The 110,092-nt window shown below is 37.9% G+C and overlaps 11 protein-coding genes, 2 long non-coding RNA genes and 3 pseudogenes across 21 annotated transcripts; 7 read left to right on the top strand and 9 right to left on the bottom strand.

Moving 5' to 3' along the window:
• Positions 1-2,067: 2,067 nt before the first annotated feature.
• Positions 2,068-5,643, bottom strand: LOC148697306 (putative calcium-transporting ATPase 13, plasma membrane-type pseudogene; annotated as a pseudogene). The gene has a single exon (XR_015961432.1). The product of XR_015961432.1 is annotated as a putative calcium-transporting ATPase 13, plasma membrane-type pseudogene (transcript).
• A 2,754-nt stretch (positions 5,644-8,397) lies between these two features.
• On the top strand, positions 8,398-9,901 carry LOC148697307 (ATP sulfurylase 1, chloroplastic-like). The gene is made up of 4 exons (XM_088692315.1): positions 8,398-8,803; positions 8,894-9,154; positions 9,233-9,319; positions 9,468-9,901. The coding sequence occupies exons 1-4, from the start codon at positions 8,675-8,677 to the stop codon at positions 9,648-9,650; spliced, it is 660 nt and encodes a 219-aa protein (XP_088548441.1). The 5' UTR covers positions 8,398-8,674; the 3' UTR covers positions 9,651-9,901.
• A 5,442-nt stretch (positions 9,902-15,343) lies between these two features.
• On the bottom strand, positions 15,344-18,919 carry LOC148697308 (putative calcium-transporting ATPase 13, plasma membrane-type pseudogene; annotated as a pseudogene).
• A 10,130-nt stretch (positions 18,920-29,049) lies between these two features.
• On the top strand, positions 29,050-30,802 carry LOC148697309 (uncharacterized). The gene is made up of 3 exons (XR_015961202.1): positions 29,050-29,208; positions 29,310-29,383; positions 30,332-30,802. It is a non-coding gene; the product is annotated as an uncharacterized LOC148697309 (long non-coding RNA).
• Positions 30,803-35,520: 4,718 nt separating this feature from the next.
• LOC148697310 (uncharacterized) lies at positions 35,521-36,969 on the top strand. Its single transcript, XR_015961227.1, has 3 exons — positions 35,521-35,641; positions 35,743-35,816; positions 36,792-36,969. It is a non-coding gene; the product is annotated as an uncharacterized LOC148697310 (long non-coding RNA).
• A 5,584-nt stretch (positions 36,970-42,553) lies between these two features.
• Positions 42,554-46,572, top strand: LOC137722791 (gamma-secretase subunit APH1-like protein). Its single transcript, XM_068461881.2, has 6 exons — positions 42,554-42,766; positions 43,092-43,247; positions 44,144-44,229; positions 44,667-44,792; positions 45,073-45,200; positions 46,098-46,572. The coding sequence occupies exons 1-6, from the start codon at positions 42,654-42,656 to the stop codon at positions 46,236-46,238; spliced, it is 750 nt and encodes a 249-aa protein (XP_068317982.2). The 5' UTR covers positions 42,554-42,653; the 3' UTR covers positions 46,239-46,572.
• A 488-nt stretch (positions 46,573-47,060) lies between these two features.
• On the bottom strand, positions 47,061-50,979 carry LOC137722790 (S-adenosyl-L-methionine-dependent methyltransferases superfamily protein). Of its 2 annotated transcripts, XM_088692316.1 has the most exons (9): positions 50,806-50,943; positions 50,139-50,312; positions 49,883-49,945; positions 49,389-49,455; positions 49,129-49,229; positions 48,622-48,666; positions 47,671-48,135; positions 47,329-47,542; positions 47,209-47,290 (listed from the first exon to the last, which is right to left on the bottom strand). In XM_088692316.1, the coding sequence occupies exons 2-8, from the start codon at positions 50,271-50,273 to the stop codon at positions 47,372-47,374; spliced, it is 1,047 nt and encodes a 348-aa protein (XP_088548442.1). In that variant the 5' UTR covers positions 50,274-50,312; positions 50,806-50,943; the 3' UTR covers positions 47,209-47,290; positions 47,329-47,371. The 2 variants fall into 2 exon arrangements, with proteins under 2 accessions (XP_068317981.2, XP_088548442.1); XM_068461880.2 differs by having other exon boundaries at positions 47,061-47,542; positions 50,727-50,979.
• Positions 50,980-54,763: 3,784 nt separating this feature from the next.
• On the top strand, positions 54,764-58,203 carry LOC137723484 (uncharacterized). Of its 2 annotated transcripts, XM_088692318.1 has the most exons (3): positions 54,764-56,412; positions 56,488-57,571; positions 57,665-58,203. In XM_088692318.1, the coding sequence occupies exons 1-3, from the start codon at positions 54,838-54,840 to the stop codon at positions 58,033-58,035; spliced, it is 3,030 nt and encodes a 1,009-aa protein (XP_088548444.1). In that variant the 5' UTR covers positions 54,764-54,837; the 3' UTR covers positions 58,036-58,203. The 2 variants fall into 2 exon arrangements, with proteins under 2 accessions (XP_088548444.1, XP_088548443.1); XM_088692317.1 differs by having other exon boundaries at positions 54,765-57,571.
• A 583-nt stretch (positions 58,204-58,786) lies between these two features.
• LOC148697311 (uncharacterized) lies at positions 58,787-85,818 on the bottom strand. Of its 2 annotated transcripts, none has more exons than XM_088692322.1 (2): positions 85,569-85,818; positions 58,787-59,965 (listed from the first exon to the last, which is right to left on the bottom strand). In XM_088692322.1, exon 2 carries the CDS (start codon positions 59,904-59,906, stop codon positions 59,262-59,264), a length of 645 nt encoding a protein of 214 aa, XP_088548448.1. In that variant the 5' UTR covers positions 59,907-59,965; positions 85,569-85,818; the 3' UTR covers positions 58,787-59,261. The 2 variants fall into 2 exon arrangements, with proteins under 2 accessions (XP_088548448.1, XP_088548447.1); XM_088692321.1 differs by lacking the exon at positions 85,569-85,818 and adding an exon at positions 60,171-60,488.
• LOC137721753 (putative E3 ubiquitin-protein ligase ARI8) lies at positions 67,346-70,310 on the bottom strand. The gene is made up of 6 exons (XM_088693202.1): positions 70,245-70,310; positions 69,395-69,502; positions 69,163-69,253; positions 68,967-69,056; positions 68,468-68,515; positions 67,346-67,441 (listed from the first exon to the last, which is right to left on the bottom strand). Exons 1-6 carry the CDS (start codon positions 70,250-70,252, stop codon positions 67,346-67,348), a joined length of 441 nt encoding a protein of 146 aa, XP_088549328.1. The 5' UTR covers positions 70,253-70,310.
• On the top strand, positions 75,740-78,495 carry LOC137723371 (MDIS1-interacting receptor like kinase 2-like). Its single transcript, XM_068462557.2, has 2 exons — positions 75,740-77,805; positions 77,899-78,495. Exons 1-2 carry the CDS (start codon positions 76,317-76,319, stop codon positions 78,267-78,269), a joined length of 1,860 nt encoding a protein of 619 aa, XP_068318658.2. The 5' UTR covers positions 75,740-76,316; the 3' UTR covers positions 78,270-78,495.
• LOC137722273 (NAC domain-containing protein 7-like) lies at positions 79,444-82,900 on the bottom strand. Of its 2 annotated transcripts, XM_088692320.1 has the most exons (4): positions 81,335-82,900; positions 80,378-81,245; positions 79,771-79,853; positions 79,444-79,624 (listed from the first exon to the last, which is right to left on the bottom strand). In XM_088692320.1, exon 1 carries the CDS (start codon positions 82,523-82,525, stop codon positions 81,392-81,394), a length of 1,134 nt encoding a protein of 377 aa, XP_088548446.1. In that variant the 5' UTR covers positions 82,526-82,900; the 3' UTR covers positions 79,444-79,624; positions 79,771-79,853; positions 80,378-81,245; positions 81,335-81,391. The 2 variants fall into 2 exon arrangements, with proteins under 2 accessions (XP_088548446.1, XP_088548445.1); XM_088692319.1 differs by having other exon boundaries at positions 79,771-81,245.
• Positions 83,565-85,572, bottom strand: LOC148697312 (uncharacterized; annotated as a pseudogene).
• Positions 85,819-86,617: 799 nt separating the features above from the next.
• LOC137721750 (putative E3 ubiquitin-protein ligase ARI7) lies at positions 86,618-95,297 on the bottom strand. Of its 3 annotated transcripts, XR_015961434.1 has the most exons (16): positions 94,972-95,297; positions 93,724-93,848; positions 93,290-93,395; positions 93,089-93,179; positions 92,613-92,785; positions 91,732-91,836; positions 91,555-91,643; positions 90,491-90,598; positions 90,259-90,349; positions 90,061-90,150; positions 89,562-89,609; positions 88,413-88,484; positions 88,181-88,280; positions 87,970-88,096; positions 87,260-87,507; positions 86,618-86,783 (listed from the first exon to the last, which is right to left on the bottom strand). XR_015961434.1 is itself a non-coding variant. In XM_068460772.2 (15 exons), exons 1-15 carry the CDS (start codon positions 95,146-95,148, stop codon positions 87,330-87,332), a joined length of 1,680 nt encoding a protein of 559 aa, XP_068316873.2. In that variant the 5' UTR covers positions 95,149-95,297; the 3' UTR covers positions 86,927-87,329. The 3 variants fall into 3 exon arrangements, 2 of the variants coding, with proteins under 2 accessions (XP_068316873.2, XP_068316874.2); XM_068460772.2 differs by lacking the exon at positions 86,618-86,783 and having other exon boundaries at positions 86,927-87,507; XM_068460773.2 differs by lacking the exon at positions 86,618-86,783 and having other exon boundaries at positions 86,927-87,507; positions 90,076-90,150; positions 94,972-95,292.
• A 1,727-nt stretch (positions 95,298-97,024) lies between these two features.
• Positions 97,025-99,944, top strand: FTA (farnesyltransferase A). The gene is made up of 5 exons (XM_068462096.2): positions 97,025-97,376; positions 97,890-97,999; positions 98,688-98,808; positions 98,978-99,073; positions 99,338-99,944. Exons 1-5 carry the CDS (start codon positions 97,128-97,130, stop codon positions 99,770-99,772), a joined length of 1,011 nt encoding a protein of 336 aa, XP_068318197.2. The 5' UTR covers positions 97,025-97,127; the 3' UTR covers positions 99,773-99,944.
• A 517-nt stretch (positions 99,945-100,461) lies between these two features.
• On the bottom strand, positions 100,462-105,752 carry LOC137722888 (endonuclease III homolog 1, chloroplastic). Of its 2 annotated transcripts, none has more exons than XM_088692323.1 (10): positions 105,543-105,752; positions 105,288-105,400; positions 104,026-104,089; positions 103,397-103,524; positions 103,004-103,070; positions 102,371-102,462; positions 102,048-102,185; positions 101,869-101,973; positions 101,615-101,698; positions 100,462-101,044 (listed from the first exon to the last, which is right to left on the bottom strand). In XM_088692323.1, the coding sequence occupies exons 1-10, from the start codon at positions 105,688-105,690 to the stop codon at positions 100,898-100,900; spliced, it is 1,086 nt and encodes a 361-aa protein (XP_088548449.1). In that variant the 5' UTR covers positions 105,691-105,752; the 3' UTR covers positions 100,462-100,897. The 2 variants fall into 2 exon arrangements, with proteins under 2 accessions (XP_088548449.1, XP_068318101.1); XM_068462000.2 differs by having other exon boundaries at positions 100,462-100,893; positions 105,543-105,750.
• Between the last annotated feature and the right edge of the window lie 4,340 nt (positions 105,753-110,092).

The raw sequence follows: 110,092 nt of genomic DNA on the forward strand, positions 1-110,092 counted from the left end.
TTTAGTTATTTGGGAGTTTTAATTTATAAATGCGGATTTGTGTTTGTTTGCCCAGCTGCTATTTCAAAGCTGGAGGAGGCATTGTTGATTAATCATGGGAAATATGATGCTCTGTGGTGCTGGAAAATGCTTAAATTGCTTGCAGATTCTGCACTCTGGACCAGAATGAGGCAAAGGTTCCAAAAGGTGTTGCAATGCTTGCAGAAGTCCAAAATTTATTGTTTTTTGACTTTCAATGAGGTACTTCCACTTGCAAATCTCAAAGCAACTGTATTGTTTTTTTAACTTTTGATGTGTGATAAGGAGGGTAGTGAGATCGACTGCATAATTACAGCTTAGTTATCGATTTTTGAAATTCCTGTGCAGAGTAATTGATGTATATAATGCTATTCGAAAGTTCTTATTATTGTCATTGTGTTGTGCTTACTGTGTGCGTGCTTAGCTTAATTATAAATTAAGGATGGTTGAAAATTAGAATTTTATTCACGTTGTTTGTGCAGAGAAGAGTATCTCATTACAAGGAACTCAATTCAACATAACATTTACTACTCTTAAAAGCATTCTGTGAATTCTAAGCTCAAGTCAATCCTTAATTTTCATCTACTTTTTAGTTTCTTTATGTCTAGGTGATTTACTTGGTTTGTAACCATTAAATCACCTGACTTTATATTTACATTTGTGTTTCTAAGTGTTGATATCATTAAAACACTATATTTAGGTTATGAGATTTTATGCTATGTGTTAACATATTCATTTTAATAATTACCACTTGCTTTGATACGTTGAAAATGCTAATTTTGTGACAAGAAAATAATCTTATTTCCTGTTTAATAAAACTTGTAATTGGAGAAACTGTTTGAAGAGAATAATGTTACATAATTTTTCAAGCAATTTGTAATCCTGCAACAATGCGCGGGCATTACTCGCTAGTTAATAAACTAGAAACACAATCCTATTCAAATTGGATAACCCAGTCAGCCAAAGAATCCCCACGTTTGTGACAAAATCAACATCAAATCAGGCTCAAAAGGTGGCGTTAGAAAGATTGGGACGTCTTAGCAACTTTTAGAAGGAAGTTCCTAAAATCTTGAGGCTCACCCAACTAGGGAAACTGTTGCACTTCAAGAAGTACATAATATATTTTCTAGACTGCTAATAAGTTTTTTATTTTTGAAAGAACTGCTAATAAGTTATTGAAATGTCTCTTATTTTTTTGGGTTAAATAAAAAAAAGCTCCAAAAAAAGAAATCTCTGAAAAAAGTAAAATAAGGAGGAAGTCCATGATTTCTTTGGACGTAATTTTTCTGAAAAAATGTAAAGCTTTACTTTACTTTTGAAAAGCTCCAAAAGGATTGTATAAACTAAGTCTAAATTATTCGAACTATACTCCGCAACAGTAAAAATATAAACTTTGGATAATGTTTGTATTCCTCCTTTTTGAGGAATGAGCTTATTTCACTTTTAGATAATATTATTTATCGTAAAAATTTATAATTATTGTGATCAATTAGTTAACATGTTGGTTAACCGTATTCCGAAACACGGAAAAAAATCATTGGATCGTTTTATTTCTTAATCTTCATTTGAAAAACATTCTTAAAACAAATCCATTTGAATAGGAACTTGTTTAGTCATTTAAATGTATAAAATAAATGGACGGTTCATTAGGAATATGTTACTTAGTACATAAATAGTTAATTATTTCAATATATATGAATGACTAAACAATATCTTATTTGAATAATTTTTTGTATAATTGATCTTCAAATAAAGACTAAGCAATCGAACAGTTATGATATAAAAAATACGTTATTTGCATGTGGAATAATAAACTCATTCCGGAAGGAGAAATGTGAGTATTATCCAAACTTAAATGATACTTACAGATGGTCTAATGAGTTTTATTTTATTTTTTTCGGTTTTGTTGTAGAACTTTTATAAAATGAGCGTGCTTAATTGACATGAAATTGTGAAATGAATTTTCTTTCTCACCAGGTGCACACCTTCTAAAGAATAGACAACAGTGACTGGTTGTCACCATGTTTTTCAGTCACAAATGACATTACATCATTGGAACTAAGTTTTACTTATATTATAAACGAAATATATGTTGAACATACTTGCATCCTACAAATATATGCTGTACAACAAAGTATAAATTACATTACCATAGAATAATAAAAGAATTTAAAAAATATTAAACAAAAAATTATGTAAAATTATGACTTACACGAACGAGCAGTGTTGTTTCTGAATTGGGTCTTCAATCCTTCAAACTGAAAATCACTTCAAATATAGTTCTTCTTCGACTTCTTCCACTTGAGATGGCTGAAAATAAGTGTCTCAGGAACAGGAATAGACTTGACAACCCAACCAATTGGCCAAGATACTGCTGCAATACCAACACAAGCACCCCACTGCCCCCAATTCAACCTTTCTGTATCTGCAAACTTCTTCAAAAACTCCACCATCACCACCTGCAGCAAAATAGTGACACCAATAATCCCCACAAACAACTTGTTGGTGTGGATTCCTCTGAACACATTCTTCTTCTCAAGCTTCCTTGCATTGAACTCATTGAACACCTGGCACAGCACAAATGTGTTGAAGATCAGTGTGTCCTTCACCTTGTCATCCACGCCGAAGATCGATTTTCCTTTGAACTGCAATGTCAGGAGGATTGCAATCTGGTAGAGTGCTTGAGGCAGAAGGTTCCTCCACATTATGTTGGTGATCAGAGGCTCTGTCCTCCCGACCGGCATTTTCTTCATGAGCTCTTTCGTTGGCTTCTCTGTGGCGAGAGCCAGAGCACCTAGTGTGTCCATGATCAAATTCACCCACAGTAACTGAACAGCTGTTAACGGGACTTCACCGGCGGAAATTGCTGCCACAAAGTTGATCACCAGCGCTGCGACATTGACGGTGAGTTGGAATTGGATGAACTTCTGGATGTTTTCGTAAACACATCTTCCCCACCTCAAAACTGTGGCCACCGACGAAAAGTTGTCGTCCATAATCACGATATCTGAGCTCTCTTTCGCGACTTCTGTCCCTTGAATACCCATGGAAAGTCCGATGTCAGCTTCTTTCAATGCGGGCGCATCGTTCGTGCCATCCCCTGTCACTGCCACCACATGGCCTAGCTGTTTCAAGCACTGCACCATGAGAAGCTTGTCAAATGGGGAGGACCTTGCCATCACACAGATTTTGTCCACCTTCTCCATTCGTTCTTCAGGCGTGTAATTGCGAAATTGCACGCCTTCAATCACCGCGCCGCCGAAGAACATGTCCTGATCAGGCTTGAGTATCCCGCATTCTGTGGCTATTGCTTTAGCAGTGAACACATTGTCGCCTGTGATCATTTTAACATTCACCCCTGCACGTTGACAATCTTCAACAGCTTTCTTCACCCCTGGGCGGCATGGATCTTTTAACCCAACAAGGCCTAATAGTGTCAATCCATCTTCTTTTAATAAATTTTTATGTTCTTGATCATCCACTTGCTCTTTTACCTTAATTTCTTTGTGTGCAAAAGCAATGCATCTGAGGCTGCTTGCCGCCATACCTTGGATAATCTGCTCGAATTTCAATTTCGAGTTCTCATCCATATCTTTAAGAACTCCAGATGCATTGTAGTAACTTGTGCACATTGCTAATACCATCTCTGCAGCTCCTTTCCAATGTGCTTGCACAGAATCGTCCGCCTTCCGCTTCATCAAAATCCCACTTCGTTTCTTCTGCGAATTGAAGGCCTCGACATAGAGAGTGCTACAACTCTTCACCATTTTCTGCACATCCATCTTAGCCCCATGCACCGCCCACGAAAGAATCGCCTTCTCAGTAGGACTGCCCGAGATTTCAATTTCCGAACCCGAATTAGGCCTGAACACACTACCTGTTGTGTTTAGAGCAACCCCTTCATGAAGCAAATTACGAACAAAAGGAGATATAGATGAATACGCCTCTTCTTCCACGGGTTCCTCGCCAAGCCAAAACTTGGTCACCTTCATTTCATTCATGGTGAGAGTGCCTGTTTTGTCGGTACAAATGACGGTGGCAGACCCCATCGTCTCACAAGCAGAGAGCTTCCTCACCATCGCCTTATCTGCCATCATTCTCTTCATCGAATAAGCAAGCGTCAAAGTCACAGCCAGAGGCAGGCCTTCCGGGATTGCCACCACAACAATTGTAACTGCAGCCGCCACAATCCCTACGACCGCGTTTAATATGTCGTCAACTTTAGTCTTGCTGCCATTATACTCCCGGTTTCCATTCTCGTCCTCTGTATTTCCAGTGAAATACCTAACCATCAAGACAATCAGGACTAAAAATGCAACTACCAAACCGACTTTACCAATTGATGATGTTAGCTTGTTAAGCCGAGCTTGCAGAGGCGTCTCTTCACCATTGTCGTGGCTGATTTGGCTCATCATTTCGCCCCATGTTGTGTTCATCCCAACAGAGGTGACAAGCATCCGAGCGTAACCATCAGCCACTTTTGTGCCGGAAAACAAGAAAGGATTCTGGTGGTGACTAATTTCGACATGATCACTCTCCCCTGTCATGCTCGATTCGTCTACTTGTAACGAATGGCCATCTAGAAACAATCCATCGGCCGGAACTTGGTCTCCAATCTTTAAACAAATGACATCACCAACAACTATTTCGAATATTGAAATCTGCTGGCGCCTGCCGCCTCTGACGGCTTCGATTTGGACATTGTCGCTCACTTTAGACAACTTATCAAACTGTCTGTTTTGTCTAAAATTACTCACAGCAGATACAGAAATTACCAGAATGATTGCGAGAAAAATGCTTCCGCCATCAATCCATCCTTCCTTTAGGCCGTGCACTTTGATTCCCAAGCCGAGAGAAAGCGCAGCACAGCCTAGGAGGATGAGAATTGTGAGGTCTTTGAAGGCCTCCAACACAAAGTGGAGGAACCCTTTTGTTGGTGGCTTCTTGTACGTGTTCGAGCCGAATGCCTTGAGTCTTTTCGCAATGTCGTCTGCTGGATCATCGCCACCATGGACTCCGTGTTCTACGTCAGTTTTGAGAGCGGACGCAATTTCTTCAACCCCTCCCAGCTCCTGAACCTGGTTGAGGTTTTTCTGCTTGACAAGGTTAGTGAGGGTAGTTTGATCAATTTGGAATAAGCTTTCTGATGGCTCAACAGTAATCGCGGCATAAGAAGGTGATCGAGATATTTTGGTGTTTTTGTATTTTGGTAGAGAAATGTTGAAGGCTCTGGAGCAGTAGATTTTGGCAAAAGCCGAACGCCAATTTCTTTGGTGTTTGCTAAGAGTGCTTTTCTGAACATCGAAAAGCAGCCTGATTTCAATGCAACCTAGTTTTGCATGCAGGGTGGTAGACATGCTTAACTGGAAAGTGCTTCAAAGTTTATAGATAGTAAGAGATGAAAAGACTGGTGAAGTGAAAATTGCTACAAATTTGGGGATTGTTATGGATGAAAAGAGTGCTTAATTGAAAAGTGCTGCGAAGTTTAGAGATTGTTAAGAATGCAGTATGCGGTATGCATGCATGGATTAGCTCTGTGTTTGTGTCAATGCATCATTCAGTACTTATAGCAGTCCTCATATCGGCTACTCGTTTCCTACAGAGGAGAATAAATGCTTTTCTTCCTCCTCTGTTACTTCGCAAACGTAAGTGTGTTACCAAGACACCTCGCATCTTTATCGACAAGAATTTCTCAGGTGGGCCAAAAGTCAAGCTTAAATTAAATGCATTGCCAAACAAAAGCGATGAGTTTGCTTGGTAATGGATGCAAACTGAAGGCTCCCCGAACTCGCTGGACACGTAGGAAACAAACAAGAAGTAGGATCCAAAAGAAAATAAGAGCGAGGCTCCCCGAACACGCTGGACACGTGCGAATTAGCATAAGAAAGTAACTGTTGATGGGTCCCACTAAGAAACTTTTTCTCTCTTCCTGACCCTTTCCCTTTCTGTTTCCGATTACTTGAGTGCATCTTTTCCTCAGTCAGCTGCATCGGACAGCACTTCCACCATGAACGAGCTCCCTCTTTTCCTGAAATCTCCAATCCTGAAACGTTTCGGTTTTAATTTCGTGAAATTTGTTGAGACTGGTGTTGAACTTCTTCGGGTTTTACGCGAGCTCGAGGCAGATGCAAAGTCTCCAATCAGCTTTTGCGTTCTCTTCCCCGTTCCCATTTCCCACAATTTAATTATTGAATTAAAACTGAAATTTTGAAAATTATACAAGTATTTCAGCCTTGGTTTGTGTCGTTGTGTTGCGATGCTCGGATTAAATTAAAGCTGTTATGCATGGTGGGTTTTCTTGTAAGATGATTGAAGTTATTCATGGTGGATTTGGTGGTGGTGGAGGAGGAGGAAAACCAACAGAAAAAGAAAGATGCACTGTAGTAAACGGAAGTGGGGGTGAGGAAGAGAGACATTCTCACAAGTATGAATACTCTATGGAAACTGTTGGAACTCATTGTTGTCCCAAGTCGGCTAGAGGGCCCAAGAGAAAGTAGTTGAAATAGGAATACCTCTCTTCAACTCCATTAAGATTTTTTATGATAAAATCTCACACCTGAGAATTGGGCAAGTGGTAAAATAGGGACAATATCAGTGTTGTTGGAATGGACCCTCGTCTCGTCGACCTGAAAAATTCAATATGGTATCCGAGCTAGAAGGCGGGCACGTACTGCCACGCGTGATGGGTGAGTCCCGACATGACTCCACGTGGTCCGATGTGGATATCCACGTGTGACCCATAAAATGAGGTCTTACATGCGGGGGAGTGTTGGAACTCATTGTTGTCCCACATCAACAAGAGGGCCCAAGAGAAAGTAGTTTAAACAGAAATACCTCTCTCTAACTAACACCGAAGTCTTTTGTGATAAAACTCCATACTTAAGGATTGGGCAGGTGATAAAACGGAGATAATATCGATATTGTTGGAATGGATCCCAGGCCCGTCGACCTGAAAAATTCAGCAGAAACACGTCGGACTATCCATAGAAATTATGTTACACTATGTCAACTTTTCTACAACCCAAGCTCGTATAAAGTAGGATTTGTGGATGCGTCCATTTAGATCATAGGCGAATATGTTCGGTTGGAAAAATATGCATCTTTAGCAATAATCGAACTAAGACATCTCACTTATAAATAAAGAGGAAAATCATTAAATCGTAGTACTAAATGATAAAACAAATCATTTTAACAATAGTATATTTTTATTTTTACTTTAGATAGCATGTTTTGATTGTAAATATCATTTTCTTTTTGCCAAAGTAAATTTTTTTTTTCTTGGGTTACAATCTTAAAGGAGGGAATCTTTTTTTTGTTTTGGTTTTTTTTCAAGTGACCTCTACTTTTATAATGAAACATGATTTAAGTCACTGTAATCTGAACACATTGAAAACATCTCATCCAAATGGGCTATATGCCTTTCCACTCAACAATATTATTGACTGTGTCGGTGAATTTTGGATCTCCATCACATCACACATCAATGTGTCACGTGATGATAAAAACGATAAATATATGTTTATAAATGTTTATTGATGAACTTTTAGTATTAAACTTAAAAGTGAGTGACCATGCATTTTCGAACATTTTGAATTATATGACGACGGTTTGAGAAGCAAATTTTTTCTTATTTCCTAGTAGTTAGAGGGTGGTAAAAATAGGAACTCAACTAGGGAAGTGGAGCGGTAGAAATCTTACGAATTTATCATATTAGCTGTACACATTTCTAAAGAACAATTGTGAAATTATTCAAATTGAAATCTTAGATCATCATATATTTATCGATGCGGTGCATTTGATTTTGTTAGACTTCAAACATTTGAAATAAAATTCGTATATAAGTTGAGTTGCCAACAGGATTTTTAAACTCCTTGTGTTCATCTTTGAATATATGCAAATATATATTGATGCCACATTGCATCCAGTCATTTTCTTAAGAGGAATATTCAATTTAATGTCTTCAAGCATTTGCTGGTTGGAGAGTTGTACATGTCCCAAGTTTTCTTTTGCAACTTTTATCCCAAACATCGTGGCATTATCACATTGGGTTCTACAACATGGTTGCGATTTCATTGCAATGATGCAGTTCGCATATCAAATTTTTTCTGGCCTGCAACTGGTTATATATGTATATTTATGTCATCATGTGATGCATACCATGTTGTAGAACACAGTGTGATAATGCCATGGTGGTAAGGGAAAAAGTTGGGAAGTGGAGTACTGTACTTTTGTCGTTTACGTGTCTGACGATAAAACCTGAGTATAAGAACATGTTCTGCTCTTTTTGGGTTCAAAATGAAGTTACTGTATGAAAATTGTATGTCTTATCCCATGACTTGCAATGGTTTCTGATGCCTAGCTATTTTATTTATTTGGCAGTATTGAGATCTATAAGCACCATAAAGAAGAACGGATTGCTCGCACTTAGGGAACAACTGCCCCTGGTTTGCCTTACGTTGATCAAGCCATAACCAATGCTGGAAATTGGCTAATTGGAGGTGACCTAGAGGTTCTAGAACCTATAAAGTACAATGATGGCCTTGATAGCTTTCGATTGTCTCCTGCACAACTCCGTGAAGAATTCACAAAGCGTAATGATGAGGTTGTATTTGCGTTTCAGCTGCGAAATCCTGTCCACAATGGACATACTTTGCTGATGACTGATACCCGTCGTCGGCTTCTTGAGATGGGCTACAAAAACCCCATTCTATTGCTTCATTCATTGGGAGGCTATACAAAGGTAGATGACATTCCACTTAGTTGGCGAATGAAACAACATGAGAATGTATAGAAACTTTTTATTTGCTGAAAGCCCTATCTAAATTGTGTGTTGCTTGTACTGATTCTGTTCGATATTGTTCTAATGTTTCCTTAGGTTCTTGAGGATGGTGTCCTTGATCCCGAGATGACTATTGTTTCCATATTTCCCTCTCCCATGCACTACGCTGGCCCAACTAAGGTGCAGTGGCATGCAAAGGCTAGGATCAATGCAGGGGCTGACTTTTACATTGTTGGTCAGGATCCTGCAGGTATGGGTCATCCAACTGAGAAGAAAGATATGTCTGATGCCGATTATGGAAAGAAAGTATTAAGTATGGCACCTGGATTGGAGCGACTTAACATCCTTCCCTTCAAGGTATGTAAATTATCTGGCAGTGATACTATTTGCCCTTCTTGTATGATATCTTCCGTCATCTAAGTTATTCCCTTGCAGGTTGCTGCTTATGATAACAGTCAAGGTAAAATGGAATTTTTTGATCCCTCGAGGCCTCAGGACTTCCTTTTTATATCTGGCACAATGGTACGCGTTCTTTTGATGTTGTTTCCGACATGTTTTTTTTACTGTTCTAATTAGCAATTCAAAGTAGTATTTAAAGAAAAACACATTGAGTTTACGTGCATAATCCAAGTTTAGTTTATCTGAAAGACATTGCAAATTACTATGACAGATGCGAACACTTGTAAGGAACAAAGAGAACCCTCCCGAAGGATTCATGTGCCCTAGTGGCTGGAAGGTGCTAGTCGACTACTATGATAGTTTGGCTCCTGCAGACGACGGTAAAGTCCCAGAAACAGTTCCAGCTTCGGTGGAGTTGATATATCATATTGCACTTGCACTGGTTGGGAGATAGCTAATTTATTCTTCTTTGTGTGATCAAGATTATCTGATTAGTCTCATTCCTGTGATCAAGATTTCCTAAGATTCTTTCACCTTTTTCTAATAAAATCGTTTGAGGCACTGGTGCAGAGAAACGATACTCACCTCAACTGTAATTAGCGCCGTGTGACTGCATCTTGGATCACTGCATTTGTGCACGCCCGCGGCGCATTGTATCATATATGGTTTTCTTCTGTAGAACATTAGATTGTGCTATGCCCTTAATATGGCAAAATATTCCTATACGGTATACACTGGTTATGATTTAAGATGCTGGATCCAAAAGAAAAGCATGATCAAATTCTCTAGATTTCTTGTCTTGGAGCATATATTTAGTTTGGAACATTTTTAGATTTGACAACCAGCATCCAATTGCTCCAGACTATTAGGTAGGGGTTCGAACTTGAGTTCAATGTTGGGTACTCTGCCTTGGCCAACTACTCTAACCCGTGTTTGCTATCCCTCATTCGACATCTGAAGGTGGGCTTACTAGGAGCTGGTACGAACTTGAAAACCCAACTTATGGCCCAATATATGGCTGCACACCCAATGCACGCAACCAATTGTCCCCAACTTAATCGCTATGTATTTGCAAACCTGCCCAAAAGTTCCACCGTAACCACCCCAAAATAATTCGTTCCTCTGACTTCCTCTGAAGATATTAATCCTCTCCAAATCCCTTGAGTTAGACTCATTAAACACGGCGAAACACAAATATATTGAAGATCAATGTGTTGTACCTTCTAACACCAAATATTCGTCTATCCCTGAACTGCAAGAGCAAGAGCACAACTATCTGGAACAAAGCTTAGGGTAGAAGGTTCATCCATAGAATGTTGGTGATCACCGTTCGACCCATGGACGAGCTCTCCATGAACTATTTGGCAGGCTTATCGGTGGCGAGACCCAGAGCAGCCATTGTGTCCATAATCAGATTCACCCACAGCAGCTGGATCGCTGTTAAATGTACTTCACCGGCCAAGGCGGCTGCATAAAGTTGATCGCAAGAGTTGCAACATTTATTTTATTGTGAGTTGGAATTGGACAAACTTTTCGATGTTGGCAGAAACTCCACTTCCCCATCTTCAAACAGTTACCAAAGTTGCAAAATTGTCATCTAAAATGACAATGTCTGAGCTCTCCTTGGCAACTTCGGTGCCCTGAATCCCCATCGAGAGTCCTATGTCCGCTTCTTTGAGTGTGGGCACATCATTCATTCCATCACCTGTCACAACAACTACATAGCCTTTCTGTTTCAAGCCTTGCCCCATCAGAAGCCTATCAAATGGCTAAGACCTCACCATCACGTGAATTCCATCAACTTTCTACATTCTTTACTCCAGTGTGTAGTTGTGAAATTCTACACCTTCTACCACTGCTTCCTTGGCTTCCTCCTGGTCAGGCCGGAGTATGCCACACTTGATAGCTATTGCTTTAGCGGTGAAAACATTATCGCCAGTGATTAATTCCACCTGCACCTCGGCAAGCTGGCAAGCTTCTACTGCTTACCTCACTCCTGGCCTATATGGGTCCTTTAGACCTATCAATCCTAATAGGATCAAACTGGCAGAACGTTTTTAGTCTTGCTATAAAGAGATATACCGAGGATTCATATTGCAGGGTTTTCTTATTGAGCTCGAAAGCTGGAGGAGTTGCTCTGAATCTGACAGTTGCATCGCACGTAAGTAATGTCTTCTGTCAGTCTTTAAATTATGTTTTCCCAACTATACAAAAAAAAAAAAAAAAAAAAAAAAATCTATGTTAAGATCTCTAATATTTTCTTCTCCATTGCGGAATTATGAGATTGGATTTGGAATTTAATTATTTCAATTTGTTTTTCTGATTTATATTTCAAGGTCAGCCGCCAAACTGTGTCCCTTTTGATTGGTTTTTGTTACTGGATTATTTTTTTTGTTGTTTTGGATTTAAGCTGTTATTCAATGTCGTTTCGTATGAGTTATGCTTTCTGCACCGTCCTTTTTTGTTATTAATGTTGGATTGTTGGCTTATGAATTAAGAGTGGGTTGCTTTGGATTTTAATCTGAGTGGCATGCGAAGAGCACTAGATTTTAGTTTGAGTGGGTTGCTTTGATCACTGGATTTTAATTTAGAGCACTATCTAATCAAATGAAGGGCCAAGAGTTTCTGTTTGAATGATGGTCCTAGATCATTGTCTTGTATTGCCGATCTTATATAGCATGATGATTTTAAGTTAGAACAAATGTGTTTTCGTGTACAGGACAAGCTGTGGATTAGATAGCACAAACTGGATGGAAGACAAGATTCTGTGAAAGAAAGGGCAAGAAAATCTGATGAACTTTCTTTGTTGATCTGTGCATGTAAGAGCTCTTGCTGATTCTTTTGTTTTCTTTTGTGCATGTAGGAGCTCTGTACGTAGAGTTCACAATACATGCATAGTTTTTCATCGTTCTAGAATTTTTTCGTTCCTATAAATCTTTTCCTGTATTTATGAATTCTAAATAAATGCAAATCACACAGATAATCAGAGTGGATAAAGTTATTGGCTTATATGCACTAATGAAATATGGTAGCCTTTCATGTAACATCTCACATCGTCCAGGGGAGTGATCCTTAAATGTATATTCCCATATGTACTTAGCACGAGGCCTTTTGGGAGCTCACTGGCTTCGGGTTCCGTAGGAACTCCGAAGTTAAGCGAGAAGGGGGCTAGAGCAATCCCATGATGGGTGACCCACTGGGAAGTTGCTCGTGAGTTCCCAAAAACAAAACCGTGAGGGAATGGTAAGCCCAAAGCAGACAATATCATGCTACGGTGATGGAATGGGTCCGAGAAGTGATCCGTCCCGAGCCGGGATATGACATTTCATCTCCCCCCAACGATTTTATTAATAATGATGTTGTTAAAGCAATTACATGCTCTATCAAGTATGTTTTATATATAGTTGTGGTAGTTGTAAGGGAATGAAATATTTATCCAGATAATTGGTAGTTTAAATACTTAACCTTTTAATCAAAGCCTATATATATGCCAATATGTTTTGTAAGTAGCATCAAATAATTAATTGCTTTTTTCTTGGTAAGTAATGTTTACACTTTCAGTTTAACAAAAAATGATATATTGAGATAAACTTGGAACCTAATAAATCAATATTAGCAAATTCATAAACTTATTTCGTGACTATCACGATATTGTTTCAATATTCTACTTTTGCTTGCAATTCTGTTCTCTCTAAGACATTAATGTGCATTTTTAGTTTTTAAGTTTCGCCGCTAAATACCAACTGTTTGATTGTGATCTCTCTTTGAGATTGGATATATGATTTAAAAATTCTCTTAATAAATGTTAATTGTGATTCAATTTTTTTTTTTCAATCATGTAGGGAGATGCAATCTAAGCTACTGTAAAAGACGTCGACAATGCTTTAGTTGATCAAAAAATAGAAACTGCATGTGTGTATTATGAGAGGAAATGGAGAGCAATATGTCTTAGTTTTGGAATGTACTGGAATCAAAGAAGCTAACTCAAGGTGCTAGCTTTGAATTTCCCCGAAATATCTTTTTTTTTTTGATTAATTATTTGAGACATAGGAATTCTCCATGTTTTATCTGGAAGTTGAAAATTTAAATTTGGGACTTCTTCCATTTAGTTATTTGGGAGTTGAAAATTTAAATTTTGGACTTATTCCATTTAGTTATTTGGGAGTTTTAATTTATAAATGCGGATTTGTGTTTGTTTGGCCAGCTGCTATTTCAAAGCTGGAGGAGGCATTGTTGATTGATCATGGGAAATATGATGCTCTGTGGTGCTGGAAAATGCTTAAACAGCTTGCGGATTATGCACTCTGGACCAGAATGAGGCAAAGGTTCCAAAAGGTGTTGCAATGCTTGCAGAAGTCTTTCAATGAGGTACATCCACTTACAAATCTCAAAGAAACTGTATTGTTTTTTTGACTTTCAATGAGGTACTTCCACTTACAAATCTCAAAGCAACTGTATTGTTTTTTTAACCTTTGATGTGTGATAAGGAGGGTAGTGAGATCGACTGCATAATTTGTAATGTGAGTTTAGTGACTTATAAAAATTACAGCTTAGCTATCGATTTTTGAAATTCCTGTGCAGAGTAATTGATGTATATAATGCTATTCAAACGTTCTTATTATTGTCATTGTGTTGTGCTTACTGTGTGTGTGCTTAGCTTAATTATAAATTAAGGGTGGTTGAAAATTAGAATTTTATTTACGCTGTTTGTGCAGAGAAGAGTATCTCATTACAAGGAACTCAATTCAACATAACATTTACTACTCTTAAAAGCATTCTGTGAATTCTAAGCACTCAATCCTTAATTTTCATCTACTTTTTAGTTTCTTTATGTCTAGGTGATTTACTTGGTTTGTAACCATTAAATCACCTGACTTTATATTTACATTTGTGTTTCTAATTGTTGATATCATTAAAACACTATTATTCAGGTTATTAGATTTTATGCTATGTGTTAACATATTCATTTTAATAATTACCACTTGCTTTGATACGTTGAAAATGCTAATTTTGTGACAAGAAAATAATCTTATTTCCTGTTTAATAAAACTCGTAATTGGAGAAACTGTTTGAAGAGAATAATGTTACATAATTATTCAAGCAATTTGTAATCTACAACAACACGCAGACATTACTCGCTAGTTAATAAACTAGAAACACAATCCTATTCAAATTGGATAACCCAGTCAGCCAAAGAATCCCCACGTTTTGTGACAAAATCAACATCAAATCAGGCTCAAAAGGTGGCGTTAGAAAGATTGGGACGTCTTAGCAACTTTTAGAAGGAAGTTCCTAAAATCTTGAGGCTCACCCAACTAGGGAAACTGTTGCACTTCAAGAAGTACATAATATATTTTCTAGACTGCTAATAAGTTTTTTATTTTTGAAAGAACTGCTAATAAGTTATTGAAATGTCTCTTATTTTTTTGGGTTAAATAAAAAAAAGCTCCAAAAAAAGAAATCTCTGAAAAAAGTAAAATAAGGAGGAAGTCCATGATTTCTTTGGACGTAATTTTTCTGAAAAAAAGTAAAGCTTTACTATACTTTTGAAAAGCTCCAAAAGGATTGTATAAACTAAGTCTAAATTATTCGAACTATCGTCCGCAACAGTAAAAATATAAACTTTGGATAATGTTTGTATTCCTCCTTTTTTGAGGAATGAGCTTATTTCACTTTTAGATAATATTATTTACCGTAAAAATTTATAATTATCGTAATCAATTAGTTAACATGTTGGTTAACCGTATTCCGAAACACGGAAAAAAATCATTGGATCGTTTTATTTCTCAATCTTCATTTGAAAAACACTTGCAACAAATCTATTTGAATAGGAACTCGTTTAGTCATTTAAATGTATAAAATAAATGAACGGTTCATTAGGAATATGTTACTTAGTACATAAATAGTTAATTATTTCAATATATATGAATGACTAAACAATATCTTATTTGAATAATTTTTTGTATAATTGATCTTCAAATAAAGACTAAGTAATCGAACATTTATGATATAAAAAATACGTTATTTGCATGTGGAATAATAAACTCATTCCGGAAGGAGAAATGCGAGTATTATCCAAACTTAAATGATACTTACAGATGGTCTAATGAGTTTTATTTTATTTTTTTCGGTTTTGTTGTAGAACTTTTATAAAATGAGCGTGCTTAATTAACATGAAATTGTGAAATGAATTTTCTTTCTCACCAGGTGCACACCTTCTAAAGAATAGACAACAGTGACCGGTTGTCACCATGTTTTTCAGTCACAAATGACATTACATCATTGGAACTAAGTTTTAATTATATTATAAACGAAATATATGTTGAACATACTTGCATCCTACAAATATATGATGCACAACAAAGTATAAATTACATTACTATAGAATAATAAAAGAATTTAAAAAATATTAAACAAAAAATTATGTAAAATTATGACTTACACGAACGAGCAGTGTTGTTTCTGAATTGGGTCTTCAATCCTTCAAACTGAAAATCACTTCAAATATAGTTCTTCTTCGACTTCTTCCACTTGAGATAGCTGAAATAAGTGTCTAAGGAACAGGAATAGACTTGACAACCCAACCAATTGGCCAAGATACTGCTGCAATACCAACACAAGCACCCCACTGCCCCCAATTCAACCTTTCTGTATCTGCAAACTTCTTCAAAAACTCCACCATCACCACCTGCAGCAAAATAGTGACACCAATAATCCCCAGAAACAACTTGTTGGTGTGGATTCCTCTGAACACATTCTTCTTCTCAAGCTTCCTTGCATTGAACTCATTGAACACCTGGCACAGCACAAATGTGTTGAAGATCAGTGTGTCCTTCACCTTGTCATCCACGCCGAAGATCGATTTTCCCTTGAACTGCAATGTCAGGAGGATTGCAATCTGGTAGAGTGCTTGAGGCAGAAGGTTCCTCCACATTATGTTGGTGATCAGAGGCTCTGTCCTCCCGACCGGCATTTTCTTCATGAGCTCTTTCGTTGGCTTCTCTGTGGCGAGAGCCAGAGCACCTAGTGTGTCCATGATCAAATTCACCCACAGTAACTGAACAGCTGTTAACGGGACTTCACCGGCGGAAATTGCTGCCACAAAGTTGATCACCAGCGCTGCGACATTGACGGTGAGTTGGAATTGGATGAACTTCTGGATGTTTTCGTAAACACATCTTCCCCACCTCAAAACTGTGGCCACCGACGAAAAGTTGTCGTCCATAATCACGATATCTGAGCTCTCTTTCGCGACTTCTGTCCCTTGAATACCCATGGAAAGTCCGATGTCAGCTTCTTTCAATGCGGGCGCATCGTTCGTGCCATCCCCTGTCACTGCCACCACATGGCCTAGCTGTTTCAAGCACTGCACCATGAGAAGCTTGTCAAATGGGGAGGACCTTGCCATCACACAGATTTTGTCCACCTTCTCCATTCGTTCTTCAGGCGTGTAATTGCGAAATTGCACGCCTTCAATCACCGCGCCGCCGAAGAACATGTCCTGATCAGGCTTGAGTATCCCGCATTCTGTGGCTATTGCTTTAGCAGTGAACACATTGTCGCCTGTGATCATTTTAACATTCACCCCTGCACGTTGACAATCTTCAACAGCTTTCTTCACCCCTGGGCGGCATGGATCTTTTAACCCAACAAGGCCTAATAGTGTCAATCCATCTTCTTTTAATAAATTTTTATGTTCTTGATCATCCACTTGCTCTTTTACCTTAATTTCTTTGTGTGCAAAAGCAATGCATCTGAGGCTGCTCGCCGCCATACCTTGGATAATCTGCTCGAATTTCAATTTCGAGTTCTCATCCATATCTTTAAGAACTCCAGATGCATTGTAGTAACTTGTGCACATTGCTAATACCATCTCTGCAGCTCCTTTCCAATGTGCTTGCACAGAATCGTCCGCCTTCCGCTTCATCAAAATCCCACTTCGTTTCTTCTGCGAATTGAAGGCCTCGACATAGAGAGTGCTACAACTCTTCACCATTTTCTGCATATCCATCTTAGCCCCATGCACCGCCCACGAAAGAATCGCCTTCTCAGTAGGACTGCCCGAGGTTTCAATTTCCGAACCCGAATTAGGCCTGAACACACTACCTGTTGTGTTTAGAGCAACCCCTTCATGAATCAAATTACGAACAAAAGGAGATATAGATGAATACGCCTCTTCTTCCACGGGTTCCTCGCCAAGCCAAAACTTGGTCACCTTCATTTCATTCATGGTGAGAGTGCCTGTTTTGTCGGTACAAATGACGGTGGCAGACCCCATCGTCTCACAAGCAGAGAGCTTCCTCACCATCGCCTTATCTGCCATCATTCTCTTCATCGAATAAGCAAGCGTCAAAGTCACAGCCAGAGGCAGGCCTTCCGGGATTGCCACCACAACAATTGTAACTGCAGCCGCCACAATCCCTACGACCGCGTTTAATATGTCGTCAACTTTAGTCTTGCTGCCATTATACTCCCGGTTTCCATTCTCGTCCTCTGTATTTCCAGTGAAATACCTAACCATCAAGACAATCAGGACTAAAAATGCAACTACCAAACCGACTTTACCAATTGATGATGTTAGCTTGTTAAGCCGAGCTTGCAGAGGCGTCTCTTCACCATTGTCGTGGCTGATTTGGCTCATCATTTCGCCCCATGTTGTGTTCATCCCAACAGAGGTGACAAGCATCCGAGCGTAACCATCAGCCACTTTTGTGCCGGAAAACAAGAAAGGATTCTGGTGGTGACTAATTTCGACATGATCACTCTCCCCTGTCATGCTCGATTCGTCTACTTGTAACGAATGGCCTTCTAGAAACAATCCATCGGCCGGAACTTGGTCTCCAATCTTTAAACAAATGACATCACCAACTACTATTTCGAATATTGAAATCTGCTGGCGCCTGCCGCCTCTGACGGCTTCGATTTGGACATTGTCGCTCACTTTAGACAACTTATCAAATTGTCTGTTTTGTCTAAAATTACTCACAGCAGATACAGAAATTACCAGAATGATTGCGAGAAAAATGCTTCCGCCATCAATCCATCCTTCCTTTAGGCCGTGCACTTTGATTCCCAAGCCGAGAGAAAGCGCAGCACAGCCTAGGAGGATGAGAATTGTGAGGTCTTTGAAGGCCTCCAACACAAAGTGGAAGAACCCTTTTGTTGGTGGCTTCTTGTACGTGTTCGAGCCGAATGCCTTGAGTCTTTTCGCAATGTCGTCTGCTGGATCATCGCCGCCATGGACTCCGTATTCTGCGTCAGTTTTGAGAGCGGACGCAATTTCTTCAACCCCTCCCAGCTCCTGAAGCTGGTCGAGGTTTTTCTGCTTGACAAGGTTAGTGAGGGTAGTTTGATCAATTTGGAATAAGCTTTCTGATGGCTCAACAATAATGGCGGCATAAGAAGGTGATCGAGATATTTTGGTGTTTTTGTATTTTGGTAGGGAAATGTTGAAGGCTCTGGAGCAGTAGATTTTGGCAAAAGCCGAACGCCAATTTCTTTGGTGTTTGCTAAGAGTGCTTTTCTGAACATCGAAAAGCAGCCTGATTTCAATGCAACCTAGTTTTGCATGCAGGGTGGTAGACATGCTTAACTGGAAAGTGCTTCAAAGTTTATAGATAGTAAGAGATGAAAAGACTGGTGAAGTGAAAATTGCTACAAATTTGGGGATTGTTATGGATGAAAAGAGTGCTTAATTGAAAAATGCTGCGAAGTTTAGAGATTGTTGAGAATGCAGTATGCGGTATGCATGCATGGATTAGCTCCGTGTGTGTGTCAATGCATCATCATTCAGTACTTATAGCAGTCCTAATAACGGCTACTCGTTTCCTACATAGGAGAATAAATGCTTTTCTTCCTCCTCTGTTACTTCGCAAACGTAAGCGTGTTACCAAGACACCTCGCATCTTTATCGACAAGAATTTCTCAGGTGGGCCAAAAGTCAAGCTTAAATTAAATGCATTGCCAAACAAAAGCGATGAGTTTGCTTGGTAATGGATGCAAACTGAAGGCTCCACGAAACAAACAAGAAGTAGGATCCAAAAGAAAATAAGAGCGAGGCTCCCCGAACTCGCTGGACACGTACGAATTAGTATAAGAAAGTAATTGTTGATGGGTCCCACTAAGAAACTTTTTCTCTCTTCATCACCCTTACCCCTTCTGTTTCCGATTACTTGAGTGCATCTTTTCCTCAGTCAGCTGCATCGGACAGCACTTCCACCATGAACGAGCTCCCTATTTTCCTGAAATCTCCAATCCTGAAACGTTTCGGTTTTAATTTCGTGAAATTTGTTGAGACTGATGTTGAACTTCTTCGGGATTTACGCGAGCTCGAGGCAGATGCAAAGTCTCCAATCAGCTTTAGCGTTCTCTTCCCCGTTCCCATTTCCCACAATTTAATTATTGAATTAAAACTGAAATTTTGAAAATTATACAAGTATTTCAGCCTTGGTTTGTGTCGTTGTGTTGCGATGCTCGGATTAAATTAAAGCTGTCATGCACGGTGGGTTTTCTTGTGAGATGATTGAAGTTATTCATGGTGGATTTGGTGGTGGTGGAGGAGGAGGAAAACCAACAGAAAAAGAAAGATGCACTGTAGTAAACGGAAGTGGGGGTGAGGAAGAGAGACATTCTCACAAGTATGAATACTCTATGGAAACTGTTGGAACTCATTGTTTTCCCAAGTCGGCTAGAGGGCCCAAGAGAAAGTAGTTGAAATAGGAACACCTCTCTTCAACTAACATCAAGATTTTTTGTGATAAAATTTTACATCTGAAAATTGAACAAGTGGTAAAGTAGGGATAATATCAATGTTGTTGGAATGGGCCCTCGTCTTATCGACTTGAAAAATTCAATATGGTATCCAAGCCAGGAGGCGGACACGTACTGCCACGCAATTAGGTGGGTCCCTATTGGCCCTGCGTGATGGGTGAGTCCCGACATGACTCCATGTGGTCCGATGTGGATCTCGACGTGTGACCCATAAAATGAGATCTTACATGCGGGGGAGTGTTGGAACTCATTGTTGTCCCACATCAGTCAGAGGGCCCTAGAGAAAGTAGTTTAAATAGAAACACCCCTCTCTAACTAACACTGAAGTCTTTTATGATAAAACCCTACACCTGAGGATTGGGCAGGTGATAAAATGGAGACAATATCGGTATTGTTGGAATGGACCCTAGGCCCGTCGACCTGAAAAATTCAACAGAAACACGTCGGACTATCCATAGAAATTATGTTACACTATGTCAACTTTTCTACAACCCAAGCTCGTATAAAGTAGGATTTGTGGATGCGTCCATTTAGATCATAGGCGAATATGTTCGGTTGGAAAAATATGGCCATTTCATACCAAAAACCAGAACCTTTAAACTCTTGAAATTTCATGTCATCAACTCTCTTTCTCAAAATTCATTTTCTCATCTATTATTCACTTTATAGTATGAACTTTTTGAAGGAAATATTTGCTCAGTTACGTATGAAAGAAATAACGAGCCGAAAAGTAAATGAATTGGGTGGGTTGGTTAGGCCAGTAGTTGAGGGTTAAACCAAACTGCTAGTTCCAACTCCATGTTCAATTCAGACCTAAATCGAGCAAACTGGATCAATACACTGCAAGGTACTTGTTGTTGGAATAAATCTCTTAAGGTTTGACGCACAAATTAGGAGAAATCCTACGTACTTGCCTAACTATTGTCTCCTACTCACTTTAAGAGTGCTTAAAAATTAATTGGGATTAGACTGGAGGTGTCTAGTGAAAAACAAGAAATCCAAGTAGTGCTACAAGAAATCTGTCTAGTAAAAAACAATTATTTGGGATGATCCTGCTAAATCAGGTTACCATGATTTTGGGTTTTAATTATATAAATTTGTTTAATTATATAAATTTTATAAACTAACACTCCCATATAAGATTTGTTATCAAATAAAGTTTTTCTTATCATCACTTAAATACCATCTTTAGAAAAATTCATTTGATGTGAAAACCATTTAATCATCCATACAAATCAAACAAATTGACGGTTTGTGATGAGGATGTTACTTGTTACCATAAATGTTGATTTGTTCAACAAGTATAAGAGGATGGGCTTAGCCTCATAATGAGCTAGTAATAATGTAGTTCAAATTCGTCTTTTCGCGAGAATTGAACCTAAGACCTCTCACTTACAAGTGAAAAGGAATATCAGTAAATCGTAGTACTACGGGGCAATTTTATAATGTATATTAATTAATAGAAAAATAATTATGAGAGGCTTTTTTAACAAATAATTATGAGAGTTTTAAATATAAAAGAATGATAAAAAATAATATTTAAGACTTGCCACGTGACGAGTTTTGATTGGAGAGTAGTGTCATTCAACAAAATCCAGTGGCAAGTAAAGCCCCACCCAAGTTGTTCTTCCTTAAAAGATATGGTCTAGTTTGTTTAACTAACTAATCACAATGTAACTGTGACATCCCACATCGTCCAGGGGGGTGAATTATGTAAGTCTTATATGTATATTCTCATCTCTACTTAGCACGAGGCCTTTTGGGAGCTCACTGGCTTCGGGTTTCATCGGAACTCCGAAGTTAAGCGAGTTCGGGCGAGAGCATTCCCAGGATGGGTGACCCACTAGGAAGTTCTGGTGTGAGATCCCAGAAACAAAACCGTGAAGGCGTGGTTGGGGCCCAAAGCGGACAATATCGTGATACGGTGGAGTCGAGTCCGAGATGTGGTGGGGGACCGGGTCAGGATGTGACAATTTGGTATCAGAGCCAATCCCTGGCCGAGTGTGCCGACGAGGACGTCGGGCCCTTAAGGGGGTGGATTATAACATCCCACATCGTCTAGGGAAGTAGATCCTGTAAGCCTTATATGTATATTATTATATTCTTATCTCTACTTAGCACGAGACATTTTGGAAGCTCACTGGCTTCGGGTTCCATCAGAGCTCTGAAGTTAAACGAGTTCGGACGAGAGCATTCCCAGGATGGGTGACCCACTAGGAAGTTCTCATGTGAGTTCCTAGAAACAAAACTGTGAGGGCGTGGTCGGGGTTCAAACCGGATAATATCGTGCTACGGTGGAGTCGAGCCCGGATCAGGATGTGACAGTAACAATTTGATTAAGTACACAAAATATTTTTCTGTTCTTCTCCTTAATTTCTTTTCTTATAACATTTTTGCAATTATATGAGCTTGATTCGTAACAATTCGCAAGAAAAATTTAAGAATTATATTTGATTAACGACAGTTAATTAATCTCACGTGCATTCCTTATTTCACTTATTCTTATTTTATTTTATTTTATTTGTTCATAATTTCTCACAATATTTCAACTAAGTATATGCATGATATGAATTTATTTGCCACTCAGCCTACTCATCTCCTCCAAACACAACCTAGAAGTAACCAGTGGCGAAAGTAGTGGCGGAGTCACAAGTATTGAAGAAGACAAAAAAAAGTATACTATTTATAAAATCACTAAACAAAACATCATAATATATATTCAAATATTCAGGCACTTTAAGGAAGGAATCCTCATGTTTAAAAAAAAATAGGGATACCTCTCTTGACCGTTAGATTTGACTTTAATAAAATTCTGTGGTTGAGATTAAATCACACGTCACAGAATCTCAATCACAGGAATTTATTAAAGTCAAATCTAACGGTCAAGAGGATGTTCCTATTTTTTTTGAAAAATGGAGATCCATTCCCTTAAAGGCTTCCTCCAAATATTTACATATGTATAGATAATTTTATGATATACAACAACCATAATCATTCTCCACGAATTTTCATATTTCAAAACCGTTTCATGATGTTTATATTATGTGAAAAGCGATGAGTTTGCTTGGTAATGGTGCAAACAAAGAAGAGGTAGGATCCAAAGAAGTGAGAATGTGGAGATCAAAAGTCAAAAGAAAATAAGAGCGAGGCTCCCCGAACTCGCTGGACACGTACGAATTAGCATAAGAAAGTAATTGTTGATGGGTCCCACTAAGAAACTTTTTCTCTCTTCCTCACCCTTTCCCCTTCTGTTTCCGATTACTTGAGTGCATCTTTTTCTCAGTCAGCTGCATCGGACAGCACTTCCACCATGAACGAGCTCCCTATTTTCCTGAAATCTCCAATCCTGAAACGTTTCGGTTTTAATTTCGTGAAATTTGTTTAGACTGTTGTTGAACTTCCTCGGGTTTTACGCGAGCTCGGGGCAGACGCAAAGTCTCCAATCAGCTTTAGCGTTCTCTTCCCCGTTCCCATTTCCCACAATTTAATTATTGAATTAAAACTGAAATTTTGAAAATTATACAAGTATTTCAGCCTTGGTTTGTGTCGTTGTGTTGCGATGCTCGGATTAAATTAAAGCTGTTATGCATGGTGGGTTTTCTTGTAAGATGATTGAAGTTATTCATGGTGGATTTGGTGGTGGTGGAGGAGGAGGAAAACCAACAGAAAAAGAAAGATGCACTGTAGTAAACGGAAGTGGGGGTGAGGAAGAGAGACATTCTCACAAGTATGAATACTCTATGGAAACTGTTGGAACTCATTGTTGTCCCAAGTCGGCTAGAGGGCCCAAGAGAAAGTAGTTGAAATAAGAATACCTCTCTTCAACTACATCAAGATTTTTTGTGATAAAATCTCACACTTGAGAATTGAGCAAGTGGTAAAGTAGGGACAATATCAGTGTTGTTGGAATGGGCCCTCGTCTCGTCGACTTGAAAAATTCAATATGGTATCCGAGCCAGGAGGCGGGCACGTACTACCACGCGATTAGGTGGGTCCCTGTTGGCCCTACGTGATGGGTGAGTCCCGACATGACTCCACATGGTCCGATGTGGATATCCACGTGTGACCCATAAAATGAGGTCTTACATGTGGGGGAGTGTTGCAACTCATTGTTGTCCCACATCAACCAGAGGGCCCAAGAGAAAGTAGTTTAAATAGAAATACCCCTCTCTAACTAACACCGAAGTCTTTTGTGATAAAACTCCATACCTAAGGATTGTGCAGGTGATAAAACGGAGATAATATTGGTATTGTTGAAATGGATCCTAGGCCCGTCGACCTGAAAAATTCAACAGAAACACGTCGGACTATCCATAGAAATTATGTTACACAATGTCAACTTTTCTCCAACCCAAGCTCGTATAAAGTAGGATTTGTGGATGCGTCCATTTAGATCATAGGCGAATATGTTCGGTTGGACAAATATGCCCATTTCATTCCAAAAACCAGAACCTTTAAACTCTTGAAATTTCATGTCATCAACTCTCTTTCTCAAAATTCCTTTTCTCATCTATTATTCACTTTATAGTATGAACTTTTTGAAGGAAATATTTGCTCAGTTACGTATGAAAGAAATAACGAGCCGAAAAGTAAATGAATTGGGTGGGTTGGTTAGGCCAGTAGTTGAGGGTTAAACCAAACTGCTAGTTCCAACTCCATGTTCAATTCAGACCTAAATCGAGCAAACTGGATCAATATACTGTAAGGTACTTGTTGTTGGAATAAATCTCTTAAGGTTTGACGCACAAATTAGGAGAAATCCTACGTACTTGCCTAACTATTGTCTCCTACTCACTTTAAGAGTGCTTAAAAATTAATTGGGATTAGACTGGAGATGTCTAGTGAAAAACAAGAAATCCAAGTAGTGCTACAAGAAATCTGTCTAGTGAAAAACAATTATTTCGGATGATCCTGCTAAATCAGGTTACCATGATTGTGGGTTTTAATTATATAAATTTGTTTAATTATATAAATTTTATAAACTAACACTCCCATATAAGATTTGTTATCAAATAAAGTTTTTCTTATCATCACTTAAATACCATCTTTAGAAAAATTCATTTGATGTGAAAACCATTTAATCATCCATACAAATCAAACAAATTGACGGTTTGTGATGAGGATGTTACTTGTTACCATAAATGTTGATTTGTTCAACAAGTATAGGAGGATGTGTTTAACCTCACAATGAGGTAGTAATAATGTAGTTCAAATTCTCCTTTTCACGAGAATTGAACATAAGACCTCTTACTTACAAATGAAAAGGAATATCAATAAACCGTAGTACTACGGGGCAATTTTATAGTGTATATTAATTAATAGAAAAATAATTACGAGAGGATTTTTAACAAATAATTATGAGATTTTTAAATATAGAAGAAGGATAAAAAATAATATTTAAGATTTGCCACGTGACGAGTTTTGACTGGAGAGTAATGTCATTCAACAAAATTCAGTGGCAAGTAAAGCTTCACACAAGTTTTTCTCCCTTAAAAGATATGGTCTAGTTTGTTTAACTAACTAATCACAATATAACTGTAACATCTCACATCGTCCAGGGGAGTGGATCCTGTAAGCCTTCTATGTATATTCTCATTTCTATTTAGCACGAGGCATTTTGGGAGCTTACTAGCTTCGGGTTCCATCGGAACGCCGAAGTTAAGCGAGTTCGGGTGAGAACATTCCCAGGATGGGCGACCCATTGAGAAGTTCTCGTGTGAGTTCCCAGAAACAAAACCGTGAGGACGTGGTCAGGGTCTAAAGCGGACAATATCGTGATACGGTGAAGTCAAGCCTAGGATGTGATGGGGGCCCGGGTCAGGATGTGACAATTTGGTATTAGAGCCAATCCTTGGCCGAGTGTGCCAACGAGGACGTCGTACTCCTAACGGGGGTGGATTGTAACATCCCACATCGCCCAGGGGAGTAGATATTGTAAGCCTTATATGTATATTCTCATCTCTTCTTAGCATGAGACCTTTTGGAAACTCACTGACTTCAGGTTCCATCGAAACTCTGAAGTTAAACGAGTTCGGGTGAGAGTATTCTCAGGATGGGTGACCCACTGGGAAGTTCTCCTGTGAGTTCCTAGAAACAAAATCGTTAGGGCGTGGTTGGGGCCCAAAGCGGACAATATCGTACTACGATGGAGTTGAGCTCGAGATGTAGTGGGGGTCCGGATCAGAATATGACAGTAACAATTTGATTAAGTACGCAAAATATTTTTCTATTCTTCTCCTTAATTTCTTTTCTTATAATATTTTTGCAATTATATGAACTTGATTCGTAACTGTTCGCAAGAAAAATTTGAGAATTATATTTGATTAACGGCAGTTAATTAATCTCACGTGCATTCCTTATTTCACTTATTCTTATTCTTATTTATTTATTTATTTTTTTGTTCATAATTTCTCACAATATTTCAACTAAGTATATGCATGATATGAATTTATTTGCTACTCAGCCTACTCATCTCCTCCAAACACAACCTAGAAGTAACCAGTGGCGAAAGTAGTGGCGGAGTCAAGGTTTCTTATGAGGAGTTGCCTCACACAAGTATTGAAGAAGAAAAAAAAAAGTATACTATTTATAAAATCACTAAACAAAACATCATAGTGTATATCCAAATATTCAGGCCTTTAAGGGAAGGAATCCCCATTTTTCAAAAAAAATAGGGATACCCCTCTTGACCGTTAGATTTGACTTTAATGAAATTCTGTGGTTAAGATTAAATCACAGGTCACAGAATCTCAATCACAGGATTTTATTAAAGTCAAATCTAACGGTCAAGAGGATGTCCTCATTTTTTTTTGAAAAATAGGGATCTTCCCTTAAGGGCTTCCTCCAAATATTTGCATATGTGTAGATAATTTTGTGTATTTATATACAGCAACCATAATCATTCTCGACGAGTTTTCATATTTCAAAACCGTTTCATGATATTTTCTATATTATTGAAAAAATTAATAAACTCAAGAGAAAGAATTGCTAAAAAATATGCAAGCCCTAAATAAAAGTTTATAGAGAATAACAGGGTTTTATAAAACTTATTGTTCTTTGCTCAATAAATTTGGGATTTGAAATGGCTAAATATATGAAATTCAAGAAGAATAGGGGAATAGCTCTACTAGTGCACAAGTGAAAGACGAATTTTTTTTTAAGTTAAAAATGAATAATGAGTTTTAATTTAATGGTTATTGATTTGTGATAAATGACCATTTAAAATGAAATACTTAAAATTTGGGATAGGACAGTTGGATGAAAGAAAAGATAAGGATTGAATTTCTTTAAAGTGTTAAGAAGCGTTGCCAAGCAATAAAATTAAGTGTAATACTAATCTTATATTTTCAAGCCAAGATAAATCTAGCTGTCTATGACGACTATAGTCCTTATGTTCCTCTGCCAATGGGCAGAAGTACATGAGCCTTGAGTGGGAGAGATTTTTCAGTGTGATCGGTACACGATGTGGTATAACACGTGTCATTATATAAATGGTGGGATATGTGTATTAAAAAGTTAGTAACTTAAAAAATAAAAAATTTCATCACTTATATAAAAACACATGGTGTACTATCCGTGTTCCGGTCACATTAGAAAATTTCTCTTTGAGTGGGTCTTGTTCCCAACCCCACGGCGTCCAAATTCCAATTGGAGTGGTCAATGGGTTTTCATCGACAGAGATTCAAAATGTTGACTCTTTAAATTCATGCACAACTTAAATGGATACTTTTGATATGTTAGTGTTGTACAACACGACTACAATATTCATGCATTTGTAACCACCGATGAAGCTACATAAGGGCAAGGAGGGGCGGCCGCCCCTCCTCTCATTGGAAAAGAAGTCTAGGAGCGAGTAGCCGTCCCTTTGGTTAGTTGGTAAACCTGCAAGAATGTTCTGCAACTTGTACTATTGAGAATGAGTCTCACATTGATAGGATGAGAGACCTTGAGTGAGCTTATAAAAAGTTGGGATACTCCTCATATTGCCAATTGGTTTTATGGTGGAACCTCAACTTTCTTCATGGTATCAGAGCAAGTTGTCCCACGTGTGAAGCCAAACGGCCACATGTGCTCCATGTCATTCCGTTGTGTTGTTCACGTGTTAGGCTTGAAAATTCGCCACACATGAAGGGGCGTGTTGAGAATGAGTCTCACATTGATGGGAGGAGGGACTTTGCATGAGCCTATAAGAGATTTAACTACTTCCCATATTGCCAATTGGTTTTATGGTAGAACCTAAACTTTCTTCAGCACCATGGTCAAGAGGAGGAAGAAGCAATATTATAAAACAAATCTTAGATCAAAACGATGTTGTTTGTCCAAGCACTTTAAGTGGACGTATTCAAATGACCTTTATGGCCCACACATCATTTGAACCCAAGCATCTCTAATTAATTTTGAGTGTTACTAGGTCCACTTTTGTGACATCCCGTCCCGGAAATATCGAAACGTACATTTGAAATTACAATTTTACCCCTAGTTCGTTACTTTACGTGTAGTTTTGTGTTGTGTGGTGTTGTAGGACCACACACACACTCATACACCCCGTCTCACTCTCCCGTGTTTTCCTCTCCCTCTGTCTCTTTTCTGTCTCTCTCTCTCTCCCGAGCTCCGTTCTTTCTTCTTCTTTCTTCAAAAACGTACGGACAACACACAAATCACCCAAACCTTGATGGATCGAAGGAACCAAGGGCATTTTTGGACTCGTGAAGCTCGTACGAGTGCAACCATACCATTTTCAGGTGAGAAATCCTTCGTTTTCATGTCGATTCGAGGTAATCCGATTTAGGTACTGTTCATGCAAACTTAAACTAGCATGTTTTTGGGATTTTGAAGCTTGTAGGAAGCTTGGTGAGGTCCTAAGGAAGCTCGGAGTGCTTTGTTTGAAGGAATTGGACGTCGGGATCATCGTGGTCAAAGTTGGCCGGAGCTTTCGAGGGTTTTTCTGGCGAACCCACGGCGAGTTAGAGGTCAAGGCAGGTATGGATGTGTTCGTCTCGTCAATACCTTCATTTTGATATATAGTACGTCGAAAATGGTTAAGAAATGAAGAAGTTATGACACTTTAAAGTTTACCTAGAAATTCCGGCAAAACACCCACCGCCGGCGAAACCAGTCCGGCGACGCGAGGAAGAAGACGCGCGCGTGGGCAGCGCGTGAATAGGGCGCGTGGGGGCGCGTGAGAGCTCCAAATTGAGTTCTGAAAATTGTCACGTGTTCGTGACGTCGTGTAGATCACCGTGGTATATTCATACACCCAAATTGAGCAACGTATGAGAAAGTTATGGACGAATGTTTGGTGTATGTGCGTTAAATAACGTCAAGTTGGTTACTGTTTGTATAGGTGAAAATTATACAGAAGAAGAATGTAACCAATCTAGGGGAGGCTCAGGGACCTACGAGACGTCGATGTGATATGTGAGTGGGCAGTTATTTTTCAGTATATATATATATACGTATGCTTGACGTATTTCCCAGAAAACGTACTTTAAAAGAAATACGAATTAAATATCCTGTCATATATGCATCATATTTTAATATGTGCATTACCATAATTATGCATACTGTTGCATGGTGCTGAGGAGGCCCAGGTAAGCTACATTTGAAATACATTTGATATACGTATGAAATACGTTTGGAATACGATTGAAATACTATCATCACTTGCATTAGTAGTGGCATACATTTATATATGTGTATTTGGTGCTGTGGACGCACAGGTAAGTGCCAGGTAAGTGGTATTCATGTTGTTATGCAGTAGTAGTTTGAGATGTTTAGAGAGCTCATAATCTGCACCCCCGGTGTTAGTGCTCCCGCCCGAGGCCAGGGCACAACCTTCACGTGTATGTTCACCAGCACCGAATGCTCGCCTTGGATCCAAGTTAGGTGCAAGCCTGTCGTACAGACCACATTAGGTGGTTCCGACTTGTAGGTGACCCGCGATTTATCGCACAGCTTCACGTGATCGTAGCACTAGAGCATATATATATTACACCCAGCCTGTCATACAGACCACGTTAGGTGGTTCCGACTCGTGTGCAGATTCAGTTATTGAGTTGAGAGTGGAGCTCTAGATGCAGCCGTACAGGTCACGTTAGGTGACTCCCGACTGCCAGATTATATGTTATTGATGTGAATTACGCTTGAACACTTACATTTGATTATGATTTTCCGTTGTGGCATATTCTCGAGCATGAATGATATATCTTTGAGCATGACTGGCATATCTATACATACGTATATATGTTATTTTCTGGGAAACTATACTTGTTTTACGGCGAGGGGTTAGTATATGCAAAAGAGAAAAGAAGGTTTTGAATACGTTCGTTTTGCTGACCCGCTCAATTTTGTTTTGCGCCCCCCCAGGTTCAAGAATTGCAAAGGTGTGGTGACTACGAGGAAATTCAACGATGTTCTGACAGAATGGACCAAATAAGGACTCACCTTCGGGTGTTTCATTTTAGAAGTTGTATATTTTTAAAGCTTCCGAACTGTGCAAATGGTTACGTCACTCTCACGTGACGGCCAGCATGCCCTCCTTCGGGACGGGGTGTGACAGTTGGTATCAGAGCCTAGTTTCAATCTTGGACATCTTGAGAAGTTCTAGTGAATTCTGTCAGAACTACACCGCCTCGTAGCAAACCACGTAGTTAGAGGAACTTAGTCTCCCTGATTTTAGCTGTTAGGGGAAACTATTATTTTGGGTGATTCAGTATATCATCTAATGGGACATTTTAAGAGGGGTTATGAGTTGAATTTGAATCACCTTATGAAATGATGAACCTGAGGGAGCAAAGTGATGGATTAACCAATTGGAAAAGATGTTTTAGATTATGCAAGTCAAAGGAATCTTCCTTTTGACAGAAGGGTTGAAACGACTACCTGGTTTGAGTTATGAACTTGTATTCTGGTGGAAACAGGAGTATAAGTCGTTGTCACCGAAGGAAACAGCCGATTGAGAATTGTTTAAGGACTTGTTTAAAGAAAAGAATTATTCCTTCGGCATCCTATGATGGTAGAAAGCAAGAGTTTGCAAATGTGAGATAAGGAAAGATGACGATCAATGTGTATTATAGAAAGTTCTCAGACTTGCCTCGTCCCATTCGAATATTGCTGCTATTTTGATTGAAGTGTTGTATTGTTTTAGGCTGGGTGGCATAAGGCAGTGGTACTTTGGGTGACCACTATCCATTGTAATTCTTACCAGGAGTATACAAGATGTTGTTGAGCCTTAAGGACTCGGAGATTATGTCCATCGATAATGATGAAGAAGAATAAAGGAATGGGAATCAGAGGAATGATGACAAGGATAAAGGCCAGTCATCTCGAGAACCTCGAAAGATTCGGAACTTCAAAAGAAGTGAAGCTAATTCTAGTTCTTTTGGCAAAGGTTTTAATGACATTGACCAGAGGCGAAGTGATAGATGTATTGGTAATCCCAGATCTCAGAGACAAGGTGATTTTGGTAAAGGAAATGTACCTTTGTGCTGTAGGTACAATAATGGACACCTTTGAGAATGTAGGCGAGAAAGCAGTGGACGCTTTACAAGTGGATAGATGGGACATAGAACTGCAAATTATGTCCAAAGCCAACAGAAGCCCTAGCAGTCTTCTTTGCCACAACTAACGCCGATCCAGCAAGTTCCTGGATCTATTAATTACGGTCAGTTAGGCCGTGGTGTACATGAGCGAAGTATTTACACTAATAGAGGGTGTGGGAGACGACAACAAACCCAGGGATGTGTTAACCACACATCACTGCAAGATACTCAGAATTATTCAGATTTGATTAGGAGTACGTTAATTATTTTTAATGACTTAGTTAGAGTCTATTTGTTAATAATGTAGAAATTTTATGTTATTATTGTTATTGCCTAGAAAGTAGTAAATAAACGCGGTTGAGACGTGTGTATGTATTTCCCAATGAGTGGCAAAATAGTAATATTACACCCTCGAGAGTTGTTGCTTACTTATCGAGACAACGATGATTTATCAGTATTGCGGGCTGCAGACCGTAATATTAATAACTTATTCGTGGATTCGTTAAGCAAGTAAACCGGTAGGTTATCCTATGTTAGTATCGTACTTTTTCAGAGTGCTCAGTATTAGTAGAGTATGTATTGATACCAGCTACTTTTGTTCCATTAGATTGTGGATTTCGATGATATTCTAGAGCATATTATGTTATATACAGTGATAAGTTGCAGACCACGCGAAGTGGTACTGAATGTGTGCAAGATATACATGATATGATGAGTTGATTATGAGCTATATATGCAGTCGATGACTGAGTTGATTATGATGAGTTGATTATGAGTTATATATGCAGCCAAGGGCTGAGTTGATTAGAATGAAAGAGTATGAGCTATGTTTATAGCCGAATGTTGAATTGATTATACGTTATTCCATCATATTCACATAGAGATGATGAGCATTATGTTATGATACTTGGCATGACATACATTCATATTGTCTAGCATAATTTGATATATATTACGTATATGAGTATATACTTTATTTCCGGGAAACCAGTTATTTTCCATCGGTCTGGATGACTAAAGATTACTTTTGTAAGTATGCAAAGTGAAGTGAGGCAGGCCGTTATTTATGCTGTGAGAGCAAAGAGATTATTATCAAAAGGCTGCCAAGGATACTTATCTCATGTGGTGCTAAATGATGTCACTTCTAGTAGTGTGGAAGAAGTGGGAGTAGTCAAACATTTACCTGACGTTTTCCCTGAGAATTTACCTGGATTGCCGCCAGTCAAAGATGTAGAGTTCACTATGGATTTGTCTCCAGGTACAAACCATATATTATAGAATGTTGCCTGTTGAACTAAGAGAATTGGAAATTGGTTGATAAAGGTTTTTATTCAACCTAGTATATTACGTTGGGGGAACCCCAGTTTATTGGTGAGAAAGAAAATGGACGTTAAGGTTGTGCTTTGATTATAAGCAGTTGAATCGAGTAACAATTGAAAACCGTTATCCGTTACCTCACATTGATGGTTGTTTGATCAGCTTTGAGGTAGTTGTATATTTTCTAAGTTTGACTTGAGGTCTGGATATTATTAGTTGAAGATTATCGATGAGGATGCCCTTATGATAACTTTCAGGACTCGTTAAGGTCATTTCAAGTTTTGGTGATGCCATTCGGAATGACGAATGCATCTACTACTTTATGAATTTGATGAATGAAGTATTCCAATGATATCTAGACCGATTTGTTGTTGTTGCTATTGAAAAGATTGATAAGACTAGAGCAAAGTATGCTAAACATCTTAAATTGGCATTGCAAAGATTGAAGGAACGTCAATTGTATGCTAAGTTTAACAAATGCCAATGTTGGATGAATTAAGTAGCATTTTTGAGATATATTATATCTGCTTCAGGTATTCAAGTGAATTCATAAAAGGTAGCAGAAATTGAGAATTTAGAACAACCACGAATCGTGATTGGGATTCGGAGTTATCCTAGCTTAACAAGCTATCATGGACGGTTCGTGAAAGATTCTTTTCAGTCATTGCTTTGTCATTAACGAGATTGTTGAGAAAAGAGGTTATGTATGAGTGGGAAGGAAATTGTGAGCAAAGGATTCGACAACTGAAGTATTTCCTCACTCATGCACGTATTTTAGTATTCCCAGAGAATAGTGGTAATCATAAATTTTAATGATGTTTCTTGAATGGTATTGGATGCATGCTGATGCAAATGTTAGGGTGATTACATACGTTTCACGACGAAAGGAACCTCATGAAATGAATTACCCTACTGGTGATTTGGAAGTCATGATTACCATTCTTGCTGTGAAGTTATGAAGACATTATATTTGGCAAGAATGCAAGATTTTTACGAATCCAAAAAGTCTCCAATATCCATTACTTGGAAGGACTTTGATATAAGGCAGCGAAGGTGGATTGAATTGTTTAATGAACATGATTGTACGACCAGGGTGATCGTAAAATTGTTCTAGCTGATGCACTTGGTGAAAAGACTGTGGTAAGAATTAATGTCTGGCACGCTGGCCAAGATTGTCTTCTTGTGGATTGGAAATCAACTGAAGTAAAGTTGAGAATGGAAGATTGAGAAGAAGTTGTAATTGCTAATTTTCAAGTTAAGTCTTTTTAGTAAGGTCGTATTCAAGACTCAAATGGTTAACGAAGGAAAATTAAGAATTAACCAAGGCAAAGAAAGAAGGGAAAAAGAAAGATTGCTGAGTTCGAGAATAGGATGGTTATGATTGAACTTGAAGTGATAGTTGATCAATGTACCAAGTTAGTACATTTACTCCAGTGTTGAGTAACAACCACAGTGCAACAGTACTTATATGTTTTATGGAGAAGAAATTTGGGTTACGGAACTGCTGAGTTTCTTAAGTATGTTAGTTGCACAGTTTCCAAAGTAACGCCATAAGGACCATGAAATGTGTCGATTTTTGTTGATTTGTGGAAGAAATGCTTCTGGATAGAGAAGATACGATCATCGAAGAGTAGGTAAAGTTGCATACAAGTGGTGATATTTTCAAAATTGGCTAAGGTGCATAATGTATTATATTTCGATGCGTTGTCACTAAGTGGCAGATTCGTCACATGGAGTTCCGGTGCAACTATTGAGAATTAATCCGGATTAAACTGGTTGAGGAACCAAGGACGACTTTGGATTGGAAAAAGAATGTATTGAGAATTAAGACAGTGTAATTGGTGAAAGTTTTGTGGAGGAATCATTCAGTCGAGGAAGCTACATGGGAGACAGAAGATCGAATGAGGGATTTGTATCCTAGATTGTTCTTCGATCACTAGGGGTTATATGTGGTTGTTTTGAATTTCGGGACGAAATTCTATTAAGGAGGGTAGGTTGTGACATCCCGTCCCGGAAATATCGAAACGTACATTTGAAATTACAATTTTACCCCTAGTTCGTTACTTTACGTGTAGTTTTGTGTTGTGTGGTGTTGTAGGACCACACACACACTCATACACCCTGTCTCACTCTCCCGTGTTTTCCTCTCCCTCTGTCTCTTTTCTGTCTCTCTCTCTCTCCCGAGCTCCGTTCTTTCTTCTTCTTTCTTCAAAAACGTACGGACAACACACAAATCACCCAAACCTTGATGGATCGAAGGAACCAAGGGCATTTTTGGACTCGTGAAGCTCGTACGAGTGCAACCATACCATTTTCAGGTGAGAAATCCTTCGTTTTCATGTCGATTCGAGGTAATCCGATTTAGGTACTGTTCATGCAAACTTAAACTAGCATGTTTTTGGGATTTTGAAGCTTGTAGGAAGCTTGGTGAGGTCCTAAGGAAGCTCGGAGTGCTTTGTTTGAAGGAATTGGACGTCAGGATCATCGTGGTCAAAGTTGGCCGGAGCTTTCGAGGGTTTTTCCGGCGAACCCACGGCGAGTTAGAGGTCAAGGCAGGTATGGATGTGTTCGTCTCGTCAATACCTTCATTTTGATATATAGTACGTCGAAAATGGTTAAGAAATGAAGAAGTTATGACACTTTAAAGTTTACCCAGAAATTCCGGCAAAACACCCACCGCCGGCGAAACCAGTCCGGCGACGCGAGGAAGAAGACGCGCGCGTGGGCAGCGCGTGAATAGGGCGCGTGGGGCGCGTGAGAGCTCCAAATTGAGTTCTGAAAATTGTCACGTGTTTGTGACGTCGTGTAGATCACCGTGGTATATTCATACACCCAAATTGAGCAACGTATGAGAAAGTTATGGGCGAATGTTTGGTGTATGTGCGTTAAATAACGTCAAGTTGGTTACTGTTTGTATAGGTGAAAATTATACAGAAGAAGAATGTAACCAATCTAGGGGAGGCTCAGGGACCTACGAGACGTCGATGTGATATGTGAGTGGGCAGTTATTTTTCAGTATATATATATATATATATACGTATGCTTGACGTATTTCCCAGAAAACGTACTTTAAAAGAAATACGAATTAAATATCCTGTCATATATGCATCATATTTTAATATGTGCATTACCATAATTATGCATACTGTTGCATGGTGCTGAGGAGGCCCAGGTAAGCTACATTTGAAATACATTTGATATACGTATGAAATACGTTTGGAATACGATTGAAATACTATCATCACTTGCATTAGTAGTGGCATACATTTATATATGTGTATTTGGTGCTGTGGACGCACAGGTAAGTGCCAGGTAAGTGGTATTCATGTTGTTATGCAGTAGTGGTTTGAGATGTTTAGAGAGCTCATAATCTGCACCCCCGGTGTTAGTGCTCCCGCCCGAGGCCAGGGCACAACCTTCACGTGTATGTTCACCAGCACCGCATGCTCGCCTTGGATCCAAGTTAGGTGCAAGCCTGTCGTACAGACCACATTAGGTGGTTCCGACTTGTAGGTGACCCGTGATTTATCGCACAGCTTCACGTGATCGTAGCACTAGAGCATATATATATTACACCCAGCCTGTCATACAGACCACGTTAGGTGGTTCCGACTCGTGTGCAGATTCAGTTATTGAGTTGAGAGTGGAGCTCTAGATGCAGCCGTACAGGTCACGTTAGGTGACTCCCGACTGCCAGATTATATGTTATTGATGTGAATTACGCTTGAACACTTACATTTGATTATGATTTTCCGTTGTGGCATATTCTCGAGCATGAATGGCATATTTATGAGCATGAATGATATATCTTTGAGCATGACTGGCATATCTATACATACGTATATATGTTATTTTCTGGGAAACTATACTTGTTTTACGGCGAGGGGTTAGTATATGCAAAAGAGAAAAGAAGGTTTTGAATACGTTCGTTTTGCTGACCCGCTCAATTTTGTTTTGCGCCCCTCCAGGTTCAAGAATTGCAAAGGTGTGGTGACTACGAGGAAATTCAACGGTGTTCTGACAGAATGGACCAAATAAGGACTCACCTTCGGGTGTTTCATTTTAGAAGTTGTATATTTTTAAAGCTTCCGAACTGTGCAAATGGTTACGTCACTCTCACGTGACGGCCAGCATGCCCTCCTTCGGGACGGGGTGTGACAACTTTAATGTCTTATTTTTCCACCCACCTTTAAAAAAAAAATAAAAAAATTAATGACATATTTTCTCTAATTAAAAAGACTTTTAAACCCCTATTCAAAGATTCATTATAATGTTCTTGTAGTTAAAAATAAATAAATAAATAAAATTGGCCCATCAAACTTTTCCCCTCCCTCACCCTGTTTCTCTATCCCCCGTCTTCAACAACATTAAATCAGGGAAGTTGGAGATCTCCAACAACATTGATCAAACAAAAAAAAAAAAAAAAAAAAACAGGAAATGTTTTAACAAAACACTTCCGGTATTGTTAACTTTTAACGAAAAATCATATTTTTACCTTTTCCTTGTCACTACACCTTTAGTTGTCATTTGTCATTAAAATTAAGAGGGGTGTAGTCAAATTAAGATTTTAAAGGATTTTAAAAGTGATAGATTTGATAAGATTTAAGAGGATTTAAGACTCCTACAAAATTCATATGGATCTTACAGAATTTGAATGGATTTAGTTTATAGATTTTGTGATGGATTTTCATATAATTTTTTTGTTAAAAAAAGAAAAAGAAAAAGAAAAAATCTTTCTCTTTGCCCTACTATAATCAATAACCACTTTATCCCCCCCTTTTCGAGTTCCCTTTCACACAACTATGACTCTATCTCTTTCTCAATTGATAGATCAACATAACTTTGGTGAGCTTTTGAGCACTATACCACCAACAACCATCACCACCGACTTCGGAGGGAGATGAGATCATGGAGGACATGGGAGTGGATAGCGCTGCGGGGCGGGAACGTACCGGTCACATGGGCCCAGGAACGCTGGTAGGCCAATACCCAGAGGTCGAATTTGGAGAGGAAGCCGATGGTAGGCGGGGAAGAGAAGGCCTTGACTCACATAGAAGAGCAGATTTCGATTGGGTCTTGCTTGAGGAGCAAGTAGGGATCTTGCAGGTCTAGCTTTGAAGGCGGCGACTTTGGCGACTGCGGCAGGGTGGAGAGCGACCATGAGAGAGAACAAGTGAGAGTTTTGAGGATTGCGGAAAGGTGGCACTCCAGGTGTTTGATGAAAGTTCGCACTGACATTTTGTCGTTACAGGACATTGAGAGTTTGATGATGTCGAAATAAAGAAGCATAATAGATGATGTACATATTCGTATTTTACATACACTACTAATATTTTTTGTTTGAGCATCAATGTGATTCCCCTCTGCCTTGAGAATTCGAGAACTCGTCCAAAAACCTAGCTCAAATTGTGTGCAATACTGTGAAATGCTTACAAAAGGATATTCTACCAAAGTATATGGTGGTTACTTATGTGTGGCTGGGGTTGGTATGGATTTGAGGACTACCCAAATGTAAAAGGATTTGAAATCCTAGGGGGTGAGGTTGGATTCTTTTTAGTCTTGGTTATATATAGTTCTTGCTCTCAAATCCTACAAAATCCACAACTTATTGAAATCCTCCAAAATCTTAATTTTTTTAATACACTTAGATATGGATGGATTTTAAAATCCTTTAAAATCTTTTAAGGGTTGTGCTATCCACACACCCCATTTTACTTCTCACACACATTTTGATAATTTTTGTCTGTTGATCTTCTTCAATTCATCTGATCCGACGGTCAAAGATTAAAAAGGTGTGTGAAAAGTAAAATGGGATGTGTGGATATCACACCTCTCTTTTAATTGACTACACATAGATTTGAATGAATTCTAAAATCCTTTAAAATATTTTAATTAACTAAACTAGGATTTAAATGGATTCTAAATTCCTTTAAAATCTTTTAATTAACTACACTAGGATTTTAAAGTCTTTTAAAATCCTCTCAAATCCAAATTTGACTACATCCCTAAATTTTGTTTAGACTTTTCGTTAGTTTTCTTAAAAAAAAAAAAAAAAAAAAAAAAGCATAATTCAATTCATGGAATTAGGAATAAAAAAAAAACAATTCAATTCATGGAATTAGGAATTGATTGTGAATTGCAGAGGAAGGAGGGAGGGGACGAGACTTACGCGTCGGTCAACCTAGAGATGACCAGATCCAACAGCACATGCACCCACACGACGGAGAAAGACATCCAACCCCCGACCCATTTCTCACATCTCTCCGGCCATTTAGTTTGTTAGTCCCCCGTTTCTCTGTCTCTCCCTGCTTCTTTCTCCTCGTCCCCCTCCCGTTTTGCTCTCTTCAATGGCGAGTACGAGAGGTCGATTGCTTCTTTTTAATATATTTTTTTTTAAAATTAAAAAAGAATTTATATATATTAAAGGTTATTTTAGGAGCATATTAATTTTTTAATATTTTATAGTAGATGAATTTATAATATGGATGGAAAAATAAGACAATGGGATGATTTTAATAGCACTCTTAATTTTTTATTCGTTTTGTTTGATGTTTTATTTGTTTTTTATCCTTTTATGAATTAGGTATAGAACATTTACCATACTTATCTAAAAATAATAATTCTGCATATTGTTTGACGACTATAATACCTACAATTTCTAGGTGACGTTTTGCATTAGTTGTTTAATTAATTGATATAGAACTAGCGTAATATGCTTATTAATTATTGATTATTGGTCCCGAATAGTGTTAGCCCAGCTACCGTTTTGATATAAGTTTTTATAACCTTGTTTGTATATTTTCTTCAAGGTTTTGGCTAGTTGTCCTCCTCCCTGTACTTGTTTTCTTTTCTAACAAATTTTGGTAGGATTGGGTGTTTGAGGATCGTCCACCAGTGGATATTTTAAAAAAAATATAAATTAGCCATGGTGGATATTTTTAGGTCCGTCTATATTTTTTGTGATCGATCGATGTTCCGATGAACATATGAATATACGTATATTAGTCGTTAGGATTGTAGAGTCAGCTCAACTAAATTTAAATCCTGCAACCACTTAATACTACAATTTAGTGGTATTTTTTTCGCTTATAAGTGAGATGTCTTATTTTCGAATATCATAAATGCTGAGTTCAATACGAATTTATTCATCAAACTTTTTTGTTTAACTATATCATTGTATTAAAAGAAAGAAAAAAATCCTACAAAGTGCCATGGGGTCAACTTATTTATAACTTATAGTTGCTTAATTTCCTCTCAAATCGTTAACAACCTCCACCTTAAGTGTGTGGTATTGTAATGGTTGGATAAGAATCACATCAACAACTACCTCGCATGTGGAGTCAGTTCAACTAATTTTGTAAGTTTACAAGACTCATTGGGGTCAATTTGTTGATCAAAATTTCTTAACAATTCATTAACAACGCGTCCTTCACCTCAAGTTTTGTAAGTGATAGAAAATTTAATTTAGGTCAAGTTTAATAAGTAATAATAAGAAATTTGGTTTAGGTCAGAAAATATTTTCGACATTAAGGAATGCAATAATCCTATCTTCTTGAGTTTAGGTCAGAAAATATTGGAAATACCAAATGTCAAACATATGGATTTATATAGACTCGGAATATTTTTGATATTTGCAGAAGTGCTGGCATTTTGTATAAGTTTTGCAGTCAATTTGGTGTTTTAATTTGATCACTTCCTACATAGACCTAAAATTAAACATTTATGACCAATTCCCATGTAAAAAAAAGGGAAAAAACCCCTTTGACTAAACTGATATCAAACCCTACAATATTTTGAAAGAAAATAAGTCGTAGTGGTTGAGAAATAATGGGGTAGCTACTTACCGTTATATAAATTAGGGTAAATCTTAGTTTACTATCCTCAAGTTTTGTAGTTTTCTACGTTTGGTATATGAAGTTTTTTTCGTCTCAGAGTCATACCTAAAGTGTTAATTTTGAGATAATATCATACATTCGTTAGTTTGACTGTTAAATCAATCGTTAACTGATGATGTGGCGCACACATGGACAATGACTGAGCGACACATGTCAATATGGGGCCTACATGAATATTTAAAAATTAAAAAAAATATAAAAAATATAAAAATTGTTCTCTTCTTCTCCCTGTTCTCTTCCCCGATCCTTCCGACTCCTCCCTCTCACCCCTCCCTTCTTTCTCCCCAGATCAACCTTCACCCACCTTAACCCAAACTACGCCGCCCCCGTCGCCTTCCTCAGTGCCATCGCCCAACCCATCCTCTTCTACCTCTCCCAAACCTCCCTCATTTCTCTCCTCTATGGCCACCCAACCCTCTTCATTTCCATACATCAAAACTCAGTCTTCCTACAAACCTGTAGCCACACATCCCTGAATCAACAAACTCGGGCTTGGAGGACTTGGAATTGAGGGCGAGGAGGGAAAAGGTGGGTTTGGGTCGGTTAAGGTTAGGGTTGAGGGCGCGGGAAAAGAGGATTTGGTTGTCGAGTTCATTGGCGGGGAAATGGGGATGCTGGCGTTGGAGGGGGTGAGGAAGCGAGGGCCAAGGAGGAAGAGGAGAGGGAGGGAAAGGAGTAAAAAAAAGAAGACTAGAAATGGGTTGGAGCATGTGAAGGAGGTGGCAGTGAAGGAGGAGGCGGCGGCGGCGGGTGGGGGACGGTGGATGTTGTGGTGGATTTGGGGAGGAGGAATGAAGGAGGACTTCTTGGAGGTTGTGTGTGTGGGTGTGGAAGGCGATGAGAGAGGTGGCTACTGCTTGAACAAGTGCAGTGGAGTCAAGGGGTGATTGGTAGGGGGATGATGAATTTTGGAGGAAATCCAGATTTGTGGGTTTAGGGTTTTGCTAGGAAAGAGTGGGGTGGGTGGGCTCAGAGGAGAGAGGGTGGGAGGGTTCTCGTACTTCTCCAATTATGAGAGATCGGGAAATCGAAAACCCTAGAAATTTGAATTTTTGGTTCTCCCTCTTGTTTTTCTGGATCAAAATTGGTGGGTGTGCGAGGTAGGTGGGTGTGCTGGGAGGGTGAGTTCAAAGGAGAGAAGGGAGGGAGAATGAGGGGAATAGGTGGGTGTGCGGGGAGGTTGGGTGCAGGGAAGGGAATGGAGGAAGGAGGAGGGAGGGGTGAATGAACGCCCATAAAATTTTTATTTTTAAATTTTAAATATTTACGTGCCCCCATATTGACACGTGGTGCTCAATCATTGTTCATGTGGGTGCCATGTCATCAGTTAACACTGATTTAACAGACAGACTAATAGATGTATGAGATTATCCCAAAATTAATACTTTAGGTATGACTCTAAGATGAAAAAAACTTCATATACCAAATGTTAAAAATTACGAAACTTAAAAATAGTAAATTAAGATTTACCCTATATTTTAAAAATATATATTTAAAATAAATAAATTATTACAAACTCAACGTTTACAAAATTCGAATTTAAACCTCTTGGTTACAAGTAAAAGGAGAAATCCTATCATATTGTAGAAAAAAAAAAAAAAAAAAAAAAAAAAAAAAAAGAAGAGGGAAACTAACGAAAAGTTCGAAAAAACTTTAATCTTAATGAAAAATGACAAATAAATGTGTAGTAAATAGTACCAGAAAAAAGATGAAAATATGATTTTTCGTTAAAAATAAACAGTATAATAGTGTTTCGTTAGAACTCCAAAAAAAAAAAAAAAAAAAGGTACCGTGGACTAATCAAAACGACCAATTATTTCAAGAATAATTATCTTAAAATCCAAAATAAAGAGAGAAATATGGAAAAAAAGCCACTGAACTGAGTCGGAGTCGGAGTCTACCGAGTAAAAAGCTTTCCCCGATCGATCAATTGAAATGACGATAGCAGCAGGGATCGGCTACGCCTTGCTAGCGCTAGGCCCCTCCCTCTCCCTCTTCGTCTCTGTCATCTCCAAGAAACCCTTTCTGGTTCTAACCGTCCTTTCAAGGTCAGCTTTCGCCTAATTCTCTCTCCTCCTTTTGTTGGTGTATTTCCTTTTAGGGTAAATTTTCCTTCTTGGGTAACGTTCGAACATTGAAGCTTTCAATTTAAGCTTATGTTGTAGCCGTGGTAATAATCGAGCTCATATTTTTATGATGGAATTTGGAAAAAGTAGTTGTGATTTGTTAAGTGTTTGCAAAAATCTTGAAATTAAGCAAATTGGAAGTCGAATGCAATTATTAGGAAGGGGATTATTAATTCATATTTTGTTTATGGTGTATGAATACAATGTAATTTGGGCTGATAATATTGTTTTGTAATAATGTGTGCAGTACATTGTTATGGCTTATAAGTCTCATCGTGTTGTCGGGATTGTGGAGGGCATTCCTACCTCTGAAATCATCGGCATGGTGGCCGTATGGCATTCTCATATTCACATCTGTTGTGTTTCAAGAAGGGCTTCGGGTTCTTTTCTGGAAGGTCTACAAGTAAGTTGATTTCCTGGGGCTTTGTCCTTAATTGTTTTTGGTGCTCAGCGGAGTTAAAGCCTGTTAAAGGGTCGCTAGTGTTTGTTATAATTTATAAGTAATGGGAAGAAGTGGGAAAATTCCTTTCTTTTAGTGTGAGCTAAGGCATAATAAAAAGTTGGGATAGTTTATTATGAAACTTTTCACAAATATTTCGACTCGAGTAGAGGATAGTTCATGGAGTAGCAAATAGTTTTGTGTTATTCTTTGTGGAAGACTTTTGAAAAGTGTCTCACTCGTGAACTTAGTGTAGTTTTAGGATTAGTCAGTTTTCAAAGAACTCCCTTTACTCTGTAACTTGTATTGGTAAATGTGTATTATCTAGCTGAGGACCTGAGGTTAACGAATCTCTATGTAAGGCTTCCTTACAGAATGTTCTAGTTATACCTCAATGCTTTGCCGTGTTGTTTTTACTCATAATCGAAATGACACTCTTACTCTTTCAATGTCTAAGATGCTCTGCAATATTCTTGTGCCCTAGCTTTGTTGATCTTTCAGTTGAACTATTCAACTTCATAATATCACCACATTCACTGAATGTCATTTTCTTGATTTTCTCACACATCACTGCTTCTGAATTTTCTAATACTAAAATTCTTGCTAGTTTCTGCATCAAGTAAATCAGTTTTCTCGATCATATAAGTTTAGAAACTTTCCGCCATCTGTGGAAGCCCACAACAACCTTTATACTTGGATGTTATGTTTTCTATTTAAGAATAGACTCTCTCTGTGTAGAAGTTTTTGTGTAATTCTTTTGTCCGTCTATACTTTGTATATGTGACGCATATGATCTATAGTTTGGGTTGTTTATGGTTGATTAAAGTAAATAACATCTCTTGTTTTGCATATTATGGTAGGAAGTTGGAAGATACATTGGATGCTTTTGCTGATAGAGTCTCTAAACCACGGCTATATTTAACTGATAAGATGCAAATCGCTCTGGGTAAGCTTTACGAGATTCTCAGATTTGTTACATTTGTAGTCATCATATATCAAGAAGAGGGGGGAGGAAGGGGGGGGGGGGGGTGGTGGTGGTTGGTGGGCTTCCACCTTTAAGAACTTTGTGATTGAGTTTATAGGGTGATGTGCTTTTGAGTTCTGTATATTTTGTTGTTGTTATCATTCTATTAGGTTTGTGTTCTTCCATGCAACTCTCCAATTATTTTCTGGGTGGATGCCAACTGTACAGTGGTAGTCCTAGTCCAAAAATAAAAGTTTTGAACCTTCTTGTATATCTGTTTGCTTTGTGATGCTGCTGCTGCTGCATAGTATCATGTTTACTGGTTCACATAATTCCTTCTAAGCCTCTGTAAAGGACAATTCAAACAATTTTAATCTTTTTTGTCATACTAGACTGATTCTATCAGTTTAATCATGCAGCTGGAGGTCTGGGTCATGGTGTGGCACATGCTGTGTTTTTCTGTCTCAGCCTATTAACACCAGCATTTGGTCCAGCAACCTTCTTCGTTGACAGGTGCTCGAAGATACCATTTTTTCTTCTCTCTGGTGAGTCAAGCCTTAAAATAGGTGCTTGCGAGGAATTAGTTTTTTTCTTCAGTTATAGGATTTTTTTTTTTAGCATGTTTGTAGATATAGGTGATTGCGAGGTTGTGTAGTTTCTTGACCATCTTAGTTTCCACCTGTACATTCAGAACAAGCAAGGGAAACTGAAATCGAATTTCCTGAAACTTTTGCAACAGCATTTTGGTAGTTGGCTGGTGTTTAGAAAAGTTCATTTATTCTGTCAGCTTTGTCCATCCGACAATTTGTGTCTTTTTTTTTGCAGCACTCATCGCCCTTGCGTTTGTAACAATTCATACTTTTTCCATGGTCATTGCATTCAATGGATATGCAGAAGGGAACAAGGTGGACCAGATTTTTGTTCCTGTAGTTCATCTTGTAGCAGGCATGGTGGTAAATGTCTCTCTAACCTCACCTATTCGTGGAAAACAGACACAGTCACACACAGACACAATGTCTGTGCTTATGCACTTTGTCTAACTGTTTTCTTGACATTCCATTGATGTTTTAATGTGTTTTAACTTGGTAGTTCTGAAGTTTCTCTATATATATATATATTCTGGTGGGTTCGAACAAAAACACATTCACAAAAGCACATTCACAATAAATAAGAAACTGAAAATTTCCATTCTATGACATGACATTGCGGCACATACACATAATATATGATGGATTGGTAGATGTAGAATTAAATTGGATTATGTAAGGTTCAAGATATGCAAATGGTGCATACATGAGGTGGCGTTCTATTAAATAAAAATCCACAAGTTCCTGTAAAATTGTAATGAAAGGAGAGCTTATCTTTTTATTTATTTCATAAATTATATGGAAATTGAGCAATTGTTAGGGTATGCGAAGAAGGCATAATTTGAGTATCTAATTCCGTTAGGGTGTGGAAATTGACTCCTATAATGTTTGATTTGTTTGTTGAGGCATTTCAGCTATCTCCATTTTTCGTTCTTACAAGCTCTTTCCATTCAAGTACAGTGTTTAATGGTTCATCTACTATTTGAAGAATTGTTTGCATTGCTTTTACTTTTCTTTAGTTACTTGAGGATTTATTTATTTATTTATTATCTTGTATTTTATGTTTAGGACCTGTTATCGGCACTCCAAAAAAGTCATCTGACACTCCAAATTTGTAAACATACAAGGAAAAGTTGTTTTAGGGAAGAGTGCAGGATGACATTTTCGGATTGCCAATAACATTACATTTTATTATTGTGTTTATTGTTTTCCATAACTTAATGCTACAATAGACCTGCTTGACTTTTGCCTTCAACTTCTCAGACACTTGTTAATTTTGCATCTGGGGGTTGTACCATCGGTATTCCACTCCTTTTCTTCATCGCAATCCTGACGTTATTGCATTGTGGGAAGATGGTGTGGAGGAGGTTGACAGAGAACCGACACAGACAGGGTAGTATGTAGAATCCAGAGACTCGTTTCCAAGTATTGATGAGCAGTTTCCTCACGCTGTATCTTTTCTTTTGGCCGTTCCCTTGCCCTGCGTCTGTTGCTCCAAAAGATCAAGATAGCATCAACGGATTTTGCCACCTGCAGAAATGTTTTGTTCACATCACGAGGCCACTTCATCTTCAGTAAAGTAGTAGACGATTTAGTTCGGATATTCAGGGATGTTGTACTTGTGTCGAACAACAATACAATCGACTTTATCTTTCGAGGCTAACTCCATGTACCTTTTAGACTTCTTTGAAGGTTTTTACCTTTCACACAGATATTAAAAATTAAGTTCTGTTTAGTACACCCTTGCCCTCTGTATTCATTAAAATTTTATACATAGATATTAAAAATTTATGTATAGTTTTGTAAAGAGAGTCGATCTTCGCACCTCTTTCTTGGCCAGCACACCTTTATTTATTTCTGACCATTAGATTGAATAAACTAACCGTTTATTTTTGTCGAAGGCCATATTTCCGACCAATTATTTGATCACATGGTATGACATAGAATGCACCTTTAAACATTTTAGATTTTGATGTTACTTGAAAATTCTCTTTCCGAAACAATTCTGAACTGCAAAGCGGCCAAACAGATAATCTACACCACGGGCAAAAATGAGCGATCTTAAGCTAACAAGGCTCCCGCTTTGCGAAGATCAAGGGGAACGTTTATAGTACGCAATCTTGCCCTTGCTTTGCAAGGAAGTTATTTCCACGACCTGAACCTATGACCTTTGGACTACAAAGGAACAACTTGTTTGTCGGGCCAAGGTTCGCCCTCTACATCATAAGCAAGTACTATTATAATATTTAGATTTCAGAAAATATTATCTAACACAGAGATTAGTGTTCTGATTTACACGATTAAAGAATAAATGTATTTTCTTCAAAAAGATAAATGTACTAAAAAAATAAAGAAGGAAGAAAACATTAGACACTTGTTGGCTAATCTTTAGTATTTTGACCTCCTTATTACTAACCCATAAACAAGAAGCTTTTGTTGAATGGCGTCCTCCACAAGGAATTTAAACGGTCGGTTTCCGACTATTTCTGTACTTGGAATTTTAACGGTCGGTTTCCGACTATTTCTGTACTTTCAGTTCACTTGGAAAAAAACTTCCATACATCTCTATCAGCCATCTCCTTCACTAGATGGGCTCCGAAAATGCCTTCTTCATCAACCAGGTTTCTGAGATGCCGAGCTCCGCTGTTGAAGCCAACGTAGTTCTTTTTTGTAGCCAAGTACAGCACTCCATACGGGGGCCTCAAACACTGATCATTTCAAAGCAAAAGTAAAACATTGTAAATAGTTTGTTCGTACAAGAAATTGGAAGAATCCATAACAAACATGTTGCTTCAATGTCTTCACGTAAAATGTAGAGAGGGGCAAAGAAACTGACCTTTTTTATGAGCGCATAAAGTTTCTTCAACGAGGTCAAAGAATATGGGATCTCTGTCAGCAAGATAATATCATATCCGCCTCCTTGTTCTGTCTCGCTAGCCCTCTCCCATGCCCGGCTTCCTGAAAGCTTCCTCGATCGCCTTGAGGAGGATTCTCGTGCCAAGATGCTACCGTCTTGGCTGCTACATCCATCCATAAAATCCTCCTCAGAGAAGCTGAGATTCATTCCTGTTGATGCTTCACCGTCATTCCTTACAATAGACAAGACTGTGGGAAGTTCTTCCCAGTCACCAGCATAAAAGTGCACCGACTGGGTCACAGTTTGTCTTGATGGAGTCAGAGGGCTTTCTGTCTGTCGGCTCTGCCTGTCTCGAGCCTGTTCAAGATTGGCTAGGACATTTGGTATAGTTGTGCATCTAATGGTTTCTGCATTCAGGTCTTGAAAGTGCACCGTGGAAGCTCCCTATGAAGAAATGAGTCAGATTAGACAAACATTATAAATCAACTTCTTCAAATATGTTCCGAAGCCTAGAGAAACCCCTGCATTTTTTTATTTTATTTTTATCATTTACCGAATTGTTTTCACCCGTTATTTCATTTTCTTTTGGTTTGATTGTTTCACGTATTTGGCTGGGACTTTATTAGACCTTGAATGGAGCTGCTACAAAGACATGTGCACTCATGCTTTATCCCATTGACATCGAAATTAACATAAACCCTATCTTGGGAAATTTTAATCACCAACATTTCACGTGAGGAAAATGGATAACATACTTGCTACTGGAAATGTAATGTCATCAAACAAAATGTGAAGCGATTTTCTTCTCAAAGCACCTTACTTGAAAAAACTTGGACATTGGTTATTTAAAGAAAAAAAGAATGATATCGACATAGGGTGAAATCGAAAGAAAATGGGACAAAAAGAGCCACAACCATCACAATAACATACCTTTAGGCATGCAAAAATCCCCGGTAGGCCATAGCTGCAACCCAACTGCAAGAATCAGCAGGTAAAAAGATTAAGCCACTAATCAATTTGTAACCAATTAATAAAAGGAAGTTTAACAGAAATAGAGTACAGAACACATTTAAACACATTTAGTTGCTTGTCTGGATCTGTATTATTTAACCAAGAAAAACCAATTTAGAGAACAATTCGACGAACATAATTAGATGTAGCACTGTTTAAGATGTGCTCTTTTGTAGAGAACAAATTACAAAACTTTCAAGCAACCGAAAAAACATGAGAGAAAATGATTATTCCAAATAACCACTATTATAAAACTGTCATTTTTAATATCTAATAAACCTTCACGACAAATAGTCACCGACTGAAATTTAAGGATATATCAAGAGATATAAAGTTATAATCAAGGCATACGGAGCAAAAAGTTTAAAAGTCAAGAATAAGTAAAAAGAAAACTGAACTGATGCACAAAAGAGCAAGATATACTACCTCAAGCACCCTTTTTCCTCGAAAGCTCAGTTGCCCATCTCGAATATCATGTTTAAGGCCATTAACAAGCTCAATGGAGCTATCCCAAGATTTCAGATGCCCTACACAGTAAATGAATGTCCAGTTTTAATCTCAGATAAAGCAAGTAGATAATTCTTAAGATCGAAGGAGACTGATAATGTAGCTATATCATATGACGACAGCCAAATTTGAATTGAAAGCTTTTCACTGTATTGGAATGCAATGTCCGGTGTCCATACCATCTGGTTTTATGGATATCATCTCTGAACCATTGAAGCCGATGATATCAGAAACACTAACTCTTCCCTATTAAAGATTGAGAAAGCCATCAATCAACTTTTCAACAATGATAATGCAAATGCTCCATGAATTGTCCACTATGCTGCTTTTTCATGACAATTAGTCCATCTAGTCATTAATATGTCCAATAAGGTATTACAAGCTAAATTCCACAAGCCATATAATTTAACATTCATCTATTAAAAAAGCAGGCAGCAGGAAAAAATCAAAGGGATTGAGCACCAAAATAAAAGAGACTTCTAGAAGAGACAAGGAAAATGTTGCGACTTTCCATAGCAAAAGGTTTACTTGGAAACAGATGTGTCTAATCAGGCTAGTTAATTTATAATCAATTTCAGTCTGCAACGAATCTTCCATAAACTAATGACTTAAAGACGCTTTTCAACCAAGCCAAGGTATAAAGGCCAGAACAAATAGGAGAAGAACGACATACCTTGAAGACATTGAGTCCTTGCAAGTCAATATTCTCACCAGCATACTTGTATGGGTGAGCTGTCTGCAGTATATAAAGGGAACAATGTCACAATACATTTATAACTTGTTGGCCCCCTCTCTTCCAACAAAAGTTTGAGCGTAACAAACCCTTAATTTTTCAGACCGAACAAAAACTAACGATAAAGTTTATATTTCTTGGGTTATACATGTAGAATTAAGATCATAAATGGTTGAAGGGGTCGATAGGATTATACCTTCGAAGGGATAATCTCAACAGCTGGTGAAGGGAGGTGCGAATCCCTCTCCGAAATAGAGGACACGCTATGACTTCCTTTGTCTTGAGGCACCAAGCCGGGCAAACATTGTGCAAGCAATGATGGTGCACGCATTGTACCCGGATATCCGGAACAAAGGTTTGGAAACAAAACCTTGCAATTACCAACACATTAAATTAGTCCATGAAGCATTCCTCAATGAATCAGTAGAAAACCAATTCTTTCATTCAGGCCCTTCCCTTCCCTCTTTCTTGTTCAACTAATCCCACCCACTTAACAACATTAATAATTGATCGGATCCGCTAACCTAACACAATGTCATAAACTTGCATTCACTAACCAAAAATTAAATTACCAAAAAAAAAGTAGAAAATCAAATAATCTCACAATTTCAGCGATTATTTTTGAAAAATCCCAAATAAAGAGTAGCAATTAAAAATTAAAATGATAATTTTACAATTTGCAGAAAATCAAATTAAGCCAAACCCATATCACCAATTACACCAAAAATTAAAAGAAAAACAAGATTGAATTAGAGAAATTAGAGAAAAATACATAAACAACTACCTGTATTTGTCTACAGAGTGTCAAATTATGAATTTCTTAGCAAAAAATTTCAGCACGAGAATCTGAGTCCGAGGAATACCCTTTATAAATCGCAGTCCGGAAGATCAGAATCGCTCTGCAATTTCAGCGAAACAGAGGTGGCGGTGGCTCTGATCAAAGTCAAAAAGCCCAATACCAACAGCTTCTGCAGAGATGGAGGAAAAGCAAGGAAGCTTCGGTTTCAGACCCCAACTGTAAAATAAACCGAATTCCCGAAACTGCCACTGAAAGTCGACTGTAATTGGCGGGGATGACACTGTGACTATGGCGTTAATCCCGTGTCACTTTTGCAAATAAAAGAGAGTTGCAGGGTAAATATGGAAGTCAAGTCCTCATAGAATTTGGAGAAAGTAATTATACTTGCGGGATCTTTAAGATCTGTAAATCATGTCCGTTTATTATAAATCGTACGATTAGAAATCATTTTAAATATTTTTATTTAAATTTAAACACAAATAATACTTAATAATAATTGATCGCATAATATACGATAAACGGATTTCCAAATTCTTAAAATCCTCATCAAAAATACGAAGAGGATCCCGTTGGGAGTTAAAAAAACAAAAGGGATAGGGAGCCGCGGATTTGGTCAGTTTTGTCGTGTTTGATTCCCCCCGTGTAGAACGGAGTTTTGGTCAACTGGGGCCACATGGTTGACGCGTGTACGTGGTAGGTGATAGAAAATTGTTCCTCATGTGATGAATACGCTAGTGTTTGGTTGCTAGGTAAGATCTAGGATTAGGTGAAAGATTAGGACGGGGATTGACTTTGAATAACAATAGAATGAGTTGCGAACTTTGCAAGCAATTATCTAACGAGAGATTCTTTCATGTCATCGATCGTCTGTAGTTTTCTAACAAATAATAATTATTTATTAAATGGTAACGTTATTTGTATTTAGACTAGGTTATATGAGAAAATCTCTCATTCTCAACTCGTCACCTTAGGGCTAATATTCTAATCAACTCAGGTGCAAGAGGCAGCTGCATGTACGAATCCGAGTGGTCCTGGGACCACTACAAAATTTGAAGAAGCATCTGTGAGGACCTCTGAGGACCACCCAACGGTCTAAGCAGGTAGTGGAAGAGAGAAGATCACTATGGTTGTGTAGATGACCACCATGGCTTTGTTATTCTTGCACTTTGGTTCCAATGAAGGAGAAAGATTTTCTCTCTGTTTTTCACTTGACCAACTCCTCATTTATTTTAATTATTTTCCAATCAGGTAGTGATACCTAGTATTTTAATTAATAAAAAGACGATGTATTAATCAACCAATATTTTTATACAATATGTTTGACACCGTTATTTATTTTAAAGTTCACTCTAAATTCATACGACATTTGAAGTACTACGATCTCATAATCACTTGAACTTTCATCTTGTAAATAGACACTTCTTTATATGATAAATAATAAATTAACTTAAATCCGTCTGGTCTGCCTAGACCCCCGTCTAAGCGTTAGGCCAAAGCATGCCGTCCGACTAGAGCCTGGTGCCTAGCGTACATTGATTATGTCCACCCAATGTTAAAATTCTAGATCCGCCATTGTGTGCTACTACTACTAAGTAGGAAATAATGATAATTATACGGAACTACACAATTGATTGTCTAGCCATAGATATAGTCATATAGATATTCAATACCCTTTACACTCAATGGATAATTATACGGAACTACACAAATTATAACCAGTATGTCTATTTGGCTATGAAATTCATGGTAATTGTTACGAGAAGCAATCTACTAAACTCAACATGTCAGTCAATTTAGTTCTTCACACAAACAATGGTCAGTCATTTGATAACAATAACGCACAATAATAGTTACTCAACATGGAAAATAACTGAGATTAATATAAAATAACGAGAATTAAATGTTCATGATAAGAGTTCCCTAACTCTAGCAAAAGGATTTAGTTCATGATTGAACTAATGACAAACATGGATGAATTTGATGACATGGAAGAAATCTTGAACTCCAACTTTGTATGTGAGCGTGTGCATACACTGGGAAGCCTGCAGCCTCCTCTTCTGATGTCTATGCTTTTTATATGTGCTGTCTTTTTTCTTTAAATCCCCCTCCTCTTCTTAACGAATCCACATGCCAATGGTATTCCATATTCCATCCCTTGTAAAAAGAGAGCAGCTTCAATTAAATGGGCAGCTCATTGACGCTATTTGAACGAATTTTTAATGCCCAAATTCAAGCACACATAGCAGCAACCCATTTCGTTCTTTCTTTGTACTTTTTTGGTATTTTCTCTAAAAAATCTACAATTATCTCCAAACTATGATTTCTATAAAATTCACACAAAACACATTGAACTTACAAATTTAATTATAAAATCATGACTAAATAATAAGTAAAAGAGGTATAAAAAATGCATATAATAACAACCTAACAAATTTCATTCGATTGGAGTCTCGGTAACGATCATTGTCACATTTTTTTTAAGGATAAAATAAAATTTCATTCATAAATAACCAAGTCATACAACGACACGCATATGGAAACACTGTCACATCAAGATAACACACAATAAAGGCCAAGACAACCGCCAACTGCCGGAAACAAAAATAAAAACGAAAATTAAACAAGAGCGGAGGCAACATGAAGACAGCCTACCACGACGAGCAATCGCAGAAGAATTGAACTCTGAAATTTTTTATGTACAGCAAAGCCGGCAGGTACAAGAAGTCAAGGCGATGGCGGTGAAGAAGAAAATATATAATTTAAACATAGAAAATATATAATTTAACTATGGGGTGTAATGAAATGTAAGTTGGTTAACTCAACCAAAATGCTGCTCTTAAGCAAAACATGCAAACTCACTGAGACCAGTACGCTAATTAAGTCCCGGGCAAGAATTAATCAAAATTTCTATATAACTAATAGAAACAGAAAACCAACTAAAGGGGGAGGGAGATTCGAACTCAGGATGTCGTTCAACATTGAGAAGGTATCACTAGACTAAGCGCTTATTGGGATTGAAATTTTATACTTTACACTTGCAGAACCTGCAGTATATTCAATTTTATTACTACTCTTGATTGAAACTGAAATATTATGTTTAATTTTATCAAACAAAAACTTTTAAGATTATCCGTATATGCACTATACAATCTACAATTTACCATTGGGTTGTTTTATTAACACCCCATGTATTGTTGAATACACCTCACACCTACTTTTTCAATCAAAATTTATCTTAGTACACCCCACAGGAACCGGATCCCCTCCTGAGCATGGGGATCAGAGCTTGCTGAGCAGCTCATCTGGGCCTTGACATTTGATCGAACGGCTGTAATTATTATAACTTTTAAAGGGACTTTTTGTTTGTAGCCGTTGGATCAAATTTCAAGGGCCCAAAGGGGCTGCTCAGGAGGCTCCGGTCCCCATGCTCAGGAGGGGATCCGGTTCCCCCTCCATATACTTTCCTATACTACCCTTACACCCCAAACTTTCTACATACACCCCACACTTTTCACATACATTCAACATTCTCTCATTGTTCATTCTCATCACACCTCCAAATTTCAAGACTCTAGCTAAATATGTAAATGCTAATTATAAGGTCGACTACATGACATTCGGTTGTTGGTTTATTTTACTGGTAGAGCACAAATTCAGAATTTGTATCCTTCTCTGTTACTCCTCTAGAGTCAATCTCACAAAATTTTGACCCAAAAAAGAATGATAGGACATGGGAGCATTTTTTTTTTCAAAATTATAATGGGAAGATTATATATATAATGGGTTCAATTATTTTTAATGTACAAAACTTAAAAGATATATGAGTGATTTAGTAATATATATATTTATATGGCGTGTGTTCAGAAGATGTAGTTGGCGTGGTCATATTGAAGACTAATAATATTAAAAAATTCCAAGCATCAACTCCACGCTTAACGGGAAGACTAGACCGACCGGGTCAGTCAACGCTGGCACCATACAGCTCTTGATTGAGTTGAAAATCCTTTTAGAAATTCCAAAGTTGTTACTAGCTCGGCTATTTATTTGTGACGCATACAAACTGGCGAAAAAACATATCATACTGCAACTCAAAACCATGACATTTCTTTATATGCTCCTGCTGCTGTCCGCATTGCCACTGATCAAACCGACATCAATATCTCCAAGAAAACAAGCAGAATCGCTCGTCAAATGGAAGGACAGCTTTTCTTCTTCACCATCATCATCATTATCATCGCCACCTTCGTTACTCGATTCATGGTCCCTCACCAACCTCAACAGCCTCTGCAACTGGACTGCCATTTCCTGCTCCAAAACCAGAACAGTCTCCAAAATAGACCTCTCCAATATGCAAATTTTCGGATCACTGTCCCTTTTCGACTTTTGCTCATTTCCAAATCTCACCCACTTCAATCTAAGTGTCAACTATTTCAAAGGGCCTATACCGTATGCCGTTGGAAATCTCTCCACGCTCACATCTTTGGACTTGGGCAACAACTTTTTTGATCATCAAATTCCATCTGAGATTGGCCAGGTAACAGAGCTTCAGTATCTAAATCTCCGCGACAACAAGCTCTCTGGTACCATCCCTCATCAACTGAGCAATCTCCAAAAGGTACGGTACATGGACCTTGGATTAAACTATTTTATCTATGCTGATCAAGATTGGTCAGAATTTGCAGGCATGCCCTCATTGACCTACCTTGCTATGTCTATGCAAGGTGATCTTTCAGAATTCCCAGAATTTATATCTCAATGCTGGAACTTGACGTTCCTCGACTTGTCTCAAAATAAATTGAATGGCCAAATTCCACCTTCGATAGGCCAACTCAGGGAGCTCCAGTACCTTGATCTTTCATACAACTCCTTAAACTCTTCTATCCCCTCTGAGCTCGGTCTTTGTACAAACCTCACCCACTTGTTCCTGGCTTTCAATGAACTCAACGGGGAACTGCCTCTGTCCTTGTCCAATCTGAACAACCTTGTCAAATTGGGTTTAGCTAATAACCATATCTCTGGCACGATTCCGGACAATATAGGCTTGATTTCTGGTCTTCAAAGTATTGACCTGAGAAGGAATAATCTGGAAGGGAAAATTCCATCCTCTGTAGGCCAAATCAGGGAGCTCCAGTACCTTGATTTTTCATACAACTCCTTAAACTCATCAATCCCTCTCTCTATAGGCCAACTCAGGAAGCTCCAGTACCTTGATCTTTCATACAACTCCTTAAACTCTTCTATCCCTTCTGAGCTCGGTCTTTGTACAAACCTTACCCACTTGTTCATGGCTTTCAATAAACTCAACGGGGAACTGCCTCTGTCCTTGTCTAATCTGAACAACCTCGTCGAATTGAGTTTAGCTTATAACCGATTTTCAGGCACGATTCCGGACAATATAGGTTTGATTTCTGGTCTTCGAAGTATTGACATGAGAATGAATCATCTAGAAGGGAAAATTCCATCCTCTGTAGGCCAAATCAGGGAGCTCCAGTACCTTAATCTTTCATACAACTCCTTAAACTCATCAATCCCTTCTGAACTTGGCCTTCGTACAAACCTCACCTACTTGTCCTTGTCTTCCAATAAACTCAATGGGGAACTGCCTCTGTCCTTGTCCAATCTGAGCAACCTCGTTGAATTGGGTTTAGATAATAATCTATTTACTGGTCAAATCCATCCTTCTCTGGTCTCCAATTGGATTAATATGGAATCTTTGCAACTTCAGTCCAATGAACTCAGTGGGGAGATTCCGACGGAAGTTGGAAATATGAGCTTTCTGTTGACGCTCAATCTAAGAAGGAACCACTTGACAGGAGTGATCCCTCAGATTCTAGGCAATTTATCTCAACTTGACCAGCTCGATTTGTCACACAACCATCTTTCAGGGCAAATCCCATCATTTGTCAACAAGATTTTTCTTCGTGATGTTAATTTTTCTTACAACAACTTGACTGGCCGAATCCCATGCGTTTTCCAATGGGCACCAGAAAATGCTTTTGTTGGAAACTCTGGGTTGCATGGGTATGTAGACTCGTGTGTAGACAGTATAACCCCTCGGCCCAACGTACCCCCTCGGCACAACAGAAATTTTAAAAAGGATAACAAAAGAGTTCTAATTGGTATCCTTGTGCCTGTTTGTGGTTTATTAATGGTTACAACTGTCATTGGTCTTATGTTCCGTAAAAAATCCAGTCTCGTTTTGAACAAAGTCAACACTTCTGAAAACTTTGAGAGTTTGGAGTCAATGATATTGCAAGAGGAAGTAAAGTTTACGTTTGCGGAAGTTGTGAAGGCTGTAGATGACTTTCATGAGAAGTACTGCATTGGGGCAGGAGGGTTTGGAAGGGTTTACAAGGCAGAGTTGCAATCAGGCCAAGTTGTTGCAGTTAAAAGGCTTAACATGTCAGACTCTAATGATATTCCAGCAATCAATCTCCATAGCTTTCAGAATGAAATCCGAACTTTGACAAGCATCCGGCACCGGAACATCATAAGGCTCTATGGCTTCTGTTCAAGGAGGGGTTGCATATTCTTGCTTTATGAATACTTAGAGAGAGGAAGCCTGGGAAAAGCTTTGTATGGAGTTGAAGGTGTTAATGAACTCGTTTGGGCAACTAGAGTCAAAATTGTGCAAGGACTTGCTCATGCACTTTCTTACTTGCACCATGATTGCTCTCCACCAATTGTGCACCGTGACATAAACGTCAACAATGTATTGCTTGAGTCTGATTTCGAGGTTCGTCTCTCAGATTTCGGAATAGCCAGGTTATTGAGTACTGATTCATCCAACTGGACAGATATCGCTGGTTCATTTGGCTACATAGCACCAGGTAATGTAAACTTAATTTGTACATTTATGGTTCATCTTTTTGCTTATTGGGATATGTTTTAAGGTAGCCAATTTTGTTTTTATTGATGTGCAGAGCTTGCATACACTATGCGAGTCACGGATAAATGTGATGTATATAGCTTTGGAGTGGTGGCGCTTGAAGTCATGATGGGAAGGCACCCAGGAGATATGCTAGAGTCCCAGCTACAAGAATCATCAAAATCAAGGAGGGACAATGTAGAATTGCTCCTAAAAGATTTGTTAGACCAAAGGTTGGAACCGCCAACCAATGAATCTGCAAAGGCAGTGGTGCTTGTAGTGACAATGGCCTTGGCCTGTATACGAATGCGTCCTGCGTCCAGACCCACGATGTTATTTGTGGCACAAAAACTCTCAGCTCAAACCCTGCCTTGTCTTCTCGAACCATTTGGTATGTTGACAATCAACAAGCTAATGGCACTATAAAAAATAAAACAAAAAAAAAGAAGACAAGGACAAATAGCTCAAACTTCCCTTTTGTATTCCTGCCACACACAATTCCATCTAATTTCTCATGTAATACATCTTCAATACCGTAATTACTCATCTGTATTATTTGTCGAATGTGGATTAATGTGTGATGAATTTTCTTAATCGTAATTGCATTAAACCGATACTCCATAATGTGTCAAAATAACTCCACAATTAAAAAAAAAAACTTGAATTATGGATTTGTGTCCTTCCTCTAGTTCAAAGAGCTACCCTCAAAAATTGAACCTGCATGGATCATTTTCGCCATGGATTATTTTGAAAGCAAACACATGGAACTACAGGATGCAATCTGACCCTTGCATCTTTGAACCATGTCGCGCGTCGAAGTACATTTGATCTTCCAGGCATTCTTAAACGTTTCCGCTATGTCGAATATAGGTTTGTGCCTTTCCTCTCTAAATCTGCTTTCACATTCACACTACAGCACAATATTACGGTGGAATAACACCGTAATATTGTGAGCAAGTCTCCGGCGTAGAGGCCATGGGGGAGGTCCCTGTTGCTTTGGAACCACCCACATAATGATAAAACAAGCGTGGCTACTGTGCCTCAATCCAACTCTTACCGGGACAGCAAATCTATAGTTTCTGTGCGTTAAACCAAATCCCATCAGGAGTTGTTCTCATAATCTATAGCTTCTACACTGATTCATCAAACCAAAAGCACATATGGATTGGAGACAGTATGGTATCTGCTTACCGGTTGACTGGCTTCAAACGATTTTGAGCTGAAAATTTCTCGCAAAACTAATAAACAAGAAAAGAGAATGCAGCAATAGGGATTACAGTGAAATGTAAACAACCTACAAATAAGTTGACTGTGCAGAAGTCGCTGAAAGGGCGAAAATAACTGGATGAGATGTGACCCTTATCGCGTTGGACTTCTATTGTCAGGTGATACTTTCAGGCCACGCTTTGCCTTAAACCGACTGTATATGATTGTTAAAAGACCGACCAAGACTGTTATAAGCGTCCAGATTTTCACTTTGTGGTTCATTCATCTACGCAATGAGAAACAAGAGCTGACGCTAATAGCTTGACAACTTGATTCTTGAACTCTACTAGTAGTATAAAAACAAGAGCTGACGCTAATAGCTTGACAACTTGATTCAGGCAAGGCGTGTATACTCCGTGTAAAGTCCTCTTCCTCCTGCTCCGCTTCTAGATGATGATGATGGTGAGCAAGCAAATCAAGAGAAAATGGAGAACCGAGGCCCGTGGCCTTCCAATGTTTCCAATCACAACTGGCAAAATAATGATTTGAATAGGAGGGAACGGGATTATGGTGATGAGCAGAGTAGTGTGATCAGGCTCAGTAGCTTGATGTACATGATCTTGATTTGGGTCTTCTTCATCCTCTCCTCCAATATGATTAAACAATTCAGTGATCAAGTCCTCCTCATCATCCAACCCTCTTTCATCCGTGGTTCTTGGCCCCTCCTCAATCCCGTGATGATGATGACCGAGATGAGTAGTCAGCCGAGGCACAACGGCAGCCTCGTCTGCAGCAGAGGCCGCAACAGCAGAATCAGGCAGAAGCTCAAACTCGTCAATTAAGGATCTTAACAGATCATCATCCAAGCAATCATTTGCTTCGGTGGTGCTGCTTGAGGACCCCTCGTGATGAAGTAGATCATCAAGCTCCCTAATCGAGTCCTCCATTACCAAAAGATCATCATCCGAATCATGAGTCCTCTGCCTCTTGACCGTATCACCCAAAACCGTAACGGCATCATCGGAATCAGAATCAGGGAAACGCGGACGCTTGAGAGAAGAGACAGTGGGCCTCAAATCTTGACCCCTCATCTCCAATTTTCCAATTTCTTCACGAAACACAAGACAAACAGACGAAAGCGGTGTGCTTTCTGCGAAAACCAAAAACCTAAGTGGGTAATGTGGAAGAAGAAAAAGCAACACTTTCCAAACACAAGGGCTAATAAAGAAGATCAGCGAAGAGTGCGACTGAATTGATTATACAGGATTTGGGGATTAGGGTTTCTTGTTACAGTGCTAGACAGACAGAAATTAACGATACCGAGAAATAAAACAGAAGAAAGGCAAGAACTGAACCTGGAACTGGGAACAAGTCGTCGACTTTCTGCTCAGAGAACAGGATGTATTCGTCCCCAAATTTGAATCGAGCTTCCAATTTCTGCTCAGAGAGAGATCAAGCGAGAGAGAGAGAGAGAGAGAGAGAGAGAGAGAGCAACAAATTTGAATTGGGCTTCGAATTCGGACGCACACAGAGAGAACGCAACACGATCGTTTGAGCGAGAGAGAGAGGGAGAGAGAGAGAGAGAGAGAGAGAGAGAGAGAGAGAGAGAGAGAGAGCGATCCAGAGATCCAGTGAGGGAGTGGGATGGGGGTTTTGAAATTTAAAGAAGGGAAAATATGACCGTTTGGGAATAGTACCGCTTAAACGCGGGTTTCATCACGTGCCGTTTTCCCTCTGCTCTTCGGCGCCTGCGAGTGGGAACCCCTCCCCAAAGGGCCCAACCCAACCACATTGTGTACCGAATGACTAAATTACCCACGAATTTCAAATCATGCAGACCGCAGAGCTCGGGGTATTTTAGTCAAACCAAAAACTCAAAAGCTCAAAGGATCGCAGAATCGTATCGCTGTCTCGGTTACGAGTGATCCAGATGTATATGAGAAGTGTGGCGTTTGGGAGTACGCGATGCCAGTAAGGTGCTCCATAAGATTTTGAAGTCGACAGAAGTAGTCGCTGAATTTGTCTATCATCAATTATTTTGAGTTATTTAGTAAAAAATTCTATTAAATATGGATAAAATGACAAAAATACTATCAATTTAATAAACAATGAGTCAAAATGATTTGATAAAAATTAAGGATATTTTTATCATTTTATCCTTATCTAATGAAAATTTTACACGGAATTATCAAAATGATTGATAACAGACAAACTCAGAGACTACTTCTATGGAACTCAAATCTCAATGATCGAAGTGATGGGTTATGTTAATCTGAATGACCATTTTGACTATAAAACTTTAATAGACCACTGAAACCAAAATTGTCCAATTCCTCCTTCGTATTATTTCCACACACATCTTTATTCCCAGCCCATCAAATTTCCTCAAGCATTAATATACTTTTTTGCCATGATTTTCTAATAATTTAGACAAAACATTTTCCAAACACCGATTGTACACGTTTAATGACTTTGAAACAAAAAATGGCCACATTTTAATTAGCAAAATATATTTCAAGTAAAAATAGGATAGAATAGGGCACCGTTCGAATCCGAAATTAGAAGAACCAACATTCTTGATCATACACTCGTTGAGTGCAAACTGCAAAAACCAAAACCAAACAATGACGCGAGAAGCATCAGATATGCGATGTTTTTTCCCGCTACTCATTGCTTGCTTTGAACTATTACAATGAATGCAATTCGGAATAATTTCACAGCATACAGATTCAGAAAACGAGTCCAAACACAAACGTTACTGAAACTGATACGAAAATAAATACAGCATATCGGCATTCACAATAGACAACTGCAATATACTTAAATTAGGTCGTGGAACCCCTAGTTTATAAGCACATCGATGTTATGTACAGAATAATCACATTATGTTTCCACCAACACACACAAATACCAACAGGCCAACCTTTTTTAACCCTAAACGGCATCTGCATTTTTTTCCATTTCAGACTATCATAGTCTCTTCACTTCGCACACTCAGAAAAGGATATTGTCTTCCTTCCAGTTCCTATACTAAAGACTCACTGATTCGACCTTTTCATTTGCTGCATTTTGCATCCAGAATGTTGAACAGACAACTATACGCTAGGAAATTCAGTGCGGTTAACCAGATCAGAGATTTCCTCTTTATTTACACATAACTCCATTTGTTTTTTTGGACAAGACACATTTCAACACTAAACATTCCATGGAAAATGAATTTCAACTAATATTTCATCACAATATTTACCCGGTAAGTCCAGCTAGCTTTGTATGGAAATCAACGAATTCTTTCGATGGGCCTTCTGCACTAAGGAATTGCAGTAGCTCCTTCTCTGCACACTGATGAAACCTTTCCAATGCAGACTCTGCCTCACCTGAAGACAAAAGCAGAATTGAATATTTCAGAAAACTTATAAAACAACTCCTAACTAGTTCCTGCAGATATACACAGTTAATACCTTGCAAGTACTCAAAAAACTGCCTCTTCGCTTGCTCACGCTCTGGCAGGTAGTACCATAAGCATATGTCCATTTTAGTCAGCATTTCATCTACAAACACAAAGAAAAAAAGGCAAAAATAATGTCAGCATTTCATCACCAAACAAATCTGATTTCATGTTATACGTAAAGAAAACAAAACTTCTTCTACAAGTTGTATTTCATTTTCTATCAATAACAATTACATGGATGTATGTATATATAGCCTTGGGCTCTTTACATTTATGCCCTTAACTAAACTGTTACAATTCTAACTAACCACACCTAATAACAAAACTAACAACATTTAGTTTTTACAAACTATGTTTTCTCAACAGATACAGATGATTGATCATCTGTCCTAATACACCCCCTCAAGCGAGAGATGGAATCAGAATTGATGCCAAGAGGAAGCTTGGAACACAAGTAGCGGAACCTGGTTTTGGACAAAGACTTGGTGTGGAGATCAGCCAATTGATCTTCACTGCAAACAAACTGCACTTTAAGCAGACGAGCTAAAACCAGTTCACGAATGTAGTGGTAGTCAAGTTCAATATGCTTAGTACGAGCATGAAAGACGGGATTGGAAGCTAAGGAGATGGCGGAGAGGTTATCACACCAAAGAGTAGGCAGCTGAGGAAGAGAGCAGTGAAGATCACGCAAGATTTTACAGACCCAAGTAAGTTCTGCAGCAGTGTGAGCCAGAGACCTGTACTCTGCCTCGGTGGAGGAACGAGCAACCGTGCTTTGTTTCTTAGCACTCCAGCTAATGAGATTGGAACCAAGAAACACACAATAGCCACTAGTGGAGCGCCTATCAAACGTGCAACCAGCCCAATCAGCATCCGAGTATGCGGAGAGAGCAACAGAACTTTTGGTAAACCAGAGGCCTTGGGAAACAGAACCCTTAAGGAAACGAAGAACACGTTTAGCAGCTTGAAAGTGCTGTTCGCGCGGAGCATGCATAAATTGGCATAACTGATTTACAGCAAACGCAAGATCAGGGCGAGTCCAGGTGAGGTACTGAAGTCCTCCAACCAGAGACCGATAAGCAGTCGGATCAGAGAGAAGAGACCCACTGTGATCCAGTTTCTGGGAGCCAAGAGGTGTGCAGCAAGGCTTTGCACCCTCCATATTAGTCCGCTTGAGAAGCTCAAGTAAATATTTGGTTTGGTGAAGGAAGATCCCTGTAGTAGATCGCTGTACTTCCAACCCCAGGAAGTAGTGTAAAGGACCGAGATCCTTCACTGGAAATCTGGCACTAAGCTGTGTAATAAACTGATGACAGAGATTAGAGTTAGGTCCAGTGACAAGAATGTCATCCACATAGACAAGAACTATAACCAAGTGAGGACCATTTAGTACAAATAAAGAAGCATCAGAGGAGGACTGAGTGAAACCAAGAGTCTGTAATGCCTGGAACAGTTTATCAAACCAAGCCCGAGGCGCTTGTTTGAGACCATACAAGGATTTTCTGAGCTTGCAGACATGACTGGGAAAGAGAGGATCAGTGAAACCAGGAGGTTGCTGCATGTAAACATCCTCATGTAAGTCGCCATGGAGAAAGGCGTTGCTAATATCCAATTGGTTTAAAAACCAATTGTGTTGGACAGCAAGGGTGAGCAGAATGCGAATAGTAACCGGTTTAGCAACCGGGCTAAAAGTGTCGTGAAAATCAACCCCTTCTTTTTGATGAAAGCCCTTGGCTACAAGCCGGGCTTTGTAGCGATCGACAGTACCATCAGCCTTGGTCTTGATGCGGAAGACCCACTTGCAGCCTACAACGTTTTGAGTAGAATGAGAAGGAACTAAAGACCAAGTTCCTGTAGAGATTAATGCATTATATTCATCTTGCATAGCAGCTCGCCAGTGAGCATGCTTGGAGGCCTGTAAATAGGTGTTGGGGACAAAATCAAGAGGAACAGAGAGTGGATGTTTAGTCGCTGCATACGCCTTCGGTTTGTAAATGCCTGCCTTAGATCTGGTGACCATAGGATGAGCATTATCAGAAACAGGGAGAGGACAGGGTGCAGATGGAGAGACAACAGAGCTGCCTGGATGACAGGTTGCAGAAGGAGAGACAACAGAGCTGCCAGGATGAGAAGCACCTGTAGGTGGAGAGACCGCAACAACAGCATCAGGGACTGAGGAACTCGGGCTAGGAGAAGATGAAGAAGCAGCAGCAACAGGAAGAGGCTGTTGAGTATACTTGTTAAAATAAAGATCCATGGAAGAAGAGGAGACTGGAGGAACACTTGCAAATGGAGATGGAGGAAGAGGCAGGGACTGAAACGGATATGTATCTTCATTAAAAACCACATGTCTGGAGATGTAGATGCGATTGGCAACAGGATCAAAGCAGCGATAGCCTTTGTGTTGAAGGCTATAACCTAAAAACACACAACTCTTGCTCTTAGCAGCCAATTTGCTAGAAACATAAGGTTTGAGCCAGGGGAAACACTGACAGCCAAATACTTTGAGTTTGGAATAATCCGGATGCTGATGGAAGAGAATTTCCCAGGGAGACAGGGTAATACCAGAGATGGGCAGGCGATTTATAAGGTATATAGCAGTGGAGAATGCTTCAACCCAAAATACATGAGGGACATGAGACGCCACAAGTAAAGTCCGAGCTGTTTCAACAAGATGCCTGTGCTTTCTCTCAGCACAGCCATTTTGTTCAGGAGTGTGTGGACAGCTAAATTGATGAAGTATACCATGTGTACGAAGAAAAGATGCAAAAGAATGACCAGTGAACTCACCCCCTGAATCAGAACGCAGGACTTGTATTTTATTGCCAAGTAAATTTTCAACATAGGTTTTGAAGACAACAAATGTAGAAAATACATCAGATTTTGCCTTCAAAGGGAAAAACCAGCTATATCTACTAAAGTCATCAACCAAGAGTAAGTAATATTGAAAACCACTGCTAGATTTAACAGAAGCAGGTCCCCACAAATCACAGTGCAACAATTGAAGACTGCGAGTTGTAGTGGAAGAAGCCATTCCAAAGGGAAGCTTGTGGTTCTTAGCTAAAGCACAGTCGGAACAGAAGAAGTCAACCGTAGATTTGCCATGCACTGCAAGTGAAGTAGTAGAGATGACCCTGCGAAAAATGGAAGAAGAGGGATGACCCAAGCGTCGATGCCAGACTTGAACAGGAGCCTTTACACTGAGAAAAGCAGAATGAACAGGAGGAGAAGAGTTACTGGAACTTGGCAGTGGATAGAAACCATCTTTAACCATTCCCCGCAAAAGCGTCCTCCCCGAAATACGATCCTTGACAGTGGATCCATAAGGGTCAAGAGTTAAAGAACAGTCATTATCCTTAAGAAATTGATAAGCAGATAAAAGATTATGTGCCATGGAAGGAACATGAAGAACATTCTGCAGTTTAAAAGAGTGATGAGGAGTGTGCAGAGTAGAAGAACCAACATTATGAATGGATAAACTTTTACCATTGCCAATATACACTTTGTCCTCGCCAGTGTAGGGAGTGGGAGAAGAAAGATTAGCAACATCATTGGTGATGTGAGATGTAGCGCCTGAATCAATTAACCACGGCTGAGAAGATTTTGCAGAATGATGCACAAACATGGCAGCAAGCTTAGCCGGAGGAATACGACCACAGATTTCAGGGTTCATGCGATCGAAACAATCAATAGCCTCATGACTAGTAGAACCACAAATCTGACAAGGGGCTTTGAAGTGAGAGGAACCTGAATGATTTCTGGAGCCTTGATATATCCGATGACCGCGATTAGGAGAGAAATTACCACGATGATTGCGATTGCCCCGATTAGAAACAAATTGACCCCGAGGAAACTTGCCACGATTAGAGTTGTATCGAGAAGCAGATTGAAGAGGAGAAAACTGAGCAGCAGATGGAGTAGGAAGTAGAGGAGGCTGAGATTGCACGGAGAAGGCCTGAAAAGGTTCAACCACAGAGGCGACTGTTTTTCGTCGAGCCATAGAAAGTTCCTTAGTAAGTAAGAGACCGTGAAGTTCATCAAGAGACGTAGAAGACAGGCGAAGCATGATAGAGTCTATGAATGACTCAAACTCATCAGGTAAACCATGTAAAGTAGCTGCAATGAGATCACGATCAGAAACAGAAGAACCCGCAGCATGTAATGAATCTGCAATTTCCTTGATTTGCTGTAGATAGACAGAAATAGAATTGGAGCCTTTTTGAACCGATTGAAGACGAGATCGCAATTGATGAATGTTAGCCTCCGAAACACCACCAAAACGCTGTTCAAGTTTCACCCAAAGCTCGCGAGACGACGAAACCCCAACCGTGAACGGAATGATCTCTTCAGAAAGTGTGGAATTCAACCAGATCAGAAGATTCTGATCTTTTTCATACCACTCCTCAGCAGCAGGATTCAGCGAGCGATCTGCCAAGAAAGGTGATGGACAGATCTCAGTGCCATCAATCACACCAAGAAGCTTGTACCTTCGTAAAATAGGAGCAAACAACGCTCGCCATGGAAGATAATTGGAGCTTTTCAATTTGATCGGCACCATGCTTCCAATGTTGTGAATCGTAAGAGAAGTATACGAATTCAGAGAAGGAGGATGAGAAGTCAAATTAGGGTTTGGAGACGATTCAATTGGGGACGATTCAGATGGAGAAGCCATAATCCCAGAAAATAAGAAGCAATCAACAAACAGAGAAGAGATCGGAGAAGGAAAATCAAAGAATCAGAGTTGAAACAACAAGAAAACGATCAGAAGAAGATCGATCGATGCGGAAGGTGGAAAGAAAGCTGTGAAGCAAGAAGGCGAGATACCATAAAGAAAACAAAACTTCTTCTACAAGTTGTATTTCATTTTCTATCAATAACAATTACATGGATGTATGTATATATAGCCTTGGGCTCTTTACATTTATGCCCTTAACTAAACTGTTACAATTCTAACTAACCACACCTAATAACAAAACTAACAACATTTAGTTTTTACAAACTATGTTTTCTCAACAGATACAGATGATTGATCATCTGTCCTAATAATACGTACACTGTGCACTAAACTAATTCATTTTATATCTAACAAGAAACGCCGGAATTCACCTGCTGCCAGGCATCGGTTATGAACTTGAGCTGAGACTCAGGCTCGCGCTGTATGTCACTAAGTTTCTCCATCTGAGAGAGAAAAACAACGTATTCATCAGTTATTACATAGTAACTTCACAGAAATCCCAAATAGCTGACAAGAGTCCGGTTGAAACAATCATACCCAACATCTTCTAGCAATCGGTGATTTTTTTCAGTAAGAAACATAAACTACCCTTTTTTAACTGAAGAAACCCAATCAAGATAAAATACACTGAATCTCTTGAATGCTTTAACAGAGATTTTAAAAGGAAACAAAAGATTTAATACTATCTCTAAGTATATCCACTTCCTTGCCTTCTGTCAAAAAAAGAATAACCCGCCATTTCCTTCCTACCACACATTCCATAAAGGAGCCAATATTGCATGCTACTAAACATGAATCTCTGATTTAATGACCGAGATAGTTGAAGAGCCACTGACTTTCTCACAAGTCATAACCTGTCTCCACCTACAGACACTAATTCTATCTCCTTTACACACTCAGACATAAGTTTCCTACTCCTGGACATGGACAAAAAAAAAAAGGTAACATCTTCGACAAATGCAAATGAGACATCCATATAGCGTCCCTAAAGGATGATTTTTTTAATTTACACTGTCAAAGTCTACCAGTTGACACGAGGGGGTGTAAGTGCAACTACAACTACGGTTCTAGTTCTACAATCCGCTCGAACGATGAGAAACACAACCATGGTCAATTTTTCTATTCTCTCGAGTCTAATTTCTGAAAGGTGAAAACACATAAAATTTCATGTTTATGCTGTTAACCCTACACAAACTTAATTTCTAGCCTTGCATCTATGAATAGAATAAGTACAATCTTCCTAGCATCTGTCATTAGCAACACGGTCGATTACAATTGATCAATAATATTTCAGATCTGCAAAGTTTAAATATGGTTCTAGTTATACAATGGAGTAGAACATGAGCTCTAAGCTCATACTGTTAAACACATTTGAACTTCATCCAAGAATGAAAATCACTAACACATGAAATCATGTATACATGTTTTATTTGTATATATGTATGTGTGCATGTAGCACATATACTTACATGCACAGTTCGCATTTGATTCAAATCCGCAAGAGCCTTTTGCCTCGACTGCCAAGGAAGAAAAAAAATTAGTCAATGATTGAAAGAGAGAGGGACTTTCATAAAGATCCATTTTAAAGCAGCATTAAGGCTTAGCCAATTAAATTCGTAAGATGGAAGAATAATGCACAGAAAAATCTTGATTCTAATTTAAGGAAGCTTCCACCCTCCTATGCAGTCCCTGCAAAACTGAAGTCACGCACAGGTGTCTACCTACCTACTACTGTTTGCCGCAACAAATTCGGTGAAAATTGAAATAGAAACCCAGAGTGTAATCAAATAAGTGTCAAGAGAAGCAATATGTTCTCTGATCATTGAGAAAAGGGTCACTGACAAAAAACACAGCCAGGCTACTAACATAACTGAATTTGTTAAAAATTGGCACGATGAAGATCTCTTGCATGAATTCATGGTATAGCACAAGAAACAGCGGAATTTTGAAAAAGAAAATTGTGAATACCTGCTGATTGCTTACCCAACGTTCATAATAATGAGTGTATTTCTCCAGAGAATTTTTTGCCATTTCTCTTCTTCTCTCAGCTTCATCATACTACAATCAATAATACAAACTCTAAGTAATAGAAGAAAAAGAATGCTATTTCCAAAAGGGGAAATAAAACAGAATTACTACAAAGAAAAGTATAAATCATCCTTACAGCTCCCTCTTGCTTAGCTGCCTCGTAGCGGTTACATGCATAGAAACCACCCGTCCTTTCACCATGCTCCGCCCATGAACCAAGGCAAAGCCTGCACGGTACATATAATTCATTTAGCATCACATGTAAAACTTAACCATATTAGAACAGAATCAAAAGAAAAGTATTCAGATATTTTTTATAAACAATAATAAATTTCCATTGAAGTAAGAAACAGAAGCAGAAAGCATACCAGCAAAATTCAAATTTGCAGGGTGGGGTGCATGTCATGTGCATACATCCTTGGTTTTTTTCGATAGGCCACTTGCACTTTGGACATGGCTTAGAATTGGCCAGTATCCTGAGCATCATTAAAAAAGGTTAGGACAGAACAATACAAAATGAATCGTGAATTACCAAGAATTCCACCAACTCACATAAAAGTGTTGATAAAAGTTAACTTTCAATGGAGTATCTGAAACTAAAACTAATCATGTTTTCACTTTGCACGACTCAATTCAACACAATTAATGAATATACTTCCAGACGTTACAGGACCAGTGACGCAACACCATGCCCTACACTAGGCCATGAAAATTAAATTCAAATGAGCATGTTTTAGTTTATTCACAACCCCGTATCCTGTGTAGCACCCAAACAGAACATTGCATTAATGTTATCCAACGTGATCCAAAGCAATCTAACCCTCCGTCCTAATCCAATCCGAGTTACCAAACATGGTCTGAGGCAAAAATTTAAGAGGATTTCATACGCTAGACACACTAATCCACGCACACACGCGTAACTTACGCATAAAACCTATTACCAAAAAAGTTAATATTTCCCCACAATTTATCACATTAAATTCCCTTGCATACCAAAGCAGTGGAAGTTATCAAATCAGCACACAAAAATTAGTGAAAAATAAAGGTTAGAGAAGGAGAAGAAAAACATAATACTCTAATTATGACAAGCACATAATGAAGGGGTATTCTTACCATGGAAACAACCAGAAAGCCAATAAATGTATCAAAAGAGAAATGCATTAAATAAAAGTGTAAAACCACAAAATACAATTTTGGATGCTAAGAGAAAATACAAACCAGTTCATGTTTTCAGACTCAGCACTGTTGTTTGAAATCCATTTCTCCACAGTGCTACAGTCGACAGGACGACAATACAAAGTTTAATACATGGGTACAAATTAAAACTAAAAATAAAATATTACAAATTTAAAAAAAAAATTCAAATTAAAAGTGGGTACAAACTAAAAATATAAATATATGATACAAAGTTTAGCCATAAACATAAATATACCATATGTAATTTTTCTATCATTGATTAACTATACAATGTCACATGCTAGTAAACAAATGGGCAAAAAAATAAATTAATATATGGGTACAAATTAAAACTGAAAAGAAAATTGGTACAAATTAAAAAAGGTTTGCAAATTAAAAATGAGTACAAACTAAAAATAAAAATATATGATAAAAAATTTAGCCATAAATATAAATATACTAATTGTAACATTTTTAACACTAAATGAATATATTTAGAAATAAAAAATATTTTATTATTAAAATAATTAATGATGTTATTAATACCCAAGGATCTTGATCAAAAATTAAAAAAGAATAAAATTTTAATTAATAGAGTAGCAAAAGGAGTAATGAGAACCTAATTTCTGCTTAAAATTATCAACCTGGCATTATTGAATACTGAAACACATAGATAACACCATTTTTTTTAACATGACTTTTTTATCATGATAACATTAGTTTTCTATGCAAAAGGATACAAAGTAATGAGATAGACGTTTGATAAAGTTGATACATTAACATGTTCTCTTTGATATTGTTATTGAAAAGCCAATCTTAAGGACATTTATAGATGTTTTATATTATTATTAATAATAATAATTCAAATCTTGGGTAGCCAAAAACATTTCAGATTTATTGTACAACTTTGGGTTTGCATCTCTATAAATAGACAAAATAAAATCACTTTTGAATCTTTTATTAAGTTCAAATCTACACGTAAAGAAGTGAAAAAACACGGGCTAGACTGTAAGGGTGCGTTTGTTGCACCGGACTGTCTCGGACAGGACTAGCTTTAGGAACTAAGCTGGATTGGCTTAGACTAGACTAAACTGGACTGACTTAATGAAGCGTTTGGTGTAGCGTTGGACTAAGAAGCTAGACTAACAATAAATTATTATTATAATAATATTTTAATTTATTTTTTTATTAAAAATATCAAAATGAATATATGGAAAAATAAAAGGGCATAGCCCTCTTCTTCTTCACGAATTGCAGGTGCTTTTGCAACTTGGAGAATTATCAAACTTTCATTGACTCAAATTGATAGTAAATAGAACCAAATTTGCAGTTTAGAAGATGAACGAGCCTTGTATAAGATTTCTTGAACATTGGTTTCACCCTCACCCTCATCGACAGTTCCACTCAATTCGTTGGATTTTTGTAAGACTACCATAAGCTTTAATGTAAAAGGTATTGATTAACTAGAAAAGATCATATACCAGCAGAAATTAATGAGTTAATAACAAAACATATCACAATTTACATAGAACAACTTTGTATTTCAATTCATAAAAGGAAAAATAGCAGATAAATTGAAAACAAATGGGTAGCAATCAAAACCCAGAAACCAATCAAATATGAGAAATCAATTAAACAAATCGATCAAAAACAAAAATCTATCAAAACCCATTAATAATTTGACGAATCTTCAAAACAAAACTGAAGAAAACTAAGAAGAGAAAGTGGCAGAGGAAGCTGTGATTTACGAGGACGCAACGGTGGTCTTGGGATGGTCTAGCGAAGTTGTCAAGCAGGATGAGGAGTCGAGCAGAGCGAGGAGTCGAGTGGGACAACGCAAGAGAAAAGAAGTGTCTTAGCAATCCGGTGGTGGTTGGGGGGGGGGGGGGGTGGTCCTGCTAAGACTATCTAGCATGCCCCATAGTCGAGGCGAGTGAGGTTTAATCCCACTAAAATTAGTCCCTTCCTCTAACAAACATGAGACTACAGTAACATCTAATCTAGTCTCCAGTACGTTCCTTAAGAGCTCAACAACATGTCTCATACTTGAATTTATAAAAAAAATTTAAGAAAAATTAATAAAGTAGTCCAACTTTATTAATTTTTCTCAGTTCAGGTCTAGATGACAAAAATATTGTAAATTAAGGTACAAACATAATTATTTCCATGAATTTGAGCAGTAATAGAAAGTATATACTACTACAGGCACTTGCAAGGATTTGAAAGGTCCACTCGCATGGCCTTCAACATTCCTTCTTTTGTGTTGCCACAGTAGAGGCATTTCTTGAAGAAACACGGGTACGTAGTATCAAATCTTGGAGTTGCGACAGGAGAGACTGCACCCCGTCTTCGTGTGTGACATACGTTTAAACGTTCATGTTGGATATTACATGCGTCACCTGTTGTGTCTTGGCCCGTTCGTTAGTGTGGAAATGAGATTCATATTACAACCTTACCAAAATACAAATTCACGGTTGAATAATTTAAAATACAAGAAATAAAGACACCGAGAGAATTATGAGGTTCGGCAAAAACCTGTCTATGTTCCCAAAGAGATATTGCTCTTTACTATGAGAATAACAGTATAAGTTACACATGAGTTAAATCCACGTAATCCAATACTAATCCCAAACCCCTGTACACCTACTCACATAATTTTTTCAAGAGCCTCAGTTCTCTCGTTAGAATATTTTTCACTCTAACTCCCTTGATTTTCTCTCAACCCATGGTCAACCTTTCCGATGGGAGAGTCGGATACTCTCCCCCTTGGATGCTTCTATGATGCTTACCTTCCCACTTTCCAAGACCAAAAAGTCTTAAGTTCACGTGACATAATCAACACCTAGCCTACCTAGCATGCACCCCTTTCTATCCCTAGCCTACAGGGTACAACTTTTTCTCCATTTGCCAATTAATGCATAGAAGATAAAACATGCACAATTGCATGCAAGCAAACACAAAGTCACGGTTGCTGCCATTTCCTTGTAGCATTCACATGGTCTCAATTGTGGTCATATTGAAGACTAATAATATTCAAAAATTCCAAGCGTCAACTCCACGTTTGACGGGAAGACTTGACCGGGTCAGTCAACACTGGCACCATACAGCTCTTTGATTGAGCTGCAAATCCTTTCAGAAATTCCAAGCGTAAAGAAAGGATTAGAAAATCTGCACCTCCAAAGTTGTTACTAGCTCCACACACCTTTATTCCCAGCCCATCAAATTTCCTCAAGCATTAATATACTTTTTTGCCATGATTTTCTAATAATTTAGACAAAACATTTTCCAAACATGGATTGTACACATGTTTAATGACTTTGAAACAAAAAATGACCACATTTTAATTAACAAAATATATTTCAAGTAAAAATAGGATAGAATTGGCCAGTATCCTGAGCATCATCAACAAAGGTTAGGACAGAACAATACAAAACAAAACATGAATTACCAAGAATTCCACCAACTCACATAAAAGTGTTAATAAAAGTTAACTTTCAATGGTGTATCTGAAACTAAAACTAATCATGTTTTCACTTTGCACCACTCAATTCAACATAATTAATTAATATACTTCCAGACATTACAGGACTAGTGACCCAGCGCTGAGCCCTACACCGGACCATGAAAATTAAATTCAAACGACCATATTTTAGTTTATTCAGAGTCTCGTATCCTGTGTAGCACCCAAACATAACATTGCATTAATGTTATCCAACATGATCCAAAGCAATCTAACCCTCCCTCCTAATCCAATCCGAGTTACCAAACATGGCCTGAGGAAAAAATTTAAAAGGATTTCAGACGCTAGACACACTAACCCATGCACACACGCGTAACTCGCGCATGAAACCAATTACCAAAAAAGTTAATATTCCCCACAATTTATCACATTAAATTCCCTTGCATACCAAAAGCAGTGGAAGTTATCAAATCAGCACACGAAAATTAGTGAAAAATAAAGGTTAGAGAAGGAGAAGAAAAACATAATACTCTAATTATGACAAGCACATAATGAAGGGGTATTCTTACCATGGAAACAACCAGAAAGCCAATAAACGTATCAAAAGAGAAATGCATTAAGTAAAAGTGTAAAACCACAAAATACAATTTTGGATGCTAAGAGAAAATACAAACCAGTTCATGTTTTCAGACTCAGCACTGTTGTTTAAAATCCATTTCTCCACAGTGCTACAGTCGACAGGAGGATGAGCTTCCTCTGTACACTGCACAGCCAGAACAAAATTTGACTCACCTATATAGATAAGTTTTCGCTGAGATATTAAATACCAAAAGTTACAAAAGGAAACTTACATTCCAGCAAAATCCATAGGAGCAGAGGCAAGATACATCATAATTTTCATTGTCACCAACAAAATTAACAGCATATTCACAACCCGGATAAGGACACCACTTGGTCTAGCAGCAAAGAAAAAGAATTACAAATCATGGTGAGAAAAATGGAAAAATATGAAGGAAGAAAAATGATATTCATAAATTCCACTATACCACACAAGAGTAATAGAGAGGAATTGAAAAGAAAATAAACCACTAATAAAAAAATGATACTCATATAATCACTCACACGCCCACACAGGCACAGGGGTAATTGAAAAGAAAAGAAACCACCAATCATTTTTCAATATAGTAATTAAAATTGGGGATACTTTGGATGCGGTCCCCAATTCATAACACTCTTTGACTAAAACCTTAATGATATTCAAAGTTTGATCAAAGTCCCTTGAATTTGTACACCTCATTATATTACTATTGATATTTATATTTTTATAGTTTTGACATTAATTGTTTGATATTTTATGACATTTATAATCCTATAAATTTAAAATCCCTCATGATAATACTATTAAAAACGGCTACAATAAAAAAATTCAAACATTTTGATTGAATAAATGGATAAAAACTATGTAACAATAAGAAATAATAGTGTTAAAAAAAATTGGTACATTTCTCATAGAACAAAGTGTTAAAAAAAAAACAGATGGCAAAAGAATGTAGCCATAGTGTTAAAAAAATTGGTACATTTCACATATAACAAAGTGGTAAATTAGTAAAGAAGAACGGGTACATTATAAATAAATTAGGGTACAAATAAAAGATTAAAAAATTATGAGTACAAATGAAATTTTAAAAAATATGGGCACAAAAACAAATTAATACATGGGTACAAATTAAAACTAAAAATAAAATACTACAAATTTAAAAAAAGGTTGCAAATTAAAAGTGGGTACAAACTAAAAATATAAATATATGATACAAAGTTTAACCATAAACATAAATATACCATATGTAATTTTTCTATTATAGAGTACAACTTTTTCTCCATTTGCCATTTAATGCATAGAAAATAAAACATGCACAATTGCATGCAAGCAAACACAAAGTCATGGTTGCTGCAATTTCCTTGTAGCATTCACATGGTCTTCAATTGTGGTCATATTGAAGACTAATACTATTCAAACATTCCAAGCGTCAACTCCACGCTTGACGGGAAGACTTGACCGACCGGGTCAGTCAACACTGCATCTCCAAAGTTGTTACTAGCTCCCATATTTATTTGTGACGCATACAAACTGGCGAAAAAACATATCATACTGCAACTCAAAACCATGACATTTCTTTATATGCTCCTGCTGTTGTCCGCATTGCCACTGATCAAACCGACATCAATATCTCCAAGAAAACAAGCAGAATCTCTCATCAAATGGACGGACGACTGGTCTTCATCATCATCGCTACTCAATTCATGGTCCCTCACCAACCTCAACAGCCTCTGCAACTGGGCTGCCATTTCCTGCTCCAAAACCAGAACAGTCTCCAAAATAGACATCTCCAATATGCAAATTATCGGAACGCTATCCCTTTTCGACTTTTCCTCATTTCCAAATCTCACCCACTTCAATCTAAGTGGCAACTATTTCGATGGGCCTATACCATCTGAGATTGGCCAGGTAACAGAGCTTCAGTATCTAAATCTCCGCAACAAGTCTCTCTGGTACCATCCCTCATCAACTGAGCAATCTCCAAAAGGTACGGTACGTGGACCTTGGATTAAACTATTTTATCTATGCTGATCAAGATTGGTCAGAATTTGCAGGCATGCCTTCATTGGCCTACCTTGCTGTGTCTATGCAACATGATGATTCATATCATTCAGAATTCCCAAAATTTATATCTCAATGCCGGAACTTGACGTTCCTCGACTTGTCTCAAAATAATTTGATTGGCCAAATTCCACCTTCGATAGGCCAACTCAGGGAGCTCCAATACCTCAATCTTTCATACAACTCCTTAAACTCTTCTATCCCTTCTGAGCTTGGTCTTTGTACAAACCTCACCCACTTGTCCTTGTCTTCCAATAAACTCAATGGGGAACTGCCTCTGTCCTTGTCCAATCTGAGCAACCTCGTTGAATTGGGTTTAGATAATAATCTATTTACTGGTCAAATCCTTCCTTCCCTGGTCTCCAATTGGATTTATATGGAATCTTTGCAACTTCAGTCCAATGAACTCAGTGGGGAGATTCCGACGGAAGTTGGAAATATGAGCTTTCTATTGACGCTCAATCTAAGAAGGAACCACTTGACAGGAGTGATCCCTCAGATTCTAAGCAATTTAGCTCCGCTTAAGCTGCTCGATTTGTCACACAACCATCTTTCGGGGCAAATCCCATCATTTGTCAACATGTTTTTTCTTCTTGACATTAATTTTTCTTATAACAACTTCACTGGCCGAATCCCATGCATTTTCCAATGGGCACCAGCAAATGCTTTTGTTGGAAACTCTGGGCTGCATGGGTATGTACACTCGTGTGTACACAGAATACCCCATCGGCCCAACAGAAATTTCAAAAAGGATAACAAAAGAGTTCTAATTGGTATCCTTGTGCCTGTTTGTGGTTTATTAATGGTTACAACTGTCATTGGTCTTATGTTCCGTAAAAAATCCAGTCTCGTTTTGAACAAAGTCAACACTTCTGAAAACTTTGAGAGTTTGGAGTCGATGATATTGCAAAAGGAAGTAAAGTTTACGTTTGCGGAAGTTGTGAAGGCTGTAGATGACTTTCATGAGAAGTACTGCATTGGGGCAGGAGGGTTTGGAAGGGTTTACAAGGCAGAGTTGCAATCAGGCCAAGTTGTTGCAGTTAAAAGGCTTAACATGTCAGACTCTAATGATATTCCAGCAATCAATCTCCGTAGCTTTCAGAATGAAATCCGAACTTTGACAAGCATCCGGCACCGGAATATCATAAGGCTCTATGGCTTCTGTTCAAGGAGGGGTTGCATATTCTTGCTTTATGAATACTTAGAGAGAGGAAGCCTGGGAAAAGCTTTGTATGGAGTTGAAGGTGTTAATGAACTCGTTTGGGCAACTAGAGTCAAAATTGTGCAAGGACTTGCTTATGCACTTTCTTACTTGCACCATGATTGCTCTCCACCAATTGTGCACCGTGACATAACCGTCAACAATGTATTGCTTGAGTCTGATTTCGAGGTTCGTCTCTCAGATTTCGGAATAGCCAGGTTGTTGAGTACTGATTCATCCAACTGGACAGATATCGCTGGTTCATTTGGCTACATAGCACCAGGTAATGTAAACTTAATTTGTACATTTATGGTTCATCTTTTTGCTTATTGGGACATGTTTTAAGGTAGCCAGTTTTGTTTTTATTGATGTGCAGAGCTTGCATACACTATGCGAGTCACGGATAAATGTGATGTATATAGCTTTGGAGTGGTGGCGCTCGAAGTCATGATAGGAAGGCACCCAGGAGATATGCTAGAGTCCCAGCTACAAGAATCATCAAAATCAAGGAGGGGCAATGTAGAATTGCTCCTGAAAGATTTGTTAGACCAAAGGTTGGAACCGCCAACCAATGAATCTACAAAGGCAGTGGTGCTTGTAGTGATAATGGCCTTGGCCTGTATACGAACGCGTCCTACGTCCAGACCCACGATGTTATTTGTGGCACAAAAACTCTCAGCTCAAACCCTGCCTTGTCTTCCCGAACCATTTGGTATGTTGACAATCAACAAGCTAATGGCACTATAAAAAAAAAAAATTAAAAAATAAAAAATAAAAAAAAATAAAAAAAAGAGAAAAAAAGAAAACAAGGGCAAATAGTTCAAACTTCCCTTTTGTATTCCTGCCACACGCAATTCCATCTAATTTCTCGTGTAATACATCTTCAGTACTGTAATTACTCATCTGTATTATTTGTCGAATGTGGATTAATGTGTGATGAATTTTCTTAATCGTAATTGCATTAAACCGATAATCCATAATGTGTCAAAATAACTCCACAATTAATAAAAAAACTTGAATTATGGATTTGTGTCCTTCCTCTAGTTCAAAGAGCTACCCTAAAAAATTGAACCTGCATGGATCATTTTCGCCATGGATTATTTTGAAAGCAAACACATATGGAACTACAGGATGCAATCTGACCTTGCATCTTTGCACCATGTCGCGCGTCGAAGTACATTTCATCTTCCAGGCATTCTTAAACTTTTCCGCTATGTCGAATATAGGTTTGTGCCTTTCCTCTCTAAATCTGCAACAACCAGAACTGCTTTCACATTCACACTACAGCACAATATTACGGTGGAATAACACCGTAATATTGTGAGCAAGTCTCCGGCGTGGAGGCCATGGGGGAGGTCCCTGTTGCTTTGGAACCACCCACATAATGATAAAACAAGCGTGGCTGCTGTGCCTCAATCCAACTCTTACCGGGACAGCAAATCTATAGCTTCTGTGCGTTAAACCAAATCCCATCAGGAGCTGTTCTCATAATCTATAGCTTCTACACGGATTCATCAAACCAAAAGCACATATGGATTGGAGACAGTCCTTCAAACGATTTTGAGCTGAAAATTTCTCGCAAAACTAATAAACAAGAAAAGAGAATGCAGCAATGGGGATTACAGTGAAATGTAAGCAACCTACAAATAAGTTGACTGTGCAGAAGTCGCTGAAAAGGGCGAAAATAACTGGATGGGATGTGACCCTTATCGTGTTGGACTTCTATCGTCAGGTGATACTTTCAGGCCACGCTTTGCCTTAAACCGACTGTATCTGATTGTTAAAAGACCAACCAAGACTTATAAGCGTCCAGATTTTCACTTTGTGGTTCATTCATCTACGCAATGAGAAACGTTCTACAATCGAACTAACAAAGAGACGCATGCAGTAAGAAATCATCTTCGTTGACTGAAAGTTAGATGACTGAAAGTTATAACCCCAGCAACTACTTCTGTAAGATGGGCTGGGAAAATCAGACAGAAACCAATCTGACTTTGAATCTGTTCCCGGCCTCCAAATCAAATCTCAAAGATCATCATCATGTTTTCTCTCACTACCTCTCTATCTGACCCTGCAGTGCAGCAGGGCAGACGCCTAACAAACTGCAAAACCACAATCAACACTTTGAAGAATTCTTCAAAATGAGATAATTTTAATACACTTCACCACTTCATACCGAAAAGTGCATACATAGACAACATGAAACAATAAATATGCCACAATTTGAAGCATGAAAAGGCAACCATACCTTGCCTGCAGATAAGATACTATCGGAGGGAGGAACAGAAAAAGGTAGGTGCATTGGCCCTCCTTGCAATATACACTCCTTGACTGTACATAAATTTGAAGGTCAATAATGTCGAAAAAGAAACAAGAGTATAAAGCATAGAAGGAAGCCTTGTTCAATTCGACAAAGACAGACTTTTCTGCAATCTAAAATCACGAATATGAGTGCCATGTGCACCATCATCGTGTACTCTCTTAATACCTGACGTGGAAAACAGGAAATTGATGACCCTTTGCAAATTTTGAATATTAAGATAATTTATATTACTTGTTCATCTTAGTGTGTCTCTAAGCATGCCAAACGATAACAAACATAAAAATAAAGCAGACACATCAGAAATGCAATTGAAGGCATTTCTTTCAAATGATCAAAATGACAGTCAAATATGGGCTGTGAGGATTGTCACGCTCTCACAAATGGGACATACATAATATCAGAAACATCAAAAGCTACTGAAACTGAAAACCTAAGAGACAGTAGCTTCAAAAACTAGTCCCACATGATGAAGAAATCTACACCAAAAGAACTGCAAGTACACAGGAAACAGCATGTGAGCTCCGCATCCTACCTCGTACTTAAAGAGATGCAATTTGTAAAGAAAGAATAAAGCGCGTCATTTTTTTAGAATCACGACCATCCTGTTGAGCAGAGAAATTAAAGAACTCATAGGGAATCGATGTGAAAACAAAGTGCCGGTTGTTGACTACCTGATGCCCTCCCCCTCCTCCTTTATCCGGGCATGGGACCGGCAGCGTAAGATAAACTTACACAGGCGGAGTTAGAGAAATAAAGAACTGTAAAAAGAAAATCAGTTATGGGCAAGATGTCAAGACCAATAGAACTGTAAAAGCAAAACAGTCCAAAAACACAACTAAGGACAACAGCGAGAAACTTGCATTGCTGGTCCAAAACAGAACGTGACATATCTAATATAGACTAAGGTATGAATACTAAAAATTAAACAGAGAAAATTTACATTCCACAAAAAAATCCATAAAAACAGTGGCAAGAAACTTGATAATTGTCCTTATCGTCAACAAAACTATCAACACGTACACAAACTGACACAGAAAACTTAACACACCATGTTACCATCAAAATTCAAGCACAATACGCAGAACATGCACATGCTCAGAAGCCACACGTGCAAAGGGAGTAATTCAAAGGAAAAGAAAACATTAATTTGATTTTCAAATTTAGTATAGTAATTGAAATCATCAACCTTGAAACCTTTTGTCAATAAAAATAAAAAGAAAGTAAGATACTTGGGTGCAAAATAAATGTATTATAAAGCATTCAATGCATTAAAATTGGAAACAATCCTAGAAGCACATACATACACATGACTGGGGGAAACACAGTAGAAGCATTCAGTGCAGCAAAATGAAAGGCACGCAATGGATCAGTACGGCAGAGAAGAAGGCCCAGGTAATCACCTATACCAAATTTATTAATTAACTAATGAACCAAAAGAAATCAGAGCATATATACTAAGAACGGAAATAAAATCTATACTGATCATAACTGTGCTTCTATATGCACGCCATGGAAATTAGACAGCTGCTGTCACCTCTACATCCCTCTATTGATCATTCGCAGAATCGCTCATCCACAAACAGTCTCTCCAGTAATTGAACCCATCTAACAGTTGGCTGAATTCGTCAATTTGAGGCCACTCCTGGGGCAATTTACCTTCAAGCGTTGTCAACCATTCTTTAATGTCTCCACGCACTGCTTCACCATCTAAAGGATATTCCCTGCCGCCCAAGAATATCGGAGAAGAAGGAACATCACTCATCAGTGGCACATATTCATGATCTGAAATATGAGTGGGAAAGAGCATCACATTTCCATTAATGTAGCTTATGCACCCCTGGTCGTGATTGCTAGTGTCGCTGTCCAAGCATATGGGATAAGAAGGAACATCACTCATCAATATCACACTATCCGGATCAGAGAAATCAGTCGGCTTCATATTGCCGTTAATGTTGGTTATGCACTCCTGATCATCATACCTAGTGTCAGTAATCATACTGCTTTCAATTCCAACAAAAGGCACAACAGCAGGGGTATTGGTGATCACATTCACATTAGAATGTTTTTGTGAACCCGGTTCTTTTCTTGCTCTCTTTCTCTTAATCAGCGGCTTCTCATTCGATACTTCTTTTCTTGCCCTTTTAATCCGTGGCTTCTCATTGAAGTCGTGAGTTGGACTTGAGGAATTCATCTTGCTTCCACACCTAGACCTCAGATTCCTTTTAAGTCGGGAAAGAACGACCTTTGGGCCAGCAACTACATTAGGAAGAAGACTGTATTCTTCTAACAGCCAGCCGCCATTGTTATTAGAACCCTTGTTGTTATACCTGAAATGCCCTTTATCCCCGATTGGAATTCCGTCCAAACCTAAAACTTTGTCGGAGGATGTTTCGCTCCAAGTGCCTCCGGCTTCAATCTGGCGTTTGCTGCGGCTATCGCTGTCACTTCTAGAACGCAGCTCGTAGAAGAAGAACAAGTCCTGATCGAGTAGGGAATTTACGCCGAACTGCTCCCAAACCACCCACGGTGGTGTTTGTCCGAAGAGATTGAACTCTTGAATAAACGGCTTGCCCAAGGGCTTTCCGGAGAGGGCTCTATCGCGAAGATAGGAACAGACCAATTCTTGATCAGTAGGATGAAACCGAAAACCCAATGGCATACCGTAATAACCCACCTCCATTGTTAAACGCGATTTCAATTCAATGCAATTCAAAACAAAACAAATGCAGCAGCAAAAACCCTAATTTTTTCTTGGGCACAAAATAAAGAAGAGAAAATAAGCGAGAAATTAAAGAGAAGAAAAAGGGAAACCTGGAAGCCGATTTCGCTCGCCGAGGAGAGCAGCTCGTCGACGTCTCCTCAATCGCGGTCTTCGTCCCCAAACAAGAGCAACCGAAGAGGAATCAATTTCGAGTATTCGTAATTCAATTCAACCGGAGACTGTTGGAGCACTGAATTCTAATTCTGGTTCAAATTCGGACGCGCAGAGAGAGCGAGAGAGAAAGATTTTGAGAGAGAGAGAGAGAGAGAGAGAGAGAGTGGATTTGAAATTTAAATGGAAGAAAATATGACCGTTTGGTTTGGGAATTGGATCTTAACGTTGCGAACTTGCAAGGCTCACCGCTTAAGCGCGGGTTTTAATCACGTGGCATTTTCATATCTACCACACCCTGTATCCCCAAATTGTGAGCCGAATGACTAAAATAACGCAGGGAAAAAGAAAAAAAAATTTGTTTCATATTAAATTAATGAACCCAAACATTTAAGGGTGAAAGTTGGATTGAAAGTTGATTACGACACGAAAAAGATTTGTTTCATATTTGTATTCACATAGCGTTGCATGATTGACACGAGAAGCTATTGTCACGATGTTCTTATGTTCAAGCCACAGTTACGATTTCCTATGATTGACACGATAAGCCATAGTCACGATGTTCACATAACGTTGCATATTCATTTTTCATAGGAGTAACAAGATTTTCTCCCAGCTCTAATACACCTTTTATGTTCTTCTTGTCCAAAACTATGTTGGAGAAGATTTCATAAGAAACATGTCCGGTATCAGTCATTAGCAGATTGATTATTCATGAAACGAAACGTAGATGTCGAAACAAACAGTGATAAACTGAGTACTACTGTTCGCCAACGTCTGAAAATTGAAACAAAAACTAGTGTGCTGAAAGAAATGACAAGAACAAAAGCAAGTGCAATCAGAACTATTGGGAACTTCATGTACATTCATATGTATATTGTCTACACATTTCCTCAAGATTGACAAAAGTACGGAGTAAGACCACCAGCTAGACGAAATAACAGACTGAAGCTATTTTATCCACAACAACTATCCACAACAATAACAACAACAAAGCCTTTTCTCACTAAGTAGCGTCGGCTATATGATCGTAGAACGCCATTACGCTCGGTTCTATGTCACGTCTTCCGTGTAAATAAAAAGACTGAAAACTAATAAACTAACTATGATTAAACCGGAAGTCGGAAAGAAAAAGCTGAAAGGTAACCGTTCTCATCTGAATTCTTGAACTCTACTAGTAGCATAAAAACAAGAGCTGACGCTAATAGCTTGACAACTTGATTCAGGCAAGGCGTGTATACTCCGTGTAAAGTCCTCTTCCTCCTGCTCCGCTTCTAGATGATGATGATGGTGAGCAAGCAAATCAAGAGAAAATGGAGAACCGAGGGCCGTGGCCTTCCTATGTTTCCAACCACAACTGGCAAAATAATGATTTGAAAAGGAGGGAACGGGATGATGGTGATGAGCAGAGTAGTGTGATCAGGCTCAGTAGCTTGATGTACATGATCTTGATTTGGGTCTTCATCATCCTCTCCTCCAATATGATTAAAGAATTCTGTGATCAAGTCCTCCTCATCATCCAACCCTCTTTCATCCGTGGTTCTTGGCCCCTCCTCAATCCCGTGATGATGATGACCAAGATGAGTAGTCAGCCGAGGCACACCAGCAGCCTCGTCTGCAGCAGAGGCCGCAACAGCAGAATCAGGCAGAAGCTCAAACTCGTCAATTAAGGATCTTAACAGATCATCATCCAAGCAATCATTTGCTTCGGTGGTGCTGCTTGAGGACACCTCGTGATGAAGTAGATCATCAAGCTCCCTAATCGAGTCTGTTGTGCTAGGATTGCACCGAAAATCTTTTGGAACCAACTCAAGCTAACCCACAGGAAATATATCAAATAGAAATGCAAGAACAAAATATAAAAGACACCAAGATTTTAACGAGGTTCCTCCACAGTCAGTGTAACTGGAGTACGTCCTCGGAGCAGTAGGAGCTCACCCAATAATCCACTATCAACCAAATGGGAGTTTACAAAGTGTTGACAATCTCACAACCCAAAAGCCCAATACACCCAATAGCTCTCACACACCAAAGAAACAAATAGAGAAGGAAATATAATGAATAATTTCTTCTCTATACATATAGCTCAAAGCTATTACAACAACAACTACTTTGGTGGATGATTACTAACCAAAGAGAGGAGCTCTTTTCAAATGGGGGATCCGGCACTCCTTCTTCTCTCTGCAACTCTCCCTTACTCTTTGCAAAGAAAAAACTTTTCTTTTCTCTCTTGTTTCTTGCCACAACCGAACTCTCCACTTTCTTCTCTCCCTCTCTCTTTTTAAACCAAATCATGAGCACTCATCACATCTTTTCCAAAAGCAACAAACACCTTTCCCTTATTTTCCTCCCCAAAACAAGGAAAGGTGTTTCCACCTTTGGTTTGTTTAATCACCTAAAGTTTTCTTGGACTTGTCTTGGCCACTTGGCCAATTATTCAACAGAGTCCTCCATTACCAAAAGATCATCATCCGAATCATGAGTCCTCTGCCTCTTGACCGTATCACTCAAAACCGTAACAGTATCATCGGAATCGGAATCAGGGAAACGCGGACGCTTGAGAGAAGAGACAATGGGCCTCAAATCTTGCCCCATCTCCAATTTCTTCACGAAACACAACACAAACAGAAGAAAAAAGTGGGCTTTCTACAAAAACCAAAACCCTAAGTCGGTAATGTGGAAGAAGAAAAAGCAACACTTTCCAAACACAAGGGCTAATAACAAGATCAGCGAAGAGTGCGACTGAATTGATTTTACGGGATTTGGGAATTAGGGTTTCTTGTTACAGTGCTAGACAGACAGATATTAACGATGCCGAAAAATAAAACAGAAGAAAAGGCAAGAACTGAACCTGGAACTGGGAACAAGTCGTCGACTTTCTGCTCAGAGAAGAGGATGTATTCGTCCCCAAATTTGAATCGAGCTTCCAATTTCTGCTCAGAGAGAGATCAAGCGAGAGAGAGAGAGAGAGCAACAAATTTGAATTGGGCTTCGAATTCGGACGCACACAGAGAGAACGCAACAACACAACACGATCGTTTGAGCGAGAGAGAGAGAGAGAGAGAGAGAGAGAGCGATCCAGAGATCCAGTGAAGGAGTGGGATGGGGGTTTTGAAATTTAAAGAAGGGAAAATATGACCGTTTGGTAATAGTACCGCTTAAACGCGGGTTTCATCACGTGCCGTTTTCCCTCTGCTCTTCGGCGCCTGCGAGTGGGAACCCCTCCCCAAAGGGCCCAACCCAACCACATTGTGTATCGAATGACTAAATTACCCACGAATTTCAAATCATGATCGCAGAGCTCGGGGTATTTTAGTCAAACCAAAAACTCAAAAGCTCAAAGGATCGCAGAATCGTATCACTCTATTGGTTGCGAGTTGTTTGTTTGATCCAGATGTATACGAGAAGTGTGGCGTTTGGTAGTACGCGATACGAGTAAGGTGTTCGATAAGATTTTGAAGTCGATAAAAGTAATCGCTGAATTTGTCCACCATCAATTATTTTGAGCTATTTAGTAAAAAATTCTATTAAATATGGATAAAATAACGAAAATACTATCAATTTAATAAACAATGAGTCAAAATAATTTAATAAAAATTAAGGATATTTTTATCATTTTATACTTATCTGATGAAAATTTTACACGAAATGAACAAAATGATTGATAACGGACAAACTCAGAGACTACTTCTATGGAACTCAAATCTCAATAATCAAAGTAATGACTTATGTTAATCTAAATGACTATTTTGACTATAAAACTTTAATAGACCACTGAAACCAAAATTGTCCAATTCCTCCTTCGTATTATTTCCACACATCTTTATTCCCAGCCCATCAAATTTCCTCAAGCATTAATATACTTGTTTGCCATGATTTTCTAATAATTTAGACAAAACATTTTCCAAACATCGATTGTACACATGTTTAATAACTTTGAAACCCAAAATGGCCACATTTTAATTAGAAAAATATATTTCAAGTAAAAATAGGATAGAATAGGGCACCGTTCGAATCCGAAATTAGAAGAACCAACATTCTTGATCATACACTCGTTGAGTGCAAACTGCAAAAACCAAAACCAAACAATGACGCGAGAAGCATCAGATATGCGATGTTTTTTCCCGTTACGCATTACTTGCTTTTAACTATTACAATGAATGCAATTCGGAATAATTTCACAGCATACGGATTCAGAAAACGAGTCCAAACACAAACGTTACTGAAACTGATACGAAAATAAATACAGCATATCGGCATTCACAATAGACAACTGCAATATACTTAAATTAGGTCGTGGAACCCCTAGTTTATAAGCACGTCGATGTTATGTACAGAATAATCACATTATGTTTCCACCAACACACACAAATACCAACAGGCCAACCTTTTTTAACCCTAAACGGCATCTGCATTTTTTTCCATTTCAGACTATCATAGTTTTCGTACCAAGAATCCATCGTCTATTGTACACTTGTTCTTAGCTTGCGTTAAGTTCTTTTCTCCAACAGACTTGGGAACACAGGAAGCTAGAATACGCACCAACGGTGATGGCACATGTGGCAGGCGTGGAATTGTTGTACGATACTGATCACTGGTCCAAATATCCGTGCTATACATTTCTGCTGGACCCACCACCTCGACCGGTTACCTTTCCCCTTCCACCTTTTGCTTTGCTGCTCCCTACGTTTTTTGAGCTTGTTGACCCACCGCAAACTGCTTGAGAGTCCACATCACATAGGCCTTTCTCTAATGCCATTACCAGGTTCTGGAAGTAATTTTTAGTCACCCTGTCACAATTGGGAAATGGATGAGAAGATTGAATCAGGCAAGGGAGTGAATCAATTTGTAGTCACAGATAACTGACCGTGCAACACAATAACAGACCTCTAATTTAAAAAATAAAAATAAAAAAATCCGCAAGTAAATTACATGAAAAATGAAAGGATACTGTCTTCCTTCCAGTTCCTATCCTAAAGACTCACTCATTCGCACACTCAGAAAAGGATATTGTCTTCCTTCCAGTTCCTATACTAAAGACTCACTGATTCAACCTTTTCATTTGCTGCATTTTGCATCCAGACAATGTTGAACAGACAACTATACGCTAGGAAATTCAGTGCGGTTAACCAGATCAGAGATTTCCTCTCTATTTACACATAACTCCATTTGTTTTTTTGGACAAGACACATTTCAACACAAAACATTCCATGGAAAATGAATTTCAACTAATATTTCATCACAATATTTACCCGGTAAGTCCAGCTAGCTTTGTACGGAAATCAACGAATTCTTTCGATGGGCCTTCTGCACTAAGGAATTGCAGTAGCTCCTTCTCTGCACACTGATGAAGCCTTTCCAAAGCAGACTCTGCCTCACCTGAAGACAAAAGCAGAATTGAATATTTCAGAAAACTTATAAAACAACTCCTAACTAGTTCCTGCAGATATACACAGTTAATACCTTGCAAGTACTCAAAAAACTGCCTCTTTGCTTGCTCACGCTCTGGCAGGTAGTACCCATAAGCATATGTCCATTTTAGTACTCTCCTACATTCAACAATCTACAAACACAAAGAAAAAAAGGCAAAAATAATGTCAGCATTTCATCACCAAACAAATCTGATTTCATGTTATACGTACACTGTGCACTAAACTAATTCATTTTATATCTAACAAGAAACGCAGGAATTCACCTGCTGCCAGGCATCCGTTATGAACTTGAGCTGAGACTCAGGCTCGCGCTGTATGTCACTAAGTTTCTCCATCTGAGAGAGAAAAACAACGTATTCATCAGTTATTACATAGTAACTTCACAGAAATCCCAAATAGCTGACAAGAGTCTGGTTGAAACAATCATACCCAACATCTTCTAGCAATCGGTGATTTTTTTCAGTAAGAAACATAAACTACCCTTTTTTAACTGAAGAAACCCAATCAAGATAAAATACACTGAATCTCTTGAATGCTTTAACAGAGATTTTAAAAGGAAACAAAAGATTTAATACTATCTCTAAGTATATCCACTTCCTTGCCTTCTGTCAAAAAAAGAATAACCCGCCATTTCCTTCCTACCACACCTTCCATAAAGGAGCCAATATTGCATGCTACTAAACATGAATCTCTGATTTAATGACCGAGATAGTTGAAGAGCCACTGACTGTCTCACAAGTCATAACCTGTCTCCACCTACAGACACTAATTCTATCTCCTTTACACACTCAGACATAAGTTTCCTACTCCTGGATATGGAAAAAAAAAAAAAAAAAAGGTAACATCTTCAACAAATGCAAATGAGACATCCATATAGCGTCCCTAAAGGATGATTTTTTTAATTTACACTGTCAAAGTCTACCAGTTGACACGAGGGGGTGTAAGTGCAACTACAACTACGGTTCTAGTTCTACAATCCGCTCGAACGATGAGAAACACAACTATGGTCAATTTTTCTATTCTCTCAAGTCTAATTTCTGAAACGTGAAAACACATAAAATCTCATGTTTATGCTGTTAACCCTACACAAACTTAATTTCTAGCCTTGCATCTATGAATAGAATAAGTACAATCTTCCTAGCATCTGTCATTAGCAACATGGTCAATTACGAATACAATCTTCCTAGCATCTGTCATTAGCAACATGGTCGATTACAATTGATCAATAATATTTCAGATCTGCAAAGTTTAAATATGGTTCTAGTTATACAATGGAGTAGAAGATGAGCTCTAAGCTCATATTGTTAAACACATTTGAACTTCATCCAAGAATGAAAATCGCTAATACATGAAATCATGAATATATGTTTTATTCGTATATATGTATGTGTGCATGTAGCACATATACTTACATGCACAGTTCGCATTTGATTCAAATCCGCAAGAGCCTTTTGCCTCGACTGCCAAGGAAGAAAAAAAATTAGTTAATGATTGAAAGAGAGAGGGACTTTCATAAAGATCCATTTTAAAGCAGCATTAAGGCTTAGCCAATTAAATTCGTAAGATGGAAGAATAATGCACAGAAAAATCTTGATTCTAATTTAAGGAAGCTTCCACCCTCCTATGCAGTCGCTGCAAAACTGAAGTCACGCACAGGTGTCTACCTACCTACTACTGTTTGCCGCAACAAATTCGGTGAAAATTGAAATAGAAACCCAGAGTGTAATCAAATAAGTGTCAAGAGAAGCAATATCTTCTCTGATCATTGAGAAAAAGGTCACTGACAAAAAACACAGCCAGGCTACTAACATAACTGAATTTGTTAAAAATTGGCACGATGAAGATCTCTTGCATGAATTCATGGTATAGCACAAGAAACAGCGGAATTTTGAAAAAGAAAATTGTGAATACCTGCTGATTGCTTACCCAACGTTCATAATAATGAGTGTATTTCTCCAGAGAATTTTTTGCCATTTCTCTTCTTCTCTCAGCTTCATCATACTACAATCAATAATACAAACTCTAAATAATAGAAGAAAAAGAATGCTATTCTTCCAAAAGGGGAAATAAAACAGAATTACTACAAAGAAAAGTATAAATCATCCTTACAGCTCCCTCTTGCTTAGCTGCCTCGTAGCGGTTACATGCATAGAAACCACCCGTCCTTTCACCATGCTCCGCCCATGAACCAAGGCAAAGCCTGCACGGTACATATAATTCATTTAGCATCACACGTAAAACTTAACCATATTAGAACAGAATCAAAAGAAAAGTATTCAGATATTTTTTATAAACAATAATAAATTTCCATTGAAGTAAGAAACAGAAGCAGAAAGCATACCAGCAAAATTCAAATTTGCAGGGTGGTGTGCATGTCATGTGCATACATCCTTGGTTTTTTTCGATAGGCCGCTTGCACTTTGGACATGGCTTAGAATTGGCCAGTATCCTGAGCATCATTAAAAAAGGTTAGGACAGAACAATACAAAATGAATCGTGAATTACCAAGAATTCCACCAACTCACATAAAAGTGTTGATAAAAGTTAACTTTCAATGGAGTATCTGAAACTAAAACTAATCATGTTTTCACTTTGCACCACTCAATTCAACATAATTAATGAATATACTTCCAGACGTTACAGGACCAGTGACGCAGCACCGTGCCCTACACTAGGCCATGAAAATTAAACTCAAACGAGCATATTTTAGTTTATTCACAGCCCCGCAATCCTGTGCACCCAAACAGAACATTGCATTAATGTTATCCAACGTGATCCAAAGCAATCTAACCCTCCCTCCTAATCCAATCCGAGTTACCAAACATGGCCTAAGGAAAAAATTTAAGAGGATTTCTGACGCTAGACACACTAACCCATGCACACACGTAACTTGCGCATAAAATCTATTACCAAAAAAATTTATTCTAGAAAAACGAAATGAAGTGACCATTATACTAGCTAACAAGCCCTACTTTCTGCAATATCCTGGTATGTGCAGATCCAGTTAAATTCACAAGCACTACCTTTACTTCATGAGCCTTAAAACTTTACCAAATACAACAAAAGTTTGTACAATAATAAATTTATCACATTCCCAAAAGTTTCAGGAGCATGGTCAACTTAATAAGTTAATATTTCCCCACAATTTATCACATTAAATTCCCTTGTATACCAAAAGCAGTGGAAGTCATCAAATCAGCACACGAAAATTAATGAAAAATAAAGGTTAGAGAAGGAGAAGAAAAACATAATACTCTACTTATGACAAGCACTTAATGAAGGGGTATTCTTACCATGGAAGCAACCGGAAAGTAAATAAATGTATCAAAAGAGAAATGCATTAAGTAAATTGTAAAAGTGTAAAACCACAAAATACAATTTTGGATGCTAAGAGAAAATACAAACCAGTTCATGTTTTCAGACTCAGCACTGTTCTTTAAAATCCATTTCTCCACAGTGCTACAGTCAACAGGACGATGAGCTTCCTCTGCACACTGCACAGCCAAAACAAAATATGACTCACCTATATAGATAAGTTTTCGCTGAGATATTAAATACCAAAAGTTACAAAAGGAAACTTACATTCCAGCAAAATCCATAGGAGCAGAGGCAAGATACATCATAATTTTCATTATCACCAACAAAATTAACAGCATATTCACAACCCGGATAAGGACACCACTTGGTCTAGCAGCAAAGAAAAAGAATTACAAATCATGGTGAGAAAAATGGAAAAAAATGAAGGAAGAAAAATGATATTCATAAATTCCACTATACCACACAAGAGTAATAGACAGGAACACATCATTGTTCCATCAAAAAGAAAATAAACCACTAATAAAAAAAATGATACTCATATATTCACACTCACATGCCCACACAGGCACAGGAGTAATTGAAAAGAAAAGAAACCACCAATCATTTTTCAATAAAGTAATTAAAATTGTCAACCTCAATACCTATTGAGTATTGAAACACATAGATAACACCATTTTTTTAACATGACTTTTTTTATCACGATAACATAGTTTTCTAAGCAAAAGGAAACAAAGTAATGAGATAGACATTTGATAAAGTTGATCCATTAAGAAGTTCTCTTTGATATTGTTATTGAAAAGCCAATCTTAAGGACATTTATAGATGTTTTATATTATCAATAATAAAAAAAAAATTCAAATCTTGGGTACCCAAAAACATTTCAGATTTATTGTACAACTTTGGGTTTACATCTCTATAAATAGACAAAATAAAATCACTTTTGAATCTTTTATTAAGTTCAGATTTAAACCTAAAGAAGTGAAAAAGCACGGGCTAGACTGAAAGAAACTAGACTTTATAAAAAAAAAATAAGAAAAATTAATAAAGTACTCCAACTTTTGATCATCCATTATTAGTAATGTAGAGTCCATTGAATTAATGGCTGACAAGTGCCCCATACAATCAAAATCAAATTCCACATATACCTTCTTGTTGTCTTCAATATAAGACCTAATAAGGTACCGAGAGTACTTCTGGTTATCTTCTTCACTGACCAACATACTAATCATGTCTTGACCAACAGAAGCACCACAAGACGGATCAGGACATCTCAGCGTCAAACAACCAGGACCATCGCTAATGGATGTTCTAATGTATCCTATCACAAAAGGAACAAAATAATCATAACCATAAAACATGACAATGGAAAGAAACATATAGCAACTGATCACAATTTAAAATGAGATTAAAAATACCATGAATATTCAGAGATCAAATATTGAAAAAAAAATAGAGCAAGTAGATGTAAAAGATTGTTTTAAACAACTAAATAGAGCTATGGACGTTAAAAAGACATGCAAGTTCCTACGTTACATTCTTCTTATTCAAAACAGTGCAGAAGTTGTAAATTTCTTGTAACTAAGTCAGAACTCGGTAGAAAAAAAAAAAAAATGAAATAAACCTTTCCAGCATGCACAACAGTACGGATGACCACAAGCGGCAGATCTGATGAGACCACGGGGAAAGGCTTCAAAACAGATCCCACAGGTAAGCTGCCCATGAATAATAGGTATTAGGATGGTGTACACAACACATGAAGAGAAAACAAACCAGTTACTAGCAAAACAGCAGACTCTAATTTCCTAATGTTTATAAAGCTTACTTCTCTGGAATTGGGGAACTGAACAACTGGCTTCTTTAACAAGCCAACAGTTTTTCGGACCTTATCTTCATCAGAAAACCATGCCTCGTGCACTTTAGTTACACTCCTGCCATACCAAAACTTTTTCAGATAAACTACATATAAAATAGGGAGGGCATGGGTGTTCAGGAACTCTTATTTCCATTTCAACAAAAAGAGTAATTATGTGCTACAGAATGGAAGGAAGCTTCACCCTCCTAAGTTCTAACCCTCCCCCTGATGATAGGATAGATACTGATTGGCTACAAGGGTCACTGATAATAGTTCACAGGTTACCATATTCACTCACAACACAGCATACAGTTCCGAAGAACCGTTGAAATAAAAAAGCACAATTCTGCATACATATGAAACTGAGAATGCTAATAGAGATGAACAAGTGAAAAATTCAATACCAATTAAAGTAACGAAGTACAATGCTTGAAGAAACTCTTGATATGGAAAGCACAGCAGACACACTTGCAATATCATCTTCTTGGTGCTGCTTTATATCTGACTCCTTCAAGATGATATAATTATTCTGGAGAAAAAAAATGAAAATTACGAAATCAATGAGAACACTATAAGCTCCTCAAATTGACTGGCAAAATCCTTTCAATGGAAACAAGATTGAATATTCAAATTAACATTCAAATCCATACCCATAAGTACACACACACACACACACACACACACACACACACATATATATATATATTTTTTCTTGCATACACGTCTGAAAAAGATGGCTCCTTGGAGACAACAAAGTAAGAATTTAGTTCATCAAGACTGGGTCTTGTGGTAGAGACAAAAGTCTTCAACATGATATCAAGAATGCTTAAAATCTGTAAAATTCACAGTAACTATAAAGGGGAGGCCTCCAGGTGGTTCACTTCACTGGTGTTGCATTAACCAAATAGCATGACTGAGTGGAAAGTCTTTCACTTGCAGCTGCCTGGCTGGCACATGATACAAGCTTTTTATTCTTGCTGAGAATCAGCACATATTCCTTAATTTGCTATTAGTAGTGAAGCTCTTGTCGTGCACATATCCCCAACCAATTAAACTGAAATAGTAGGCAACTAGTGAAAAAGTGATTGAATGAATGGAAGACGGCTTTTTTTATCCAGGTAATTCCCTTATGTTCATGTTTCGGCGACTGTGTAGAGATGTCTTCTACTCACAATGTGTCAATTGTCAACTTGTTCATCGCGTCCTCTTAATCTACGAGAGTGTGTATGTAATGGTTTGTTAGCTTTCCTCCATTACTCTACAAATCAAACCAATGCCAACAGACTGAAGTACCCTTACTCGACCTCGGGACTACCATCACCACGAAAGGCATTCACTTCAGCTCAATTGGACAAAATTACCCGGACAACAAAAGTATACAATAAACCCTTCTAATCCATTAACAACAACAACAACAACTAGAAAGAGCCCACTGGTAGGATTATTTAGTCCAACTGTGTTGGACTAAATAAGGCGCGAGTGAGGGGCAGGATTTCCCTAAATTGGAGCTTTTATCAAGTAAAGTTACAAAATTCAAGTGATCAAAGCTAATCCAGAGCTATCTCAGCTCCCAAACAGAGCAAGTATCAGAGCGAGTCAATTTCAAGAAATTCACAGAAGAGAGAGAAAGCAAGGGATGGAGTAGTACAAACCTCAGCTCGACTGGCCTCGATCCTCTGGATTCCCTCATTATCGTCGCCGAAATCGACATCGGCGTCGTCATCGTCGCTGCCGTAGTAGTCCAAAGCGTCCTCGTCGCTGTAGAAGCCGTCGTAGTCGTCCATGGAATCCACGTCGTTGGCGTCGTGCATATCGTCCTCGGAGTCCATCACCGTCCGACCACAAAAACCCTAACCGCAGCCGGCGTAGGAGGAGTGTATGAGTTGGTTACAGAAAGCAAAGGGAAAAGTCGGTGTCAAAACCGGAAAGAGAAAATTGGAGAGCCGCAAAGAAATATACAATAATACAACTCCTTTTTTTTTTTTTTTTCCAAATATTTAATTAAATTCCTAAGATCAACCCAATAGTGAGCTAAAAGCCAAATTACCTTTCAAAATTTCCCCCCAAACCCACTCCAACCCAAGGGGAAATTTTGAGCTAAATGCTAAACCAATGCCAAATTCCCCCCGAAATTTAGCCCAGAAATCGGGGTGGACTCTACCCAATATTTATCGAAATTTAAATTTTTTTAGATTAAAATGTTCATAAAATTAATTTACGATAATCTACATATTTTTTTTTTAAAATTTAATTTAACAAAAAAAAAAAGCCTAAGTTCATTCTTTAATAATCTCAGGCTAAAATTTTAGGGTATAACGGTTGGAGTAGAAAAGTTATTTTTGGGCTAAAAGCTAAATTTTTCAGGCTAAAAAATTTGACTTTTAGCCCAACTATCGGAGATGGTCTAACCAAAAAATAAGTATTTAATTAATTAATATCTATTTCCACCCTCAGTTTGCTGACCATTCCCAACTTGGCGTATCATTGAAACGAATTGGATTTGGAATCACTTTGATTTCTAAATCCGCATTAGGAACAGGAAAAGTATAAGTTTTTCCTTTAAACTCGTAATTGAATATCTTTATATTAGAATTCAGATCGAATAAGAAAGACTAGTTGATTTGATTTCTTTTCCTTACTTCTCATATGTTTTAGCTGTCAGATTCCTTTCTTTTTATCATTTGTTAAGTGAACATGCACTAAAGTTTTAAACTAAAAGTTAAAATTTCTTTTTAGTTTAGATTAATTATCGGTTGTATCAATTAATCTCAAGATTTACAAGTTTATTTTCATCGTCCAAACACAATGTAAACCTTGAAAAAATTTGTGGCATAGCTCTTGTGGATCTCCCCAAATGATGTCTTCGTCATCCATTTCTCAAAATTTTATATTAATTCTTCAATGAACGTTGGACATGATGGATGTAGATTTTTAAGGTTATGAAAGGAGTAAGTGAGTCGTTTAATATTTTGTGGAGTGAATAAGAATAAAATTGGTAACAATCTATGTAATAGTGGACAAATAGCAGAAACTCAGTAATTTAAGACTTGATAAATTACTAGCCTCGATTAAATAATATTTTTGGCCAATCCCGACTTGAGAATAATGTGCTATGAATAGCATTACCCCATCTTATAGCGTTTTTAATATATAAAAAACATCTAAGATTTCAACAAAATAAGAAAATATATAGTAAACACGCATGAACAAGTAAGTAAACATGTCATTAACGAAATTCGAAATTATTCCAACTAGGTGAAGACAGATACGAAGTCCTAATTTTCCTTTTGCAACATGCATTTTCTTGTGTTGCAATTTGTTTATTAGGAAAAAAAAAGGGAAAGAAAGTATTTTTCCTTTCCCGTGGCCGTGTGAAATTGGAAAACTTATAAGGATAGTCTAAATTCAAAATTTATATATGAATTTGTTTGAAAGTATTTTTTAAATGGTTAAAAGTATTTTTAAAAATATATTTTTTAAAATTCATAAAGCATTTGAAATACTTTCTAATTATTTGTTCGCATTTTAAATAAAAATTAATTTTAAAAATGTGAGAGAGCTTTAAGATATTTTAAAAGAAATTTTAACGAAAATTTATTGGTATTGTTCACTTTAATGAAAAATCACATTTTTACAATAAAAAATTAATCATGTAGTGTTCATTTTACTCTTTATTAAAAATCAAAATTTTCAAGCGTTTTTGTTATTTTAAAATCATTTTAATTCGAAACCCTACGTGGTTGGTTATGTGGTTACAAAACAAGCAAAGAAACATTAGACGCCACCTGCGATTTGGACGAAGAAGCTGATGACAGAAAGAGAGATGGGCTCGGACGAAGAACAACAATGGGTCCCATTCAAGAATAGGCCGGAATGGTCGGACGTGATTCCGGTCGAGCAAGACGACGGTCCGAACCCGGTCGTCCCCATAGCCTACAAGGAACAGTTCACAGAGACGATGAACTACTTCCGAGCCGTCTACAAAGCCGACGAGCGATCGCCTCGCGCCCTTCAGCTCACCACCGAAGCCATCGGATTGAATTCAGGAAACTACACCGTGGGTTTCTAGTCTCAGTCCCGCTCTCTGTATCATTGTTTTCGCTTTCCAATTTTGATTTTTCTGAGATTCGTTTGCTATGTTTGGTTGCTGAGAAAATCTGGGAAATTGGGATTTTGTGCTGCTGGCATTAAAGCATCATTTTTTTTTTTTTTTAACTTTCTGTCTTGAAATACCCAGAAATATTTACTGGTGAATGGTGATTTTCCTTTCTATTTTCATATCCCTGGAGGATTTTTACGCTTATGCTTTGTTTGGTTGCTGAGAAAGTTTTAGTATTTTGTCATTCATTAGGAGTTGCTGAAAGATCATATTTTTAGTGGGTTTTTCTTCTTTTTTTTTCTTCCTTTGATATGCTTGCAGGACTTTTCGTATTGTTTGTTTGGTTGATGAGAAAATCTGGAAACTGGAATAAGAAAACTCTACTTTAGTAGTTGGGTAGATTTGAGATACAGTAAAGTTAATAGTGAAGCTTTCTAATTGTTTCGTTTTTTTTTTCCCCTCACTTTGTAGATATGGCATTACAGGCGCTTAATACTGGAGACCCTTAAAGCTGATTTACAGAATGAACTTGATTTCACCGATCAGATTGCGCAGATTAACTCCAAAAATTATCAGTTGTGGTCAGTTACAAGTCTCTTTATATGTTTCCAACGGAACTTCATATCGATTGGCCTAAATGTTTTTGTTTATGAATTTTTTGAGATAATTGTTTTAAGTCCAATATGTGTATCTCATATGGTGTTCAAGTTCTGTTCTACTACGCTTCTGTTTCGTGATTTTTTATAAAGTCGGCTTGGCATACACATGATCTGTCCGATAGGATAGAGAATTCTGGCAATGACATTGATGTAGGACAGTTTAAGTTATCACTTGTAAGGGATTTGAACTTTCTACCGCAATTGCTCATTAGGTAGTAATTATATGAAATCTTCAAGGAATCTGGACAGCGAATATCGTCATGTGTCAGTAGTATGTAGTTTTTTTATGTTTGTGTAATCATTTTCCTTCTTTATTTTACATCAGTAGTAATTACTCAATTGATGTAGCTTGGATTAAGCTGCTTTACAGCTCGTTTGAAAGATTTTTTGAAATGGCTGAAAGCTTTTTTTTGTGAAATTGTTTTTGGGACCCAAAAACATTTTCCCAAAAGCATTTTCAGTCATTTTAAAAGCACTTCCAAATGAGCCCGTAGTCATGAAATGAATCTATCAACAAATATTTCCCCTAAACATCTATGAGACTGAGTTTACTAACTTTGTACACGTACCTCTCGTGCCACTCCATTAATCTTATTGCTGGTACTTGCAGGCATCATCGGCGGTGGGTTGCTGAGATATTGGGAACTAATGCTACAAGTGCGGAACTTGAGTTTACAAAGAAGATACTCTTGGGTGATGCTAAAAACTATCATGCTTGGTCTCATAGGCAGGTTTGTTTCTTCGTCTGACTCCGGTATGCTAAATGCATGAGACGATTATTTTAAAGCATTTATTTTTGTTGTTTGGATGAGCACCTTGAGCACTATTGCTCTTAGTATGTATTTATCATTTGGTTTACAAAGGGGAATTTGTTCTCATCCATTTTTGTTTTCAATGCAGTGGGTTCTCAAGGAACTTGGAGGGTGGGAAAATGAACTTGACTATTGTTGGGAGCTCCTTGAAGAAGACGTTTTTAACAATTCTGCTTGGAATCAGGTATGCATAGATTATGAATGTTCTTTTACCTGCCATCTGTTCCTAAGTTCTGAGTCACATAGTTCCAGAAAATAAAGTTACATGCAAGTCTTGAATGTGTAGTATTAGGTTAATTGCACATACATATATGTATTGTTAGACTATCTCACCGTTGATCTATGTTTCCGCTTTCCAGTGATATTGTTGATCAACTGCTTTTGAAGTTTAAGCAGTATTGTTGAGAGAGATTTGTGTGTTTGACCGCCGTATCTTTTTCTGTGACAGAGATTTTTTGTCATTACAAGATCTCCACTCCTGGGAGGCCTAACAGCTATGAGAGAGTCTGAAGTGTCTTATACTCTTAAAGCCATTGTAGCCCACCCAGAGAATGAGAGTTCATGGAGATACCTACGAGGGCTTTACAAAAACGACAACTGGTCTTGGGCAAACGACCCTCAAATTGCTTCGGTATGCTTGAAGGTTTTAAGTGCCAACAACGATTGTATCTTTGCTTTGAGCACACTTTTGGATCTCATCCGCCATGGTTTCCAAGCAAGCGAAGAGCTCAGAGATGCTGTGGATGCTATAAGAAACTCAAACTTGGTAGAAGCAGAATCGGACTTGACAAAAACTATTTGCTCACTCTTGGAAAAGCTTGATCCGATAAGAGTTAACTATTGGAAGTGGCGTAAGAGCATCCTCTGCGAAGGTGCTAAATAGTAGAGGTGACTGAATAGCCCGACTTTTGTGGCACATCCCGTCGATTAATTAAATGTTCTAGTTGAAGTTGAGTGCAGTTTCATGTTTGTTTCCATGGATATTTATGTTGTAACGGTAGAAAACCTTTGACAAAAGAATTAAACCAAAATGATTAAGGAAAATTGATACCACACTTGCATTGTCACTGACATGATAGCAAATTCTTATTGAAAATTTATATGGTACCTGACATGTTTTTATCAGGTTGCAGAGGATATGTTAGACTAAGAGGAAGGGGGAGGGTTTTAACTTGAGACGCAGTGAGTTGAGTTGAAGGGGTAGGCCCATAATGTTTTAGCCTCGAGTTGCCTATGAATTCTCGGAGAGGAATCATGCTCCTCGTAGTTCAAACAATTTTAATGATTGAATGACCCATTAAAATAAAAATTTCTGGGACTTTGGTGTTCAATACCAATTTTAATTTGGTTTTGGTTGCGTCTAAAATTTGGTACTAGATTCCTACATACCATTAGCGAGATCAAACCGACGTAGTTTAGAAATGGTTTTTCGAAGTGGTTTTGTTTTGGGGGTGCAGTTGTATCTCAAATTTTGCACCAGATTGCCTGCATAACCTCTTTGTGAGGGATCAAATGACATGTAGTTTCAAAAATGATTTTGGATAATATAAAATTTGGTTCGAACATTCGTCATATGGAAATGATAAAAACTTTGACCTTAGATATGAGTTATACAAATGGTCCGAAAGTTCTTTCACAAACATACTTCCAGTGACACCCTTCCCTAGTTTACACTCCCCTTCCAACAAAATACAGAGGAATTAATCGCTCTCCGATCAATACAACTTACCTATAATACGGGGTGAAAAGACACAACTTCACCTTGGCTATCCAAGCATCCATGAGATTCTTCAGGACTGAGACACGTACAAAACGCAGACAGACGCAAAAATGATCTGTTTCCCCTCTGAGATTCAATTGTCAAAGCTTCTTGTTCGAACCAGACTTCTTTGACTTGGATGACGGACTTGAAGCCTCTTTGAATGCAGATGGGCAAAACTCGCTCACACTGCACAATCCACAACGAGGTCTGAGGGGAGTGCAAATTGTCTGTCCAAATCCTACCTGTTCATATATATAGAAGAAATGCATTATCTTTTTGAAGAAGAAACAAATTTTTATTGCAAAGAAACAATAAAATACAAGAGCGGACCAGAAGTCTGCAAAAGCACAAACAAACCAGGATAAATAGCAACTTCACCCTGACACTCAGAAACTACAAAAACATCACAAAACCAACGCATCACAAAACTAACTAATAGCAGCTTTGTGGCAATAGCAATAACAAAACACAAGGCTATATATAGACAAAACGAAATCAGCCCTCAGCTTGTTTTTCTGTGGAGATAGAGATGGAACATTCAATAAAATGTCATTAGACCAGAATTTCACCCGTTGGAAAAGTGAAATTATGACGGTAAGATCAAATTTATAGATCATGAAGAATATCAACCAATTATTTTTTATCCTGCATATGAGTACTATTTAAAAATGTTGAAGCAATAACTTCAAATCAAAGACTCAAGAATTGTCCCTTCTTAACCCATTTCAAGTAGATGGTGTGATGACAGGTTACCCAAGTTAAGTAACTTAACCTTTGGATGGATTCTTATAGCATATTAAAAATATAAACGTCAATATGCAACGAGTTCACCAAATGCAAACACATGTTCGCACTATGAGTACAAGCTTGTGTCAGCATGTGTCTACACTTGTATTATGTGCAAGTAATTTGTAAAAGTTATTTCAACATATCAGTGGTATTAGCGTAGTGAGCCATGCATACCAAAAGAGGGTTTATGGGGTCCCATTCTTCCTTCGGAAGCCACAATTGCAATGCCTCTCTCGTTTGCTCAGGAGTTGAAGTTTTCTAGCAAAGCGAATAAAGATTATCCATTAATTCCATATTATCGTAGTTGATACTTCAGTAACTCAATACAGTATGAATTTTTTCAGAAAATTTGTTTATGAGAATGAAATAAAGTTGAGAGCCGACTTTAGTACACCATATGTGGTGCTATCACAATAGATGCATTGTACCTGTTTTTTTCCTGGCCGTGACACCCACCCAAGCCTATTGCAAATGCGGTGCACATGAGTATCTACACAAATACCTTGAACATCGTTCCAACCAACATTCATAACCTAAGCACAACAAAACAGAAAACTTTAAGAACCTAAGATGACATGCTAATTTAAATAAGTGAACGCAGCCCTACCAAATGAGCCATCTTAGGACCTATTCCTGGAAGTGAGAGTAGCTCCTCCAACGAGCTAGGTATATCTCCATCATACTTTGTGAGACAAATGTTTGCAACTTTCTTTAAGTTACTAGCCTTCCTTGTATAAAATCCAACCTACATATACAGAATTTAAAAGCTATGGTTGAAAATTCATAAAGTTGTTAAGCAAATTGAAAGAACTACAAATATAACTTTACATAGGTACTAATTATTTGGGTTTACCCCCAATATTGGACTAATTCTTGCCAAAGAGAAGGTTTTTATACCATTTTTTAAAGTGGGAATAGAAAAGAACATACCGGGTAAATCAAGCTTTTAATGGTTGCTTCATCAGCTTTATCAATGGAATCAGCAGAGAGCAGATCATTTTGAAGTAAACGCTGAATTGCTCCTGCAATCCAAAAAGACTATTCAGTGGAAGAAAAAAAAAATGTAAGTAAGATGCAGAGTAACCGAGAAGACTTTACGGATTGGAAGATAAGGAACATGCACACTTTTGGGACCAATAGATTACAAAGTTGTATAACATCTAGATTCTTCTAAGTTATGCTTACTAGATCCAGTAGCTATCAGCCAACTTTGTCATGTAAGAGTGAAAGACGGAAAAACTTTCCAGACTGTTTAGTAGGGCAAGTGTCAGAGTGAAAACAAACAATGGTAGAAATAAGATATCAGTTTCTTTTTCTCATTGATTCCATTTAACAAGAATGTGACACCCTTCACCTTTTGACCATGTTTCCAGCCAACGTCTCACCAGAGTTCTTTTGAACTATCTTCCTAACTAGTTACTTTTAGGTATTTATCCATCAATGTGGGTAGGTGGGGTAGTGGGGGTCTGTGTAATACAGCTATGTATGGTGGACCGGATATGCTCACTACTTCAAATAACCTTCAAGCTTGACAAAATGATTACCTGGCTAGCACAAACTTACCATGGTTAACATGATCCTTTGTTTGGCTTGACAAGAGAGAGGACACCAAGACAGCAAATCTTCGTTCCTGATTTTATTTTGTTTTTCACAGCATGACATATATTCATGGAATAACAATCAAAAGGCATTTTATCATGTAGCAAAAGTTTGAAATATTCACAATTAGGAATTGAAAAAGGTGAAGCTATAGTTCTGGACGTTTCTAGATGTTAGGATCATGGTTATCAAGGAGTTACTATATGATTGCCTTTAATAAATTATTTGAAGCCGTAATATAACCATGATCCAGAAAGAAAGAGTTCAATCTAGTAAGATTCCAACTTAAAATCTTCAAAACTCTATCCAACCCATTTTCATTCTACTTTGCAGTTACAGAAATGAGGAGACTGATACCTTGGGAGGAAGAGAACTTCCAGCTTTCTCGCAACCCATACTGTCTACTGGTGCATCTTCGGAAGACCTCATTTTGCGAATCCCATCAAGGACTTTCTCCCAGTTAGCAGGTGGTTTACCTGTGTCAACTGAAATGAAAAATTTAAAGCTTACGATATATTTTGACGATAAACCTATTGGGGCATCCTGACAATTTGTGATGAGAATCGTGATAATTTATGAGGGTAAACTTATTGGTGGCATCAATCTAAACTCTAGCGACACTATTCTGTTATATATATATATATATATATATATATATTCATTTTCACACTTCATCAAGATAAATCTTGTCTTAGCCCAAACAAAAGAAGAAATGAAATGGTCAAGAAAGAAAATAGCACCCTGCGATAAGCACAACACTCAATGTATCATTTTAAAATGATAAATGCATGAGTGCTCGCAAAGCAATAACATTTTATAGCTACGGAACAAATTCAAATTGCAAACGATTTCTCTAATAATGCATTCACTGGAACAGAATGTACTTCATAGTTCATAACTTTCTTCAATTTGACATCTGCAAGCAAGAGCTCATTTCACCAGGAAGCCGAAAACATCTAATCATGTGTTGTCAAAGATATACTTACTTGAATTGATAGAGGTATTCACTTTTTTGTATGCGAATTCTTCAATATCAGGTAGGACAGCCAGCTGCAGGGAAGGAACTGATCATAATACATACAACAGTTCCTCTGCAAGATTTTACAAATATGAATGGTTGAGCTTCAAGTTTGCATACATTACTGATGCAATAAATGCTACTCAACCTTCAGCAGTTGGGTATGGCTTTCGTCGAGTTGCGCATCAGTTTTTGGAAGTAAGAAATGGGAGCTATGTTTTTAAAGTCCAACTAGACGCAAGATGTAACCATTACCCAGTAACATGGGCACTAATTCACATACTATATTTCATAATAACTCGATTACTTTCACTGCTCAATGTCACAAAAGGTAATAATTCAGTGTATCCTAGCGTTAAAAGTTTAACCTTGCTAATATAAAGTGAGGCTTCCTTTTTGGGATCTGAATACCAGACAAAACAAAATGTTGCTATTTGCAAATGATATGAACCCTTCTGTAAACGAAGAGAACGGGAGAAAATGAGGGAAAGAACCTGCAGAGGGGAATGTATTTATTCATGTAACTGCTTGTTCCATGTGGTCTTACTGAATTCAGCATTTGGTACGAAGGTTAGAGACTCAAGTAACAAATAAATTACACAAATAATTAAGGGCTTGTTTGGAACTGCTTTTAAAATGATTGAACGTGCTTTAGAGAAAATGTTTTTAAGTTTCAGAAGCACTTAAATTGCTTCCTGCAAAAGAAGCACCAGTTATGTTTTTCCTGCATGAAGCAATAAAGTGTTTTTCCAGGATTCATTTCCATTTTACTAAGGGCATTTTCACCAAAAGCGCTTTCAACCTTTTAAAAGAACTTCCAAACAAGCCCAAATTTCTTTCTAAAATGAACTTGTGATTGTAGTACATAAAAACTGGTTAGCTCTTGAAATGAAAAAAGGGCGAAATGAATAAATCGAATGAAGTTCAAACCAGAGTACCAATTGAACATGGACTTCCAGATACTTAGAAGTTGGAATTCAAAAGTAACCACATCCAAACACAAGAAATGCACTTAAAATATTAAAATTTGAAAATGTACATCCCAAAAATACCAACTTTTCCAGTTTTGAATATACACCTGAACAATTACGAACACAAAATCTAGCTCAAATTGCAGAAAAAAATTATATCAAAGCTGAAACAACTCCAAATGATAAATTCATCAATTAGAGAACAATTAAGGGAAAAATAAAAACCCCATATTTCGAATTACTGAAATTAAATTCTCACTTTCTGGGCAATGGGTTTTGCTTCAAGCTGTAACTTTTGAACTTCTTCTGTCCTTTTCACTCTCTTTCTCCTCGAAAAAACACGAAGCTCTGCTGCTGAACCATTTTCAGAGCCTGAAATTTCCAAAACAAAAATCCAACATTAGAACAAAAACATATGAAATTGGAATAAGCATTGCATTATTATGGTAGTAATAATAAAAAAAAGATTAATCAAAGTAATGGAGGAGGGCAGAGAGAGAGTTTGAGGAGTGACCTGGGTTTGGGTCTGGGTCGGAAGTGGGTATCTCTGTTTTCGATTGAACGGGTTTGACAGAGAATCTCGTTTTGGACATTCTGTTGAATTGGATTCCAGCGGTTGCAAAGCCGAGGGTGGAGGGGCTTCTCACACGGACATGTAGCATTTTTTCAACTTGGTAAAGTATTTTTGGAAGGACACACTTCCCATGTAGGAAAATCCTAGGTACCTTAATAAAAAATGAGAACCGCTATTTATTCGATCCGCTGGCTGAACGTTACAAGGGGTGTCACAATTAAAATGAGCGGTATCTTTTAATATAATATTTTATCTTAGACTATTGATTATTGATTAAGTTCAATGAATGATCTTGATTGTTAGATAATGAAAAATTTTAAGATTATCTTAGACTATTGATTAAGTTTAAGAAATTATCTTAACCGTAAACGTTAAAGATTATCTTAGACAATACATTAAGTTCAAGGAATTATCTTGTACTATTGATTATTTTTTATTTTTTTCAAACGAGATATCTATATTTATGGCATCCTGCATTCGTTTTTTCTTTCATCAACTTCACCGGTTCTTCTTGATAGCGTGTTCTTCATCTTCAAATCGAGTTCCCACCATTGACGCCAACTTCTCAAGATTTCATTGTGCGTTTTGTGCTTCCTTGTCTCCATAACTACGCTCTTTTGATCATCTTTGTCTTCACAAATCGAGTTCCCAACTATTTCTGCCATCTCGTTTAGGGTTTGTCCATTTGAAGGTCATTCGCCGTAATTTTGTTTTGCAACATCGAAGAATACTCTAACGACGATGATTTTGGTTACAGTAGAGAGTATAACAATGATGATGCATCGTACAATGAAGACTACAATGATGAATGATGGTTTTGGAGATTTTGACAAAGGCTTGTACAATCATGATAGTATAGATTACGACAGATATCTTAACAAAAGGAAACCTTTTTTCAACTTGGATGATTATGTATAGAGTTTTCTTATTCTACATGGTCTTGTTGTTAATATATTTGCCTTGAAATAATGCAGCTGCTCGTGCTTGGTTGTGGGCTTAAGTATCCCTCATGATAATTTTTTGTTAGTTTTCCAATTAAATTTCTTTTTTTATATGTTTTACCACATATATATGATTTCTAGCTTGATTTTGGTTTGAACTGAATAGGTTGGAGCCCCTGTTCATGTTGGTTTGGTTTCTCCAATTGATCTCGACCCATCTCAGACCTTTTTCTTCCAGGTGTGTGATAATATCCGTTCACGTACGGTAGATGCACATTTCACCACTTTCACGGCAGATGCATGTCACATTTTACAGGAGTTCTGACTCGGCACGTCTCATATTTCAGGTGCTCAACATCTCACTAAGATTAACAAGGGCACCGTCGAAATCATTACCCCTGTCGAACTTATCAAGAAGGGTGACTTGGTGAGCTCTTCTGAGGCAGCCCTCCTCGCACAAGCCATTCTCATACGGTCTTGTCGTCCAGACTGTGTATGACAGTGGTTTCCGTCTTCAGCCGAGAGGTGCTTGATCTGACTGAGGATGACATGATGGAGAAGTTTGCTTCTGGTGTCTCGCTCCATGGTCACTTCACTGGCTTTGGCCGTCTGATACCCCACCCTTGCAGCTACGTACATGTTCCTCCATGCTTACAAGAACGTATTGGCAGTGTCTGTTGCCACCGAGTATAACCTCCCACAAGCGGAGAAGTCAAGGAGTATCTCAAGGTACTGTGCTAGCCCCTGTTGCAGCTGCTGCTTCCGGAGGTGCTCCAGCTGCTGCTAAGGAAGAAGAGAAGAAGCCTGAGCTTGTGGATATGGAAGTTACATTTGCGCGGTGTAGGTTCTTGCGGGGCACAATTATGTTTTTTATGCTGTTAACGTTGGATATAAGTTTTTGGTAGGGTGGATATTTGCTAATTGGCTTAATTGTAGCAATGACCTTTAAAAGTTACCAATAGTTTATTTTTGTTTCTGAACTCTCATATTAGTTTTTTTGAGTTCTCGAACTTAACAATGTATTGAACTATTGGTCATTTCACTAATATTTTGTCGTTAAATTTAGGGGTATTTTAAGAACTTTCAATTTTTTGTTAATAATGTGCAACACATTGTAAAGTTCAGGGATGATTCATACTCATCCCGATTCCCTATTAGTAAAAAGTACTCCTTATTATTATTATTTTTATGCAATGATATTTTTTATTAATGGGGAATTTGTTATTTTTAAACTCTCAATCATAGAAATTGGAAAATGACATATATTTACATGGAATTTAACTTATGAATTGGAGGTCCCAAATTACAAGTCTTTTTCTTTAACGCAAAAATTCTAAATTTATATATATATATATATATGTTTATGAATCCAAACAAGAGAATTAGTGCATATTAATTTATAAATTTTGACTTTTATTGAAATTTCAAGTTTATTTCCCTCATCCAAACATAGTGTAAGATTACGTTTGGTATGTGGAAAGAGAGCTTGAGAATGAGAAATTCACATGCTTTGTAAGTTCATACTTGAGAAATGATTTTCTGGCGTATAATATAAAGCCTTCTAACTTCCTTGGTATTCACTTTTATGACAAGTGTGCCCTCATTGATAAGTGAAAATATCCATTATAACCCAAATGCAGCCTAAGGGGTGGGAAAATAAATTAGTATTGAAGTTGCTATTTACAATTAAGATCTCTCACCTACAATTAAAGAGGAATAACACTGGATCGTAGTTGTTAAAGTTGAGCACTTTAAAGCCCAAACAGTGGGGCCAACCAAGGAAAGAACCCAAGAAGCCCAACAAGAGAACGCAAAGCCAACTCCATTGGGCAATAGCCATGTGGATTGGCAACAAAACCAATCCAATTGCCTCCTAAAGTGAAGCAAGCCCATTCGGGCAATTGGGCTGAGGGGGAGCTCGTGGGAGAAGTCAGGTGCAAGTCCAAGGGCCGAGTGTTGGAGGGGGAAGTGATGCAAGGCTAACGTCAGCCACGTTATAAAAAATTTTGCGTCAGGTACATGCCAACACCCGTGTGGGGGCGCATCTCCAACAACATTTTAGACAATGGGGCTCGCGTGGTAGCCCACCCAGTAGTCGTTGCTCGGAGCAATGTGGCTTGTTGTACATCGTTGGATTTTCAACGACTCTTTTTTTCTGGACTGTCTGAATTTCAATGATAAAAAAAAAAAAAAAAAAAAAAAAGCAAACCTCTCCCAACGGCTAAATGACGTGGCACATCCAAATCAATGGTCCACATTTTTCAGCCCTAAATTTTATTTTTTAAAAGAAGAAAAAGTCAAATATGCTACATTTAGGCCACATGTCATGATTTGGACTGTTGGATTTCAATTTTTTTTTGTAATCCAATGGTCCAGATTAATTAAGTTAATAAAAAAATAAAAAATTCAAAATCCTAAAAAAAATTCAAAAAATAAATAAATACCTTACCATTATCTTCCACCTTACACCACATTTCCATATTTTCAAATACTTTTAATCACATTCCAATCTTTCTCTCAAACTTTTCATATACTTTTATTTGCAAAAAAATGGCTAATGATGCAAATTCGAATTGGTCAATGATTGAATTCAAGCTACTCATCGATTTCCCACAAGATCCTTGAAGAAGATATTATAAGAACTCAAGATTTATAAACTATGAAGCATGATAGAGATTTTAAGAGATTTTGGTTTTGGTGTGTGATTTCTTAGGGTGGAGAAAAAAGAAGAAATAATTAGGTTGTAGATAATGCCATGTGGCACGTCGTGATTCGCTAAAAATCTTATTGAAATATATCCTCAAAGATTCTAAACCGATAGTGACACGTGGCATGACATGATTGGTTAAAAATCTTATCGAAAATCTATCGTCAACGATCCTAAACAGGTAACGACCTGTGGAGCGATGGAATTGGATAAAAATCTTATCGAAATCTATCACCAAAAATCATATCTGAAATTACAAATAAAATTATTTTTTATTATTTTATAAAATAAAAAATACTAATATTTTAATACGAATTACCTAGGCTATTCAATTTAGGGGCGGCGATGCAATAAACAATTATTATTCATTAAAGGTAATTACTATTCATTTGAGTTGATTGAATTGCCTATAGCCATTGAGAGCCTTTACACACTGGAACGGCTTATTACTTTAATTTGTTAACTTGTAAGTTTTGAGTGATAACAGTTTATCGACCAAGGAGCACAAATGTTTATTACTTTAATTTATGGGAGTTTTAACGAAAAGCCTACAGTACTGTTCACTTTAACGAAAAACCACATTTTTACACTAAAAAGTCAATTCTGGTACTATTCACTTTATCCTTTATTTTGTTCTTATAGTTAAAACTCAAAGTTTTTAATCCATTTTCATTCATTTTTCTTTAATTTATTAACCAATAAGATTTGAGTGTTAACACGAGTGTTTATTACTACATGGGAAAAAGTTGCTTAAATCAATAGGACGTAAATTGCAAATGGTGCATTGATGCGATGGTTAGAACATTGTTTGCAGTAATGTAATTAATTTGTGACAAACATTT

Source organism: Pyrus communis, chromosome 4 (assembly GCF_041283825.1).
Source record: "Pyrus communis isolate YQ-2024b chromosome 4, ASM4128382v1, whole genome shotgun sequence".
Classification (NCBI taxonomy): domain Eukaryota; kingdom Viridiplantae; phylum Streptophyta; class Magnoliopsida; order Rosales; family Rosaceae; genus Pyrus; species Pyrus communis.

Bases quoted from the DNA above. Each gene is read 5' to 3' on its own strand.
- LOC148697307 (XM_088692315.1), top strand. From the start codon at position 8,675: ATGACTGATACCCGTCGTCGGCTTCTTGAGATGGGCTACAAAAACCCC. The intron at 8,804-8,893 runs GTATAGAAACTT...ATGTTTCCTTAG, and splicing joins GAATGAAACAACATGAGAAT to GTTCTTGAGGATGGTGTCCT. The intron at 9,155-9,232 runs GTATGTAAATTA...ATTCCCTTGCAG, and splicing joins TTAACATCCTTCCCTTCAAG to GTTGCTGCTTATGATAACAG.
- LOC137722791 (XM_068461881.2), top strand. From the start codon at position 42,654: ATGACGATAGCAGCAGGGATCGGCTACGCCTTGCTAGCGCTAGGCCCC. The intron at 42,767-43,091 runs GTCAGCTTTCGC...TAATGTGTGCAG, and splicing joins GTTCTAACCGTCCTTTCAAG to TACATTGTTATGGCTTATAA. The intron at 44,793-45,072 runs GTGAGTCAAGCC...TTTTTTTTGCAG, and splicing joins ACCATTTTTTCTTCTCTCTG to CACTCATCGCCCTTGCGTTT.
- LOC137722790 (XM_068461880.2), bottom strand. From the start codon at position 50,273: ATGCGTGCACCATCATTGCTTGCACAATGTTTGCCCGGCTTGGTGCCT. The intron at 49,946-50,138 runs GTATAATCCTAT...TATATACTGCAG, and splicing joins TTGAGATTATCCCTTCGAAG to ACAGCTCACCCATACAAGTA. The intron at 49,456-49,882 runs GTATGTCGTTCT...AATCTTTAATAG, and splicing joins AAGGACTCAATGTCTTCAAG to GGAAGAGTTAGTGTTTCTGA.
- LOC137723484 (XM_088692317.1), top strand. From the start codon at position 54,838: ATGACATTTCTTTATATGCTCCTGCTGCTGTCCGCATTGCCACTGATC. The intron at 57,572-57,664 runs GTAATGTAAACT...ATTGATGTGCAG, and splicing joins ATTTGGCTACATAGCACCAG to AGCTTGCATACACTATGCGA.
- LOC148697311 (XM_088692322.1), bottom strand. From the start codon at position 59,906: ATGAGGGGTCAAGATTTGAGGCCCACTGTCTCTTCTCTCAAGCGTCCG.
- LOC137721753 (XM_088693202.1), bottom strand. The intron at 69,254-69,394 runs GTATGCTTTCTG...TGTACCGTGCAG, and splicing joins TGCAAATTTGAATTTTGCTG to GCTTTGCCTTGGTTCATGGG. The intron at 69,057-69,162 runs GTAAGGATGATT...TATTGATTGTAG, and splicing joins CAGCTAAGCAAGAGGGAGCT to TATGATGAAGCTGAGAGAAG.
- LOC137723371 (XM_068462557.2), top strand. From the start codon at position 76,317: ATGCCTTCATTGGCCTACCTTGCTGTGTCTATGCAACATGATGATTCA. The intron at 77,806-77,898 runs GTAATGTAAACT...ATTGATGTGCAG, and splicing joins ATTTGGCTACATAGCACCAG to AGCTTGCATACACTATGCGA.
- LOC137722273 (XM_088692320.1), bottom strand. From the start codon at position 82,525: ATGGAGGTGGGTTATTACGGTATGCCATTGGGTTTTCGGTTTCATCCT.
- LOC137721750 (XM_068460772.2), bottom strand. From the start codon at position 95,148: ATGGACTCCGAGGACGATATGCACGACGCCAACGACGTGGATTCCATG. The intron at 93,180-93,289 runs GTAAGCTTTATA...ATTCATGGGCAG, and splicing joins AGTTCCCCAATTCCAGAGAA to CTTACCTGTGGGATCTGTTT. The intron at 91,644-91,731 runs GTAAGTTTCCTT...TTGGCTGTGCAG, and splicing joins CCTATGGATTTTGCTGGAAT to TGTGCAGAGGAAGCTCATCG.
- FTA (XM_068462096.2), top strand. From the start codon at position 97,128: ATGACAGAAAGAGAGATGGGCTCGGACGAAGAACAACAATGGGTCCCA. The intron at 98,000-98,687 runs GTCAGTTACAAG...TGGTACTTGCAG, and splicing joins TCCAAAAATTATCAGTTGTG to GCATCATCGGCGGTGGGTTG. The intron at 98,809-98,977 runs GTTTGTTTCTTC...TTTTCAATGCAG, and splicing joins ATGCTTGGTCTCATAGGCAG to TGGGTTCTCAAGGAACTTGG.
- LOC137722888 (XM_088692323.1), bottom strand. From the start codon at position 105,690: ATGCTACATGTCCGTGTGAGAAGCCCCTCCACCCTCGGCTTTGCAACC. The intron at 105,401-105,542 runs GTCACTCCTCAA...TGGAAATTTCAG, and splicing joins CGACCCAGACCCAAACCCAG to GCTCTGAAAATGGTTCAGCA. The intron at 101,699-101,868 runs GTACAATGCATC...TCGCTTTGCTAG, and splicing joins CACGGCCAGGAAAAAAACAG to AAAACTTCAACTCCTGAGCA.